The sequence below is a fragment of the Amblyomma mixtum genome, chromosome 3, assembly GCF_055824585.1.
Source record: "Amblyomma mixtum isolate Tamu chromosome 3, ASM5582458v1, whole genome shotgun sequence".
NCBI classification, from domain to species: Eukaryota; Metazoa; Arthropoda; class Arachnida; order Ixodida; family Ixodidae; genus Amblyomma; species Amblyomma mixtum.
In genome coordinates, this window is record NC_143014.1 from 31,472,207 (window position 1) to 31,616,385 (window position 144,179).

At 46.6% G+C, this 144,179-nt stretch overlaps 3 protein-coding genes across 8 annotated transcripts; 1 reads left to right on the forward strand and 2 right to left on the reverse strand.

The window, feature by feature from the left end:
* Window positions 1–7,622: 7,622 nt before the first annotated feature.
* On the forward strand, window positions 7,623–53,238 carry LOC149349567 (uncharacterized). The gene is made up of 2 exons (XM_089578565.1): window positions 7,623–7,756; window positions 49,258–53,238. Exon 2 carries the CDS (start codon window positions 49,356–49,358, stop codon window positions 49,950–49,952), a length of 597 nt encoding a protein of 198 aa, XP_089434691.1. The 5' UTR covers window positions 7,623–7,756; window positions 49,258–49,355; the 3' UTR covers window positions 49,953–53,238.
* Window positions 53,239–53,412: 174 nt separating this feature from the next.
* Window positions 53,413–107,148, reverse strand: olf186-M (Ki-ras-induced actin-interacting protein-IP3R-interacting domain olf186-M). 6 transcript variants are annotated; one of them, XM_089578561.1, is made up of 15 exons: window positions 106,907–107,148; window positions 105,946–105,999; window positions 98,641–98,877; window positions 97,761–98,219; window positions 90,906–90,989; window positions 88,991–89,066; window positions 86,434–86,576; window positions 84,341–84,392; window positions 82,357–82,452; window positions 79,829–80,046; window positions 59,071–59,798; window positions 56,057–56,172; window positions 55,297–55,444; window positions 55,168–55,231; window positions 53,413–54,868 (listed from the first exon to the last, which is right to left on the reverse strand). In XM_089578561.1, the coding sequence occupies exons 2-15, from the start codon at window positions 105,968–105,970 to the stop codon at window positions 54,858–54,860; spliced, it is 2,457 nt and encodes an 818-aa protein (XP_089434687.1). In that variant the 5' UTR covers window positions 105,971–105,999; window positions 106,907–107,148; the 3' UTR covers window positions 53,413–54,857. The 6 variants fall into 6 exon arrangements, with proteins under 6 accessions (XP_089434687.1, XP_089434688.1, XP_089434685.1 ...); XM_089578562.1 differs by having other exon boundaries at window positions 53,413–55,231; window positions 97,761–98,153; XM_089578559.1 differs by having other exon boundaries at window positions 53,413–55,231; window positions 106,907–107,147.
* Window positions 107,149–127,462: 20,314 nt separating this feature from the next.
* On the reverse strand, window positions 127,463–130,681 carry LOC149349569 (uncharacterized). Its single transcript, XM_089576795.1, has 3 exons — window positions 130,254–130,681; window positions 129,654–129,856; window positions 127,463–128,386 (listed from the first exon to the last, which is right to left on the reverse strand). Exons 1-3 carry the CDS (start codon window positions 130,579–130,581, stop codon window positions 127,883–127,885), a joined length of 1,035 nt encoding a protein of 344 aa, XP_089432921.1. The 5' UTR covers window positions 130,582–130,681; the 3' UTR covers window positions 127,463–127,882.
* Between the last annotated feature and the right edge of the window lie 13,498 nt (window positions 130,682–144,179).

Consider the following 144,179-nt stretch of genomic DNA (forward strand, 5'->3'; position numbering starts at 1 on the left):
TAGGCGTTACTGGGCACCTTTCGTTCTCCCAGCTGTTCCATGGACGAACTTTTCATTACAACAAAATTTATTTGCCTTAGTTTCGTTTTCTTAACTTGACTCATTTGGAACTGCTAATGCGTTTCGGATATCGGGTGTGAGTTTTGTTGCAAATTGAGAATTCGCGCATTCCAAAGCAAGAAGCCTGCCGCTGTACACAGTTACCCGGCCTGGCGAACGCAGGAACCAGCGTTGTAATTTTCAGTCTTTTCGTTCACCTTGTTTGCAGATGAGCTCCTATCAGGTGCAGCCCTTGGGGATGTAATGCAACAGCGCTAGTCGGCATTAGCACATACCTTCCTCCGCAGTGTGTACACTGCGTGCGGTGCAAGCGGCACGTATGTTTCTAAAATGAAGCTAATTAAGCGCCAACGCATTATCACGTAGTGGCGACGACTGTTGGCCAGTTTGCTGACGAATGCTTCGAAAGCAAACTTTTTATTGGAGCGAAGTTGCCCCTCGGCGGCGCCGGCGATAGCAGAGCACACGCTTAATGACCATCGGGATCGGAATGGATGTGAGCGCCAGTCGCGCTCTATTTATACGTAACTGAAGGAGCTTTTTGGTAAGCGCATGAAGTTGGGCTAGTCGGTGTTCCATTGAGGTGAATTTAGCGCAAAAACGGGACAGGAGAAGGAACACCAGACAACACGAGCGCTCGTGTTTTTTTGCTGTTCCTTCTCGTGTACCAATTTCGCGCTAAATTCACCTAAAGGAGCTTTGCTCGCCTAAAACACCTAAAGGAGATTTGACGTGCTTGCATCGTCGCGAACTGTCTGGAACGTCGCAGAATAGGCTGTGCGGGTTCACGAATGTCCACGAATAACTTATTCGTGTCCAAACAGCATACGTGTAGGACTATTCGTCCCGGCTCACCGAACAGCAAAGGATAACTGGCGATTAAAGAGTAATGTTTAAAATGTAAGCGCACGAAAACATCGCGGCAAACTCACTAAAAGCTAGCAAGCACGGTGGACGCCGCTGCTGGCCTAAGCTAGCTAAAGGGAGCATTTTTAATTGTCTCCGCTCGTGCGGTTCATGACCGAACAGGAAATCCTGACAGCGCAGTGTTCGATAGCCAAGGCATTGACCAGTCGCTGGCCACTCTGACTCAGGGGCAGACGCTTTTCGGGAACCGATCCCGTGTTTTCCAGAGCCAGCTGTGGCTTCCACGGCGCTTTGCCTTGCTTTTAAAGAAACAGAGACTTTGGATACCTTGATGTGCGTGATCGTCAGCATACTTTTAGAGAATGCTCCCAGTAATTAAAATTTTTAGTAGTTGTCCAATCTCTCATTACAGCTCCTACCTTGCTTCATGTCCACCTGTTCACATAAGTCATCTGCACAATGACAGTGTCTGCCAATTGCTTTTGTCTTTGCCCGATGAAATAGCTACAGCTGCTGTGCAGGTGAGGTATATGGGGAAGTCACCGCTGCAAATTCTCCTAGGTAGGCCACCCGAAATCAAGTCTGTATTGCGTCACCATTGTACGGCGGTGTCAGCACTGCACCACGGCGTTCGCGACGAGTTCACCTATAATAAGAATCCACAGCGCCGTTGCTGCCTCACTTAAGTAGTAAGTTTATTCGATTAATATCTCTTTCCACTGCATCACTTTTTTAATGTACGAGCGAAACTAGTGCTCAGGGGGCTCCTCTTGTTAGCGAGTCTCGTTCGTTTGCTTTCCGTGCTATCTGGCATTACAACTTCACCGCGCAAGACGGCCACTTCGAGAAACGCTGGAGATGGTTCATTGATTACCCACCATTGTTGCTGACCAGTTAAACCACCGCGCTGGAAAGGGAAACCGGAGGCGTGGTTTGATTGAGTGCGTGTCCCGTCGTTGCCACTCGGGGAATAAGCAGGGAAAAAACAGCTCCGACAATCTGCGGACCACCGCCGCGCCGAAACGTTATTTCGCTCGCGGCGCAAGCGTGCGTACTGGCGTGGTTTCCATCGTTAATCCTCAGTGCATTAATCTTCTCCGTGGCGGCGTTCCATCGCATCTACCTTCTCCGGAGCTTTCTTTGCCGCGCCCCCTTATCCGGCTGCTGCTGTCCATCATCGCTCAGAGGCGTGGCGGGCCATCTTGAGACCATCTTTTTTTTTTTTCCTTTATTATCAAACACAAGAAATGAGGCTGACGTTCATTCGGGGCAGACTTTCGATTTCGTCACTCTAGCATGACGCTTAAAATGGCTCATTAAGCAGTAATTAACGTTGTCTGTATATTTCATTGCGTGCTTTCTGTTCCTCTGTTTAGAAACACATTCAGTTGAGTATACCTGTAGAATGCCGGCTTGACAAAGGTAAGAATACTTATGGGGCAAGGTGTTAATTGTAGCTGCTTTGAACAGTTCCGAGCGATACGCTGTTCATTCCATTCATATCCTCTGGCCTTTTTTGCCCATTATACATCCTCTTCTACTATATACCAAACCATGCAAATCGGGTGGAGCCTTCAAGAATGTGCAGCTCCTTGGGTTTGCATTCCTCAGCGTCTCACAAACATAAGACGGACTCTCACCTTGGCTCTTCCAGTGGAGCGCTAGCTAGCATCACTATACGAAGCTTAGGAGCAGACACCTTGTGCTGTGCATTTTTGTCAAAACGCTGTACGCCAAACACCATATCTTTTTTTTTTTTTTTTGCGTTCAGCAGGTCTCGCATAGGTGTCACAATCGCCGAAGGCATGCATCAGAGCTCCTCTGCTCAGACATCGTCGGTACTACGTCGGCTCATAACAGCTGTGCTCACAGGAATTACAACAGAGTGATGTATGGCGCAAGCACCAAGACAGGCACGCGCAAAGCAAGCCTGTGAGCTTCTCCTACGCCAGCGAGCACCCCCAGCCTCACGGTGGCCTTATCCGTAGCGCGAACCGGAAAACCGCACGTGGTTGAAAAGTTCCAGACCACGAGGGATCATCGAAGACAACTGCTCAACTTTGTGTCACGTATGGCTGTATTTGTTTCTGAAGCAGGCGCAATCATGCTGCTCATGTCACTTATTGCACCTACAAGACCACTTGCGAAGCATGACGTCGACAGGGGTTGCGCGCTTGGTTTTCTAGCTCCGTCTCTTGGTTGGTTGGTTTATGGGGTTTAACGTCCCAAAGCAATTCAGGCTATGAGGGATGCCGTAGAGAAGGGCTCCGGAAATTTCGACTACCTGGGGTTCTTTAACGTGCACTGACATTGCACAGTACACGGGCCTCCAGAATTTTGCCTCCATCGAAATTCGGCCGCCGCGGCCGGGATCGAACCCGCGTCTCTCGAGTCAGCAGCCGAGCACCATAACCACTGAGCCACTGCGGTGGCCTATAGCTCCGTCTCTTGTCATCTGCCTCAGTATTTATTCCAAGAAGGCTCGTATTTAAACTTACTAACTTGAGATTCGGTCAGTGTGGACAGAACGAGGACGAACGAAAAGAGACAGTGAACTGAGTGTTCTGTCCACCGTTAGAAAGAAAAGTATTGCTTCTATTAAAACAAACGTCACGAGCCGTAAAAGAGCAGTTCGGAGAGAAAGAGCATTGCCAATGGCAGTGCTCGTTGTCCGTCTCGAGGTGCGCGCTCGCTGTGAGGTCCCGACGCGGAATTCGGCACTTTCCATTCCTTCGTGGTGTTTCCTTCTCCCCGAAGCAAACAAAGAAACGGGCCGCCAGACAAGGCCTCAAGGTCGCCACAGTTGCAAGGGTGCGCACGCGTCCAGGTGCGCGACATAGTGCGGGAGCAAAAGCGGAAATGACGGCGGCAGCGGCGTCGTCGTTTGTTCAGCGTGCCGGCGCGTCGCTCTGTTGATCACCGAAACAGCGATCGATCGCGCATCGCCAGGAGGCGCGCGCTAAGAACGGGGAAGGGGACGCGGGCGAGGCGCGCAGCCACGCTCTGAATGGACCCTCTCCAGACGTCGTCGCGACAGATGGAGCCCTGAATGTAATCAAGGCCGTCTCAAAAGACCGCGTGTCATTGTGCGGGGATGGAAGACGCCCGAGCTTCCTCCGTCGGCGGAATTTAAAAGCCGTTTAGGGAAGCCAGACACCGGCAACGAGTGCGATTGGATTTGGGGGGCGCAGGTGCAAGGAGGGCAACACGTGCCCGCTTACCACGAGCGAAGTAGGGCCAGCAACGATTTCCTTATCGCATAGCCGGGCGCCGCCGCGAAAAAAAAAAGAAGATGCCATTACCGCGGGCACCGAAAAGTGTTCCTGTCACGCGCGACCGAGCTCCGCACCATGGCTTAGGCACGCACAGAAGAGATGCGGGTTATGCGCGGGGAGACCCGTATGTGAGAGCACTTGGCGGACTACGGGACTTCCTTCTTTACCCTTCTTTTTTTCACTTTTAATGAGAGAGGCGCACAGTGCCTGCGAGCTTAAGCGATCGCTTTTGAAACTTGAATGTGTATCCGTGGATTTCGTTCGTTTTTCTGCGCTAAAGACCAAGAAACGTGCTCACGTGTCTGTATTTCGGACATGAGAAAGGGCTTCATTACATCGGCCCTCAAGAGGCGTTCGCTTGTTGTAAGGGCGCCAGATTTTCTACCTCGATAGAGCAAACGACGACAGACAGCTGCGAACAGCGTATCGCGCGCGAAATTAACGACAGCCGAACGAGGCGCTGCAACAATCCCTTACGTGGCTCTGGCTGTCTCTTGCTCGACGTGGTAGAGAACTACACCCGGTACATGGTACGTACGTTCGCAAAAGCTGCACATTAGAGAATTTTAGCCCCACCGTACGGTAAACACGGTAACTACGGCAACTGCTACCGTACGGCAAATGTGGCTTGGCAAGCCTGACAACGATAGCAACGGCAAGGTGCTACCGTATTTGCCGTACGGCACCAACGGCCACCCACATCCCGCTAAACGCGACAGCTCCATGCGTGTCTGATGCATACTGCGCCTATTTCCCATCTTTCTTTTCCCCCTCTGGATCACGCTTGGTGCGCTGATCCGACAGGGCTCGTCTCGCCGCCTTTGGCCAGCCGAGCTCGTTGCGAAAAACGGCGCGAGAGGCCCCGCTGTGGCCTCGCCCTTTTGCGAAACCTGCTTTGGGCAGGATTTCTCTCTGGCCACACACTGCGAACTACTACGCAATCAGCCCTTGTTGAACACAACATTATATGCTTTAATGCACTTCCATTTGAACTGCTGCTTCAGAGGCGCGTCCTTCCAAAACAATCCTTGCGTCTCCTTTAGACTTGCAAAACAAAACCATGTGACCAGTTCGTGACCTTTCGTGCAGCCTTCCGTACCCGGAGTGCAGTCTTACGACTCTTCCCTTAACTTCAAGGCGAAAAAAAAAATTGTAGATAGCTGTTGCTAACTGTTCATTTGCAGACGTACATCTTTAATTTACTTCTTCTACCCCGCCGTGGTGGCTCAGTGGTTACGTCGCTCGGCTGCTGACCCGAAAGACGCGGATTCGATCCCGGCCGCGGCGGCCGAATTTCGATGGAGGCGAAATTCTAGAGGCCCGTGTACTGTGCGATGTCAGTGCACGTTAAAGAACCCCAGGTGGTCGAAATTTACGGAGCCCTTCACTACGGCGTCCCTCATAGCCTGAGTCGTTTTGGTACGTTAAACACCAATAAACCAAACCAAACCAATTTATTCTTCTCCGTTTGGTTACCGTATTTTTTTCAAAATAATAATTGTTTACATCACGTCGATGCGAAGTTGAATGGAATCGTGTTAACGGCATATCGGTATTGTTCTAATGCCGGCCTGTTCGCTTAGTTCGTGTATTGTACTCTTTTGCGGCTTTCTGAGGTGCTCTTTTGCAAACACCACTCAGTGATTACAACGTCAATTTTTTTTTTTTTTTTGCATTCCCATCAGACAGGATACAGACCTCAATCCTATTGTTCGGGGGTGACAACGCGATGTTTTCGGTTACGAAAGCCATGTTACGGACGACGAAAGCTATGCCGTGAACTCCGGTAAACCTTCCTGAAACAATTACGGCTGTCTAAACCATGCTCGGGCCATCACATCTTCAACAAAGGAATGGACAAATGCACTAGGCGTGTAACAGTGCGCCATTCCGCTGCAGACTCCCTACGAAAGTTTCCCACAAATGCGCCCTTGCCAACACGGCCGCAGTTCGAGCCGAGAGACCCAGACCGGTGGCCAGAACGTCACATAACAAGCACTTTTTTTTCTGCCTCCCCACGTTTGTTCACTTTGAAGATAAGGGCCACACAGCACTCCAGCGACATTCCAGCGCACGCTTCTGTATACGCGTCGGCCGCCGAGGCTGATCGAAGCATGCGCGGTGGCTACAGCGCAGGCCGAGAGGCATTGACGCCAACAGCTCGGTCCAGGAGGAAGCGAGACCAATGCAGGCGCCCGCTGCGCAGGGCGCGATAAGACAATGCGAACCGCGAGGAGTCGTTGCCGTTTGTCCTTCCAGCAGTTCCGCCGCGTAGTAGAAGGAAACGGGGAAACCCCGAGGCCACGAAAACAAAGCTGACCTTGCGTTTGCGAATGTGAACGCAGGAGCTCGGAAACTAGTGACGCCTCGTTGCGAAACTCCCTTTTTGAGTGTGGAGTTTTCAGATGATAGACGAGACACAGAACCTGGATTCAAATCAACAGGATGTTACAAAAGTAATACTTTGGCGCACATCACTTACGGCGGGGTACTGCTTCCGCAGTTATGGAATATGTCGTTTCCCTTACAAACTGCACTGGCCGAACCGAGAGGTGCAGAGCAAGAGAAAACGAAGACAGCATGCACTGCCTAGCCAAAGCCGCCAGTCTATTATTCTTCTTGCCAGGAAGAAGCCTGTGTAATACGAAGACCCACTGCACGAACATTTCCTGGAACTGAGCCAACTCACAGGGGCCATGTTTTTCATCATCATTGCTTGTCCGCGGATGCCGCGGACAAGGAAAATCGCCTTCTGCATCGCTCGCTCGCCTTACAAGCGCCGCGTCCGAGATAATTTATCTTTTACGCGTTTCTTTAGCTTTCTTCCAGCATTGTTCAAACCGCTAATGTAGTGACCAGTAGCCGTTTTTCCGGCCATTTTTGCCCGACAATAAATGGAGACTTGATCTACGCCGCACTGTCATGTGCACGACATGCAAGCGTGCATTGCCACCTGGCGGATTTTGCAAGCAGTCGAACAAAGCGGAATCCGGGAAGCGTTCTGGCCGGGATAACAGGCAGTTGGGCCTCCCTGCGGCGTCCACAGTGCGTGCGTGTGGCACGCGCGCACCATCCGATCACGCAACGGCGCCCTGTCAACAGGTACAGCAGCAGCAGCAGCCGGCAGCGCCGGGGAGGGGGGCTGCCCCGGCTCCCGATCGTCGGGAGCGCAGCCCTCCTCCTCGGAGCGGATTACGACCTTCGCTTACGATCCTCCGCTCACTGTGTCCGCCCCTTCCCCGAGCGGGAAGAAAGGGTCCGCGCGTCCCGGCCGACCCTCTCCTGAGCACGCGCGGGACGAGGGGGAAAATTCGATATTCCTTTGTAGGCGGGGGCTGCCGGGCGCCGCCGCCAGGGCGACGCTGCCATCGAGGTGCCCGGCTGGACAAACCGCCATGTCCGCTTGTTGGTTAGGCCTCACCTCGCAGCGAGTCGCCGCGCCGGAGCCCGAGCAGCGCTTGCAACGCGATTCGGGGCGCCCGGAGGCGGCGCAGCCCCGCAGGCCCCGTTCGCCGCCGGTCGCAGGCCTCCCGCACCGACAGCACGCAGCCACGGTGAGCTAAAGGGCAGCGCGCGCGCCTCCGAGCAAGCGGCGGGCGCCCGTGCGTCATGCGGGCAGCGCGCGTGACCAGCGGTCTCCTCGTGCGCGCACCAAAACACAAATCGCGGAGGCAGGGCTGGAGGGACGACGCGTGGCGCAAGAGGGGCGACGGTGGAGGTGAGGGGTCCGAGGCACCACCGCGACCGTCGCCCGCTTCGGGAGCTCGCAGCGTTTTTACCACTCTGCTCGGCTGTCCCCACGAGGAGCGATCGCACAGCGATTCTCTTGCTCCTCCTCCTCGAGAGAGGTGCGTCCGACCACCCAAGTCCTGCAGGCGAGTTGGCGTGCTAGCCTCATTAGTGCTCACTCTTTCCTTCCAAACTGTTGCCCCGGTCACGCTTGTCGCGCGCTGTTTGAAAGACCCCGGTCAGGAAACCCAGCCAAAGGCGATGCACTCTCGCTCATTGAAAGAGGAGGCGCACTGCGCGGGCAGCGATTCACGCGTGCTGGCACGCCGAGCCCCGCTCCGTGCAAAGTGCACACACAAGTACAAAAGAGAAGGTCACCCTCTTTATTCGAGGACAGTGTTTTAGCTCAAGGCAGCTCGCGCGAAAGCGAGGCGACGCCCCCGCCCCTCAAGGTTGTTTTTCACGAAATCATATCTTCCGCGGCCTTCTCGCTCAAGTTAACGAAGTGACCCGCCGGACAGCGTCATTTACGCGCGGTCTCCAATGTGTGCGAGCGTGCGTGTGTGTCTTTGTGTGTGTTACCCTGTGTTTATGCAGTTCGGGTCGATACTGATCCCGTTCCGGAGAAGAGAGCGAGAATAAAAAAAGAAGAGGGGAGAAGGCTGCTCGCGGACTCCGAAGAAGGGGAAAACCAGAATGTCGTCTACACTGCGCTGCTCAATTTCTAGGCGTAACTCAATAGCTGGCCGCACGGGGGATCCGCACGGAACTTCATTCCAGTGAAAGCGCGTGACTGCTTCGGCTGCTGGCTCCTCGCCGAGTTTTAGGGAACCTGACGCGAAGGAACACATTTATCTGAGCAGAATGAAAGTTTGCGTGTGTGTGTGTGTGGGGGGGGGGGGTCGAAATTTATAGCAAATGCGCCTGGGTGATGTATTCAGAATCCATAATCTGGAGGGGTATTCAATATATAATGCAAACAACTTCTCCCTCACCCCCTTCCCCCCTCCGTTTCTCAAGCACAGAGAGAAAAAAAGATACAACTTTTGTTGCGAAATCACATCGCGCACGCGGGTCATTGCGTATTCTAGGAGCTGAAGCACTGCGCAATGATCTTCGTAGCTTATGGCTGTACTGCGGTCACGTTGTATTCGGACGGGCAGGCTCCTCCTTGATACTCGTTGTTGCCTTCGTCGAACGACTCAGTCGTTGACAGTGTGCTTTGCCATCCAGGCGTATCTTGCCAACACTTCTGCCGCCAGGGTGTATCGCTCTGAAAGGCGGTACCCTTCCCACTTTGGAACAGCTGATGAGAGGCGGTTGACGCAGAACTCTTGAACAAGACACGTCCCGCAGTTAAAAAATGGGGCGCACGAGCGCAATAAGTCAACAATGGAGCCGACACACACTCGCTTCGCAGGCACATTCTATGAGCGTCCGTTATCGTTGCTTCACCCGGACGCGTCTACAAAGTGCATCCACGCCCAGCTGGCGGGCAGCGTGTTCGCACTTGCTGTAATTGCAACTTCAACTTTTCCTTTTTGCGCTCTTTATTGTTTAGGCACCCTGCGAAAGAAGGACATTTCGTGGCTTGTCGATGTCGCCATAAGACGCCTCAGCGCCAGCCTCGCTTTGAGCAGCGCTTCACTTCAGCATCAATGCGCCAGCTGTTACGCTTGCCTTCAGCCAGAGCCGGGCCCTTATAATGATGTGCCTCACGCTGCATCGCACAGAGGCAGGCCTCGCTTTGTAGAATTTGTGCCACGTGGTGCGCTCTTCTGGAGATAACCGTGCATCTAGCCGCATCGGGGGCTGAGGGCGCTCAGGCGTAAGCGCTTGCAGATTAGCAGCCGCGCTAGAATGCTCTGTTAACTGCTGCGGCTTTGTGCCCAGGCTGCTGGTTCCGCGATTCATAGAGAACACGGCGTTGTTTTTCTAAAATATTTCGGCCCTGACGTCCTAAAGCAACGCGGGTAGTGACCAGTTATGGACGTTTGCCTGCTACCGTCGTCTGGCGGTTCTCAGCAATGTCCCTTGCGATACTGTACGGCCGCCCACTTTTGGTTATGAATTATTAAAAGCATTAAATTCAAGGCGGTTTAAAAAGTCGGCGATTTTCCGCGATTGTTCACGCTTACGCTAAGAATGCGTGACGCGTGGAAGGCGTTCAGTTATTCCAATATGTTCCAGAATTGTTTTAATGCAGCTGCAGTCAGTCTCAGTGTCCATATGTTGCTCAACCGTGCCGTTTGCGTCGTCTGGAGGAACAAGGTTGCCCTTATAGTCGACGTTTTTCGAGGAATGTTAATCTCCGAGTTATTGGCGCCCGGTAAAAAAAAAAACAAAAAACATGAGGCAATCATGCGTGCATAAGCTCTGCACTTGAATGATGCCCCAAAGAAGAGAACGGCCAGGTGGACAGTCGTAGCAAACGCGAAATTGTGGTGCCCACAAGATGACTTGCCTTTGCCACCGTACGCGGCAACTTCAATCACGCCCGCGAGCCATTTTTTGTTAGGTGCACCAAAATTTGAGCACGTAACCCGGGATGCATAAAAATAAATAGATATGCGATCATGGCTGGTTAATTAATTAGTCCTCTGACATTACTGCCCCCCCCCCCCCCCCCCATTGCAGCACGTTCACTGTAGGAATTGTAAAATAGCTACATACAGCCACACTGGGTAGAGTATTCGGAGTTGTATACATTTGAAATCAGTAAATGAAACGCATGAAATTCAAACAATTTACAACAGCTGAACATCGCGCGCTTTTAGAAATTCTGCGGAAATTTAAGCAGCTATCAATTACACCAGTGAATGATGTCTTTATGTGTATTATGATCATTTACGGACACTAACAATAGCGCAATAAAAATAACCAATAACCCAAAACAAACGTCGACAACTACTAATAACAAAAAGGGTCTACTTCGTCAAAGGAAACATTATTAAAGGTTGCTATTCCGTTATCTTGAGTGGTTAGTATAGATTTCATTGCCGTAATTCGTACGATGCTTTAGTTAAGCAAAGAAACAGTAATCTGCCGCCAAGACACCGCCAACATCCTTTCTCATTTTTCCCAGAGAACTACTATGGCTGTTAGAGGGACCAGTTGATTCAGTCTTCCACGTCAAACCTGAAACAAATTCTAGGTGGTCTGTGTTAACGTTTCACTCAACACAGACTAAACTGCATCGTGTTAGGTAGCTTATGTTTATGCAGCATGTTTGTAAAAAAAAAATCAAATGTTCTGTGCACTGGGAGATATCACGACTGCTTAATGCCAACACCGCAGCGTATTACTGATGCCTCGCAACTTAAATCATTCTCAGCTTTGGTTTGCACACTGCGCACAGCAATGCTTGCTATGTCTTGGTGTTTGACCGTCTATTCTCACGTATCCTGTAAAGACGCCCCTGAGCAGAAAGCGCCAGTCGCCAGCTGAGCCCCGGGCCCCATTCTTACTTTGCGCTTTGGCACCCAGGGCTGGCCAACTCTGCCCTGTGGCTTGTCTTACGTGTTACTTCTCCGCCTCCCCTTTCCGTTCGTAGCGGGTACTGCCGTCATGTAATCAGAGCGGCCAGAGCACGCGAAACGTGCGTGCGACAGGATTCGCGGCATCTCCGGGAGGCGAACAACAAGGCACTAGTTGAAGGTTCCTACACCCTCTCTACAGAACGCCATTAGTACTTACTTGGAGTTGTTCTTCATTTGCCTACTTCGCGTACCACTTACCGAGCCATGAGGATATTCGAAAAAAAAAAAAAGAAGAAACTGCAATCATTTGTCGCTTCTGCCCTTTAGCAGGCTAGGCTAAACGCAGCGTTGCCACTGACACGTGATCTGAATCGACGAGCCAGGCCTTGCGACAGAGGAGGCGGCCGCGTCTGCGCCGACGGCGCTGCATTTGCACGACCGCGAAGAGGGAATGGCGGGAAGCCAGTGTGTGCACGGACACAGCGACGGAAGGCGAAAGTCTCTGAAGAAAGCGCATTCGGTTTGTGCATGTGATATCGCGATGGCATACCTGCTGCAATGCGTCTATACTTGCGTCTATAATGCGTCTATAACAGCGTCGGAGTGACTAATTTAGGAGCACATAATCATCCACGAAGTTTCAAAGGCGAGCAAGATTCCTAGGCCGATCTGCACCGCCCGTCGTTTCCCGCGATGAGGCAAGACAGTCGCGTCCGGCCGGCCACCCGTGCTTAGTGGCGCCATTGATAGCGATAAAATATTAATCGACGTTAAAAGCAATTTCCCACTCGCGCCGAACGAAACAGAGCAAGCGAGCTGGGAGTATTTCAACTCAACACTGCATCCGCCTGCATGCAGCGCCCGGAGCGCTCTCTCGTATACGTGCGGCAAGTAATGGTATTGCATCCAGCTTCGGCGCAACAATGACCACTCTGCCCCGTCTCGCTGCGTGCTCAATAATAAATCTCCTCGGTTTTCCTCTGCTCTTGCCCGCGGCCGCTTCCTTCCGCATGTTTACGTAAACATGAACGGCGCTTCCTTTTCCCTTCGCAGCTGCGCTATTCACTCCAGCAGCGCAGAAGCGAAAGCTGTGGTCTAGCCTTGCACTGGGACAGAAACCGAAACATGTGGCATGGCACAGAACCTCGTGGCGAACAATTTTCGCCCATGCGAACCGGCTTCAGTCGTTCCGTGACACTGTTCCCCGTCCCGTGTCAGCTTGCTGGAGGGAGCTCACGTTCGCGTTCAACGAGACGTGCAAGGTTCTCCACGCGGCTGGGAAACGATGTAAGGGGTGACAGATGAGTGCGAGAAACAATGCGCTAGTGTTGCAAGCGTTTGGGTCAGCTTTGTGGTCCGGACCCGCAAACATGATCAAAGGGTCTCGACTCCCGAAGTAAACACTCGGCTTATTTCGCGTCTTGTTGTGTTTCTGCGGATTTGTGTGGAAAGGCAGAATGCGGCGAGCCCTTAGGCAAACATGCGTCTTTCCTGGCCTCAGCTTATTATTTTTACTTCGTTGTTCCCACATAAGTGGTGTACTCGCCTCAATGCAGTGAACAACTTCTGCGGCTTGCTTGTAAGAAAGACTTAACTGTGGCCATTGAAAGACATGCTTTCCTGCCATTTCATTCCAGTTGAATTCCTAGCGAGCAGTTTCAACTCCTATGTCATTCTTTTGAGTAAGTAAGCGCATACGTTCCTGTTCTCACGCCATCTCCGAGAGAAGCAGCATGACCCGTGTGTTGCTTCATTTCCAGAGCGACAACTTGGCGCGTGTACTGCTGCCGTCGAGGTCGCCACGTTTGTTCAGTGGGAATCCTTGGCTTTGCTTCATCGACGGCCGCTGAGCACTTTTCTGCATTGTCTTTGCACCGCCGTTATTGGATTATGCACGACTCCTCTTTTGCACGCACGGCGGTCAAGCGGTCGATGTGTTTAGCGTGTCAAGCCACTTTCGCCGGAGTGGTGCAATCGATCGATTCGCTGCCATTGCAGATGCATTTCGAAGGAGCAGTGGTGCGTACAAAGCCGGCGCGTAGAGGCACGGCCTTTCAGTGCAAGGAATGCAAGTTAGTTTTAAAATCTCGTCTGCACATTTGTTTATGGTTTATGGTATGAGAGCTTAACGTCCCAAAGGGACTCAGGCTATATGAGAGACGCCGTAGTAAAGGGCTCCGGAAATTTCGACCACCTGGGGTTCTTCAACGTGCGCTGACATCGGACAGTACACGGGCCTCTAGAATTTCGCCTCCATCGAAATTCGACCCTCCGCGGTCGGGATCGAACCCGCGTCTTTCGGGTCATCAGCCGGCGCCGCAACCACTGAGCCACCGCGGCGGCTCGTCTGCACACTTGTAGCATTGCTCATAGCCGCCAGCTCAGCGCATGTCTCAAACGAATTAACTTTATACAGTAATTCAATTTACGTAAAGAAAATTTTACATATTTCTTAGTTGTGATTCGAACCCACAACCCTTGGGTGGGTCAGCCAGACACGCTACGGACTACGCCACGTAGGCACATGAGATGCAAGGGGGGTGGGGTGATGTGTTGGGTGTTGGCTTAATTTAAAGCTCAGAAATGTGGTAATTAGTGGAGAGAAATGGAGACATGAAAATTAGATACTAATCAGAGTAACCGTTGGAAGAGTAGCGTGGAAGGGTTCAAAAACAAGAATGTGGAAACCGTGTTGTGATAACTGTGATAAATGTGCATATGTGAACAAAGAACAGTGATTGCGTGTAAAGAGAAACCGCTGAAAAGAGCCATTAAGGACTTTTAGAATAGGGGCGGTCTACCGGTTCAGGGCATAGGGCAATAGCAGGGCGCCAGGGCGCAGGCGCCTGCAAGACAATAGCGCCCTCGGGTCCTGCACATGCGCACTGGCGCCCCGCTATTCCCCTATCCCCTTAATCGATAGCCCCCCCCCCCTATTCTAAAAGTCTTTATTAACGCTGTCGCCCCATACCATTAAAGGCGGAGCTTAAGCGTCCCCTTAATTTTTTTTTTTTTCGAGGCACACCTCTGATAGCCGCTTCATGAGCGGCTTAAACGTATAAAAAAATGTGCGGCAGTGCATTCAATTCCACTGTAGATGAAGACATCATCCTCCACGTCCCGTTGGCTCCATTCAAAGGCTACACCTCGCATACATTTCCTTTCAACCTAATTCCCGGGCGTTTCATCTGACCTTGGTGTTGTCTGGGGCTTGCACATGTGCACATATGAAAGACTCTGTCTATACTGGCAATTAATCTCCCAGCCTTCAGCCTATTTAATTACTGTCACGCTGTCTGACGCTGCAGCCCCAGACGATTGAGAAACAAAGTTTCGAGAGGTCATCTGGAAACTCATATAGACGTAAGTTCAGCCCGCAGACATCGCATTAAGGTGATCCCTAAGTAGAACACTGCCGCCATTAACGTGCAAGCGCTGGAGTTAAAAGCACCCGCATGAACGCCTAGCCCATCAAAGTTCTGCATCGTGAGGCGCAATTTATGTGCAAACTCCCTCATAATTGGCCCCGCGTCGCTGTTAGACCTTGCCCCGGACTGACCTTTGCAACTGGACGCAAATCTTTGGGACGTGCATCATACTACCCAAATGTGCAGTCGGCGAGCGCATTTTGTGTCCACAAAATGACTGCCTGTCTCGTATGCCGCGCGCTGCACGCGATTTGGGCGCACATGGGCTAGTCAAGCGATGCCCCTGAGCTGCGTCACAAAACAATGCCGCTCTCGGGAACAGCCCAGGTGTAAGCGGCGTCAGCGAGGAAAAAGAAAACGCACGCGTGACTGAGTAGCGGACGACGTGACGCGCATAAGAAGGCAGCGCGGATACTTTCGACGGGGTTTACGCAATGGAATGCCAGCGCAGGACACGCCTCACGTCGCAAGTGGCATCAGCGAGCCCCCGCCTAAGCTGGAAGGGAGAAACGCGAAAGACAAAGCAAATAGATCCTGCCGACTCGCGATGCCGTTACACAATGCAATTTGTGTGCCCTGCGTCAAGCTCGTGTCGTTACGTATACGCCGGCTTTATGTTCCCTGTCAATTTATCAAAGGGGAGTGTTTCGCAAACACTGGCACCTCAAAGCGGCATCGGTTGCCGTCGCACGCCGGAGTTCTGTGCGGGCATTTCACGAAAAACCTAGTGTTCAAAAATTCGTTCAACTGTTTATCACGCATTCAACAGTTCTTCGTTCTTGAAGCTGCGATAAGATTAACCGGCTAGTTATCTCGGAAGCATACGTTGCGGAGCTTGAACAATGTTGCTTGTCCCGATAGGCGCTGGGTGATGTTACTAATGGCCCGGTATGTGCGAACGAAGCGCTTGTGGTTAAGGTTGTTCCCATAGCTACCTACGGGACTAACCTTGCCTTGTACTAAAGGAAACTACTCCACTGTAGCATGAATTAAGAATAATATAGGATAAAGCTCATCACCATTCATGGTGAAGTTCTGTTGAACTATTACAAACAGCGTGAGAGAAGACGCGGTCGACGAAAAGGAACACTTGCAGACCGCCAGGACACCAGCTTGGGCATGTTGGTTATTCATTTGTGACGGAACAGCGCAAAACACCGGGACAAGAGACAAGCGCTTGTCTCTTGTCCCGGTGTTTTGCGCTGTTTCGTCACAAACTTGCAGACCGGACGGGAAAGTGATTCCTGCCGTTTTTCTGCATTTTTCGTGTGTCTTGATTACCCTTAAACTAGGATCACCTTTTTGTTTTGGTTTCTTTACTAGTTTGCTACGAATGGATTTAATTATCTACACCTGTTCTTTGCTTTCGCCTTTTTCCTTTTTCTCTTTTTGCGCAGCCTGGCTAAGAAATATACGATTCATTGTTGTTATACATAAGTATTTTCTTATTTATAGGTTATAGGCCGGTTTCTTATTGTTTTTCTAGTTTTTTTTTTTTGCTTCCTAGAACTGTGGCGTGTGCTGCAAACAAGCAATGACATGCACGAAAAAAAAAAATAGGTTTATCGCTTGATCTTGTGATAAGATGTTGTGCAAGAGTGATGGTTGTACCTATAAAAATATGTCCCATCGTGGCTGAATAAATGAATTGGTAGACAGCATCCGCCTTATCTGTAAGTGTTCCTACTCGTCGTCGACGTCTTTTCTCGCGATGTTTCTAATAGTCCAACATGACCCAACTAGTCCTAGTCGGAACTTTAATGGCGAAGTTCTGCTCATTCAGGTACCTGAAAACGCTTCAAATTGCCGTCGCCACCATTTGTGACCCGGTTCAGTATCACAAATATATACGACAGGACGGCGGGAAGTCTCCCTCTGAGATACCTGGTTTCCCGGCGGGCAAAACGATGTCCTCTACGGAGCCCTGTCCTCTTGAGAGATTTGAACTGAACCGGCCATTCCGCGCCCGGCTTGCTATCCATTTATGGGACCTACTTTTCCTCACGTCCTGCTTGACGTTTATATGCAGGGCTTGCTTGAATCTGCTGATAAAAGTAGAAAGTCTAAATCCACTTGCCTGTTGCACGACGCCACGCCAGGAGTCCTCATTGTGCGTCCAGCCTATGCCATCATTTGTCAGGTTTCAGCGAAATTAATTATCCAGTAATAATTACTGGAGTAATTAATGGAGTAAATAATTATCCAGTAATTATCACCGCTAGTGAAGGCAAGTACTGAGACAACGCTGTCAGTGCTCGAATTCACCTTCGAGAAGGTGTTGATACTCGCAATGGATGATATCTGACCCTAAGGCCGACGCGAATGGACGGCAGTGTTCAAAGTCTACGCAGGTGGCGACCAACGCACTTCTGGTTCCACTTGTGGTTCCTCCTTTCTAATGCACACCATCATATTCTTTTTGTTCGTCGTCGCAGGCGTTGCAGGCAAGACTGCCCGCCGTACTGATGGCGAATAAGTACTGGTTCGTGAATGCCGCGTCCGTAAAACATAGCAGACGTGTCAATTTCGTGCGCGTGTCTTTTCTCGACTTTTTGCTTTTAATTACGGCGTACTGGTTAACATAGAGTTAGTATACTTGGCAAAAATTAGCGGAAGAAAAATCAGTGCTCCGCCTTAAAAATATTGGCTAGCGTAAAAGACTGCAAGTGTTGAAGAATGTGTTGGCTTTTTTGCACAGCACTGAAGTATATAAAGAACCATGCTTTACAGGCAGCAGAAAAAAAAAGGGGGGGGGGGGGGGGGGGAGGCGGGGCAGGGAAGGGAACATTCTGTGCCTTTTCTTTTAGAAAGACACCTCCATTGGAGCAGTGATTTCAACAACATGCTGCCGATTCAACGGTTCCACTTTAGAAACACGGCATATGTGGGGTCGAATTTCTGGAGGGAAATGAACTCTCCCTTTGAGCAACAAAATTGCTTCGAGGACGTTAAGTTCGGAGCCTTACTCGTAATTCTAGTGTTGCCTCGCGGCTTAAAATGCGGCACACCACTCTGTTCTGTGTTTTGTATTGCTTTCGAGGTTTACGTGGTGCTGTGCTAAGCATGAAGTGCATTTAGCTCCCGTTCTCGGCAAACTCAGGCGAACATCTCCCGGGAAACGCGGTGAACTTGACGGAGAACATGGAGCCGAATCGAAGGGAGAACATGACGCCGAACCGAAAGGCGAACATGAAGCTTACTTTCCGAAACTTTCTGTCTGAATAGAATGCAACTTTCCGCCAGGAACCGGTGCGCCGCAAGCGGAATCAGGTCATGTAGCCTTCGAAGGCTCTGCAATCACGGCTAAGGTCTACTTACGGGGGCAGCACGTAGCGTTGCGTGTTTTACAGCGATTCCATCCACACGTCACTCGCCAGCCGCGACGCCGGCCGGTTGGGTTTGTGCGCGCCCCAACTTGGGGCCGCACAACGAACAGACGCAAGGAATCTATAAAAACGAAGAGTGAGGGCGGCGGAAAGGGGCGGTTCGGGGCGCGCTCTGGCACCTGTGCGGTACTGCGGATGGCATTGTTGTGTTAGGCAGGAAAGAGACCTAGGAACACTTTCTTCGCTTTGTCTCGGGACATAGTAAGCTTAAAGCTCTGTGTCTTAAAGTAAGCTTAAAGTAAGTAAACTCTGTGTCCGTAAAGCTGTTTGCCGACGATTGTATTATATTTAAGTCTATCAAATCTGTGTCTGACCAGCTTACTTTGAACGCAAATCTACAATATTCAGCTAAATGGTGTAATGAAGGGGAAATGGTTATTAACTTTGACAAAACAGTTTCTCTCTGCATCTGTAAAAAGACCACGCGACATAATTTTTCATACAACATTAATAACATTGCAATCAGAGCTGTAAAAGAATATAAGTATCTAGGTGTCACAATAACGTCACGGCTCAAATGGACGAAACACATCGAAAATATATGCTCGTCCACCCGCAAAAAGCTAGGATTTCTGAAGCTTCGGATGAGCGGTTGCCCTAGTGCCCTAAGAAAGGCATATAAATCTATTGTAAGGCCAAGTCTCGAATATGCCTGCATTGTATGGGACCCCTACATGATAGATGACATCCAAAAACTAGAAAGAATGCAACGTCTTGCGGAACGATTCATTTACAACCGTTACAGGCGCCTCGATTCTCCTTCCGCCATGTTGAAACTCGCAGACTTAGAACCACTGGCAGATAGAAGGAAGAAAGCCCGTCTCAACTTCCTTCATTCATTATACTTTTCTCGACTTGGTATCCGACCTGAAAATTACATCGTTAATGATTCTGCACGAGCCTCGCGCCATAAGCATGCCCTTAGCCTGAAACCTATTTGTGCACGCACAAATACCTACAAGTTTTCTTTTCTTCCGAGAACAGTTTCTCAATGGAATGCTCTACCGGAGAACTCTCCGTTGCTTTGTAATAATTCTTGATTTTCACTGCTGGTTTAGTAGCTGTACTGTAACCGCGTTTTCAATTGTACTTTTGCGTTGCTTGTTTTGTGGCATTTATATCGTTCGGTACTATCGCACCTGTTTTGCTTTTCCCTCCTGTATGTATTTCCCTCTCCTGCTTGGACATACAGCATGTCCGCAGTATTCAGTAAATAAATAAATAAATAAATAAATAAATAAATAAATAAATAAATAAATAAATAAATAAATAAAGGTCCTCTGTCGTTGACTCGTGAGCGCCTGCGCCCCTGATTCGTTGTGCGCTTCAACGAGGTCGGCGGCGGAAATTCTTTGTGAAGTGGTGTGGCTTGGCATGACCTGGACAAGGTGCATTTCATTAATGCGGCTAGCACTATCTATAACCCATCCTAGCGAGTTCTACGCCATTACTGCAAAAAATTCATGCTTACGTCTACTCTCGATGACGAGAGAGACTTCAGTTTGTTTGCATTGAACATCCATGTCAAAAGTAAACATGGAATAAGCGCGTCATATAGGCATCGCACTATATCAGTGCCCATCACTTTAAAGAAAAACGCCGACACAGTAATCTTCCTTGGATATACTGAGGCTTGTCAACTTTAACGCACCAACCCATGCTGTCCGAACATCAGCAACACATTCAGAATTCACTCACGTGACCTTTGCCCGAGCGTTGTCGTTTGCATCCACGACAGCTATAGCCAACACAGCGTGTGCGAGCCTGACCAAGATCTTCCAGTCTGACCCCATCCAATACTGGCCATTAGACTTGGTGATGCTCGCACGGCGGCCGCGTATGTTTGTTTAAAGAGGCGTCAGCGGTCTCGCAGTCGGATTGCAGTGAGCGGTGGAGGCGTCGACGTGACTGGGATGCGCATTTGGGGAGCGCTGCTTCTCTGGAAACGCCTTGGCGCTCTCCTGCCTCCGCTATCGACTCGTGTAAGGCTCTCTGGCGCAAAAACAGAAAGAAATGAAAAGATAGATAAAAATACATGCGAGATCTTCGAGGCGCGATTTTTTTTCCTCGTTGAGTGCTCCAGAGAGGCGCGAAACCAATGCTTTATAAAACGTTCTGGTCTTCGAAGGAGCCCTTTTCGGACGGTGGAATGCGCACAGCTGGCTCATTGAGGCCACCTTGTTGAAAGTAACTGAGTTTCGTGGGTGCGTTCATTCGTTTCAGTGTCACGAAAGCGGCTGGCTGTGTATACGACTGTTGCCGTTACTACTGTATCGTCGCTGTCACCTAATCATTTATTCAAACATGCACGCAGCTGCAGATACAAATCTAATAAACATATCACTTTTGAGAGTAAACGCTTACATTTGGCAGCGCATGTGTGCGTTGCAGGGAAGGAGAAGCGTTTTATAGCCGGTACGTCGGACTGTTTGCGCAGTCTGTGATGAGGATTGTTTTCACCTGATTACTTAAGCTATGGCGTCAAATCGCTTATACGAGTAAGACAACAGTCATAAATGTCATTGAATGCAAGCGAATGAAAGGGCTACAGTTTAGAATCTCAAATATTGCATGAGGATAGCTATTGGCATAGCAACGAGTTGCAGCTAGTATGGACTTGTTGCTGCGCATCTGGGAATGAAACTAACACAAAAAGGTTCCTCCCCCCACACACACGCACGCACGCGCGCACGCACACGCACACACACACCGAATTATACGCAAGTGGCTAAGCATGCATGGACAAATGGTATGCTCAGACAGATAGGACATGCGGCCAGCATGCGACGAGCAGATTGCCGAGCCAAGTTCTCTGCATGAGCAGTTGGGCGACATGTCATGGGCATCCTAGGCAAGCGCACTGGTGCGCATTGGTGCGAACATCTCGCAGCGTCATCCTCAAGAAAATGAACCCTGGGAAGAGTCCCAGCTCGTTGGCACGGCGACTTGCCTTTATCCGAGCGAGGACACTCCTTACCATTTCCACCCCATTTTCACCCTCCGTATACCATTCCAGAGATGGCTATTGGCTAGATTCTTTCAGACGCCAGGCAGGTACCGTGGCCGCGGCAAATAAGCGGCGTAGCTCCGGTGGGTCATGAAGCTCCGACCCTGGCGTTGGAGGCGGTGGAAGAGCTCTGACCTATGAGCGAGCAAAAAGTAACGAGAGGAGAGGGAAAAGCGCGAAGATGCTGAAATTCATATTTTGGCTACAGATAACCCAACTTCTACAAAGCGCATCGAAAAAAAATTCTTGCTGAAGAATATTCGTGAAGCGGCGTCCTTTAACATTGCGGGCATACCGCAACTTTATTAGAGCCCCTTTCAGAGCCCCTTTAAACGCGGCATTATTAAGGCTCCCTTCGTGCAGAAACACTGCCCTGCAGAAACCACTGTGCAGAAACCCTGTCCGTTGTGCAGGACAGGGTTAATTGGAGAGGCATGGGAGAGGCATTTACCCTGCAGTGGGCGTAGTCAGGATGATGATGAGGATGACGATGATGATGTGCAGAAAGTTCGGCGTCGTCATCGGCGTTGTGAACGAAAAATCCGCGGAGAACCAAACTAGGTGGGCAACCTAGGTTACGTGACCTTTAGGCGTCATCACAATCTGCCAATCGCATTGTGAGCAATTTGACCACTGTGGCAGGCGGCAGTTAAATTAATGACTGGTCGCGAGAAGTTGCCCAGGAGGAGCAACCTTGGTCGCACAAGCCCCACCGGTGGCACCGCCTGCCATTGCAGGGCCATCGCTTAACCGCTGCACCACTGCGCTTGGAGTGATATGAGGACGCCCAGGGATCTGCAAATGTAACGTCTAGAATGACCAATTCCGCATATATGGGCGTTAACTCACAAAAGCTATCGCGTCACACCATTAAGGCGGAGCTTAAGTGTGACCTCCAATTTTATTAGTGCAAACACGTAAACTTCACATGGCTAACGTTCTAGCCTGGCTACTCCTGTACTGGCTGCAAGTTATTTACTTCTGAATTACGTAGGAACTGAATTACGTGAAGTGATCAACGCTACGGCTCTGGACGAGCAGCAGTAGAGTTTATGGTGGATGAGATTAAGAAGTTTGAAGGAGATAGGGTGGCCGCAACTGGCAAAGGACAGGGTTAATTGGAGAGACATGGGAGAGGCCTTTGCCCTGCAGTGGGCGTAGTCAGGCTGATGATGATGATATTACACCATTCACGGCGTATGCGGTGGACTCGAAACGAAACTAGGAGTGGTGATCAGTAACGAACGTGAATTTCACATTGTCGCTGAGTCCTCGGGAACGCGAATTGGCGATGTAGACTGCTTCCTCTGGAACCCCCCAACACGTGTGTATGTCTTGGAGCGCACGGCCAAGGGTGCACAATATGTCAAAGGCAGCCACTCCGTTAGCATTTCTCTTCAACTACTCTGCAGTAGATAAATTCGGAACATGATGAAGAGGCCCTGTACGCAAAAGGCAGGGACAATGAAATACCCCCTGAAATGCCTACACAGGAACAAGCTTCCTGCTGTTTATCCTTGGGAAGTAAATTCGCAGGCGATATATGCAATAGTGGACCCAAATGCACCGTAGCACCGAGACCAACAAATATGAAGGCTAGCCTCTGACTTGCACGTGCCAGCGCACCCCGATACGCTGTGTTCCATTTCGTGTCACCAGTCTTCCACCAGACTAGCTAGAGCCCATTCGTGGTTCTAACTAGTCAACCCTATTTGCGATAAGGATGCATACTGACGCAGTTGCCACTTTCGCCAACTAGCCCGAACGCGCACCCTGCTGAACTATAACCACAGACCACAGTGGTCTGCCCTAAACACACCTAACCGATGACCAACGCGTGCGAAAACCTTTCGGCGCACAGCCTCCGCGGCGGGAGCAGTCTGTTGTTTCTTTTTTCCGCACGCATTTCACACGCCAGGCGCCGCTCTTAATGACAGCGCTGGACAGGCTGTCGGCGAAAAATGGTAATTTGATACAGGCCGCGACGAGACGCCGCGTGGAGCAGCGCACAGACATTTCGCGCGCTAAGTCACCGCGTCGTGCCACAACATGAAATTATCATTCATCGCGCACAGGCAAGGCCTACTGCGCGACCAGAGTGCCTTCACGAAACGGCCGCGAAAACGGCGTCTGCCGAGCGCCAGGACCGTGCTCCAAACAGCCGGCGGTTTGGCATGCAAATTTTTCACCAAGCCCGCTTAATTACGCGAAAGCGTTCCCCGCGAGCGCGTCTCCCGTGGAACGCGCTGAACCTCTGAATTATGCGCCGGCAAGTATACGCGCCGACGTAAGGACGTATATATAGCTTTTATGGCCTCCGCTGCGGTCCGATGTACGGAAGGAGGCGCGACAAAGCACAATGCGGCTCTTGGGGCTGCTCGGGACACCGGAGAGCTGCGACAGTCGTCGTCCCTTGTCCTTGCCAAGTGCGCGATTCAGCGTTCACCAAGAGCTTCGTTTCGAGAAAGGTATTCTGCCGACCGGCCGCGTGTAAACCGTCGCGCGGAAGGCGAGCCCCGCGAAGGAAAGCACGCGTCGGGAGGAGCTTTCCTCCGGCGGCTGGCTCTGTGAAACTGCACGCAACAGCGGGTGCAGCCAGAGGCGGCGCTAGCCCCTATTAGAGGCCGACATCAACGGACCGAAATGGCTCCTGAAAGTATAATTTCGCTTCCTTTGCTCCTTCTTTCGCTCTGCTACTCCCTGCAGCGCAATGCCCCGTCTTTTGTGGGTTTTGATGAAGGAACTCGGGGAGAAGGCAAAAACAACTCGCACCTGGTTGGAAAACCCGCTGAGGCTGGGACAAAAGACGCGCAAATTAAATTTGCCGTCGTGCGGGTGCCGGAACTAATCAGCGCACTTGCGTGATTGCGCTTTCGGAAGAAGGCCTAGCGGAGTAGAATGACCCGGATCGAGTTTTGACTCGGCGTTTTTTTACGTTTCAGCCTCGCTGACCACAAAGACGGCCGCGGCTCGTGCGCGATGCGAAAATCTCTTAGCGCCCGCAGCGGTTCCTGCCTTTGTGCGCCAAAGAGAGCAGATTTGACCAGAGTTGGGGACTCGGGTTGTGCAAACACCTTTCATGCGCAGCCTCGGGGGGCGAAACGTGAGCTTCAGAGCCGAAGAGGAAGGTTTCTGCGGTCCGGCGCGGCGACCGCGGAACTGGGGGATCACTTCCGGGCCGCTGAGGCGGCCGGGCGCAAGCTGCATGGGAGTACGCGAGTGCTCCCACGCACGCTTGGGGGCGAACAGCTCTAAGCTCAGTGAATGTGCTGTGGCGGTTTGCAGTGGTGCTTCACGTCGGTAACAATACATTACTCGAATTGCTCAATATAGAGACACTCGACAGGACCGTGAGAGCGGCGGCTGAGTCCCAAACGCAGGGGTGGAACTCACAAACTGTCTCCCGGAGCAATCCCGGGAGAAAGGAAAATTGCTTTTTGGAGCAGGCTTGCAGCAGGCACAATGAAGTTTTGGAACAGGTTGGCAGCAGCGACAACATGTCTTTTTAGCTTTAAATTTTCCTAAAATGAACTTTAGAGTAGTATATAAATCAGATGGTACATTCACAGCATACACAGCCGCTGAAGTGTGGTCATACAGCGTGCGGTGAACATAATAATTAGGTGCCCCCGAATGATTCACCACAGGTAAATCCAGCGCTGCCACTATTCCGTAGTGCCAGCAATTTCTGCCATGGCTGCATGAGAAAACGAAATATTATCAGTCTTGAATAACTATTACATGCATCGTCTGCATTTTGGCTTGCGGCTTTTTTAACAGCGTCGGCAGGCCGGAGCGATGACATTCGCATTTTTACGCAGGCTTTGAAAATATGGCTGCATGTCGCATTCAACGACAAAGACTTTTTGCCACTCTCGTGCCCCCCGCCCCATAATTTTCCTTCCGATGCAAGGGTTACCTTAGCATGTTAATGGGCAGTAGAGAAAGATTCCCCGACCACGTCATCTAAAGCGGGACACAGCAGCTTAGGTCACCGACGTATCGCACGCATGATCGTAACTGCACGGAAAGATAATTGCGGATCCTCAATAGCATGAAGCTTTTTTTTTCTTTTGATCATCAGTACTCAACTAACCACTGGTGCTCCTTGGACAAACGAGCCTTTAAGGAAATGCGTAAGGCAGGTTTTCGGCCCATGCTTCCTTTTCTTTATCACACGCGTGTCACAACATTCAACTACTGCCCTGTAAACCAGCTGGCCTGAACTGAATGCGCTTGCACAGAGTCGATCACACTTGTCTAGAGTGCTCGGACGGTGTGCTGCGGAGCAAATGAATGGAAATCTTTTTGCAGTTGCTTTGCTAGCGGTAAGGCGCTGGTGCCTGTGCGTTCACGTCTCTATTCAGCTGCTCCCCAGCGCAAGCATTATCAATGAAAGTCAACACCTACTTCATAATTTATCTCCATTTCCCCCCGAACGGCACCTTTCCAGCGCTCTAGACAAGTGTGATCGACTCTGTAGAAGTACAATTATTCAGAAACGGATACGACTAGCTTCCACCAATAGGACTTGCTAAAGCTCCGAAATCAATTCGTCGTATTCCTATATGTCAGAACAATTTTAATGAACGTGAACACTAGTAATAGCTATTTGTCTTGTACGGTAGTGCACGGTATGGTATGTCCTAAGGGATGAATGGGCTATGAGGAGCAACGTAGTACAGGGCTGCGGATTAATTTCAACCACCTATGGTTTTTTGAAGTGCGCTGATATCGTCTTTTGCATTTCGCCTCCATCGAAATGCGGCCGCCAGAGCCAGGATTTGATCGCGCGACCTTGGGATCAGCACCAGAAAGCCAAACCCACTGCGCCATCGCGGCGGATAATTGCCGTTTGTGCATGTATAGTGACAAAGTAACGGAACTAACGAGCAACATTGCGCGTCGGAGAAAGGCCGCCCGTTTGCTTCGAACGCAGTGTAACGGGCGAAACGCTAATCGGGCCTCATTCATAGCAGCACCGTTGCTTTCCTGCACCTCCCAGGTACTGTATATTGCGGCGCATAAGTGGACTATCCTCATCCCTCGGTGGCAAAAAAATGGCTGAGGCTTAGCTAAGGTTAAGCCTAGTCAGATGCGAAGCATATTGATGGCTAGGCTTGGTAATACATGACTTTCCTTTTGTAGAACGTTGTCGCCGAGCCGCATATTGAGCACGCCGCTTAGCCAGACGTTCATCCCGCTCTTCATCGGTCTCTGTGGCATGCTGAAGCTTTCGCTTCTCGTTCAAAGCAGCCCTGCTTCTAGGCGGCATCCCAACACCTGGCCGCCTCGTAAGTGCCCGGAGAGCGAGGCAAGCTCAGCTTTATACCGCTGCTGTAGCGTCACGTGGTCAGCTGCAACGCCTCTGATGTGGAGCCTCCACCGCCGCGGCCGACCGCGCGAGCCGGCAGCCCATCTCTCCTCTGCTGTGACCTCATGTTGTCACGTGGTCAGCCGCCGCGCCTCTGATGTGGAGCCTCCACCACCGCGGCCGACCGCGCGAGCCGGCAGCCCATCTCTCCTCTGCTGTGACGTCATGTTGTCACGTGGTGTCACGTGGTCACGCTAAAGGTCAATGGTAGCTCCACCGCCGCGCTCGACGGGCTGTAGTGTAGCTCTAGTAATATGCTTCGCATAAAAAAAAAAAAGTTGACTCCGAATATAAGTGGACGCTCCCGCTGCCCTAGCTAGCCAAATGCTTCGCGGCACGCGCATAGTTCAAAGCAACAGAAGTGAACGACGCAATCACAAGGCCAGCGGAGATCAAAGGCGATTAAATGGCGCGCATTCCTGCCTTCCGTACTCGTGTGCATACCGACTGACTAGTACGCGGCAAACTGGACTGCCGACTGCCGTATAGTTTCGGATTCTGACGCGACGCTCAATCGAAGGTCACCGGGACTATGATCTTATGTTATCTACTGCTCGACCGGAAAAGGGACCGTCAGCGCGAGCGAGCCTAGTAAACGGCGTGCAGTTGAAATTTTCGTTAGCGAAGCCGACTTGCATATATATATATATATTTCGGATGGTCATTTTTGTAAACAAAATGTCGGCTTGTACGCGGCAATATAGGGTAAGCTGCACTGATTAACCTAACAGGTTGGTACTAACGTAACAAAATAGCAATTTTCTCATGATTCCTGGTATGTCTATTTGAGCAGACACAGCTGTCGCTGGTCATGGAAATTGCTCCATGGCGCCAGTCACATGATACGTACTACGCATCCATTGGTATTGCGCAGCTGTGGTGAAACAAAGAAGAGCTTCAGCCATGCCGCTTCCACTAAAAGCCAAATCCGAAATTTGGCGGAAGTTTATAGCGCTACGTTTTATGTGGGCCACAGGGCGATTCAAGGTGCAGTATGCTTCCTACGCGGCGCACGATGGCGCCATGAAATTCTTAGGCCCGTTTCACATGCACGCGATTTTGTGCGAACTCTGTCGGTCTGCGACTGTGGAAGGCCGTCGGTCTAGTCGCAGACGGCTTGCGATCGAGTTACGTCCGGCTGGAATTCAATTGCAGCGTCGGTGTATTCGCTCTACGACTGACCAATGGGGAGCGCCGAGACGGCGTTCGACGTGAGGTCACGTGGGAGCTGTTGCCGCAGCGTAAGCAAAAGTGTCTATTCTAGTCAAAACATACGAAACATTGCCTTGCAACTGAAAACACGCTGGATCAACACTTTCCGTGCAGCGTATCTGTCGTGTTTAATCATGGGTTGCCTATGCGAACATCGAGCAACCTTGCGTGTCCCTCCGACCGAATTCGCCGAGTACGCGTTGCATGTGAATGCACTGACCGAAAATTGCACTGCGGCGTCAGCGACTACGCCGAATATTTTCGTTCTAGTCGCAGCATGTGAGGTGGGCCTTATGACACAGCAATTCCACCCTTTGGATAAGCAACGGTCACCAAGTCGACATGACGCAGCGCGAAGCGTCGGCTATATACATCACGAGCGCTCCTCGCGAGCCGTTCTGAACTTGTCGCCTTCTTTGCTGCAGCGACGGCTTGGGAAAGAGATTCAGGAAGCTGTGATCCGCTGTAGTACAAGATAACAGTGGACAGTAACATTTGTCACGGCACGCGCAATATCTCGCTCTTCAGCTGACTTCGTGTCGCCTAGCAATGCGGCCATACAACCCCAGCCAGCTTTTGCTCCCTTTCAGGCCGTACTGATGGTTGCCAGACAGCAAAAGGCGCATCTATTGCCGAGAATATTGCATAAGAAAATTTTGCCGTCACTTGCTTCGAATTTCTGATGTCAAGACCGAAATGAATTCTGCGGTATCACCGTTGAATGGCGCTGTTGCCATAGCCCCAGTAGAGTTACTGTATAAGTACTTAGAGTTACGCATTTGTGTTATCTGCTTCGTTCGCGCTTCTATTGGCCAAACGTGATCACATAGATTAAAAGCATTTCATTGCGGAGAAGCCAACTCCTTTGCATCGCTTAGCACTAGTCTGGCACTCCATTCGTACCCCTGCTGCTATCGTGCTTTCAGGTGCCCGTCGCACCGCCAAACGGCGCAGCGCGTCCCCGTTTCCTGGAACTCGTTTTCTTTCCGTATGTTTAAACCCGCCGCGTGTGTGCGCAGCGGTTCGCGTTTACCAAATAACGTACTCGCGCGTATACACACACCGCAAGGGACGTGGTCACTTGTCATTCTTTGTTCATTCGCTCTCGCAACGTCATGCTCTTGTGCCTGACGTTGCACCCACGCGCACACTTTAAATACGTGACGGAGGGGGAATATGCCATCAAAACATGGTCCGTACCGTTTCCAAAGCATACACTGGCGCTCTCTCTGTTACATCACAAAGGCCTGATCAACCGATTTCATTGTTGCTATGCGCCTTTTCCTCTTTTTTTTTTAACGCACTTCTTCCCCCAACTCTCTGGGTTTGGCGCCATGACTGTCCGCAGCTCGGGCGTCGAGGAGAAAGAGAGCCCGTGCCTCTGCTTTCATAACGCGGCTTGAATACGTAATATTCTGATATGGTGAATATGAAAGCTTAGGAAGCTTCTTGGATTTTTACAAAAAAAAAAAAATGGGGCGCGATGACGATCGAGCGTTCAATCCGCAAGCTGAAAGACTCGGCACGTACTTCCTACAGCCGACGTTACCATGCAGTAATGAAAAACAGAAAAGGCTCGCAGGGAAACAAAAACCAACAGAAATCGAAATGTGACGAAAGAGGCACTCTTTACAAAATGGTCCCAGCCCATATGCTCTCTCTGCACCATGGCAGGAGAGCTTCACAAGCACACTTTTATTCACTGCCAATCGTCTAGCACGACAGAAAGCTTACCGCAGTATTTCCTCTGAATATCTTAACGTCTTGTTCTTCGCCCTAACCCGAGCTGTAGCTCGGCGACACTACTCCGAACTAACCCGAGCTGTAGCTCGGGTAAGTTCGGAGTAGCGTCGCGCTAGCTGCAGCCAATGGGAGGAGGGCGTCGCGCCACGTAGGTCACGTAACCTTGTGGCGTCATCACAACCTGCCCTGGCAGGTAGCAGTAAATTAATGATTAGTCGCGAGAGGTTGCTTAGGAAGAGCAAAATGGGTCGCATTATCCCTACGGGTGGCTGGGATAGAAACAGTCACCTGTCAGTGCAGTGGCGCATCGCTTAACCGCTGCCTCGCTGCACCACTGCGCTGCTAGTGGTACGAGGACTCGCCGCCATCTATGAATGTTAAGTAGAGAATGACCAATTCTGCATATATGGGCATTAACCCACTAAAGATATCGCATCATACCCTTAAGGCGGAGCTTAAGTGTCCTCTCCAACAGAAGAATGCACACCTGCTTTCGCACGTCTACTCGGTTAAACTATACGTTAAACACTGACCACTTTTTTTTTCATTTTTAGCCTCATTCTGTCGTTGTTGCATGGGATAACAGTAGCCTCTCTGACATTCTTCGTGCCTTACATGGCCGGGTCGAATTCAGCAATTTCGGCATACGGCCTCATGCCCCCATCACTCCATTACTACACCCGCACATCAAAATTCCGGGAGGCGCACACGTCAAGAAATGGAAACCAGTCAGGTCATTGAGCTTGTGCAGCGTGTTTATGCATCAAGCGGTTTTTCTACACACTAAACAGTCCTACGAATACCAAAAGTTCAATGGAATCCCAGGGTCTTCCGTTACAGGCAGAAATCTTATAGTGTAAGGCACGATGTCAATGTCTTTTATAAAAATTCAGGGGGGCGCTTTGTTGACCTAAATCGCGGAGAGGTGAAAGCCTTAAAGCGCAGTTTTGCTGCTAGTGTCACTGATGTGTGGTTACAATGCTAAGCTTCGCCTCTGAGTGTGGAACGCGATAGCGTCTTGCAACGCTGCCAGGGAGTCCACAGAACGCCATCGCCCGTTCGGCTCTACGTCTTGCTTGTCGGTAAATTGGTTTTTGAGGAAAGGAAATGTATCCGTCTCGCATATCTCGGTGGACACCTGAACCTCGCCTTAAGGGAAGGGAGGAAGATGGGAGTGAACGAAGACACCGTATTCACTAGACGCGCCTTTGTTCATTCCAAACCATCGAGCTGGCGTGGCGGAGTGGTTAGCGTGCTCATCTCGCACTCCGGAGACCCTGGTTCGATTCCCGAACTCGACCAAATTCTTTCTCGGTTTTATTTACTTATCTGGGCTGACTAGAAAGCTTAATTAGGCTAATTGGTTAACTAAGCAATGAATTAAACTCAGTCCCATTTAATTGGAGCATCACTATACGATCCCTTTAATTGGTTGCATGATTACTAGCCAAAGTACAATTGGCCCCGCTTGAAATTCGCGCACTATGACGTCACGACCATTTCGACCAATTGAAAAGCGTGACATTTCTGTCCACAACTGCTGCTTACAACGATGTGGCATTAAAGGCTTCCGCCTTAAAGGTCTGCTAAAGTATGTCTAAATACAAAACAGCTTCACGACACACAAAAATCATTATATTGCTGAATAGTTTCTCCTTGCTCGCACAGATAGCAATTCACTGACCACGGCATAAACGACCCCTTGGGACACGCCTTGGCGCGTAATGTCATCGTGTGGAGTCTAAGTTTCTGCGGCCGATTGAACCTTCATCCTCCGAACTCGCTTTAATACGCTGGCTTCAAGAAAGTGTAGGTAAAATTGCCAGTACATGGTCAGAGGAAGTAATGACCGATCAGAACCTTTGTCATCTGCCTTCTGGAAAGGCCGTACAGGTATTCTGAGGAAAAGAGAAAAGTGAGAAAACCGAATGTATCAGCACAAAACTCCCTCACGATCATGTCCATAAAAGAAACTTGAGCACTTTTAAGCACAGCTGCCAGGAAGAGGTAGTTTGTGGTTTTGAAAAATTGACCCCCCCCCCCCCCCCCCCCCCCCCCCCCCCCCAGTTAGTGGACAAAAAGTGCACGACAGATTCACCAGACTCTATCAAGGGAGCAAGAAATTCTGTCGACGCTTAGGCTCCCTTCAAGAGCGTCCCAGAAAAGTAAAAAAAGTTTTATTCAGTGGATGTGCCTTTTGCCTCGCAGAATGCAACACTTGCAACATGGTCGCAACGAAGATGTTGAAAATTTGCGCCCGTGCAGATACGAAGAGCTCCCAAGCAATCTAAGCCTGCTTTTTTTCTATCATAATCTTTTTATCAGAACAAAAGAGTACGACGTCATCAGCATAGGCCAAAATCTTAATTTCACAGTGTACTATAGAGAGAAGCCACGACTTGAGGTGTTTTCGAACATACTAAGCTACAGGCGGTCGAGATATATAAAGCGAATTACAAAGGCGATGCCGGACAGGTGATTTAAGGAAGTTATGTTTGGTAAGCGCTTGGTTGTTAGGGAGAGCCAGTGTTCTCGCGAGGCTCTGGTAGGATGGGGGAATGGGCGGTTGAGGGGATGCTCGCATATTCCCATAATGGGGTAAAGGGTCGGGGGGCAGAGAGGGTGTGTGCATGTGTGTGCACACACTGTTCAAATGATACATTTTTGAGGTGTGCTGGTGGGTGACTGGCAAGTCGGTTTTGGGGCGGCGGAAGTGTGCCTGTCTGTAGCTTCCGATGCAGGAAAGCTTCCGTTTACGGCGCTCGGCTGCTGACCAGAAAGACGCGGGTTCTATCCCGGCTGCGGCGGCGGCTGAATTTCGATGAAGGCGAAATTCTAGAGGCCCGTGGACTGCGCGATGTCAGTGCACGTTAAAGAACCCCAGGTGGTCGAAATTTACGGAGCCCTCCACTATGGCATCTCTCATAGCCTGAGCCGCTTTTTAAACCCCATAAACTAACCTAAACCAACCAACAGGAAAGCTTCCTCTCGCAACAGTGTGCGGTAAGGTAGAGGCCGCGTGCAGCGGTCCCGACGGCGCCCGCATATGTACTGTGCGTAGGAGAAATTCCCGACTGATAGAAGCCACAGGGGTGACCTGTTACTCGCGCGACAGGGTCTCCGGAAGTGCTGAAGCTGGAGGGTTTTGTAGGTGCAAAATTCACCGGCGTTTTTTTTTTTCCTGTCCCTCATCAGATGGATTTTAGCGTACATAGCCCATTTCCATTAATTTTGAGTTCATTAGACTTTGCGCCATAAAACAAATTTTTGCATATTTTATTTTGTATACCTGTGTCCCACAAAAAAAATAAGCAGCATAACAAGGTTGACTAAAACCCATCTACTTTCATTTTTTTTATTCTGAACCCGTTTGAACCGGTTCGAACCGGAACGGAATGTTGCTCCGGAGCCGAACCCGGAACTGAACCCGAACCGAACCCGAAAAAAATCAGGTTGGAGACCCTGGTCAAAATGCCTAGATCATTATTCAAAAGTGCGTACAATTTCTTTTTTTTTTCAGAATCATAAGATAATGGAACATATACCAGTTACCTCATGATGTTTGTGTGTTATCCAATGATGTCTTCTTTTCAACGTTAAGTGTGGCTCTCAGCATTCTCTTTCCACCCCCCTGTCATGGTCATGCTTTTATTAAGAGCATTTTTGTGTGTGCATGTTTATTGTTTTCCTCAGTGCCCTGCGTCAGCAGTTCACCCGTTATGATCTCCGAACGATCATTCCTTGTTGTTTTTGCCCTCCACTGTAATGCCTTCGGGAATTGAGAGTTTTGAATAATTTTCGGCGCAGAAGGGAGGGCAGATTGTTTCGCTTCATGCATCAATTCTCCCTAATAGTAATCGTGCCGCCACATGTTATCGGTGAGAATGAGAAAGACTTCGTTATAGCCATGGTTTTGTTATAACGCTTTTCTTTTGTCGAGGAATTGTTCCAACTTATCTGTAATCGCCATAGTCCTACTCAGTGACGTTACCAGAAAATTTATTCGTGTCAGGCCCGGCCAACTGGCTTCACTTCACAACTGCGATGATGGCGAGCATCTATGCATAGAACCATAGTACATTATATGTACAGGTGCCGTCAGAGGTAAATGGAAGACAATATTAACGAAAAAATTTAATCATTGCCCCCACAATTCATGCATCCTTGAATATATATGTGCAGCCTAATTGTGATTGTGCGAATTGCACTGTGCAGCAACAAACATGAACCATTATGCTTTAGATTTAAAGAAATTAAATTTTTTTGAAAAAGTCGCTTTCCATTTACTTTTGACTGTGAGCGTACATTATACGTGACTGCAAACGTTGTCGCCATGAAAAGCATAGAATCGAGTTGTTGGGGAATCTTGTTCTCCTTCTCAGTTCTTTTTGGCTTAGTATATTCTCGAAGTGCAGGTACGAAAGCGGAAGAGAACGGCAGGAGCTGCGCAGAAATGTGCCACCCCTAACAAATATCTCGAACAGTGTGACGTCAGGGGCGTGGTCGCACCAAAAATCTGGCTTGTTGACAAAAGCATCCTTTAGGATCGGACCACTCTGCGGAGCGGTACACCATGGGTCTCTCAGAGGAGGACCATTTCGTGGTAGTATCGCCAACCATGTCTGTGAGCCCCACGATCATAGTAGAAATCTTTCTGGAAAGGTATAGAATCAAAAAGACCTGCTTGTCTGTTAACTACAACATGCGTGGAAACGCTAGTATGCATGGCAAAAGTGCTATGCGTACCGCTGACAAATTGCACGCCTCAGACCTTGTCAGCACTTGACGGCTGCCACTTTGCCCTTCGCGTGGTTCGTAAACAGTTTTCGCCCTTTTTAATCCGAAGCATTATCTAGCTATTTCACTCCGATTTCGTGGTGTATCCGACCTCGTAGAGGCGCTAGGTCGCCGCGCATGCGCACACGGGGCCGGTCGCGCCCGGCGCCGAGCAGGAGGCCAGCCAGAGCGCCCCTGCCGTACCGAACTCGAAGCACTCGTCGTGCCATACGAGATCGGGTCTCGCAAGCGGCCACCAACCATTGAAGAGGAGCTCCTTGAAAGAAAACATCGACGTGCAACCGGCGAGCCCCGCCGATACGCAGCGAAGCAGGACGATGCGAAGCAACAGCGCCTAGAACATATGCGGGAAGTCGGCCGTCACCGATGCGCAGTGAAAGCTGTGAAGCAACGGCGTCGAGAAGAGGTCGCCCGCGAAATCGCCGAGGAACACGTGGCGAAGCTCGAAAAGATGCGTTGAGTTAGGCGCCATCGTGTGCCAGAAAACCATCTACTGCCGTAGCCGATGCCTACTTTACGAGCACTTCATGCAAGACGAGTTCGGAGTGTATTGCAGCGTGTGTACACAACGGTTTACGTCGTACCACGCGCGAGTACAAGATCGACACCACGAGATACTCTCACTGCGTCGATGTATTCATAATGATAGGCGTCGTAAATATCGTGACGAATACTCTTGCACTTCACAGAAAGCCAGCTTAGTGGTTTCTGCAACATTTTTTTTATCATTCGAAAAGCTGAAGAAGCTGAGGTCGCTCCTTTTCTGTGTACGATCTGTGCATTCCACCACGCAAGAACTCAACAGAATCAAGAAGAGTTAAGCTAACTGTCCCTAAACGAGCTTCACTGCACCACGCAGCCAGCTGCCGAATTTTCCCCCAAGCAAGACCAAGTTACCCCAGTCGCGCGTGCACAGACACGTAGGCCGGACGAGCTCCCCAGGTTTCGAGTCTGACCATCGTTGCGGCCATGTTTGAGAATGGGAGCACCGCGAAAGCAGGGGGTTTTGTAATCCGCTTATCACCACCTGCTCCGACTTGCACTATGAAAGCTATGGTGCTCTATCATGGCGCCCCAACCCAGAGGCGTCACTAAGGGTAGTGCGGACCGCACCGGGTGCAGAAACCTACCCTATGGTCGGGTTTTCCGCAGTGTTCCAGGATCAACTTCGCACTTTCTGTTGGCGTCTTCCCGGAAAGCTTGCCTCAGTGGCGTCACTATGGTGGATGGTTAATCTCCATAAAGCCGCATTTTCAATAACAGCTTGTGATTTGCGAAATTGTGAGCTGTTACATTGTCATGAAGCACCTTCGCAGTTACCGACAGCTTCCTACGACGTTTATCTTTCATAGCTACCTAATGGCTTTATATATTCCGCCATAAATTATCGTGTGTGGCAAGCATTCTAGTAATGAAACACCCTCCGTACCCCCAAAAACCAATTGCCATAATATATCCCACTGACCCGTACACACAGAATTTCTTTGCAGTTGGCGACCCCCTGTGTCTTATATTGCATGCACTCTTGTTTGGTCTCCGGACCGTGGTACTGAACCAGTGTTTCATCATCTGTAACAATCCGGGAATAGAAGTGGTGTCAATTTTCTCTAAGAAGGTCTAAATTCTCCTGGCTATATTGCGGATGACATGTTTTAAGCATACTATGCTTTTAGCACCTGTTCACGGTAGATTCAGGCGAACATTATCCGGAAGCGGCGCCGAACCTGAAGCAGAAAAAAAAAAAAAAAAACTAGCGTTGTGTGCGTTACAGCGATTCCGTGTCCAGTACAGTCGCACCTCTTTGTAACGTAACGGTTCATAACAAAATAATCTATATAACGAAGAAAAAGCCATTTCCTTTGGAAGCTCGCGTAAAAGCCCCGTGTATTTTTATATCTCGTTTTTACGAAGTAAAATTTTCCCACAGCTGCATATAATCAACCTCCAATGAGCCCCAGTGGCCATTTAGCGCTGAGTAAGTTAATTTCAAACAATGCCTAACACCTGCGTACCTCTTCGATTTGGCAAACTGCAGTTCACAATCACCCGTGCTCCAACCTCCTCACTGCACACGGCCCACTGCGACCGCTCTTTCCTTCTCTGATTCCGTGTGCAGTTTAATTTCTGTTTTCGCAGCATGGTCGCGCGATTGAAATCGTTTGCAAGTGCTCCTGGTGTGCTTGACAGTATCGAGATCCCGCTGGTTTCACAAGGCCAAGCGGCGGAAAACGAAAGCGTAAAACAATTTCCGTTGAGCAGAAGGCGGTCCGTATTTTCAACAAGACATCCTTGTCAAGCGGACAAGTGTTGCGGCCTGCATGCTGGTGAGCTGTGCGGCGAAGCCAACTATAACGGGTATTCGCGACGAAATTGGGTAGTTCGATCTTTCGCGGTGTAGATTCAGATGGCAAGTTCTTATTCCAGTACTTCTGTAGAAACGGTTTGAATGCTGGATTTTCGATTTTTGCCCACTAAGCGCTCGCATAAATCAGCGTAGAAAGCATTCTTCCTATTGTTCTAAAAGGCTTAATACTGTCGAGGTGATGGACGTTTGCCTGGTGCCCTGCAGTTTTTTCATGATGGTCCATACCCGTCTGCGTCCAATAAACGGAATCCAAAAGCTAAAACGCACTTTATGTCCGTGCCCTTTTAGGCAAAATGGGTCATTTTAGGCACCAGCGTCGGAAATTGGCATATGTAGGCACTTAACACCCAAAACAGGCATTTATATATGCGCTATAAAAATAGTATTAAACGTACTATCAACAACTAATTTGTGCTCATATATAAAAATGATGTGGCTGTGGAAGTGCTCTCTCTATCCGGTCTCTATCCATGACGCATGTAAGGCTTTGACCGCGCGATATTACAAAATCGTGGCCTGCACTTTACGGCGCATTTTCTCTGAGATGCTTTGAGAGGTCGCCCTAGATAGGGCTCATCATCAATTGATTGCTTGCCCCGTTTAAACTGCTCGGTCCAGAACTTTACTTGGTGGTAGGAAGGTGCACCATCACCATTCACAGCAGTCATCCTTTCATGAGTATTTTTGGGCTTCTTTTCTTATAGAGTAGTAGTTTGGGCTTGTTGGTCTTTAATACTTGTTGGTCAGCGCCTGTCTTGTCAGCTTCTGTGTTCGTTCTCGTCTTTTCGCGCTGCTTCCGCTATTCCGTTCTTTCTTTGCAAGGAATTTAATTACCGAACGAAGTTCAATATCCCTTACTGTCTTTGCAGACCCACGCTCCAAGCATTTGCATCCTGTCACTCCCAGTAATTTCATCGGGCTTAATTGCTATAGCAGTAAAGCTAACAGGATATACTGCATGTCCAGACATGTCTCAGTCTGCGCCGGCAAGCTCAGCCGACCAGCATTGACAGAACATACTGCAGCAGACAACTTGCTGAGCACCTCTCGTGTAACAAGTGACGTTCTGGAAGCGTTTATTTTGAATTATAAAATATCTTATTCTTGTCATTCTTACAAATCGATAATTTAGCTATTATCCGGTATGTGCGTAAATTGTCTTCATCGGTTGCTTATTTGTTTTCGATGATTCCTACAGACAACAGTTCGATTTTTTTATGTATGCTCGAATCGGCACTGCGCCACTTGCCATTTTATAACTGTCTTGTCCGTGGATATTCCTACACAGTCAGTACATGCGTTTTCGCATGCTGAACAGTGTTTGCATCACTTGACTAGTTTTCATCCCTTCGCATATCAGTCCAGTTTTTTTTTATGCGCATTTTCAAATAATTTTTGGGGGGTTGCCGTTTTAACTCTTCCTAGCTGTTCCTACTCACATCGTGTAATTTTTTTTTAAATGCTAAAAAATATTCGCAATGCTTGTCTATTTATTTGCCCTGATAATTTTCACACTGCCATTCGCCACAATCAACCATGTCACAAAACGTTGTTGCGTTTATTTCTTCGTTACAGTGTTCCTTTGTTCAAAAAGTAAAATTTACACGCCTGTTTTTCTGCTTTTTGTCGTATAAAGAGATAAATATATTCTCTAAGTAGGTTTTTCACGCGATGTTTTACTGTCTGTAATCTGCCGTACGGTGTGGAACGAGCTCCAGAAAAGGCGCACAGCGATAGAGCCATGCATTGCGCGAGGGGAGGTCGACTTGCTAGCTATGGCCCCACGGGGCACAGCTGACCGTAGTGACACCACTGGCTTCGTCTTGCCCATGGATAAACCACCGATGTGTTTTCTTTCGGGAGTCGATTTTTGGGACGTGGGAGCGATTGTCAGAGCGCTGAAAATGGCTTATGGAATAGTTGAACACCCTGCTTTTCAAGTACACTGGAGAGCTGAACGCTAGTCCCTTTAACGTATACCGTGGATAGCCGCAAGCAGCTTGGGGCAGTCGGTATTGGTGTCAGTGCGAAAGGAGATTGGATTAGGTAGGGGGGGTATTGCATTTTTTTTTTAGAAAACAAAATTGAATACGAATAGCTCAGCTAAAAATCGAATTGAACACGAATCACATAGGATCCGAGAACCGAACCGAATATTTCAGCATTATTCCCTACTTGTGCGAATATTTGTTATCGTGCTAAATATCTAAGCGCTAGAGCAACAATAAATCAGTGAATTAATCATATTGTCGGCATGTCATTCGTGTAGGAAATTTAACACCTGGTAATACTGAGGACAGCGAATAAGTTAGTGCCACATCTCAGCATATATGAGAGGGGCGCGAGCTAAACCTGCTCGAACCCCGCCGCGTCACCCGCCCATGTATGAGCATTATGAACGCCACCATACAAATGGACCGCGTCGCATCGCTAGACCCTAAAACCCACGCGGACCGATCGCGGTAGCTGGCATGCTGTGCAGCGTCGGAAGAGGACGTCTTTGACATAGTTATCGAAGACAGCTACATGATGCGCTTAATTCGAACTTAGTGCCAATAATTCCGAAACTATTCGAATACTTGAGAACGTATTGAATTCGTTTTGAATAATTTTGAACAAGGACTATTTGATTCGCTCAGTGAATCGGAGGATATTCGACTCGCTATTCGAAAACTACAATAATCGCACACCCCTATCGAAGGCAGCGAGAGAGGGAGAGAGTCCGCTGAACATGTCACGCATCACATGGAGCGGATGGTTATTTATTGCGGTCACCAATTATGGCCTTTTAGAGTGCAGCTTTTAGGGCACCCGTTCCTGGCTTAATTGTGCATCGTCTTCGTGACCGGCAGACCTGCAGCAAAACGAAGCGCAGGGCGAAGGATAAAAGTAGGGCTACGATGAAAGGGTGAAGGAGGGGGTAGCGGTGGAAGAGAGAAAGGCGGAAACGTACGATGGAAAGTGGAGGAGCCGCTATGATTGGAACGTGAACCCCAACAACCTGCGCTAAAATGACTGCGATGGATGCGCAGCAAAATTTCCCAGCAGCAGTCACTCCGTTTCAGGTAGCGCACATTAAAGGGATTGATGTGAACGACGCACTTCCTTGAGCAGAGATTGTGGGCCCCTTAATCGTCGCACAGGAACGTGGCTGATTATGTTGTAATCAGCGTAAGGTTTACCGCACAGGTGTTAGTCGCAACTTGAGTCAACCGTGAATCGGCAGTCGAAACGCCGGCCAGCACGTATACATGTGCGTCTCTAGAGGCCATTTGTGGAGCCCACGCCGTTTACCATGGGGACACATACGCGCTACTCTAGGTGAGGACCACACGAAGACGCCTCCTTTGTGGCATATCAGCGTTCCGCCTTGAAGCAGTAATACAAGCACGTTGTGCAAAAAAAAAACAACGCGAACAAACGGGGACGAGACGAAGAATACACAGGAACAAGCGCTGACTCTCAACTAAAGTTTAATCACAGGAAACACGCTTACAAAAGGAAACAGAAAACAAACAAAACACCAAAATCAGAACGCATGTGTTACTATGTGATGTCCAGATATGCAACCTCACAGTCAAGCAGGAGCAGGGATGGTTTGCTGACACACAATCTTGCTTTCTTTGCCATGTTGTACGCCTCGATAATTTCCCTGGTCAACTGGTCGGGGTGTTTGTACAAAATGTCAGTAAAATGTAAGGACGGAAAACATGATTGACACTCTCGGCAATGATCAACTAGATTAGTGGAGCGATTAGATTCCAATGAATTGAGATGTTCTCCGAGTCGTGTGTTGATACAACGTCCCGTTTTTGCCCAATGTATATCTGACCACAGGATAGGGGGATTTTATAAACTACCCCTTTGGAACACGGCACAAAACTTTTAGCGTGCTTAACACCACAGGACGCTACAGATTTCTTGGGGTTGCGGGACTTATTTTCTACTGCTGAAAAAATTTTACTGAGCTTATTCGGGGCCGAAAAAACCACATCAACTTTACCTATGGGCCACATTTTTAAGACCATGAGAAAGGCGATGCACATAGGGAAGGACTGCGAACTTTTTCCGTTTCTGTTCATTCTGTGAAGACGGCAGCAATGTCGGCGCTTTAAGCTTTTTAATTATTTTATTGCAACCCAAAGTGATAAACTCAGCTGGATATACTGCTTCCTTAAGTCTCTTAGCCTGATTATCAAAGCTTTCTTGCATAGCATGGTGACAAGATTTTGACAACGCAGATGACAAGGATGAAATAACCTTGTCATCTGCGTTGTCAAAATCTTGTCACCATGCTATGCAAGAAAGCTTTGATAATCAGGCTAAGAGACTTAAGGAAGCAGTATATCCAGCTGAGCTGATCACTTTGGGTTGCAATAAAATAATTAAAAAGCTTAAAGCGCCGACATTGCTGCCGTCTTCACAGAATGAACAGAAACGGAAAAAGTTCGCAGTCCTTCCCTATGTGCATCGCCTTTCTCATGGTCTTAAAAATGTGGCCCATAGGTAAAGTTGATGTGGTTTTTTCGGCCCCGAATAAGCTCAGTAAAATTTTTTCAGCAGTAGAAAATAAGTCCCGCAACCCCAAGAAATCTGTAGCGTCCTGTGGTGTTAAGCACGCTAAAAGTTTTGTGCCGTGTTCCAAAGGGGTAGTTTATAAAATCCCCCTATCCTGTGGTCAGATATACATTGGGCAAAAACGGGACGTTGTATCAACACACGACTCGGAGAACATCTCAATTCATTGGAATCTAATCGCTCCACTAATCTAGTTGATCATTGCCGAGAGTGTCAATCATGTTTTCCGTCCTTACATTTTACTGACATTTTGTACAAACACCCCGACCAGTTGACCAGGGAAATTATCGAGGCGTACAACATGGCAAAGAAAGCAAGATTGTGTGTCAGCAAACCATCCCTGCTCCTGCTTGACTGTGAGGTTGCATATCTGGACATCACATAGTAACACATGCGTTCTGATTTTGGTGTTTTGTTTGTTTTCTGTTTCCTTTTATAAGCGTGTTTCCTGTGATTAAACTTTAGTTGAGAGTCAGCGCTTGTTCCTGTGTATTCTTCGTCTCGTCCCCGTTTGTTCGCGCTGTTTTTTTGCATAATGTATCACCAACTCGCCCGCTTATCTATCCTGTTGAAGCACGTTGCAACGCGTTCGCGCAGGGTGCAGCAAACCCTAGGTAAGGCGCCGCAACCGGGCAAGGGTTGCACCGCGCCGCTCTACGCCACTGAAGAGCGTTCGATCAGAGCGATTGTCTAGGGGCCTTGCGTGGGAAATCGGAAATTGTTCGGATTGTACTTTTAAGGGAGTCGCTTTGCCGATGACTGTGTACTTTACCAGGAAATTAACTGTGTCAATGACCATATATATAGCTTTAAATAACGCTTTAACAGCAGTCACCAAGGGGTGTGAAGAATGGCAGATGACTATTAATGTTAAAAAATCAGTTTCTTTATCCGTAACCAGAAAGATACACCAATCAAATTTCCAGTACACATTAAATAACGTTCCTCTTGGTTCCTCTTGATTCGGTGTCCGAATATAAATATTTAGGCATAACACTGACCTCTGACCTCAGATGGGATTATCATGTTAACAATGTCACATCAACCGCCTTAAAACAATTATTTTTCATTAACAGACACCTCAAACTAGCACCATCAGAAACAAAGCTCCTTGCGTATAACACATATGTCAGACCAATTCTATAATATACTAATGTTGTTTGGTTTCCTTTCACTAACAAGCTTACTAAACAAATAGAAGCAGTGCAGAGGAAGGCGGTCAGATGTAATTTAATAAACACAGGTTGACAGACTCACCAACAGAACTACTCAAACACGCAGGACTACTAACCCTTCAAAACAGAACAAAACTAGCGCGCCTTAAAACCATGTACCAACTCGTACACAATCAATTAAAAGTTGACACTTCAAGATACATATCAAAATCACAAACGCGACAAACACGTAATAATCACATACACACTCTAAACGAGTTTTCATTCCGTACTGACACTTTCAAATATTCATATTCCCTCGTGCTATACGCGAATGGAACACCTTGAACACATCCATTGTTAGTAATCCATCATTAAATTCCTTCAGCGCACGTGTGGAAAATCAACTACTTATATCTTAGTATTTATTGAGTTCATATATGTCATTACGAAGTTATTCCTTCCGTTTGTGTTTTCACTTGTGGTATTATTTGTCCGCCAAAATCTTGTCACATGCTCCTCATTCTGTTTTATTTGTTATACGTATCTTCTAATGTATAATCTCGTGTCATATTTTTTATGTACTTCAATTAATTACCATTGCTATTTTTTGTGCCTTTGTACTTTTGAATGCCATCCCTGTTACGATCCCTGATGGGATTGACAGTATCGAAAAAATAAAATAAAATAAATAATAAATAAAATGTCATTTCGATACCTTTAATATGTTCATTTCAAGACTCTCGTCTCCCCTTAAGTGTTAACGCCTGAAAGCGACTCAGACTATGAAGGACGCCGTAGTGGAGGGCTCCCGGCAATTTCGACCATCTCGGGTTCTTTAACGTGCACTGACATCACACAGTACACGGGTCTCTAGCATTTCGCCTCCATCGAAATGCGACCACCGTGGCCGGTGTCGAACCCGCATCTTTTGGGTCAGCATCCGCGAGCACCATAGCCACCGAGCCACGGCGGCGGCCTTTTCCCGTGATGAGGCTTCTAATCCTGTCCGATTATTAGTCACAACAACCGATATGGTGTCGCGAATGCAGGTGGGCTCGGGCCGCGCAATTTTGAGGAGCCGTCACTGCACTCGTTGCATCAGACCGCGGCCAGAAGCGCGTGCCGGCCTCACACGTCGCTGGCCTCGCATGCGTTGCACGCACCCACTGCCTGCGCGCAACCTGCCTGGCTCGCATTTTTCCTGCCGCCGCGTCCCCCTAAGTAAAGAAGGGCGATCTAAAGGACCGGCGCGCAAGCGCTAAGGCTAGATCTCGAGAGGAACGCGAAGAGATATCGTGGGAGCGACAGGACGAGGAGGAGCGCTGATTTTCAACTGAGCAGTTGCTTCGTAGAGCGAGGGGCAAAACGGAGGCAACAAAGGAAATAACTGCAAAATGAGTGAGAACAAGCAAGAGCATCAAAAAAAAAAAAAAACTTGATGTCCCTTAAGCTCCGCCTTAAGGGTATTTCAGGATAGCATCAATGGGTGCCTGCAGCGGCATGGGGTCCTCTTTGCGTGCTAGTTCGCAGACAGGGTCATTCACTACTTTACATTCGTAGATCGCGGGCAGAGTTCATACCACTCCTGGCGCAGTGGTTAAGCATGCGCCACTGCCCCGGCAGGTGGCTGTTTCAAACCCAGCCACAGGTGGGGCTTGTGAGACACACGATGCTCTTCCCGAACAAGCTCTCGGGAACAGTCATTGATTTAACTGCCAGCTTGCCACGGTGGGTAGTTTGCTCACAGTTCGATGGGCAGGATGCCACCTGCCACAATGGCCAGGTTTTGATGACGTCGCTCAGGTCACGTGAGCTAGGTGGAAGGTGGGCCACTGCTTTTTCGCTCACAATGCCGACGCCAGATTTTCTACACAACGGGAGCCTTAACGTTATCGCGTTGAAACAGGGGACGCTAAAGTCACCTCAAGAGTGGAATGCGATAGCATTAGATTTCACGTTTGTTGCAACTTCTGTGTGTGTGTTTGCGTCGGTTTCTTCGCAATTATCGGTGCATCAACCGCCACATTTGCATGATTAGGGGATGCAGCCAGACCAAGCCCAAACCACAACTCTAGTGCAACATGTGGTGTGAGCGGGGATATAGAACATGTGCTGTCCAGTGTACAACGCGGAAAGTTGTGTTGTTCGCTTCCCTCAGGAAGACAGGAGCCTCTCACAGTTCCCTTCAGGACATTGTCTACCCGCCCAGAAAACAGTCATGTATAAAGAAGGATCCACGCCTTTTTTTGAAGTTCCTCCAGGACCCGGATCTGGACTCCAGATGGCGACAGCAGGAATTGACTACTATGGGTGATTGTGTGTATAGTGATGTAGGTCAGCCAGGTCTCAGGAATGTGCCTGATTTGTGGACCTCAGCTACGGTGGAGCAATTGCCGGCAGAATTTGCAAGGGTAATCCTACCTGTAGCTTACAACAGCCTCAACTTTCATCAACTCGGACTGCTAGCTGCAGAAGCAGGTATCCGCTATGCTGTGACCAGATATGGGCACCGTCACGAGGGCGTCCTCACCCTCGCTTCATGAGGGCTTCAATCGCAGTGGTGTGATTGCTGCGTCAATTGCGCCAAACTGCGCCAAAAGGTATGGCATATATCGGTATATATCCGCACCAAACGCTCACTTCTCTGCTCCAAAAGGCACTTTTGGTTGTTCCAAAAGCTGCTCCAAAGTGACTTCGGCGTATCACATCACTGCAATGTGATTATGAGATGAGGATTAGCGTACGAGAATTTGTGAGGGTGAGGGTGAAGGAGGCCAAAGGTAGTAAGGTGAGAGCAGGGAAAAAAACCGCGACTTCAAACAGAACGAAGACGAGAACTGCACAGGACGAGCGGTCTTCGTCCTGTTTGAAGTCGCGGTTTTTTTTCCCTACAAGTACGTCGGACCATCAGGCCCATAACCTACCTTTGTTGAGGTGAGAGTGAGGGAGGAAGGGATAGACGGGTTGAGGTGTGTCACAAAGTTCGTGCCTATCCTGGTTAAGCTTCCGGTTTGGGCTGATTCCAGAACATGCATGATCGCAGGGAGGACGACTAAATCAAAACAGCTAAACAAGAACTGTAGTTTAGCGGCAGGGGTGCAAACGCTTTTTTTTTTTGGACGACCGTTCTGTTCGGCCCATCCCGTGGGCGGACCTCCTTATGCCCATATGCAAGGCGTGCGCTGCTTAGACTGACAGAGTTAAAGACAACACGAACGGCTTGAGTGCCAATCAAAGCAGCGCACGTCTTGCATGCGATCATGTTCCAACTAGCCCAACTTCAAGCAGTTCTCTTTATGCCTCAGGATGTTCACTACAAGCTCTTCCACACCTCCCACCCCGATCCCGCCTACCCCGTACTGGCGCCCGGCCGCGGATGCTAGATGGTGGCGACTGTTTCAAAGAACAGGGTGCTTGGGAGCTTGATGTCGAACCCCTCGGCACCCTGATGATTCACTGCTCATAAGAGGGCCGGGGCTTTTACATTCCTTTGCCAAAAGTGCAGAGGCTGTTTTGTGATTTGCGGCTCCCATTTCTTCACCATTAATTTTTGTGTTATTCAAACAACGGGCAAATGAACTGTACATCGAGCTTAAACTCGATCGTCTTGCACAGTTCATGAACTGGAGCGCATTATATAGGATGAAAATGTTCTTCACGGCGGCTCGGCGGAGCAGCGTCTCCGCTGCGAAGGTGCTAAGCTTAGCTGCCAGCCCCATGGCGTTCGGCGGTAAAGCGGGCGAGAAAGTGGCAATGCTGGACTCACAATGCAAGGCTTCGAGATTAACCCGTTGATTGTAAACTCTTAGCGATTCGAAACAGGAATTCGGTAATATTGGGAGTTATAGGCAGAGCCAGTGGAATGTGCGTCCGCCCACAGCGAACGCTAGCAGCGCCTAGTGACGCGTTACACAGCCCATAATCAGCTTCGCCGAACACCTACAGACAGACCAGAGAGACATACCCCACACCTCACAAAACTCTAGACAAGGCAGAAGAACACATACTTCGCCGACTATAAACACATTCTCTCGTAACTCCACTTAAACTCCACCAATTGTACCCCTCACTGTACAAACCACAGTGCCCACACTGTGGAGAAACAGCGACTGCTTTTCACATTGTGTGGGCATGCCAATTCAATCCTGCCATAGACAGACTTCCGAATCCCAATCTGGAGCAGTGGGAGGCCATTCTGCACAGCGAGGACTCCGACCAGCAACGAGGACTGGTTCGCAGGGCCCACGCTGCGGCGCAGGCCAGTGGGCTGCCGGAATAGGCGGACCACCCAAGGCTCCGGTAATTGCCATTCTTTAAAAAAAGTTTTCAGTCAATCAATCACAGCTAAAGCTCAAATTTGATTGTCTGCTTCACGTTACCGTGCCTGAAAATGGAATTTGGCTGAAATCAGTGCAAAATCAGTTGCGTCTGAGGACCGTCGTGTTTCACTGCACTAGAAGCCTTCCCAGCAGTAGTCAAGACTTTCAGGTACGCCGCTGTCAACATTGTCATTTTGGATCATACGCATGAACCTTTCCAGACTTCATATCTGATGTTGAAGAGGATTTAAGCGGCGCCCTTGTTCCCCTCGAGGTGACCCATCGAGGTTCACTCGAGGTGAACCAACAAGCCCAAGCGTCTACCCTTCTGACTCATGAATTCCCTTTAAAACACTCTTATCAAATTTCTTGACCGAAGGCTGGTTTTCTATTCCGCCCATGACTGCTGGGCCTACGGACCAAGACAGGCGAAACCTGTTCTATCGTACCATTCGGATAGCTCACTCGAAACTAAGAAAACAAAGCATTGCCCGAATGTGATTTCTGAATCCCGTTAGCCGATTGTGCATCCACTCCATGTAGTCCAGCTTCAGCGAACAGGTTGAGCGACTCATCGCCGCCGGGTTTTCTCCCCAATATCTTAAAAATCGCCGCCGGTTTCCCTCCAGAATATCTTAAAAGCTGTGGCAGAGAACCTAAAATATCAGTTGAAGAAGCAGCTCGCTTGCAAGGAACTGTCGAAGGCCGCTCCTCCAAAAAAAAGAGAAAGGAAAAAAAACATCTAGCAGACACACTTAAGGCTGCTTACGTGTGGGAATGCAAAATCATTACTGTCCCTGGGTGCATTGACACCCACCCACACACACACCACACACACACCACACACACACCACACACACACCACACACACTCGTGCGTATATTATACCACCCGGAATGCTGTACGACAAATTGTTGCATCAAGATTTTAGTGCACACTCCAAACTTATGGAGTGCGCATCGATGGGCAGGTTGGCCCGATTAATTACAAACAGTGTCTCTTCTACTGGCAGCTGGGAGAATTTTCAGACTGAAATTCTCCCGGCACTCACATACTTCTGGTTGGCTACTTAGGGCGGCGTGAGAAGTATTCTGCGCTCTTCATGGCTCCGATCCTTTGGCACAATTTATTTTAGCCGCTGCCGGGAGAAGTACCAGACTGACCATGGCTCTCGAACTCGCTAGAACCCCACGGCGGCATGATTCGCTAGCGTTTTCGCATGTGAAACAGGCTTAATAAAGAAGGAAAATAAATGCACGGAAGACGGGAAGAGAAAAAGAAAAAATCCTATGTTCGATGACCATCACCGTTAGCAGAACGGCACGCCTTTTCTCTTTCAGTAACGGCGATCGAAGGGACCCAGTTAATTATAAAGGCTTCTATTTTCAACCTTTATTATTCGCTCTTATTTGCGGAATGTCCAAGGCGACCCAGCTTAAGCTGGGCACAGAAATTCTTTACACTCTGCTTCAATAAAATAAACGGTGAAGAAATGGGAGGCCAAAGTCCCAACAGCAACCCCTGCATTCTTGGGTAAGAAACGCGAGAGAAACGGCCTAATGGCTAGCGATTGAGCAGGGTGCCGCGGGGTTCGTCACGAAGCTGACAGCGATCGCCACTATGCAGCTGCGTGAGCCCCTGTCGCCAGCGTGTGCAGCAATATCCGCGGTGCGAGCGGAAAGGGAGGCAGAAGAGCCTCTGGTGGACATCCTGCGGCATAAGTAGGACCGTCCACAGGTACAGGTAGTTGTCCTTTAGTCGTCGTCCACGCGTGTTCTGGAATCTGCTGCGCCCCAGACGAGAAACTTAACGAATGGCCGGGGGAGAACCAACTTTGTAGTACACACTAACCCTCAACCCATGCTTCTTGCCCTCCCTCCGGACCTCACCCTCACCTCACAGACTGAATCCTTCATGAGGACCTGCCCTCGTGAGGGTGCCCATGCACGCACACATGCATCTAGATTCGACGAGCAGTGAGCGCCGTGTTGCCGGTTGTGACCGCTGGTAGTTTCTCTCAATTGCCTCCCTACTCCCTGCCCTAAGTTACCTTTACGCTTCCGGTTTACTATTGGAATTTGTCTCAAACTTGTTTTCCTCTTCCTTTTTCACCCCACCCTGCCCCCGGACTTGAGGCATGAAGTCAAGTTTTTTTTTTTTTGCCGTGTTACAGACGGATACATTGAGCGGTATAGCCTCCAAGCAGACAAATTTTGTCGACATTTCTTCAAGGGGGAGGGTAGATTGAACCCTAATAGCACCTCCCCTTTTGGCTACGCACAATCTGGTTTCAGTGAAAGCGGTGGCCGTATATGCGTGCATGACGAGACCACGCTTTCGATGATCCGTTTTGTGTGGTACAAGGATGTCATCACTTGTAAAACACGGTCCGCGGCGGGAGGCGCTGCTCCTGCGAGTGATCAAAGCTTGTCTTTCTTACTAAATTCGACCGTGATAGCTTTGCTCCTATTCCGTTCGCAGGCCATGCAGGAGGCCAGAGCTTAAGGAGCCGCCCGCCGCCGGTAGCATGGGCGTTCCGCGCGGACGGCGTCTCCACCACTGGTAGGGACCGGCGAGCCATGGACCACCACCACCAGCAGCGACGGGGTACCGTCCGCTCAATGCACGGGGGCGGTCGGTCCCGACGGCCCTCGTCGGCAGTGGACTCCAAGTACCCGAGCATGGACCGTTCGTGCGCCATCATCCTGATGTACGGCATCTACTTCTGCTACGTACTCGCCTGCTTTGGCGCCATGCTGGCGGTGGCCGGCCTCATGCTGCACATTTCGAGCGAACAGCCCGGCGCGCATGACAAAGGCAAGATTATCGCGGGCACGGGCATCGGCATCTGCGCCGTGTGCTTCGTGATCGCCTTTTACTGCCGGTCGGTGCGGCTGGACGAACAGATCATGGAGACCATCAAGGAGACCACCGACGACCGTGAGTGGTCCGTCTTCAAGAACCCGAAGGCCGGCTGGTGGCACATGCGCTATGGCATGGCCGACCAGAGCTCCATCCGCTCCAGCGCCACTATTCAGTGCAATGTGCGGCCAGACTCAGCCGCCTCCACTTCGTCGGTGGTCGTCTACTACCAGACCAAGGGGCTGGAAACTACGCCCTCCGAGGCCAGCCCCAGCCACTCGAACAGGATCAAGGACAGCACGGACAAACTCTGAGCCGCCGCCGCCGCCGCGCTCGCCTCTGCCGCGAACGCTCGCCGGCGCATTCCACGCGACTGAAACGCCTTTTCTGCGGGCGTTCTCTGCACAAAGGCGGAAGGCGACGCAGTGGCCACGCGGATTTCTTTGGAGGAATGCATTATGTTGCCTTTGGTGCTTTTCCTTATTTTTTCTACCAACCGAGAGTAACTATAGTTGCCTTTGAAAGCAAGCTTCGGTAGGTAAAAGAAAGGGAAGATGTGAAATGCAGTTTCATTTTCTGAGCATTTGGGGCAAGAAATAGTTACCAGTTCACTGGGCATAAAAATACTCGTAACAGAAAGGTCTGCTTTACAATTAACAGGCACCACAATGATATTTCAGAACACTACAAAATTCATGTGGCCCGAGTTCATTTTATTAGGCAGTGCTGTGCAGTCAAAATTACTTTACTGGTTTAATGCCCATCCTCGAAACTCTCACTGTGGTAAATTCCTTAATTTCAACGGCAAATTCTAAGCAACAAAAGTTCCTGGTAACAACGATGGGTCTTAGCACACGACTCGGTACCAAGAGCCCAACATGCTCGGAAACCACATGCAAGAACTCTTCAGATTTTAAGCAGTTATTCAACACATGAGCAGATTGATAGGCTGAACTCCAGTAATCCTATTCGAAACCATTCATTCCTCTTACAATGAACACCAAGTATTGAAACTGCAGCTGGTCAACCGAACCATGCAAAAACAAAAAGCTGCATTTGTTAACCAAGCTGCCTTACACAGAAAACAGAAGTAAACTTGTACAACCTTTCACAGCATTTAAATAAGAGAATTCAACATGCAACAATATGGTGTTTTGATCACTGCTTCAGATTTACGTAAGAGTACATAAATGTAGGTTTTAAAATCAGCTATCACTATTTGTTAAAGCAGTATCATTTTTGGTTTGGTTTATTGGGGTTTAACGCCCCAAAGCAACTGAGGCTATGAGGGACACCGTAGTGAAGGGCTCGCTTTTTGGTACTCGCTCAATTTTGGCAGCAGTGGCTCTTTGCACTTTACATTTTTATTTGATGAAAATCAGAAATTATGAACAAAGCATTTCATAGAGCTTTCAGTCACATGGAATGCCTCTGAGCCGAGCGTTGACCATGCTTTGCACCAGCGCCATAGCGCCTCGTCTACTTGCTGCCGATCAGTATCAAGCTGAAAAGGCGCTCATATGGTTGCCTTCTGGCTGGATACTCTCATGGGACCCTTGTGCTGCCCCGCCTAAACCAGCGACTGTGTAGACATGCCGCTGTGATCCAGAAACTTTTGCAAGACGTGTTCTCGAAGGCATTTATCTTCCTACAAGCTTGAGGGAATGAGAGCTTTCTCAACAGGGACACATAGCTCTTATCTCCAAGACCTTCGCTGCCGCTACCACGACATTCAAGACCGCACATAGGACTACTTCTGGATGCAGTTTCTGGGACAGTAACACTCACCAAGAACAACTCCCCACTCTCTTGTTCAAAATAAGTACACACTCTAAGCGTGAAAAATGTCCAGTGTACAGATGCAATTCTAACGATAACTTGCACCCGATGTCACTGGCACCTTTACCGAGTACTTGCTGCAGCCTTCTCTTCATCTCCATGGTTTCCAGTGAGAACATAGTCCAGCTTGCTTGAGTGAACTGGACAGTCTACTGATAAGACCGTAGTTGAATTTTATACCTATCTGCAGATGGAAAGATTACGTGGGCAGAGCCACAGCTTACTTAAGGGCTGCTGGTACAATTCAGTTTAGTCTCAGGGTCTGACTCTAGGCTATCTAGTTCGTTCAAGCAAGCTGGCCAAAATGTGCAGGCAGCTTTTTTCTGTCAGAAGTACCCAGGAGTGGTGGTCACAATGACATCAGGGCAAGTCATCTACAAGTCATGATGGAACAAGGATTAAGCCCTTTCAGACACCATAATGCCTACAGGTACTTTTGTTGAAACATGGTTTCACGTGCTCAATTCCGTCTTGATTGTGGCTTATTTCCTTTTCTGGTAAATGGAAGCTTTTGTTTGCTTCAAGACTTCCAAGCATATATTACTGGCTTCCAGCATATTAAGCGCAATACACTTTCAACCTTCTCCAAAAAAAGTAAAAAAAAAATATGTGCAAATCCAATGTGTGCGCTCTCTAGTGGCAAAACCAGCTGTTAAAACATACAATGCATGCAAAAATATTTGTGCAAGTACATTCAGCAGCTGCAAGGAATGATATACAGCTCTTCCTACACACCTAAGCAGTATGTGTGTTGGCCAACTATGTATTGACAGAACTGCTTGTATCAGATCCATTCATCATCAGACACAACAATCACGACTGAACATTTCATAAGATCAGTGCTTTTGGGTGTGTTACAAAATGCGTAAATGAGCAGAAAGCAACTAAACGTGTGATGTAGCTCGAAACTGGGAGGAATGGGATCCAAGCACACTTTCAAAGCATTTGGTATGACTGCTAATGAAGTCTGAGAACAGGTGCACCAGTCCTCAGGCTGCATTCTTTATGTGCTGGTTACTGGTAGACAACTGGAGCTGCTAGTAGGCAGGATGGTGACGGTTTTTTTCCCACAGCCTTATCTCTTTTCCTCCACCTAAATTGGTCCTTGCAGCATTTATGACTACACAGACATAGAAAGCGAAAGCAGTATCTGTGACTGCAGCTGACTTGACCAGATTCCTGTTTGCCCGTTGTCTGCTCAAGGAAGAAGCCCACGATGATAGTGGCAAGCTAAAAGGAAGCTTCGAAAGTGCATGTCACCAGAATGGTATGTGTACAAGTTGCCCTTGCACAAGTCGCCAGCACAGTGGCATACGCACTAATGTACAAAGCACTGTGTCACATTTCAAGCATCGACTCTCTTGTGTTGCTGCTGTTCTGCCAGGTAGGATAAGCAGCCACCTGTAACTGGTGATCAGTTTGTGATATCAAAGCCTGTAGTCTTCACATGGGAGGTGCGACGAGACTCATCTTCGTAGAATCAAAACACAGGCTTCAATCTGTTGTGCAATGTGTGGTGACGTAAAAAAAAAATGCTTCAGATGTTCAGCGCTCTTTCCATGCTACAGAAAAAAAAAATTACGTTCATATTTATATGTCTTGCAAAATATGCTTGATGGGCCTACATGCTCTGCTACAAATTGTGTTAAAAAAGCAGACTTGTGGCCCTCAAGGCTTAAATCACCGTCTTTCAATTGGTCATGTGCAATTTTTATGTTGAATAAAGTCACTTTACTTTCGTAGAAGTTCTTCCATTCCCATAAAATAAAGTGCCACTGCAGCTCAGAAGAATAACAGCACACAGAGGTAAAACTGCACTGCCTAACACCCAACATAATAGCTAGGCTATGCCTAACTGCAAAACAAATTCATGTACAGTGAAGATTAAGCTGTGACTGCAGCACAACTTCGTGGCAAGCAATACAAGACAGAAGCTTCCGCAAACTGTAATGCGCTTTATTCAATCATCAACAGCTGTGCAAACAAACATCACAGGGCAGTAAAATATGCACACAGGGCTCTGTACAAATAAAAACTGAACCCAGGGGAACAGGGTAACTAAAAGCCATAAGGAAGACTGAAGTTTCTGTTGTGTTTTTTTCATGTGAAATCCTTTTCTCATGCTTTCAGTTTACCTGCTAAGCAAACTTGCCAAACAGTGAGAATAACTTACAAGCTTTAGTCACTTTATTCACACTAAATATGCTCTTAAGACACCAAAAACAAATACAAAAACTAAAATTTCTATGCACTCAATAGTGACAAATTCAGCATTCTTCTCACTGATGCAACTAAGTACTGCACTAAAACTATGCCCTCACAGAATGACAGAAGGCACAAAGTACCATTGAAATTTAGCAATCAATTCAAACCATAAATGAAAACCTGAAAGAGAGTCTTGACAGCACAGAATATAACATCATAAAAAGGAACCATTATAGGTATAACCTTACGTGACAACACTAAACAAAGCATACACAAAGATGACACGCGTTCGGCACTTGCAGCATATGTACCCTGTTCCCTTAATATCAAGGCTGAATGTACAGCCAGGCTAACTCCAGAAAGTAGACATTGCACTCGCTTCAATATGTTTTGTGCAGCGCTACAGATTTACAACTATCTTAAGCTCTGCAGAATAAGGCTTTATAAACCTTCTTGGCATTTATTTCTCCAACTTTCACAACACAACTAAAACTATGATGCTATAATACATTGTGAATCCCACCAATACAAACTTGTGACATAACCAGGCACTCAAAACAAGTCAAAAAGTTACTGCTACTTGTAACAGTGTCAACATGTTGTGCACGCAACAAATATAAATACTGAAAGCATAAATATCTGCAGAGGAAAATATTCTGCCTTCTCACAATATGCAAAATGCTGGTTCTGTGGTTGGTCCCACTGATAACTCCTGCTGAAATGGGACATTATCACAAGCAAAGGCTACAACATACTCTCATGAGCCATGGCTAAGCAGGCACTGTCGTATGGGCACTATGGAATCTCTAAGCTTGCCCACACATGCAGGCTGAAATACTGACTAGCCTGAAACTCATGAAAGATGTAATGACACACTGCAATCAGTACAGTCTACTAAGCAGCATGCAACAGAGTGCCCCGTGACACAAAGAAATTGCAGTAGGTCTCTCACATGTTGACTAGCCCTAGACAGACACTTTGAGCTGCTTCAGTACATTCACACTAAAAAAAAAAAAAAAAGATTGCTTCTACCACTAGCCAGTGCAAAGTTGAGAAAAATGCTCAATAAAGGACAGAACAAGCCATGACTTGGAATACCTGTACTCTACTGGTTGCACATACGGACACAAGGAAACAAAGTGTACAAATACAATGATCTTGTTTCTCCTAAAGCACTAAACACTTCCTGCAAAGTGAAAAAATAAAAAATTATAAGCTCAGATCACTAAATTGCACATTACCTCAGTTACCATGATATCTAATCAGCTAGTGAATAATACAAAGCCTACATGTACAATGCCCCGCAAGGCTGCACTTTTTAAAAATTGACTTAATAGATGACTGGGTGAACAAAGTGATAACAAAGCTTCCACTCTCTCTATGAGAAAGGTAAATTACACTACACCTTGTTACATCAAACCAATTTGCATTATTTTACGCCCGAATGCAGCACAACAACACAAGTTCCTGGCGTTGGAGCCTCACCTTGCTCAAGTATCTGTGCAATCCGAGAACATAAATCTTTCTGCAGGCTAAGCACTTTGGACAGCTGCAAAAAGGATGTAAAGGAAGGGTTAGGATGTGCCAGGGTTGACAAAAGGTCATGGCTAGTACCTTTTCTTTCAGCTCAGTATAGCTCACGCAGTCCTTGCAAGGCTGAGACAGCAGAGCCGCCATTTCATGCGAAGAAAGCATGTTATCAGCTCGCTTCACTTCTTGCGATATTGCTTCACGCAGCTGCCAAATGGCTTCAAGGTCAGACCTGCACATGAACACAAAGAAGTAAAATAAAGATGAGATGGCATGAATATTATTCAGTTGATCATGCAACCAACGCATAAAATGCCAGAGCTTCCAATATTCCTGACACATCAGTAGCAGTTGCCCTCAACAAAAAAAAGAACTAGAATTAATCACCATCAATGCAACTCCCTGAAACTGACATACACTGCGCTTCTACTAAACATTTAGACCAAATAAGTTGTGCAAGTTGCATGGTCGACAAATACATATTGTACAGTGATGCCCATGTATTGCGTCCATAAAATGGACGTAATAAAGAAATTGAATTTAAAAGTTTTACAGGATGTGGGCGTGCGGAAAATTTTTTATTTTGGCACAGTCATGGAAGCCAATAAGCTGAAATGACTGCATGTATGAGAGAATGCGTATGACCGCATTCAATATAGCTATCAATATACCAGGAGAATGGGAAACAAGGAAGTGATGCAGTAAATTTCTTCCCGAGGACATCCATTCAATAAACTTTTGCTGGCAACTGTACACTGCAAGCACAGGAAGGCAATGGGGGTTCTGAGGCAAACAAGCTGGCCTTGCAAACAGGAAAATCAGACAAGAACAATGTGGATCTTACGCTGGCTGCTGTGTTTTCTGCCCCAGGTCAGCAAGGGAACTTCCACACCGCAAATGCTTTGCTTTGTACTCTCGTAAGGCTCGATGCAAGTCAGAAAGCTCAGTAAGAGTGTGCTCCTGCAGGCAAATGACCACTTTTCAACTAAGCAGTGCTAAAAATCCAATTGTGATCCACTCTTACAGAAAAAAAATAGTTGTGGTAAAATGAGGCAGGTAACTAAACAAACATCATCCAAGCATAGAAGATATTGCAGCTTACTCTGTGCACCACCACTAAACACAAACAATGACTAACTTAGCACAAGTAGCACTGCTAATGAATCAAGAAAAATGAACAGCATAATAAAGTAGGAATTCATCTAAATTAATACACTGTTTTAATTACAAAATGCACCATTTGTGTTGCTAAAGGAGTACAGACACCTAATTTTGGTGGCATGTTTTATTCTCTACAATGATGTGGAAGGCACTACTATGCATGAATCACTATGTGGTATTTGCCTACGACCGCTGAAAACTTTATAATCGAATTTTTCTGTCATGCTGTTTCAGTTTCAACTGCCAACCGATGGACGTGACGTCAGAGTGGTTATATGTCACCTGAGGCATGGCAAAACTGTGATATAATCGCTGCTTCATCGTTTTAGTTCACTACAGTGCTGAAGCCAGCCTTCCTCAAGAGCCGGAATGACAATAAATGCAGAATCAGCGATTATATTGCAGTTTTTTCATGCCTCATGTGACCTATAACCTCTCTTTGACGTCACAGTCGGTTGGCTGTTGAAACCGAAAGAGCACGAAAAAGAAATTCGATTATAAATTATTTTGCGGTCGCAGGAGAATTCCACATGGTGATTCATGCAAAATAATGCCTTATGCATCATTAAAAACAAGAAAACACGCACCCAAAAGTTAGGTGCCTATCCACCTTTAATAACTAGATACGTATAAAATGCACATCACACGAATGCTGGCTGTACCCATAACAAACAGCCATTGTAGATAAGACACCCAGAGTGCCTGTACAGTGCACATGAGCTCCACACAGGAGCTCCACACATTGCTCAGGAAGCCTCGCCAGCCCCATGCGGCAACACAGGCATGCCTCAAAGTATCCCATTTGCTTCCCTGATTCGCTGATAAGGCCTGTAAATTTGACAGTGTAACATAAACATTTGAGACAGTAGACAAATGGATTGTAGTTTAATCGCAAATAACATGGCTGAAAAGTGCCAACACCTGTCAGGATGCTGGATAATACCCACACAACATTAAAAGCCATTCCTTAACTCAGTCAGTTAGAAAGAAAAGCCAGCCAACTTCATGCGAATACAGAAGGCCTTCGTTAGGTCAGAAATTTATCCTATGGGACATGTGACAATGCTGCAAAGCCTGATAAATCTAGCAGGACTAAAAGTTAATGCTATATAAAGCTCTTCAAAAGCACTTTTGTTTGCATGTGGATTTGCCGTATTTGTTTCGGATAATGTTGACAGCGTCACTGAGGCAGACATGCAAAATGCATGTATGCTGTGCACTAACAGTAGGTGGTAAAGGGCTAGCAAGTGAAATGGGGTGGGTTTGAACTCCGCATCTTTCTCATCACAAATCTTTAGAAGAAACCAGAGTCATGCTTGTGTATATTAAGTTGTAGCCTGCACCACCTTGGATTCAGTGTGGTTCTTGGTTGCTGGAATAGCATTTTGGCGCCGCATTGGTGCAATTTCATCAAAAACTACTGACTTGTAGCAACGTGGAAGTTTATTGAAATGGCACAGGTTGTCTTAACTGAGGCAGATTCCCACCACTGTCTAAACCTCTGTGAAATCACAAATTAGGTAAATATGAAACCTCTGAAATAAATCAATTTCTCAGCAAAATCTTTGAATGGATACAACTAAACAATGAATAAATGACCACAAATTAACAATGTGAAAAAGTGGCTAAAAATAAAAATGTGGAAAATATGATATAATTATTTAAAGGGCAACTGCACCACTTCGTGAAAAAGTGGCTAGAAATACAAAAGTGGAAAATACGATATCACTATTTAAAGAGCAACTGCACTACTTTTTGAGAATTCCGCGCTATTCAAGGATTGAAATCTATACAGGCTGTAGGTAAAGCGTGCCAAGTTTTTTGCGCTAGCATTTAAAATAGCGATAATATCAACAAAAATGGTGACATAATTAAATTTTAGGCTGCTCCTCGCAGCACCGGAGCAGTGCGGAGAAATTCGGTGTGACGTCGCGGTCAATAAGATTCCAAATTTCCGCTGCAGTCAACCACACCCTGCAGTGTATCGTTGGATACTGCAAAACAACACTTGGCGGGCTTTTTGCCTTCAGTGGCCTTGGTTTTTTCCCCTTCAAAGAAAGTGTTTATGATCTGGAAATGTATCAGTACCATAAATGATGTCACCATATGCCCCCTCCACTAGGCGCTGTGTGCTGCCGACAGGCTTGAAGGCCATCGCAATTTTAATAGGCGATTACATCACCACTTCAAATGTTGGCCCAAAAGGACTTTACATGCTTTACGTGTAAGTTCCACACATTCGACCCCTTGAACTGTAAAACCTTTGCTTTTACCTTTGCGCTTTAAAGCTATACCAGATTTAAGTGCATACTGGCATGTTTAATGTGTGGCCAAACTTGGTGGATTTATGACTACCATTCTCATCTTCTGGTCATCTTCTGCTCATCTCATCTCATCTGCTCAAAGCCCATCTTCTGGTCTTTTTGGTTGCTGTACTAAGACAAACGTACTCTGGTTGCATGTGTTTCACATGTTTCTCCAATACACACCCACTGCTCCAAGTATCCCCTATGTGAAGACAACAACTGCAATAACTCCTGCAATGTCTACTGTGCAGTTTTGAGCATGTGCAATCCACTTACACAGTATAGTGGGACAAAAACCTTTCTCCACAGATCATCAGTTTCACTAGCGAATGGCCACATTAATCCGTAATTTGGGAATACGGTGAAATATATAATGAGACTCAGGACTGACCCCGGACTCTTCACTGCCGTCCTGGTTGCTGGGATCTAAGAGGTCTGCTGGCTGTCCTGATCCAACCTCTTCTGTTATGGTGGACTGCCTGTAGAGTAGTGGCCTCTTGTGACGCTCGATAGGAAAACTTTCAAGATCCCCTTCCCCATCCCCATCCCCATCATCATCCTCTGCATTCAACAGGTCCTCCCTTTGAGACAAGTCCTTGTGACCATTATTGCTGGCGGCACAGTAGTCACTGGAAGTAGAGTCCACACTGCCTCCATTCACACTGATCAGCTCGCCAAGCCCCGAGTCACCAGCTGGACCATCCAAGCTTGCGTGTGGGCGCTCAGGGTACTTGGACGTTTCACTCGCCACGACGTCATGTTCCTTCTGCCTTTTGTCAAGTATGATACGCACAGCACGGCGCCAACGCCAACGCATGCGCCGACGTTCAGAGGTGAGAAGCATGAGGCCCGACTCAAGGTCAAAGCTGAAAGTCTGGTGTCCCAAAACAAGCCTCTTGTGACCAGACATCTTGTCTTCACCTTGCCGCTCTAAAAACTCTCGATTTGCTGGCTCCAAAATGCTGTCAGAGCTGCCTCGGCTGGCACTGCTGAGCAAGAGGCTGCTGGTTCGCGCCAACTTTGCAGTGGCGGCAAAAGACCGTGTCTTCTGATTTTGTTCCATGGCCTCGATAATCTTAGAGCTGATTGCAGAGGGTGGACTGGACTGATGCATAGGTGCTGCAGGAGAACAAAGCAGATACACCCTGTCAAAGCAGATCTGGATAAAGCCAACTTTCCAATCAATTATCTTTCAGCCATAAGATATGCAGTATTAATTTCCATTGACTAACACCACAAATTAAAAAATATATATATAGGAACATTCTCCTTTGCTTTCCTTGGTTTCGGTGACTGTTGGCTAAATTGTTTTGCTGACTAAACTGCTAAATTGTTTTACACATGAACCATGGCCAAGGTTGGAAATGGCCTCAGGAAAGGACTGGACTTGAGCTTTTAACGCACATGATGAGCATAGAGTCGTTTCCAAGCTAAGCTTACTGGTACAGGTCAATGCTAAGCATGTGCAGCAACCATAAGCCCCCTTTATTTAGTCTTCTCAGACTTGTTCCTCCTTTTTTCAAAAGCTCAAACTAGATAAGATGAATACAATTACAAGTGCACCAACAAGCATGCAAAAACATGCGGTAATGAAATAACTTTGTAAACATGAACAGGTGCTTCCCACATTCAATTTACAAAAATTTATTAGAGCAAGAAAACCTTCACTACTGAAACACAGAAATCACAAGAAACTTGTATGTACAAGCAGCATTCATGCAGCAATCAAGAAAGCCCACTAAAGAACAGCAGCAGTGCATTAGGACTAAGCTAATAATACACCTATTAAAGGTATTGGCTAAATTCATAGCTTCTCATGTGTGATTAACTTAGTTCTTACTGCTTATGCTACAGTAAGGCATATATACAGTTGTAACAAGGTAAAGTTTCAAAGCAAAAGAAAAAAAAAAAACACTCGCTTCAAAAGCTCCCTTGTTCAAAAACTCAGTAAAACCAACATGTGGCCAGCCACCTGCTGAGGCCATTAAAAGTGCATGTTTTGCAATCGTACAGTAAATAAGAAATGCTAACCACCCCAAAGACACTGACACTGGCATACCAAATGACTTTTCATAGTAAAGAAATACAAGCAAAAAACCAGTGTATATAAAAAAAAATTCGTGCAAGTGCAAGGAACACAGTGCAATTATCAACAAAATGCAGCGCAGAAAACCTGGAGCAAAGCACTTGTCATACACATTCCATGAGGCACCAATTTGGTCAATATACTTGCATAACGATCTGCACACGCTGAAGTTTGTCACCTCTAGCCTGGCAAAACCAGCAAGCTCAGGCAACAAAACAATTAAAGCCCAACAACTAAAAGCAGTGCAAAAATGAGATGAAAAAGGCTACCCCATGCACCATCAAACACATGCAGTGAAGAGTGCTAACATGTTACAATCACGTCCCGCTAGAAACATGCAGCAGATGAGATACTCACATCACACTGGAAAGGCTCTAGACAGACCCAATGACTGTGGTAAGAGAACAGAAAAATTCTGGAAAGTTTCAAAGCTGCAGATAGAATTCAAGGAAGCCTATCACAGAGAAGCAAAGACAGTGCTGCCAGATGAAGTCAGAAGCATTTTAATGCTAAAGACAATGGTGCAGCTACCAGTACAGCAGGTACAGTATGGATGTTCAAGGCAAGACATAAGAACATTAGTCAGCTCTGCTCCGGCGTACAGACAGAGAGAAAATATGAAGAGTGACAGCACAAGGTCCATTGGAAATGCAGGACACAAGCAGAGAATACATATCACTCAAAATATGCTGCCAAAGGCCAATTTCAAACAATTCACCTTTAAACACGTAGAAAGAGGTGTATTCTGTGCATATGCAAGGAATATGGTACGTTCCATCAATGACTATTTGAGAGACTGTCTAGCTTACACAGTTGATATCGTATGCAAGATCGCAGAAATTAACCCCCGCCCAACAGGCCCACCAACGTGATTGAACTTAATTTGCCAAATGCACAGATCATAAATAACAAGCTGCAGAGGCTCAATGGCTTTGAAAATTGTAGAAGTTGCACATGGAAATAATAAACAGCATCCTGACATGAAATAATGAACACATTAAAAGCACACAAGCATTAAAGCTACAAAAAGAAAAAGCCATTTAGAATGAAAGGTCCTCACATTCAGTCATGAAAGTAAACTGACAAGTAGGTATATACATAATTATATGCGCACATAAAAAAAGTTCCCAGTACAAAGAAGTGCCACACTGCTGCCATCTGCAGGGTTATGTCACCTCTGACAAAAATGGAATGCAGAGGAGCTGAAGTGCTATGCACCCACTAAATACCAGTTTTTCCTTCAGCTTTTCCATACTGAAGGATGCAGACTGACTAGTTCGCTGTCACCAGGTGCCACTAGCTCCCTCCAAATTCTTGTTATAGCTATGTAGGAAGAAATGCAGATAACTGTTCAAAACCTGTGTTTCAAACAAGCCCTGTCAGAAAGAGCTCTCTTCAACGGCACTTAACCGCTTCAAAGGCATATTGTAGATTTGACAAAATATGCTTCAGGACACAACATGCAGACGCATATTTAGAAATAAAATGAGCAGATGAGTACCAATAATTTTCAGTCATCACAGAACAAGGACCTGGACACAAGATAGACTGACTGCATTTCATTGCTAATTTCACTAGGACGTTTCTGCCATAGAGCCGCTGCCATATTTACTCATGCAATGAATCCACTCTTTTTCTTTTTTTTCGGAAAAGTTGACATCAATCTGGGAGGCGGGCTCATTACACGGGGAAACAAAGCATTGATAGAATTTTTTGCAAGAGCCTAAACTTCATATACATCTGCGCACCCGCTCGCCCGCCCGTCTCCATCCGTCCGTCATCAACAAAAGCATGCGGTCAGTCGCGTTCCTGTCGCTGGTGTTTAGCGTCATTCGCTTCAAAAGGTGTCTGCCGTATCACAGGCGCGATCCGACAATTTTGTGATAGTTCACAGTGCTGGCAAATAGCGGCAAGATAAAGCAAACATGCTGAACACAGGCCCTAAAGGTCAGGTATGTGTGTCTTTTACGGGAGGTTAAAAAATCTTGCGGGACAGGTACAAGTACATAATGCGAGTGTTAAAACATTAGCTGTGGTCCCAGAAGGACTAAGCATTTTCACTCCTGATCTCCTCGAGCTCTCCAAATCAACTCAAGATGTGAAGATCCTGCATTCTCTATAACATTTCACTGGAGATGTTTTATACCATTCTAGTTTAGACTGCTCTGATGCCTCTGATGCTGGAGAGCTCGATGGTTTTCAAAGCATACACTGATCCAGGCAGGTGCGCAGGAGTGCGTCAAGCAAGCCAAGCCACCCCCATTGGCCCCTGTCAAGGGCCACAGCGTCTTGGTGCTCTGCCAAGTTCCCTTAGGGTGCCCTCCCCTTAGGAGCTCTGGTCACAAGAAACACTCTGTGATGTTATCAGCGTGCCCAGCAACTTGGCGCGCTGCCAAGGTGAGGAAACTGAGGAAAGCAACAGCTAAAAATATCTTAAAATACTGCCTAACCCAAGGACAACAACACAAAGAAAAGGACAACACATGCGCACATGCTTTTCTTTCTTGTGTGGTCCTTGTTGCACAGCAGTATCTTCAGTCATGCACCAACTCATCCCACAGAGCGTCATTCTAAAGATAACAAAAGCCAACCCTTTAAAAAAAAAAAAAGTAGATTCTCAATGACAAAAGTGAGGGGTGGGTTCACTACACGAGTAAACACGGTGTTTACAGTTCCACAGACATCCGTCATAGTGATTTCTTAAAATTTGTCAGTTGTAGTGTCCAGTTTAACAAATCAAGCAAAGGTAATGCTCTGTAGGTAGAATTTAACTATCTTTTTCACGCATTAACTAAAGCGTGTAGCTGTACATACTCATTCCTAAATATTTACTAACAAGTCATATAATTATGAGGTTTACCTTCTATACAAAAAAGAAAAAATTTACTGGGAAGAATTCGAAAGTCTTATTTGAATGGTCAGACAGGGCAACATGTCACCTGAGCTCCTCTGCACAGAAACATCTGCAATCACAACAACAGCTGATACTGGTTCGCAGCAGTGTCAGCTACCGCAGCAGAGAGAATTTGATTCAAATGAGAGATGCTGATACTGGCCAAACGCACACTGAATGTGAGGGCACAAAGGTGTGCAGCACAGCAGGGTACTCAACACACTAATGGTCGAAGCAGCAACGCATCCATCACCCATCCCGCTTCAGCAAAAGCCATCACACATGCAATACCTCTGCATTCATGCCACTGTGCTTAACAAGGCAGAAGAAAACAAGTTCTCATATGTTATCACAGGGTGCAACCAGCGACTGTGAAACTTTTCCATGAAAAGGGTTATAAAATAGCATTGATCCCACTCTTGCTTTGAAGCCATAGCCTCCTGTAGCTTTTTGTTATCACAATTAGATTAGCTTGTAACCAGTGGCATAAACAAGATGCCTCCAGACAACGCAAACATCAGGTTTGGCTACCGAGTTACACTCGCATAGTGTCCCAATGATCAAGCCCAAACACGAGACTGGCACTGTTCACAGTTTTGGAATTGATGGTTAAGGCATCGCACATGACCAGAGACTTTGCCCACCTGCAGGTAGTGCGATTTCAACTCGCTAACGAACAATATGGGGTTACACAGTCATCAAATATACTACTGCTTGCTAAAGCATATCACCATCGCAGTTTCCAAATTGTTTTGTTAGTGATTATTCAACATGGGCAACGACCTCAGCAGCATACCTTAGTTACTCTGCAAAAGTCAGCTTGGCTTAGTATTGTGCAGTCTGGGGGCACTTAAAAGTTTCACAGAGATACCTTTGCTTCTTGGGTTCTGAAAGTTATCCTGAATCGTTTGGACAGCAAAGTAAAAAACTGCACAGACAAAACGCATTCAAACAAACAAAGGACTGTCACAACTGCAGTGCACAGTAAACACTCCGGCCTACTGCTAAATGTGGAGCATACACTAACAAATGTTCTCAGCCATCGTCAACAGCAAAGCTTATTAAATAACTTATGGGCAGCAAAGTGAGCAACACCAACTGTGTTTCTTATACTGGCAGCATATAAGTGCCGGCTGACAGCCAGATGGGCTGTATAACATGTTATTGCCTGGCAATGTCCGCACTTCCTCATGTTCAACCGAAGCACTTCTGGCATTTCCTTTAGCTCGTTAAGTGCTTATATTCTGTATTAGAAACAGCACCTACAATTACTACATAATTACTCTCGAAAGTTGAGACAAAAAATCAAAGAAACTAAAAGAAACCGCCAGGTTTACAGCAAAATGCATATTCAGCATGCAGTCCTGCATGTAGCCACTTAACTTCCTTTGAAAAGTCATTGTGCAAGGAAATGGCCGGCTAAAGATCTTTTCATACTTGACTGCAAGGCACATGTGACAAGCTCTTCGTGCAAGTTAGAAAACCTCCATAGAAGAATCCCTGGCTTTTCAACAGCAATCAACCCAAAGAATGAAAGAGCATATCTGCTACTTGCTACATCAGATGTCTAGCTGCAAAACTCCAATAGTAACACTGCCATGCATTGCTACAGCCAGTACCAAATCATGACGACATGACTAAGTTAATATTTATTAGTTACAAGCACCAAATATGGCCAGGTTCCCTCATTTGAACTACAGTTAATTCTTGCTTTCATTCAATTTTATTGTATTTAAAAGTCTTGACAGGTGCCTGCACTTTTTTATTTCAACTACAAGATTACTGGCATTGTCAATTGTGCCAAAGGTGTTAATGGAGAAATTTCCTGTTATGTCATCCGCATCAATGGACACAGACAGTCTCTACTTGGCGCACACTAAACGCCACCAACAACCATGAAAGAAAAGCAACAACAATAGTGTGTAAGCCATAAAGCACCAAGAAAAAAATAAAAGAAAATCAACACATGATTTCATCTCACTAAAACCATACGTGGTTTTAGAATGGTGGCTAGATTCACAAGAGCTGTCTGTACATAAAAACACTGACTGGTCAGTGCTTCACCTCTTGCATTGTTAATCACAGTGATAAACCGCCGCCACATCTGCCCTCACTAGTCGTGTATCATTCATTCATGCCAACAGCTTTATTTTCCTTTCCTTTCCTTCCCTGTGATTAGCTGATGCAGGCTATAGCGTCAAAAATGCTGCACGGTTAAATGAGTGGTGATGACAACTAAGCCCTGAACAAGCCAAGGCTGACCCCAAAGCTGAATGAAAGATACGCACTGGATGATGCACAGCAACAATGCTGACTAAGGTTTATGTGCATATCTGTACAGCAAAATCCTTTATCCCACATTCGCTACCAAGCACAGATTAAGACCACCATCATAAGGTAAGTAAATGAGGGCTTAACTCACTGCAAATTTTAAACACATGCTTTCATTCAAACTGATTTTCCATGCTCCCATACATCGAAATAACATAAGTTAACTGTAATATACTATCCGGTTAAATTTGAACAACACCTCCAGAATTAGCCATTTATGAACACACAATCTCTATCCAAAAAGTTTGGTTTGGTTTATTGGGGCTTAACGTCCCAAAGCAACTCAGGCTATGAGGGACGCCGTAGTGAAAATATCCAATCCAATTTAACATGTTCGAAACCTGTGGCTCAGCTTGCAGCTCCTTTGGCTATGCGTTAGAAGTGGCCCTTGCACATCTGTGCGTTGTCAGTTGATCTTAGCTTAATTGGCAGTGGTGCCCTTGAATGAAGAGGTGTGTAGCATTAGCTTTGCATTCAATGTGGCAGAGTAATTTGGTCAGTACATTACATTTTTCATTTCCAGCTTGAGTATTCAGAAACCGTTCAAAGGAGCCCAAAGGTTTCCAGAAACAAATCCATTCAAAAACGAATGAAAATCCACTACCATTGCTTCAAAAATGGCCACATGGCTATTCATAAATGATCACAGCGAACAGCAACACATATGCTTGCATCAAGTTACCCTGTCATTCTGAGGACAGCACCAACACCATTGCATCCTAAGGCTTCTCACTCCTGACTGAGCAAACAGAAGCAGTAGTGATAACCCACACATTTGTAATAGGTTCTCCTGTAGCAGACAGCCAAATGACGTGCAAGCCAAGCCACATGTTTCATGATGATAATGATAAAAAAAAGGTTTATTAGAAAAAAAAAAACTCCACAGCCTCAGTCCAGAGCCTCAGGGAAGGTTTAAAGGGGACGAGACACAAAATGTTTTACTGAAAGCTCTTCTTTTTTTTCTAATGATGAAAATGACAACAGTAAACATGGATCAACAAACAGAATTCACCTACACCCTGCATATAATTAATAACTGAATTTCTTCCATGTAACTTCGGCTTCAGTTTCAGCAGCTAACGGTGTCTATGCCGTCACAGCTACCATTTGACGCCACGAGGTTTCACATCATGAGGTAAAACTGCAGCGTGGTCATTGCTCTGTTGTTTTAATTCGCTCTAAATCTTAAACTAGCTTGTTCCAGGAGCTGGAATAACAGTGGGTGAAAAAACAGCCATTATCTTGCACTTTTCACATGCCTCGCATGAACTCAAAGCTACCTGTTGTGTTGTTGCCACTGTTCAGCTGCTGAAACCAAAGAAGAAATTCAACTGGGCATAGAAAAATTTCATGTGTCGATCCGTATCTACTATGTTTTGTAATACTGCTTAGAAAGAACACAAAACTAAAAATGTGGTGTCTCTATCTCAAACTAAATGTTCTGCACAGGCTACACCCAGTCAATTCACTATGCTGACCAGGCACAGAGACATTAAATTTGGCTGAATACTTTTTGTACAGGTCTTGAACTTTTCAGAAAAGAAAAATAATGCAGTTACATGAGCCTCATCCTCTTTTAAAAACTGAAAAAGGATGCCCATCGAAAAAATGAGCATAAAAAAAAAATCTGTAGACATTCAGCATAATGAAAGCTTCAGGGAGGACACAGCTTTCAACACCAACTTCCTCAGTTTTTGATGAATTTTGATGAAAATTTTTTTGGATGTTAGTAATGCTTGTAAATGTATGAGCACAAATTTTCAGCCTTATATCTAAACAACTTTTTTTTTACAATTTTTTTTCTTCTACACCTTACAGAAAGCCTGCACACACGGCAAAATGTGGTGGAAGACTTAATCAACATTAAGTGTATTTCTGAATGCATGCTACATGTGATGACAATCTCAGAATTCTTTTTCTATAACACCAATTTTTTTGTTTTCATTTTTTACACAGCAGTTGGCATAGACATGCTTAAACTGTAAACAAGATATCACACCAAAACTTTACAATCCATCAAAATGAAAAAAGTGGTAGGATTTCAACGTAGCTAAAATGAGTAGATGTGCAAAAGCATGTGTTTAGCCTGGTTCGCTCATGGTTTTGCTTTTCTGGGTCGTTGGCACGTCCAGCACCAATATTAGACTCAAGTTAAGCTTTGATCAAGGTTAAGCTGACCTGATCTGTTTGTTTGCGCCGCAGATGGAAGGTGACAAAGACGACGACGTGCAAATGCACAGCGCGAGAGTGCGTCGCAGTTTACCACGAGGCGTGATCAGCCGCGGTGATAGTATAGTGCCCTCATGCAGTGGCATAAAGGCATAACTATAAGATTACAGAAAAGCAACTCACTTACAAAATCGCAATGATATAATAAGAAGCAATGGTATCCAAATCTGAGATTGATCATTAGGTGTCTGCATAGATAAAGAGAGGATTGAAACTCTACCACTTGGAACAAAACAGGTAGCCAAGTACCGAAATATGAATCAGGAACTCTCACCAATTCGTGTATAATCTGATCTAGCCTTAGCTTATCTGGTACGGCTCTTTCTGTTGAGTAAACAAGCTATATTTTCTAAAAAAGCCCAAACATTCAGAAAATATTAGTTACCACGCAAATATTCCTGATCCGGTCACGAGCTGCTAACAATAATAAAGGCTTAATGACAAATGAATACAAAATGCTCCAAGTCACCAGGGCGGCCATGTAAGCAGAATCAATCTGACACTACAAGCCTGCATTCAGTTATCACACAGCAAGAACTGTGACATCTGAGGAGTAACAACCAGTCAACTTTGCAGCTGCATTTCGCAGGGATGCTGGCCTAATTTTTCTTTATGTCAGCTCTTGGCTAGGAATGGCATTAAGCTCTAAACAACCACTCCTGCTCATCAGCAAGGCAGACGCAGATAGGCTGTTTTAATTAAGCACACTGCCAGTGGAAAACATTCTATGAACATGTGCTGCACTGAGAGACAATATTGTGCTTCTTTTTCACTGGGAAGTCATCATCTGATTGATCATTTGCCCGTGTCCTATATCAAACATTTTCAGACAATCAACCACTCCATGTGCACAGTTCACTACCAGCAGCCTGCCTCCAGTATACCTCTACACTGTGATAACAAACATGTCTTAATGTATAGCACAGGCAAAGTTAACTGTAGAGGCCATAAATACCCAAAATCTTTGCAAACAAAACTTCCTTGTCATAGGCATAGGTAGTTGCAACTGAAATGCAAAAACAAAAAAATCTTTTTCCGACCAGGTGAGTTTCCATTAACCAGAGGTAATCAATAGCTGCTAAGCCCTACTTGTCAAACTGCAGACGTTACATCTTGCCTCCTCAAGCTATTTAATAAATTGTGTAGTCCCTGTCATTCAAGTCCATTTCTTTTTTTTTTCTAGAGCCAAAGACAACAATATTTAAAAAATTTTTTACAGTGGGTTCCCAAGATATGTTATGATCTATTGTACAGCCTAACCCAGATGCCATGAAGCTCGCAGAACAAGCACACCAACTGTCAGCTTTGTTAGATACAGCAGGTTTTGTTCGACATTAGTTTCAGATCCTTACTTTTAATTCATAACTACAGTTGAGATGTGCAATGCAAGCTTAAATGGTGAATAGCAGTTGGACATACATTCAGTTCTATGGCTCAACCCATAGTCATTAGCCCAATATTTGTGTCAGCCAGCAAGACCAATGTGATGACTGGAAAGTTGGAAGAAGGCTGATTGTCATATGCAGTCACTGAAATTTTGAACGTCAAGAAGGAGCCTTCACATTAGCACAACAAACAATGCATTAATGTTTGCAGTCTGTGAATTGAAATGTTTTGATATGTGCAGTCAGTGTTTTTTCACAAAAATATGGCACACCACATGTGTTTGTTTAATACGCTTTACCCCTTTCACTGCTTCAGCCATACTAAGTCTGCATTTAAGATAAACTTTAAAGTTGAAAAAACTTTTTTTTTCTAATGCATGTATCATGCAAAAGCTGCATGAGCCTTCCTACGTTATAATGCACAGTTACACGTTTCAAAAATATTATAAGATGATAAAAAAAGTCACAACACAGAAAATTTTCAACTCTGCATCCAAGGCAAAAAAAAAAGAAGATAAACTGACTTCAAGGAAGCCATAGATTAACTACGCTAGGAGACTCAAATGCAGAGCAGCTTGAAGAAAGTAACACTTTTTGAAAATGTTGAAAGGCGACAAGCTGTAAAGATTGGTGAAGTGAACTATAGGAAATAATCGATCCACAAAGTGCACAGGGATTTTCACCCCTAATGACGACACGTGTACTGCATCTCATAAGTTCCCTGCAGCACTATGAATGGTAGAGACCCCTCTTCAGCCGTGTTCCTCTGTGCCTCATCGCCTGCACGTCATCTGCTTGCAGCTTACACAGATATGGTCAGAAAAAGAGTATAAATCAACACTATCTATGTACCTTGCATGCTATGTACGCTATGTATGTACGCTAAACGCAAGCATTTTGCGGGTAGTTACACCATTTGTACCATTTGCGCATTTAGTTCATAAAAGCAAATGAAGAAATGCGCTGCACTAGCACGGTGGTCTGGGTCAGTTGGTTTCTGTACATCGTTCAGAAAAATTCATAGCACAAATGAAATGCAGGCACAACAGCACAAATAAACAAAACAGGACAGTGCTGCACTTCCAACTGATTTTATTTGAAAAGATTCGAAGTTTATTTTAAATACACTGAGTTTTCCCGTGATGTAGAATCTAATCGCAGTTCTGCAGAAAAACCACTTCATCTTCAGGCAACAATACAGAAGGCATTCTGACGCAATTGTTACCTTCAGAGCGAAATCATTTGAACTTTCATTATCAAGAAGGCTGGTAACAATTGTGTCAGCATGCCTTCACTAGCAATGCTTGAAAATGAAGTGGCTTTTCTGGACAACTGCGATTAGATTCTCAGTCACGGAAACTCACTATATTTAAACGTCGAATCTTTTCAAATAAAATCAATTGGAAGTGCAGCACTATCCTGTTCTGTTCGTTCCTGCTCTTGCGTCTGCATTTCATTTGTTCTGTGAATTTTTCTACCCCAAATGAAGAAGCAATGATATGCTCAGCCTAGTGAGCCATCTATCTATCTGTTAAAACGGGATCCATTTTTGTCAACAAACTGACGCTCCTCTTTAGGCTTATAAGAGGAATCGTCACTCTAAATAAAAAAAAAATAAGGAAAATTACAGCTCAGATTTTGTTATAGGCAAGATGAGATGAAGTGAATGCTCAGTGCCCTACAGCCAGTGAAAGCACTGAAAACGGCAGTAACAACGAATCCAGCCCAAAGTAACAGATCTTACTTCAAAGAGTGCCGCCATTTTAGGAACAATATTTTAGTGTACGCAAGAGCCACGCAAACTAAACTTGGTGAAAGCATACGTACAGTGAACTACGCAGAATGCAATTTTGACTAATTTTTGAAGCACTAAGATTTTGAATCTGGAGCACTTCGGAGCATTAAAACATAGGTTTAGAAGCATTCTGGAGCTCTGGAGTATGCACCTTTTAGTTTTCAAATCTCTTAGGTTTGCAAACAACGCTAGAAAAGTTTGAGTGCAATGTAAAGATGCACTACACCACTAAGATTATAATTACTGACACATAGTCACACCTGAGAGGTCTCCAATTCTAAGTTTTACTGTATAATTCAAGAAGAGACGCCTTTGCAAAATATGTCATCCAATGTTTAGTTAACAGCCCATACATACACTGCACATACTTTCGAGCACAGCAACTCAAATGTGCTGACGTGTGGCTCCTCACTTTTCTTTACAAAGCTTAAGAAGCTTCATTATAGCTCCTCCACTTCAAAACCTTCCAGTTTTTCATCTATGTCAACCAGTTCAGTCACGCTTTCTTGTCTTATGCTTGCCTCACTAAAAAGCAATTAATCAGACTCAGTCACCTCCTTATGCTTGCAAGCCAGGACAATTTTGATCAGCCATGCGTATCGTGCATACCGGCAATGTAGGCTCTCTCCACAAGCTGTTGCTCCTCAGTAATAACATTTCTGTATATCAGGGACATATACAGGAACACTATAATCAGCAAAGACAATATTCTGGTAAATCCAGTGTGCCGTATACGTGGAAATAGCGATATCAGCCCGTGTGAACTATACCATCTAATTATGTTTGCATCACAAGTAACTGCAACCTTCGATCGTTTGACTCACACTAGGCCCAATCGGCTGGCCAGTCGGAATCGCAGTGTGTCAGAATCACGCCGATGAAAGGTAGATTCTAAAGATACGTAAGCCTAAGGAGATCGATCGGCCTCGATGCTTGTGCTGCTTGTGCTTTGTAAACGAGAGAGAAATGCACAGCGGCTCCAAAACTTCGCCTGTCCGAAGGCTACTCACGCATGCATACGGCACATAAAGTTCACCATGCAAGCCCGCGCAGACTTTCTTTTTTGTCCATTTATTGCAAACTTCGGTACCTAGGAAGGAATGCCGCGTGGCACTCATGTTCGTTGTAAATGGGCTTCAACGAACCTTAACCTTTTGATACGGCAGTGACATCTAAGGTTATGTCTGCCTGGATAGTCGGCACACGGTCCAATTTGAAAGCCGCAAGCTTGGAGCAATTCGGCACAATTTTCGCGATTCTTATCAGGATGGCGCAGTCTATCTGGTCTGGCGCAATTTGGAGCATTTGGCGCAATGGTGGGGTCACTGTACGTAACGTGAGTGTACGATAAGGCTCAATTTGAAATAGAATTTGGTGCATGAACAATCTATGAAGCATGCTATTTTTTTTTTATCGTACGCCATCACATATGCCCATTTCATACTCGCACTACATTCAGCATGGTCAGAACGCCACCTGTGCACTCATTGGTAATACAGCAAGGAACTACTGAGATGGAGTATAGGTACAGGTGCTCCAAAAGTGAAGCAGAGCATGCGAGTGGAGAAGAACTTACACTGCAGTGTGCCCTAGCGATGGATGCGCATGTGTACAGCATAGGTGCACATGGCATATCCAGATGACCAGTGCTACACTTTTTAAGTGTGCCTTAGCAGCACCCCGGGCAAGCAGAGAAATTTTTCTGCAGACTCATGCTCCGTTTGTTCGTACGGCAGTGCACCTGTGAATACATCAATGCTGATGGCATAGCTCGATGGCTCATCGATATTCTATAAACAATGGGTGTTGATCTGAAGTTTGATTTGGGCTAGCCAACTCCCTTGTGATCACTGAAGTAAAATGTCATTACACTGTTTCACTAAACTGGTTGTAAACAATGGGAGCTGGAGTGTGACACAGAGTTGTCAAGATTCAGGAGGCCTGACTCGTTTAAACCAAGCTTGCAATCAGAGCAAAGTACTGCACCCCTCTGCAAAACAGCGAGGACTAATGAGCGTGCAGGGAACACACACAAAAGAAAAAGGCAGAGGTGCTAATTAACCAAAGGAAGCACAAAAACCAAAATGCAATTTTATACTACCGAACAGCAAAAATTGAGCCTGGTATTTTTTTTTTTGCCACTGAAGCAATGAAATGAAAATGTGCCAGAAAGAACCCAAAATATGAATATAAATAAATTTCAGCTTCACATCTAATCAGACAAGAATTGTTGACACGTTAGTACCTAGAGATCAGTTCGAGCGCATTTTCCGTGCAATTAGTCTTTAAGGGGAGAAGAGGGCCTCAAAAATTTTGTTTATTAATTAAGTCACAATTATTCAAAATAGTCAAGGTGCATGTATTTTTGTGTGCTGATTCCAAACACGCCATCTTTTTAAAATGCAGAACAAGTCCTTGTGCGCCTATGTAATATGTTATGCAGCTTTTTGTTAAGAGCTCTTAAGAAATTTTGCAGCAAGGAACGCAATAAGGGTAAAATTATCATCCTGCCTATCATAAAACTTGAGTTGTAGGATTTTGAAGCTGCCACTTGATAAACAGGGATACAAACTTCTCTTCCTCTTTCTGAAGTGGTAAATTAAAAACCCTCTAACTTCTATGATAAGTAAGATGATAATTTTACCCTCATTGCATTCCTTCAAGAGAAGTCAATCACATGCATTTCAGCAAGTTCCTTGCAGTAAAATATCTTAAAAGCTATCGAGAAAAACTTGCATAACATATTACATAAATGCACAAGGACTTATTTTAAACGAAATTACATTACATATTTAGAATCAGCACACAAAAGTACATGTTCACTGAAGATGTCATTATTGTGGCTTCATTAATGCTCAACGACCCATTCCTCCCTTTAATTATAAAGCTAAGAATAAAGCCCTTAGCTGGACACAAATGGACCCAGTGGACAACAATTCTGAGAAGCATAGTGCGCTGCTCACTATCAGTTTCAGCATGAACGTGCATCGCTGAGTTATAACGCCTTCATATTCCTCTCATGCCTACAGTGTCTAGAACATTTCAGGTTGAGAAAAGCCATCCAGTTTCAGTTATGCTATCACCCATAGTCAAAAGTACCTATAATATCAATAGCCTCCCTTACTGTAAAATAATACAGCAGTAAAATAAAGACAAGACTTTTCACCACACTTCACAGTAAAAAAGAGTGCTCACTCCTCAGCCTACTTGCATAACATGCTACAGGTTTTCGGTGACAACACATGATGGTCACACTGACAGCAGCACCTTTAACCCCAGAAAAAGCCTCCTATGCAGCTGTCGCTGTACAGTAAAATTGATGTTTCTGATGCACACCTTGGTGTGGCTCTCATCAGCACAAGTATCATCCGTAAGCAATTTTTTGGCTCTGGCAACAAAATCAAATCTCACAGAGCTGTCATGCATCATGCAGACATAATGGCCAATAGTTATGGCCTTGTTATTCAGTACAGCATGCTAGCATAAAAGACAAATCAGGCACAGAAGGTGAAAGCAGAATTTCCATGGAAGAGCTACAAACAAGAATAGACTAGAGTACAGGTGATGTGTTTGCCCCAGACTCCCCACCAATGCAAGCACAGCTAGCATGATCATGAAACTTATTTTATAAGCCTGCACACTACATATGGGGATGTACCGAGCATGCATATTCTCATTTTGCATGTAATCATATTTCCCAAATAAGGATCATAAAGCAAGCAAACAAAAGTCTGCGGTTTCAGTCAAGGGCACATTTAAAGCACCACACAGTCAGAGGTAATGCATGCAATTGTCTACCTTTTCTTTCAAGTTGAAAGGAACTACCTGATCCGTGACAATTTGTACACATTTTCGTGCTACTGAAGCCATAATTTCTGTTCCATGTGAAAGACAAACAGTAGCTGTTAAAAACAAGCCCTTCAAGCAAGGGCAATTACAAGTTGTGCTTTGTTAGCAGGCAAGCTGTTTCTGAATTCTTGATCTGTGATTGACCACACTGATGGTCTCATGCAGTCGTTTTCTGTCACTCGTAATTTTTTTTTGGCAAGGCAAAAAAAAAAGAGCAGACGTGCACATTTGTTGTTGTCAAATATACATGCCGTAACTTCAGTGAGAAAAGCGAAAGTAAATAATCAATCTGCAACACATGTGGCAGGCAAAATCATGCCAAACACCTGTAAGGCTGCATTTTCCTCCCACGTTAACCCTTTCAGGTGCCATTTTTTGTTTTGACTGAAATTAATTATATTTTTGCCTAAATAGTATATTTAGGCCTCAAGAAAGGGAATTTGTTAGTTTTTGAGCGCGAAAGACCAGCGGGTAAGTTTTTACAACAATGTGCAGAATTCCATACAAAGTATCAGATTTGTTTAAAATAGTAACATCTAAATGTTCTCATGTGTCATGTGTCACTAGGGATCGTGGAATCACTTTGTGCTTCGAAGATGCACATTATGCTCAAAATTGAGCAAAAACAATCAATGTTTTCAGTCGCGGCAAAAACTGCCTGCACAAAAGTGGCGGATAAAGTGCTACCTGGCTCACTGTTACGTGAAATATTTACTGCGGTCGTTACATGGCACAAAAAACCAACTTATTTGCGACAAGAAGGCTGCTCAGTTCGACTGAAGCAATGACATAACAGCTAGATGCAATAGTCTCTCAGAAAAAGCTGTGAGTTTGCTATCTACACAATTGTGTACAAAGCGCCTGAAAGGGTTAAAGGCTGAGAGCATGGAGTAAGCTAGACAGGAGAGCCGACTCCAACTAACCGCGTGCATACAGGAGCCAGTGCAACTGGCAGGTCAGTTGTACGAAGCAGGCAGAAGCAGGCGACGAATGCGGCAACACAGGTGCACACAATAGGTTGTGTGCAGAGTAGCAAAGTACCGAATGCAATCGGTGAATGAATCTGGGTGGCCTCCAACTGACACACAATAAACACGACTACAGGCGGCACCATACAGATCAGCAAGGCAGCTGCAAATAAACTCTATTTCAGGACATGGAATAATTTAACATTATGAACGCTTAGCACACAGCAAAAGAAACCTCGAAAGTACACTATTTCATCCATGCATGTGGGTTACATGGTACTTCACCCATATATGCCAAAACTTTCAAAGTATATATATAAAAAAAATATTTTTCAATATAAAATGTTTATTTCACTTCATAATTCAGAATCATTCTTTTATTGGTGGAAATAATTTTATCAACACAGACTTTTGAGCTGTCCTAGGTAAATTTGCTACCTGTTACGTGAGGTAAAGCTTCAAACATTTGACATTGAATGTAAATACATTTTTCACCACCATGTTTCCTTAAGACAATGCAAAAAAATTATTTGTTTTTCTTGCAAAATTACAATGCACTAGCCGATGTGATCAAATTTCAAAAAGAACATCCAGAAAAGACTGGCAGATCTTTCTGAACTCACACAACACAACTCTTTGAAAGGAAAAGTTCAGACCCTTTTGAACCTATGCGAGCAGACGCAAGCTTTTACAGAATCAACTTTTGGAGTTACTGCAAAAAAAAGCAGTGTCCGACACGTAGGACGCTAGGCTTATATGGGTTAAAGGATCTTGCTACTCAATATATATACAACGCCATACATAAACACGCACACCAGAAATAACTGCCCTTTAGGCAGTATTTTAACAGTATGAGCTTGCATTATCCTACCCGACATTTCATACTATACTGAATTATTTAAGGTGAACCTCTGTACAGACTTACAAAAATCAATGCCCCGAGAGGTTTCAGGTCCCTGTGTGGATCGTGCCTCCTCAAGTACTTCAGTAAGCAATTAAATCACACCAGAAACTATGAAGCTTCACCCAGAAACAAGCTAACATCATCAGTAAAATTATGTCACAGCTTCAAACGTCTGTTGGCCACATCCAAACTCTAACTTCCACAACTCCAGCTCACCCAGGTACATTCCGCCTTCAGGAGCGAACACCTCCATAATCAATCACACAAGCTGCATATCGTAGTCTTTGCAGATAAGCAACATACAACAAAACAAAATTAGGAACCTACATTAAAAAACAGCAGCTCAGTACTGAACCACGCATAACACACTTCACTGAAAGATTGACAAATGCATAAGCTGGAGTGCCCCAAAAGCAGCAACACACTCCCTCAGTGTAACAGGTACTACAAAGCAACTGAGCAAAAGTCAAGGTTCACAGTGCTCAAGTGAATACAAGGCCTTACAAAAGGACTAATGGGATGCCAGTGGTCACAACAGTTTTAAACAGCGTGAACAACGCGCACATGTGCGTATGCGCACAGAAACACATGCAAGCATACACACACACATTTGCAAAGCTCAAAGGATGCTATGATGTGTAAATAAAGCACCCTCCTATTATGCATCATACAGTGCACAACTAAAAGTTATAAAAAAAATTCTGTAGCTTGCCTGAAGTTTTGGTGTGCCAACAGGATGTTTCTGTCTGAAAATGACCAGGCTGCTTGAAATTGATAAATTACTATTAACAACTTTAACTTCTGTTGTTATATTTTAACTTGGTAGGAGTAGGACCTTTTATCCACCCGATTCCTTTCACAGCACACTAACAGAAACAGTGTGATGATACTAAAGAAATTACAAGATCAACAATAGGTTGCCGAAAACAGTCCGCTTAATAGTCTGTAACATATAAAGAGTGCTTGAGGTCATTTTAAAGAAGACTATGATAATAACAACTGTAACTGTAACTAAGCTGCCAACGTAGAAAGAAACTGTACTTCGTGACAGTTGTATTCTGGTCATGTGAACTAAATACCAGCATACCTCTGGCAGTTAAAAGTGTAAGAACTGATCTTTCATTCGGCCAAATGGAGATTAACATCTATGTGGACATCAATGTGGCACTAAGCACCACTATTGTAAAACTTTCTACTGCCCAAATGTTTACAACGCTCTAATCTATTTCCAGCCTTATGAGCAACAATGTTTCAAAGTGATGCTCAAACACCCAGTACAACACACACTTTTGGTATTGCAGTCATTATTAAATTAACACAGAAACATTCAGCACAGGAAATGATCAAACAGAGGTAGTACAGTTAGATGCACACTGACTGCAACAAATGTTTCAGTGTTCCGAAACTCTGAAGCCAACCAGATAACAATGGGTAGTCCTCCAAGGTAGATGTGTTTAAATACCAAAATGCACATGTGAAGGAATGCCAACACCTGGGCCAACCTTACAGAGAAATGACAAAAACTCTGCAAGTCATCCCACTCACAATTTAACCATTCACAGGTTAAACGGTTGTGCACTTAGTATGTGCAAAAGCCAGAGCAGCATAGGTGAGTGGTATGCTGAAACAAGCTTATCTAATGCAACCAGATCACACATGAATCTCAACTTGTGCTTTGTAAGCATATTTTACACCACCTCCCACCAACCTTCGAGCTGCAGCTAAAACCGTTGCATTCAAGAGTTCAAAGGCCATTCTGCTTTGAGTACTTCCAAGTACTTCAAAGTGCATTAAATGCTCTGCATTGATAGGTAAGTCATACCTCCAGCCGACCAACACTAACAATAACAACAACACTGAATAAATGCCGGCCATTGTCATCACGTTACCTACCTTGAGCCTCCAGTCTAAATCCATGCACTATGTGAGGCACATAGTTCTTTGAGTATATCCTCAAATCTTGGTTTTGTCTATTTCACAAAAACTACAAAATCTCACTGTTCTTGATGCTGAAAACTGGCCCATCTCTTCATTACATATTGCCCCCCTGCCTCCATGGAAGCTACAATGCCAAATGTGGGCTTACTAATGATCATGACAGAAGGAGATAGAGATCTTCAGACCACAGGAAAACAAAAAAGCAAAGAGACATTTATCAACAGGCCATTTCCCACTCAAAAGCAGTAACCAACTGCGGACCAGGTTTGCAGAGGGAGTTCTGTAACTCTCCACAGCTATGCCACCAGGTGTGATGACAAGCTAACAGACATCTAAGAATGCCCATATTTTGCTCTAACACACTGAAAAGGATCTACCAACCACTACAACTGCTCCATGTTGGAGACGGCCATCAGACCAGGCTTGACCGCACAGCCCGATGTCCAACTGGAAGCACGACGCTGTCCTCTCTGACAGCAGTGTTTCCCCGCTCCAAGCCTTCAATGTAGTTCTCCCATGTCATTGTCGTGCCACCGTAGGTTACAGATATGCTTGGCACACCACTGCCACCCCACACCCCACTCGCAGTGGGCCAGTTGTTCGCAGCCGTTGCCTGATCAGATACAACACGGCATGCACCCTCCTCCTCCTCCTCCTCCTCCTCTTGCCGCCGAGCAATCAGCCGCTGAGCGTGCAATCGTTGGATGGCACGCTGCTGGAGCCAACGAATCTGAGCATCACGCAGCTGACAGCGAGAGCGCGCATCCTCACCAAACTGACCTGGCAGACCAGCTTCGTGCCGCTGGCTCAGCTGCTCCTGGTGGGTGACAAAGCGGCGCATGTCAACTCCCCGCGCCTGTGACGGGTGTGCCAAGAAGCGTTCAGGGATGCGAGAGACGGGGTTCTCATCACGCACAGGCCCACCAAAACCAAGTGCAAGCAGCAGCTCCTCAGGGTTCTCACGTCGGGCTTCAAGCAAAGACTCCACACTGAAACCAAAAGCATTGTGCACTAGCAATATAATTTTTATAAACACCTTTCTGTCCTAAAAAGGCCTATTCAGCATGGGCACTAAATATATAAACGGTTCATATTCAAACACAAAGGCACCAAACGTTAACCCTTTCGCTGTCGGGTGTTTCTGCCCGTGACGCACCCCCAGTGTCGCACGTTTCCGGGATGATGGTCCCGCTGTTTCAACATCAGAATCTGACGATGCGGAACTCGCCTCTTCCTCGGATGAGACGCTGTCCGAGTCCGAATCCGAGCTCGGCTCGTATTCAGACTCGGAAGAGCCACCGCTCCAATACGCAGAGGAAGGTCCCGCGCCGCTGTCCGAGTCCGAATCCGAGCTCGGCTCGTATTCAGACTCGGAAGAGCCACCGCTCCAATACGCAGAGGAAGGTACCGCGCCGTCAGCCATATCCGAAAGTAACCGCGCGCAGCGCTTTCAGTGGCCCGCAAAACAGAGAGAAATGGGACGCTGTATAATAAAGATGAGAGAGGGACATGGAAAAAGACTAAAACAAAGTTAGAGGAGCTTTACGTTTGCTGCTGCCAGCCGCAAGTGAGGGTGCGACGAGAGAGCGAAAGCAGCGATCAAGTCATGTGTCGGTTTCTTTGACTCTCGGAGTGGCAACGGAGCGCGCCCTTGAACTTGAAGCGCCGTAGCTCACACGCCGACAGAAGAAAAATAAAATCTGCAAAACAGCGGCAGATGGCAGAACAACCCTTGGACCCATAACCACACGCGCGCGTGTCATGATCCACGCGCGCGCGTGTCATTCACCACGCGCGCGCGTGTCATTCAGCAAAGAGAGAGGGGTGGGATGGCAGTCGCTCCGTACTCTTCAATACACGTACCAAAACAGTAAGGGGCGAAAATACGAACTTGTAGAAAGATTCAACAGATGGCGCGGCTAGTCCAAGAGCATCAGCTTTGCGCTCAAGCGCGAAATTTTGAACGCATGATACAGAACGTACCGGTACATCAGTGACACTGTGCGGGGGAAGCGCGAAAACGTACCGGTACGTCCGTGACAGCGAAAGGGTTAAGAAATCAACTAAATCTAAAAAGGAAACGAGCGCAGAAATTGAAAATTAGTTTCTGAGAAAAGAAGGAAAGGCGCTGTAATTGTCTCACATCTTGGTTGACAGCCAAACCATGCCGTAAGGGAAAGGAGGACGGTAGGAGTGAGAGAAGAGCGAAAGAGGTGCCAGAGTGGAGTTTTCCAGAATAATTTTGACCCCCTGGGGATCTTGCACTGACATCGCATACCACACGGGTGCCTTTTGCATTTCGCCTCCATCGAAACACCGCGGCCAGGTTCAAACCCGAAACTCTGGCTCAGTAGCCGAGTGTCCTAACCATTGAGAGGCACAACCCTGTTTTTACTTCTGATATCCAAGTGAAATAGCATGCCTTTTTGATTAACTTAAGCTTGCAATTACTTTTGGATTACCCTATCTCAGCTACACCTTTGTGACATTTAGCCTAACTCCAGCATTAAAAATGTCAGATATGTATAAAGGAACATATGATTATTAGAACTGCCAATTCAGCCCACTAAACCATACAGTGTTGTGGTGAAGAGTTCCTTCACAGATATAACAAGAAGTTATCACATATGTAATGGTGAGACCTGCATTTCTAATTCTGTCAACGTTACAGTGGTCAGGGTTCAGTCCCTTCAGTGCTACGCCAGAAATGTGGTTGCTCTGCTAACTGAAGCAAGCCCAACCCCCAGCCACTGAAGAAGGGGAAAATGAAGTTCTCGACAAACTCCAGCTCTCTCCAGTATGGCCCATGAGTAAACAACAAGACTGAGAGCATTGACATAAAGAACGCAGATGTGCTCCAGACCAGCCACAGCACCACTGGCAGATTCTGCTAATATCTATGACAAAAAATGAGCTTACAAGTATCAATACATAACAAGGCACATTTTTCCCTATCTTGCCCAGTTATCTTACTGGAAAATATCACAGCAGGTAGAAAAAAGTAAAAAAGCTGCAACACAAGCAGAGAAACAGCCTCTAAATACAATGATGTTCAATGTTAAAGAAAATAGCTAAGTTATTCCATCTAGTGCATTCGTAAATTGTGCTTCTCATGGTCACTCAACAAAGACACAAAAGCCCACTCAGAAAATGTACACTCTTGCAAGCCAAGAAATCACTAGGCACTGAAAGCACTACTATTCAGCAACATGCTAGAAGTAAGCTATAAAGCATGCATGACAACAAAATCTTGGGACAATTACACCAAAGCAACAAGAGAACACGAAAGGAGGACACACCTGGACATGCTTGAAATAGTAGAGAACCCAGAAGTTTCCGAGTTGAAGCTGCTTTGTTTACTTCGCAGCTCGGCCAACATAGCTTTCCCCGAACCACTAAGGATGGAAAAGGAAGAGAGAACTTTTCTTTGTTGATGTTGCTTAAAAACAAAAATAACATCAATACAGGAATACAAGGATATGGTCCAACAAAAACCATTACTTTTATCCTCGACCGTAGGGTCCGAAAATACCCTTTTCCTGGCCAAACACTCCACTGTTTCCAAACAAGGAAACAACCTCCACAAAAACAAACCAGAATAAGCAAACACAAAGTTCATGCATAACTCCTCAATGGCTACAAATTTAGCAGTAGCTATGAACACCTGAATGGTTTAGCTGCTCATAACTTTCACATATAGTAGAATACACAATTTTAATACCTGAAAGATTAATAGCAGTAACTCTGCCACTAGAAACTCCTGCCATAGGCAACAATAATCAGAAAAGAATCCAGATTCCTTTAACGGTCCAATATTCTGTAATAGTATACCCCCAAATGCTAGATCATACAAACAGTAAAAAAGTGGTGCAGCACTCCATAATGAACAAAATCTCTACTAACCCAAAAGCCTACTGCAAAACGAAATTTGTGTGCCAGAGGTGAGCTCACACAAGCCAGTTTATAAACCACAAAGAAAATATGTTTTAATAAAAACTCATCTGTTTCAAAAGCTTGGCAATTTACACACAAGAAGTACCCTATACTGGATGTGACAGGCTTCCATCTTTTATGATGCTTTCAAATACAGCCAACTGCAAATGCAACTCTCAGTAGAAAAAGAAAAGGGAAAAAACCACCCTTTGATGTCAGCAAAAAGAGAAAAATGAATTTTCACACGTCAAAGCTACGCCCATGGGCTGTGAGGCATACCGAGAAGATTCCCAATTAGTTTCAACCACCTGAAGTTTTTTAACATCCAATGAAATCATAACTTGTAGTAACCTATGGGATCGAAATTACTTTCATTATGGCATGCATCGAAGGATGAGCACAGACTTGGCAAGCAAAAATCCAGCTTTTTATCACTGTTGTTTTTTGAAGCAGTCAGCAAAGAACTATATGACCTGACAAAATGTAAAGAACAACAGGCTTAAACATGCACCAAGAGAGATCTGTTGTCTTATGTAATGGGCAACCCCGCAACATTGGCATTCTAAAGTTCACTTCTTTGTTTCCTTTCAGATTGCTATCAATGTACAAAACTGCGGTTTTTACTAACAATGAAACCACTCTCTCACTTCTAAAAATGTCTCGCTATTCAACCGTCTACGATACCCGCTCTCATTTTCCTTGGTCACTGCCTCTTTGTCGGACCAAATACGGTATGCAATCTTTATCTTTTATTCTGTCGAAATACCTAAACATTTTAGAAAATAACAACATATCGCTAAAATGCATCACGGTAAAGAGCCTAAAAACCATTTTGTATCTTTTTGAAGACGTTTAATTACAACTTGTTCCGAACTGTGATTAAAGCTGTAACACGTGTGAATTCTGCTGTTGTACACCTGGTTGATGTGATGCTTTTGGTTTTTTGAGTATTTATGACGCTTTTTGTGTGATTGTGATACTAATGTTTAAGTGCCACTGTAGATATTATATTCATGTTACTTTATTTATTGTTTTTGAGTGCCTCACCTGTAGCTGTTTTGTAAACTAACAACTGAGGCAATACGTTGCCTCAGCAGTGTGGGCGCAGGGTGCCTCTCAAGCTGCATTCAAGCAGCTTTTTTCCTGCGTCCTCTCTCTCCCAGTAATACTTGTACTTGTACCACTGTAATACTTGTAATACTGTAATACTGTAAGTAATACTTGTACCACTGAGAGCGAGAAATAAACTTCAACTTCAACTTCAACATTTCATTAATGTAGGACTGCTTATCTGTTTCACTAATGCAGGACTTTGTCACAGTTGTGAATTTCAGACCACACACTGATTACCTTGACTGAAGAGACTTGGGCTGAAGTAGAGATGCACTGTTCATTGTGCGAGCTGCAAGAGACGAAACAACTTTTAATGAACAAAAAGTCATGGGAGATGAAACAAGAAGTAGTAATACCTCTTTTCAACTGAAACTATGTCAACTATGTCAACTAAACAAATATGTCCACTAAACCTGAAGATATCACAGACTACCTGAGGCCAGAATTCCACTAGGAACTTAGCAATACCTCTGGAATTCAAATCTGGCCAAAGTGATGGCAATACTTTATTAGTATAGACTGACCTCGATATAACAAAATTGGAAAAAAGCTGCGACTTTTCATTACATCCAGATTTTTGTTGCATGCCGTTTACAAGTGAAACTCCAAAGAACAATGCACAACAGAAATCAAATTGAGAAACTAAATGTAGGTGAAATCACCTTGGGCATGTTTACAGTAAATCCCCGTTACTCAAGAATGTAAACGCAGCGAACGTTTCCTGATAGCGGTACTGCAGCAGCAGCTGCCACCACGTTGCACAACACTGCTGTGAGTGGGGTGGAGAAAGTGAGGGAGTTTGAAGCAGCATGGCCGGGCTAGAGGAGAGTGCGCACGGTCGTGGCGCTGCCGGTAGACCGGCCGCAGAGGCACCTGTTTCTTCCCGCATGTTCCTGCTGTTGGTCTGCTTGCCACCGTTGCCCCAGGAAATGGACTCTTTGCCTTGCATCGCCAGCACTCTCCACTATCCTCATTCCTGAAGTGCAAGAGCTACAGGTGCCAGAAGGACACGAGCAACAGCGTGGTGGCGGTGGACACTTCCCACTAATGAAAATAAACTGCTTTATAACTGCAGTCTACACCACCCTGTCAGCTCTTCTCTAAGAGACTGCAAGAACAAACAGCACCATATTTTATTCTTCTCCTCAGCTTCACCCACATACGCGCATCACTCCCACTGTAAGCAAGCTTCAATGAACAACTAATACTTTACTAAACAAAATGCATGTTGTTTCCTATGACAATGGCTGTCCACACCTTCCTTCATCTGTGTCACCATGGGTGCAATGGCACTATACTGCAGACTTTACTTAAGCCCTACAGCTGAACAAGTTCCCTCACACAATTCTAGGCAGAAGCAACATTTGTCTGCGTAGCTGTCGCAGTTCCTTCCTTTTTATTTGCATGTACACAGCGGCCACATACAGCAGTTGCAAAAGGACAGGATGAAAGCAAACCATGCAGCTCCTGTAGAACAAAATAAAGCAGCTTCAATGCAGCTAGCACTGTGCATGAGCAGTGGTACACATACTATACCCTCCACATGTCTGCACATAGAGCAGAAATGCGGCAGGCACTGTGTTGTGATCAGCTTGGCAGATGACACTGCAATGGGTATGTGCTTTGAGTACATGCACATATTACCACCCATTTTCCCACCCCATTCCATGCTACGGCACTCAATGGGTATTTGATCGAGGCCTGCAAGGTACTACTAAAAAATACACACCTGTACACTAAACAACACCTGCTGCTCAAGAACTGCAGTTTTCTGAAGGCTTGCTATATTTCACACCAGCTCTTTGGTCAGGTAGGCATCAATCCAACAAGTCAACACAAAAATTTATAGGTGAAAGGCTAAGCCTACACTGCACATCCACTTCCACCCATGGTGGTGGCTCAGCGGTTAGGGCTCTCTGCTACTGAGCTAGAGGACTGCGTTCAATCCCGGCCATGGTGGCTGCGTTTTAATGGAGGTGAAATGCAAAAAAGCACCCATGTGCTGTGTGATGTCAGCGCATGTTAATGAACCCCAGGTGGTCTAAATTAATCCGGAGCCCTCCACTACGGCATCCCTCATAGCCCGTGTGTTGCTTCGGGACGTTAAGTTCAACAATTTACAATTTGCATTTACAACCACCTTCCCTCCTACCCGTTCCAGAGATAGAAGTAACACAAGCGATCATTCAGAATGCTTCAAAATTTATGAAGATTCATTTAGGCCTACCTTAGCACTTCTCATATCGCCCAACTTCTGCAGAGGGGGGAAGACTGATCAGTCAAGACAGACCTGTGCGAGTCACTGGTTAGGCACTGTAGCGCAGACTCACCTTCAGCTCCCAGGCTAAGGTTGTCATCCTGAGTCTCACTGACTGGGGCCTCCAATGTGTGGCCTTCCAAGTGGCTTTGATAGCCGCTATCCTGGTGCAGAAATGATGTCAATTCAGCTGGCTGCATGGTGCTCGTCTCCTCCCTTTTCATTTTTCAGTGCCACAAGAAAGGGGAGAGAGGCAGAAAAATACCATGGAGTCATTCCCAAGTGCAGTACCAGCAAAACACACACAGAGACAGCAAACACTGACCCGGAGTCTGTAATGAGCAAGACAACGTTCTCATCAGCAGCATCACTAAAAACAAAATTAAGACACCATGTTTCAAACAAAGTGATGCAGGAGGGGAACATATGCACAAGCATTTACTCATTTGCCCTTTGTCCACTTCCACAACCCCTCCCCCCCCCCCCCCCCCCCCCCCCCCCCATTTTTTTTTTGCTCCACTAATCTGAACTTGGCACAGAATAAACTGAAGTTGAGAAACCTCATTCGCACATCTATTTACTCCACATATGGAGCCAACATTAAGAATTAACGGCTCATATCAATAACCAATAAAAATGACGCAAAGTTACTCCAGCTGTGAAGGCAACGGTTCAGCCATACTGATACAGGCAGGCAGTTTTCCTGTTAAGCAACAGAGCGACAGATGGTGCAGCTGCTTCAGAACTTGCAGGAGCTTGCTTTTTCCATCTAGCACCAGCAGATGATGTGCACTGCTAATTCATTCTTGTCAATAGGTAAATAAGATACAAAGCCTAAAGGTAGGAATCACAAAATCCACAGCCACCTCCATTAAAATCTGTGTGCCAACAAGCCAACAGTTCAGCTAAGAAAAAACAACATCAGCTGCCCCTCCCAGCAAGGCAACGGTCAGTAAACCCACACTTCCCCAAACGTGCATAGGGATCGGGATGCAGGTCTCTTAAAACTATTCTTTCTATTTATGGTAGGATTTTTAATAGAATCATTCTGTATGTAATTTTTTTTTTGTGGAGTCCAAATATGCAATTACAGTTTGAATAGTACAATTAGAATTTGAGTTATAAGCAATTTTGTGATTTTAATTGGGCTTTTCATTACAGGCCAGTGGAAAAAAAATGCTTAAAAATTATTTAAAACATTTACTGAACTGAATTCCCAGAGATGCACTTTATGAGGTGATGTTGTTTTTAGACTTGCCTCGGTGAAAATACATTGGTAAAAAAATCCATCAAAGGAACTCATAAAATCGTTCAGCTGATCATGTAAATAAATTTATTTCATTAAGTTAAAGCCAGTAAAAATAGCATCACTGAACAGCTGTACTCTTCCAAAAAAAATTGATACTCAGAGCATTTCAACTGCCTAATACAAACCAGCGAAAAAGCCTGTAAGCAGAGACTATGTCTGGAAAATCACGAACGGAGATAGAGAGGCTTGAAGTCTGAGCGCACTTAACGAGTCTCAGGAAATCGAGTTACAGGAAAACGCCTGTAGCTTTCGCTGTGCAGATGTGATGCTATCTTGAGAAGTGTCGAACGAAAGGGCACAAAACAAGCTTTCAAACAGCAAAATGAATGCGATCAAACAGTGGTTTTGGAACTGCGATCATAAGAAGTGGATTGTCATTTCAAAGCTCGCGCTTTGTTTTTCAGCTACGCAACTCTTTAATTATTCCTTTTCTTTTTCTTTCTTTCCGATCATTTTGAGCACGGATATTTTGCTGAGATATACCTTCAAGTATATTCAGTACAAAGCATCACTCCAAAACTTGACTTTTTTGTGATTTTTTATCTTAAGGCCTGCATAAGATGCCATCAGCACCAACGGTAGAAAAAAAAGGGTCACAGAAACCAGCTAAATCCCCAGAAGAAAGAAAAAAACATCAAGTTTTGCTCTACATGGTTACTGCTACAGTTTTAGTTGTTTGAAGCATGCAATTTCTACCAAACAGCTCAGAAAAACTTCTCAAAACTGTTCAGGGCTGCTCAGAATTGCTCTGAACTGCCCCAACTGCTCAGAACTACTCAGAATTGCTGATAAAAGCCTCTAGCTGCAGTAATGTATGAACGAGGCAAATGATAAGCTACATAATTCCGCTGGCTTATATCCATGCGACTATTCAATGCCAGGAAAATAGCTAATATACTTGGAGGCAATACGGTCCACCAGAAAATGCATAATGTTTTGACCTATTCATTCAAGCATTGTTTGTATGCAGGCCCAACACACAGATAATGACACTAGAAAACCAGAAAAGTGTCAGTGAAATTACCTTTTTGGTGAGCTATCAGAGCACATCACCAGTTAGTGACCTTGAAGCTGAGCATATGAATCCTAAAGGAGCATGAAGGAGCATGTGTACTCTTCTTGCAAATGAAATAATGAGCAGCCGATTCTAGGAATCACTAAACTGATTGACATAGGCGCTCAAATGATAACCCAGCCAGACACATTTAACGTATTCCTACATACAATGCAAACTCTGAGGTGAACATGAAAAGAATGGGTCGGGATGATGCTCAGTGAAATCAATATCAAGACTGTGGCACGGAAACTAGAGTGTACTCACTTTTGCGGCTCATCAGCTGGAAGCGAGTTCACCCATTCTTGCACAGACGTAGGAGACTTTGGAGGCGTTTCAGCTCCTTTGAAGCAGTAATAAGAATTAAGGTCAGTTTTGAAGATATCATTGGCTGCACAGCTGAAACAGCCACTTGAGACTTTGTTTTTATTTATTGAAGCATTCCATGCAGCTTTATATCATTAATGTAGTATTTCTGCCTATGCTATTAAAATTAAATGAACATCAGCCGAATGCTCCAGACACTAACACTCCTAATTCCCTCCAGATGTACGGCACTGCACATAGCATTATTTCACCACTCTACTACGCTCATGAATACAGGACACACTATACGCCAGCAGCTAGTGTGGTCATAAATAGCATGGAGGCCTCTCAAGCTCCCTGCTGTAATGAACTGGTAAGCATGGCCAGCAAATGCAGCACCGGTGGCGAGGTCGTACCCCCAAGTGAGCTGCAAAGGCACTAAGTAACGGTGCATACTGCAAAGCCATAAGAAGAGCACTTAAAGCCCAAGCAAAGTCCAACAGCTCAAAGAAAGAGACGCAGACACGACCACCTTGGACAACAAAAATGCTCCTAATCATGGGTATTAGGTAATAGGCCATTTTTTTTTTTTAATGCCTGTCATAACTACGAACGCCATATAATGGGTTCATCCCGATCATCACAGGTAGCCATGTGCATTTGCAGGCCTGTGAGAAATATGCAGAGCAGCAAACATTCAATAAATGAACTGAGAATTTACACAGAGTTCACTACTAAGACTTGTTGGCATTTACAAACTCAAAAAAAAATAATTCTAATCATCTAGATTAAACTTGGGGCTCTAGCCCTGAATCAGAGCACAGACAGGTGCTTGACATTAAATCCTACTATCCCAATCAATCGCACTTCCTTCCAGCAAAAGGCAATACAATAAAATCTCGTTAATTCGAACTTCAAGGGACTGAAAAAAATGCTCAAATTACCGAATGATCCCGAAAGAACTGTGAAGAGCTGCTTGCATCGTGGTAAATTTATTTGGTGAACGACAGGGCAGTGGATGCCTGCTTTTCTGATAAGAATGACACAGCAATGACTATTTTTTACGTTTCCATCAATACTTCACTGCATGCGCACTGTACGGAGTGTCGAAGCAAAACTGCCCCAAAATCGTAAGGTCCTCCTCGGCATTCTTGACGGTGAGACGTGGTGGAGCTCCACCGCTTTCGTGTCACTCCCTTCGGAAGTCGTGCTGTCGCATGTGGGGAGGCTTCACCACACGAACTACAAACAGCATGCGACGAGCGTGCAGTTTCAGTTTCAGTGCAGTTTCAGTTTCAGTGCAGTTTCAACAGAACCATGCATACAGAAGCGATGGAAACGCTCAGTGGTGCCAAAATGGCCAAAAGAAAAGGAAGTGGGGGGGGGACCCCCAGCGACACGCCATTCAGCGTCCAAAACTTTGGCTGTCTGACTGATGCCGGCTGGTTGAGCCACCCTTGCTGCAGGATGGCACAAAGCTTGGAAAAGTGGAACCGAAACTATGCGGTTCGACTGTTCTCAGAGACTGGGCTGTACGTTCATTGTCGCATCTGCTGCTGCACGCCGTCTAAGAGATGCAAGGGCCACTAGCGACTCTGCAGCATGGAATTCAGGTTTTGACAGGGCTATTTCGATGATCTTTTGTCACACAGGTCATACCTGGACGCGGCTTCCATTCGGGAGCCCATTCAAATTAACCTGTGCAAGACCCATAGCATCCGAATTAATGAGCATACGACGCCATAGACTTACATGGGCGTTGGCCAGGACCGAGCCAGCAGTTCGAATTGTCCGAATTAACGAGCTTTTACTGTATTTCTATTTATCTCTATAGATGAATGAAACACAAGTGACAGCAGACCAGAAACATTCCCACCTGTCGGTATCACTTTCTTCTGATTCGTGCGCTCCACCAAACACACGTCAACTGATATTGCTTCAGAGACAGTTCTGGAAAGATCTGGAACATACCTGACATTCTGGTTATCAGCACAACAAATATATATCTAAACAAACAGTGGCCATGCTCGGACAATCACACCTGACACCATGGGCCTGCAAAGTACATGTACGTCTCTCACAATTTTCTTTTCTTTTTTCTTTTTAGCATATATCAGTACCAGTAAAACTTCTTGCTACTCATCTCCGTGATAACGTCCATTTTGGTGCGAACGTCCAACAGTGTTTAGCCTGTTTCTAAACAGTGGCAACGGTGACCTTCTGGCTAAATTTTCTGTTGCCTAGAATAGATAACAACTGTATTAGGAGAGCTGCAAACAAGATTTACTACAGTGCCAAAACATTCTAGTGAACAATTAAACGAACTGCTTCATTCCAAATTCCTACTGTCAGTGTGTGTGACAAACTGAAACGACGAAGATGTGCAGCCGTAGCCTTCAAAGGCAAAATAACTCTGAGCAAACAAAAGCACTATGTTATTCTGCACCCCACTCAAAAGAAAAGAGAGATAACACATCCCTTACAGCCACAAGGCACCAACTGTGGATTAGAGAAATATTCTCATAACTAAACCATTTCTAGTGCAGTCAGATTTACAAGTAATTAAATATTTGAGTTTATAGTCCCTTTCATGCTAGCTTCTACAACAGGAGTTCCAGGGTCAAGACCTTAAAGGGAGACTGAAGCACTTTTTTTGAAAATCAGGCTGGCAGCGGCGTCCTATAGTTTTTCATGCTGTATACTGGAATATTGCATCCAAATAAGGCAAAAACAAGCGCGAATTGCCTTTTTTAGCTGAAATATGCGGCCTGTGCCGCGGGGCACGCCGCGCGGCGCGCCGCCGCCCGTGAATGGTCAAGAGAGGTCGTGACGTCACTTTGAGGACTGGAGAAGCTGCCGATGCGGATCCGGCGCTGCGTTGAGTGCAGATCGCAGCTTTCCGTGTCGTTGTAAAAGCGAATACGGCGACTATTTTTTTTTACTGACCTCCGAAGAAAAGGATACTACAGTTTGCTCATTCCGCGTATCGTCTGAAACCAAAATAGACACAAGCAAAAAATTCTACGCCTAGCACAAACATACGCTAGCGTCAAATACGCGATGCAGACCATGCGTAAAAGGTGCCAGCACAACCTCGGCTCGTATTCTCGGAAAGGAAGGGGTGCGAACAATACTCATGTCAATTACCACCCCCGGACGCCTTTTGGCTCGCCCGGAAGAGCGTCATCCTAAAGAAAAGGCCCAAAGCACTGTGTACAAAAAATCCTGTTCTCAGTACACGGCGTTGCAGGTTGGGCCAAGAAAGTATTTCAAGAAAACGATGAAGGAGCACGAAGTTGATGTCAAAATTAGCGAAGCGCAGTGGCCAAGCACTGCGAGGCATGTGACCACAGGATAGTGACGCAATCATTGTGCGCTGCAAACCAAGCCAAATACGCGCACAAGGCTGCTGCTTCATTCGTGGCGCGTTCAGCAGATGCCAGAAAATATTAATCGCTGCCCCGGAAACGTTCGCCTTTCCTAGATTTGCAGTTTAGGTTCAGTGAAGTAGTTGCCAACTATATGTGTGTTTAAAAGCCAAGCTAGCTTCAACTCGCCCGCTGCCACAACTTGATGAAGAAACCGAGTAAGGTTGCGGTGTTTTTTTGCAAAAACTCGGTTGGCATTCATTTCACTCATAAATTTGCATCCGAAATCAACGTCGAACGCTTTCATTTTAATTGCTTAGCTACGATTAAACGAGATGCCGTGTATGAAGAGCTTCGATGCTTGCTTGCTTTGCTTTATTGTGCTTTGCTTGCTTGCTTGCTTGCTTGGACACGTCGAACCAAGTATAAAATCACTAACCGAGCCTTGCTGAGCACGTCTCAGGTGGTCTGGCCACACCTAAGCTGAAGAGAGCGACACATGCTTAAGCCTCTATAAGGTTTCTTCAGGGGGTAAGTAAGCATGTTTCTACTTTTAAAAGAGGCGCTTCTTCGGAATGGTGACAAGCCTCTCATGCGCGAGAAAATCGAAGGAACTGTGCCATGGTTCAGCCGCGCCTTTTCGACAGACATCTCCAGAGGTCACATTAGGGACAAGCTCTGCATGTAGCCACTCTTACGAAAGTGCTTCGAGCAGTGTAGGCTTGCTTTGGTCAGCTTGAATTCTTGGTCACAGCAGCGAGCGCTTGCGCTGCGAGCTTATGATCTTGCGAAAAACAGTGGAAGACGACACAGTCTCGGCCGTATTTGTTCATGGACACGAACGCAGAGTAGTACCTCGTGTTGAATCTGATTCTCAAGGTCGGCTGACACACTTTGTACGTCACAACGCACGCAGCACGAGAAACAACGCGCGCTGAAAGCTCGCTCGGCTGCGCCGAAGTATCCCCGGCTCCTCAACGTGACGTCACGTTGGCCAACATGGACGAGGTTTCCCTCTCCGCTGTCCTCCTCTCCTACGCTCGAGCGGGGCGCGGGAGATTTGAACATCGCGTTTTTAATTGGTGATTGTGCCACTGTTTTAGCAAAAATCGAAAAAATAATTTCGCAGACGTGATCAGCAATGACACTACTTCAAAACCTTAAAAAATTAGCTGATTCGAAAGCCGCCTCAGTATCCCTTTAAGGTATGTGGTCACTTTTAAAAAGCAATATTTTTGATTAAATATCTCAAACTTTGTTTCATCGAAATGAAGATTCAATTCTGAAAGAACCACAACAAAAATTGTGCTTTTAGTTAGCATCATCATCATCATCATCAGCCTGACTACGCCCACTGCAGGGCAAAGGCGTCTCCCATGTCTCTCCAATTAACCCTGTCCTTTGCCAGTTACAACCACCGTGTCCCCACAAACTTCTTAAATCTCATCCGCTCACCTAACTTTCTGCCGCCCCCTGCTACGCTTGCCTTCTCTTTGAATCCATTCCGTTATCCTTAAGGACCAGCGGTTATCTTGCCAATGAAAAAACTAATTTTTAGTTTACATCGTTACAAAAAATTAAAAACAAATTTTTAGTTAACATCGTTACAAAAATACAGCCAAAGTTGTAACCCCCTGGGCACCTCCCGAAACCGAAACCAAAAGTTTGCCAGCTAAATAAAAACCAAATTTTTTCATTAGCAGTTATTTTTCCTTGTCCAGTTTTCATTTAGACTTATAATAACTGTTTGTTACTCTCTATGTCTATTTCTCTTTGTATTTAATAACTAAAATGCTCACAAAAGCGACAAAATGTTTAGAATACACTGGAAGGTTACGTCAGGATAACAACACTGAAGTTTGGTGTATACAATGGCATGCGTCATCTGAACAGTGGTCACAGAGGTACGTAGACATTTTCAGGCACACCGAGAGCAAACCTGGACCGCACACACAGAAACCTTGCCTTACAGGTGACCAACAGCGTATCTGGAAATCTTTCTTTTCGTCTACTGATGCCACAAAACATAAGAAAAATTAAGTAAGCTGACACACGAGCAAAATCAAAGAAACATTAGAATAAGAAGCAGCTGAGCTACATTTATGGTGGATTTTAACTGTCCTGGAAATTGGTTTATGGTGTTTTAGTTATTCTTAATCTTCTTTCTCTTTTTCTCGAAACTCACTTTTTTGCCATTCCTTCTTAAGCAAGAAATCCTAGCTTTATCCCCTGTACAAGGCTTTTTACTGAAACTTTGTACACTCATTTCTTATATACCTATCTGTGCAATGAACCACAATAAATAAAATCGTGCAATTGGTTTACTGCTGCATTTTTTCTCCACAGGTGCTTGGTTTTATGGTTTTGTGGGGTTTAACGTCCCAAAGCGACTAAGGCTATGAGAGACGCCGTAGTGAAGGGCTCCGGAAATTTCGACCACCTGGAGTTCTTTAACGTGCACTGACATCGCACAGCACACGGGCCTCTAGAATTTCTCCTCCAAAGAAATTCTAGCCGCCGCGGCCGGGATCGAACCCGCGTCTTTTGGGCCAGCAGCCGAGCACCATAGCCACTGAGCCATCGCGGCGGCTCTCCACAGGTGCATATACGAAAACCACTGTTTTTGATCATTCCACTCTTACACAACGACAATTGACGGTATCATAATTATTTTGGTTCATTGCACCGCTCCTGCCTTTAAGTGTGTAACAGCAAAAGTAAGTAGACTTGCATTTGACTTCATTAAGGCTATGGCTTCTGACATCAGATGCATAACAAATAATTTTTTTTTAAATAAAAATGAAAAAAAAAACTTTTTTTTGCCTGGTTTGATATTGTGATAACGATAAAACAAAGGCCTTCTTAAGACAAACAACTAATCTCTGTTTTCATCTGCTATTAAAAAAATTATACAAAAAAGTGGCCTCATACCTTAGTGGCTTACAAGCACTACACTGCCCCAAGTTTTAAAATGTTTCAAGAAAATCACAAAATTTTGCCAAGTGGCAATCTCATTCGTATTCTTTAATTATATATGCCCAGAATGCAAAATTAAAAAAAAATTAAACATTGCAAGGCACTTCCTTGCTTCAGCAGAACAAAACTTTCTCAACTAAACAAACTGCTTCGAAAAGGTCACACTAAACCTTCATTGTGAACCTGCAATCACCTGATACGCAAGGTAGTACTTTTAACCTTTTTTAACTTTGCTCACAAACCAGTTAACCCACAAAACAAATAAAAAAGCTCACAAAGAAGGTTGCATATATTATTAAATCTGAAATGTGAAATTAACATACTGCATTTCTAGCAGTAAAACACCCAGATCTTCACCCTCTAAAAATATGTACAAAGCATGAAGCTTAGTTCATTTCAAAATTACATCTCAAAGGTGAGATGTACATTCATCATCAAACACAAAAAAACTGCAGAAAAATTAACTGTTTCCCCTACTCTACTGCTGCTGCTACATTGATTAAAGAGTGCTTATGCTGCTACAAGATTAAAGAATGCTTATGTACAGCCTCCTTCTGTTCTAACCTATTATGTGAGACCTATCAAGCACTAAACACCTGCAGTTTACTGAACAAAAGGTTTGGAGAAACCATCCTGAGTTTAAGAGACAAGGAATGGGGCAGTGAGCACAACCTATTACTCTAATAGGTCTCTCGTAGTGAGGCTTCCTCCATTTCCAAAAAGTACAAAAGGTAGGCCTGCTTGAAGCAACAAGCAACCTGGCGATATGCAAAAACACATATGGATTGCGCTGATGTCACAGTGGCCGCCATGCTGGATACCAGGAGCACAGCAAAAAGGGCGCATCTATCTGATTTGCTTATGGCAATCTGCTTCGACGTGACCTTTAGAAGCTACGTGTGGATAACTATTATGGCACCTACCACATTACGTGCACTGCACGGTTCTTACATATTAGCACTCAACCACAAACAAAGCAAGCAAGATGTGTGCAACACAAGAACTGAAATGCATGTGTGCAGGAAGTGCACACTACAAAAGTAAGGAAAGATAACTGCGAAAGTATGGGCACCTATGGCCCAACAACACCAAGCACAAATACATTAAATGCATTATTTCAGTAGCCACTTTTTAACAGTCCAGTTGGCAACAAGTGTACTGTGGGCTAGAATTCTGATACCAAGTGGCAGAAATGCCCACTGTGAACACAGAAACAACACAGCCCCGCCAAGTGATATGGCTGACCATGACCAGAGTCCTAAACCCTTTAACCGCCAGCCCCGAGCTGTGCCAGTCATGGGAGATTGCAACAATATCACCAATGACAAGTCACACTTGTCCAGCCCAATGTTGCGCTGCTCCCACCACCAAAGTAGAGTTACGGCCGGTAATTGCGTAGCTTGCAATTTTCAACACTGAAGTCTGTAGTTGTCCATGAAAAAACATGTCTCATGCCTTTAATGCACGTTTTAAGCCCGACAACAGTCATTTCATAATGGCGTCACACATGAAGAATGCCAGTGACAGTGATGTCCCAAGAAAAAGACCTACTTCTTGGAGCAGTTCTGATAGCAGTGCTGCTGACAATCTAGAATTTGTTTCCGACAGCAACTCTGACTTTGTTTGCGAGCTGCAGATGGCTTCAAATGATGAGAGTAACAGCGACAACCACACGGTGACGCGCTGGTTGCACGTTAACTACTAATGATGAAACCTTGTTTATGTTAGGATGAAGCAACATCTATGCACTTTGCAGTGTGTTACAGCATATGGGAGCAAATAAACACGGCATAGTTCGGTACATTATAACCCACTGCTATGGCATGCACCGAGGGAAAGCCACCTTCAACAGCAGCTTTTTTTTTTTCAATTTTTAATTTTTGTATTCATTCTAACCAGAAACCAATGATGTAATATATTTTCAGAATCAGCATTACATGAAAAAAAAAAATGTTTACTACAAAAATTTGATAATTCTGGTACGTCTTTTGGGAAATAATTTGGCGGTTAAAGGGTTAAAGGACTGCCTTGATAGCTGGCCTGTCAGCACAGGCACTGGCTTTCAACTTTATATAGACACATAACCAGCCAGCTTCAAACACAATAAACAATTGCGGCTTTTGGATGAATGTGCTTTCCGGAAGATTATTTATAAGTTGTAAACCAATACAAAATGCACAAAAGTCTCAGATTACCTGGTGGTCTAAAAAATAGGTACGCACAGAAGTATCACGTTTCAAGCTTATCTGGTTATGCAGCCATTGCTAATACATCAGCATGCAGTTAATACCTCAAAATTATGACAAATTTTTCCCTCAAGGCAGTGCTGAAATCCAGCTTCCATGCCTTTGAAAGTGGGAGGACCGAAGCTAATTGGAAATACTGACCTTTGGGCAGTTCCAGGATGGGGCCCAGTTGCTTCATATCCTGGAGCTTGTGAAGACCACGTCGCGAGTGCTGGGTCTCAGCACCCTGCTGTGGCCTTGGGCTTGGGCTAGGTGCGTCACCCATTGACGAGCTTAGTGCCAGCCAGCGGTCATGCCCACGCTTGATGGCGACCAACTTTTCTTCTGAGCTGATGTCGCTGCGCAGCACCGCCAAAACCTCACGCAGACGTGCAACCCCGTATAGCTCCGAGCTCCTAGGCTGGGCACTACACGGGTCAGGGCATGCTGTTTCAACACAAGGCTGTGGTGCCACGGGACCAGCCGCAGAAGTGTCAACCAACGCCGAGTGTTTCTTGTCAGGCACACTGGAGCAAGAAGGGGGCTCACCATCTGCTACGGGTGCAGAGGATATGTTACATTTCCGCTGTTTAGAGACTCCACTGGTTCGCTTCGACTCACCTGAAAAAGAACAAAGAAAGAAAACTTAAGGAAGCACTGGCACTACACACTGGTATAGCTTTTACCTTTGAAGTACAATGCTTACAGCTGTCTTGAAGAAGGAGGAGAAAGGGAGCCCAAAAAACAGCACATCAGCAGTAAAAGATTTTCAATGGGCTGTGCCGCGCAATTAAATAAGGTACTACCCTTCACATCACTGCACTGCAAACACAACTGCAGTGCTACTGCCATTTTGTTATTTTAGTACCAAGAAAGCTGTCAAACACAACATTATTATTTTTTGCTTTCAATACTATGTCACAATTGAAATCTGCACCCACTAGACAAATACACCCACTGCAAAGTCCTCGTGATGCTATTTTACAGGATAAGAAATGGTTTTAAGTTTTTTTTTTTTTTGAACTTTAGGTTTGCAGCTCACCAGAAGGCAAGGAGCTCGGCCGTGCTGCACCCCCCGACCTCTTCTTCTGAACAGCTGGTGCCTTCAGCAGAGACTCGGAGGAAGGGGCACGACTGCACGAGGCTCGACGAGCAGAAGCCGAGCCGGGGCTTTGCTGAAACTTGCGGGCAAGCTTGGGGCTCAGGCTTTGAATGGCCCGGGAGAGCCACGCCTGCGCCGAGCGGCCAACTCCGCAGCCCTGCGATGAGCTGCTACTGCCTGCAACCGAACACACAGAGCTCACACAAAAACCAGGCGCCACACCGAGAATTTACAGGCTTCATCCTTCCTAAAGCCAAGGCAGCAGCAGCAGCAGCACACTTTCAGATGATAGTACAAATGCAATTTCAGACTACTTTACATTCTCTCCCACTAATAAAAAAGGTTACAATATCTTTTGCATTTGACTAGTGACTTAATGATATTGAAGCTTCCTCCAGTGACAGTCATCACAAAGAAAATGTTTGTCTGAAAAGAGTAACTACATTTTGGAAACACCACACATAAAAGCAAGCATCTTAGCTAATTTCACTATACCCAGGGACAGCTAGCACAAATTCATGTAATAAATGTCGTAATTAAAGTTGCCAAGAATAGTGAATAACCTTTAAATGCACCCAAGTGACAGTAAATTCAGTTTTATACACTTTTCAACAATTATAAACTTTTCGTTTCCTTTCACTAAATTCAATCAAACAAAACAACTATAAAAGGGCAACACCAAAGGCTTTGTAAACATTTTCAGTTGATGACTCCATTTATATTTCTTAAACCTGCCACCAACTGTTGCAAAAAGAGCAAATGGGGCGAGTTCAGAGAAAGTGCAAAAGTAAGGGGGGCGGGGGAAAGGTTAGGTTGGTTTAGGGGGTTTAACATCCCGAAGTGACTCAGGCTATGAGGGCCCCCGTAGTGAAGGGCTCCGGAAATTTCGACCACCTAGGGTTCTTTAGCATGCAGTGACAACACACAGTACACGGACCTCTAGCATTTCACCTCCATCAAAATGCAGCTGTCGCGGCCGGGCTCGAACCCGGATCTTTCGGGTCAGCAGCTGAGAACCGTAACCACTGAGCCACTGCGGCGGCGAAGAGGAGGGAGAAGGAATGTGGAAGCCAAGGGTTCCCGAGAAATGATAGCAGGAGGTGCAGTGCATAACGAATAGATAGAGAAGAAGCGACTGACGAAGGAACGACGGGTCAGGGCGAAGGGATAGGGTGAAAGAAACAATCAAGCAGCATCATGAAGTACTTAGAAATGCTCCGACCATGTGCAAGACCTTTTCAGAAGAATTACACCAATGCCAGAATTTACAGCCTTGGTCAAAAGTCTTAAGGTCAGAAGCTTTTTGCTTCGGCCATGTAACAGAGCCATTACTGAACTATTAAAGACCGAATGACCTTGAAATAATAGCAGAAGGTTTCTTCTTGTGGTAGAGAAGCTTCCGGCTTGACATGTGTGTTGAATGATCCACTGCACGGAGCATTCTAGGAACATCACTTTCGTTGCAGCTGAACGCTGCGGCCTTAACCACAGAGATTATAAGTTTCCTCTGGATATGTTGATCCCAGTTGTTTGTAAGGTTTTAAATTTGTGAATTAGGAATGCCTCTCTATATTTTCTGCCCATTGCAGATTTGATGCCTGGGTGAAGAATGAACAGTTTAAGTTCATGGAACTTGTGACTATGTTGATTAAAATGTTCCGACACTGCCTTCTGTACATTCCTTGCTATGTCAGCTGGATGAGCATTTAGTCTGGCGCTCACTGATTGACCGGGTTGTCCGATATATTGTTTCTGACAAGAAGAGCATTGAAGCAAGCAGATGACATTAGACAACGCACAGTTAAAGTTATTCTTTATACTGAAGCTGAAGTAGCTTGCCGTGCTTCTAACAGAAGTGTTGCTTTGCAAATGCTTGCATGTTTGCATGTTTGCATATAAGTCAAGAGCATGAGCTTACTGTTCATTAATGAGGGGTTTCTTAATGAGCCTAGCATGTACTAGGATATCTTTCATGTTTGTGTTCTGTCTGTATGTTACTCTTGGTGCATCGGGAAATATTTTCTTGAGACGGTCATTGCCAGTTAAATTGAGGCAGTATTTTCGCAGAATACTGTTCATGTTCGGAAGGGCGCTCGAGTATTTCGTTATAAGGAGGAAGTGCAGGAGGAGCAAGATATGATGCTGGGCGAGTTGGTAGAGCATTCTTTTGAAACACAGCACTGGCCGACAACGGATGAGAATGAAGACACACAGAAGACACACAGCGCATTGTGTGTCTTCTGTGTGTCTTCTGTGTGTCTTCATTCTCGTCCATTGTGTGCCAGCGCTGTGTTTCAAAAGAAGTGCAGGAGGCCGCTGACTGGTAGCTTTTGTTCATTTTTTTAAGTACCTAGCCTCGTTTTAGAGTGGTTGCTCGCTGGAAAGCATTATTGAGGGAATTCTGGGGATGGTCCCTATCAATTCGGGCATTTTTTAGTGAGTGGAGGTGTTTCAAATAGTCATCGTCATCGGTACATATTCTTCTCGGGCGCGTTGCCTGTACAACAAATATGCCTTACTCACAGAGTCTTGGATGATGGCTACTAAATCTAAGTATTGCTGTCAGTCTCTAAGCTTCCCGTAGAGAGTGGTTATAAGCTGGCTATTTTCTAAATGGACAGTAGTGTCGAGAAAACTGACAGCGTTTTAGAGTAGTGGAAGATAAATTTAGTGCTAGAGTGAAACGAATTAGGCTGTGAGACGAATGCTTTTAGGGTCTCAGCCCCGTGTTCCCGTATCATAAAAATGTTGTCTATGCAACAGAGGTATATAAGCGGTTTTTCTAAAAATGAATTTAGAAGTTCTGATTCCAGCAGCCCCATTAAAATGTTTGCATAAGTCGGAGCGATGGGAGTGCCCTCACTTGTTGCGAACACTTGAAGGTAATAAGAAGAATAAAACTCAAAATAGTTGAGTGTGTCTACCAATTGAAGTGGTGAGAGATACACTTCAGTTTTATACGGGAGCTGATTTTGAGTACAGTGTTCAAGAGCATATCGATCCCTTCATTTATAAGAATATTTGAGTACAAAGCGGCGACGTCTAGTGTAACCCTTATGCAATCCACTGGGATAACGACTGCATCATTAATCGACTCTATTAATCATAGAAAGTGCAGTATGTCCTGGACGAAGGAAGGAAGGAAGGAGGGTTGGAATGTCTGCACGGTAGGAGTTCAGAAATATTGACAAGTTCTCTGTAGGTGTATTACTGTTCGAAATGGTAGGCCTGCCCGGAACATCTGCTGCAAACAAGTCCTCTGTTGAAACCTTATGGATTTTAGAAAGTAAGCAGAAGCGTCCTGCTTGTTTGTTTGACGGATTAAAGAAGTTGTAGTCTGATTGCGTTATTAGTTACCTGGATAATAAGTCTGACAGTTTGCTCACAATTACATTGCAGGGCTGTAAAGTGGGATCGGAATCTAATTTCTTATAATGGCAAGGGTTGTTAAGTCACCTGATAGACTTTCTTTTGCGTTTTTCGGCTGGCAGGATGACTATGCTGCCACCTTTGTCTGCTGGCTTAATGACTACGTCGGATCTAGAAGCTAACTGGTTTAGAGTAGCCTGTTCTGTCGAGGAAAGGTTTCTTTTCTTTTGAGCTTGCTCTGTGTTTTCTATAATTTCTTTGGAGACAGATTTAATAAATGTCTAGTTCGAGACTGTGCTCAACGTCCGGAGTCCACATGCTGTGGGCTCTGAGAGTGATGGAATTAAGGCTGGCCACTTCAGTTTGGTGAACACGTGTTGATCACGGGTTAGAGGCTGTAGGTAAATTAGTAATCAGGTTTTTCGTTTCTTCGGTGAAATACTCCTTAATACACATTCTTCGCGAAAATTTTGTGAGACCTCGGTGAAGCTCATACTCGTTGAAATCATTGTTAGTAGGGAAAAACGTGAGGCTATGCTTCAGAAGCTGTGTCACTATCATTTAGGGATTCCGAAACATAAACCACATTGCCATCATCACCCTGCATTGTCAACGGACTATACTCTGGCTCAATCGAAACTGAAGGGCAGCTGATAAGCTATCTAGATGTCTCCTTTTCTAGAGAAAGTTTATCTCGAATATGTTTACGCTGTTATTTATCATGAAGCTTGCATTCCTTCCTCGCTACAAAATCTGCTAGTGGCTGCTTTCCGTCCAAATTTAGTATACATTACTAAGTTGGTCTTTAAAAGAATTTAGCTGTTTTTCACAATTTTCTATTAAAATAGCTAAGAATGAAAAAGATGCGTCATTTGAAACCTTTTTCTATCCAGTGAGCAGTTCAGCCCGAAGCGCACCAAGGAAGCACCTGATATTAACTTCAAGTCCTTTGGATATTGTTCCGTGCTGCGAATAGGATGTGTAAGTGTGTAGATGGAATCTGTAGTTGGTTTGTTTCATGGCTAGCTTTGTGGTCACCAGGAAAGTTTTGCCTTTTGGGTTCAGGACGGTTAGTGCTGTCAGTTTTGAGTCATTTGTACCTGTTCCGAGCAGTCCTCCTAATGGGTGTTACGTGTTTAGAGGACTTCTGCTTAGGGCTGGTGTCAGTGGCAAGGTTCGTGTCCGCATGTCTGGGAGCTACTGTGTGTCCTTAAACCTGAAGGTGTCTGTGTAACAGCAGTGCGCTGTGACTTAGTGGCAGTTGCCTGTTGTGTTCCTAAGCACTGTTCCGCTGGTGTGGGATTCAAGACCTCCTGGGTGCTGTCAGCCCCCGTCTGTGTGGAAGTGTCATGGGCCCTAGCACGGGGAGGGGGCGTTCCTAGGTGTTGTCGCTTTTGTGAGTGGTCTGTTGTTCAGCGCTGGCCAGAGCGGCAGAGGAAGTAGGTGTGGGCTCTTGAGTTCGCTTAAATGCATTTCTTGTCCTGTACTTGATGTTGTTTGCCATTACCTGGACGCCTCTGAAATTAGGGTGGAGTCCATCCCAGGTGTGCCTAGGGTCATAATGAATCTCAGCGTGGCGGATGATTTTGATGTCTTTTTGGTCGTGTAACATGTCCAGAAAGAAGTTGTTAACCTTGAATGAATCCTGTGCATGAGCTGGCCGTTGACGTGATTAATGAAATGTGCACGTGGTGTTTGTTGACTACCTTAAGGAGCCCGGTTGTCAGGGTCATTTTCATGTCTGGGGTACATACAATGGTGAAACTATGCTTAACCAAGTAAGTGCCCAAAGCGGGTGATGACAGTGAACAACCCTACACTAGCAGACCATGTTCGGCGACAGAGAGGAACTTCCCAGTCTACAGGGGCATGCAAGGTAGTAGGGTTATACCTCAAATCCCACAACTGCGCTATTTAATCCAATAGTAAGACGTATCACCACACCACTGCCTTCCACATTAATTCATTTTCTCCTCTGACTGAGAGAAATTCCTAGTCAATAGCCAGCTAGCGATAGCCTGCATGCCAAAGATACTCGGTTAAAACCAAATTTTGATAACTGAGTTCTACGTACCTTAATTTTTTTTTTGTCTAAAACAAAACAACCCTTAGTTATAAAGCATACACCTTAAAAAGCACCCCCCCCCCCCCCCTCCATTTGCCATTTAAAATAACATCAGTACATAGCTGCCCTACAATTAAATTACACGTAACAAATCATAAAGACTGCCCACCAAACTGCGTGAAAATTCTGAAGGGCACTTGTTTTACCCACCAGCGTAGTTGACTGCCCACCCAATTTCTTGCACACTGATGCAACACAGTGCTCCCCTGCAGCCGCGGCAAACTTCATGGCACCCCCCCCCCCCCTCACTCCTTTTTGCCCACTTTACCTTCGCCCTTAAGCAATTTTCACTCCTTCAGTTGACCATGGGGACCATAAGCCACTTGAGCACATCTTGCACACACTGATGCTTCTGCACATACTCAAAAATATGTGACATGTGCTTTCTTCTCACCACTGCCCAGTCTATAATTTTTGTCAGAACCGTTTGGGTAGTTAAGGAGCTTGCCACTCATAATGGTGTCAGGAAAATGGAACACGAACGGCATTACAGGTTTTGAATAACAATAATCAGCCAATAATTTAGAACCTTAAAAACTGGAATTTTTTTAGAACCTACATTGCTCTTACAAACACCGGAAATATTTTGTAATAAATAGTTTTGAAACATTGTTCACAATGTGGCCACAGTTTGTGGAATACTACCACTAACATTTGGTTTGTCGTTTATGGGGTTTAACATCAAAAAGCGACTCAGGCTATGAAGGAAACAGTAGTGAAGGGTTCCGGATAATTTCAACCACCTGGGGTTCTTTAACATGCATCGACATCACACAGTACAAGGGTCTCTAGCATTTTGCCTCCATCAAAATGCAACCACGCGGCCGGAGTCGGACCCGCGTCTTTCAGGTCATCAGCCGAGCATCATAACCCAAGCCACCTACCAACAATGCACATTATGCCTTCAGCCTTGTAAGAGGCATGGGAGTCCAACAACCAAACAGTGTCAACTGAGCCAGTGTTCAAAACAGCCATGACAAACTCTCTTATTCACTGATATGCTCAATGTGTTTGAGAGGGCGCAGAGAAGGGTTGAACACAGTCAATGCAATAGTTATTTTGAGCTACTGCAATGGATCCTGTGCATAGAGCATAGCTCACAGAGGTTCACATGTAACTAGAGGTTTGTGAAAACAACTAGGCAATATCTGAATGTGTCAATAAAACCTGCCAGATGACCATCAATTCAAGATTTTGCTATTACCTAATGCACTATTGACCAAGACAACACTACCATTGCACAAGAACTTTGAAATGTGCCATTTGTCAAATTATACTGCCAAAGGAAGCCCGGAGCATGAATTTATACAAACTTTATGTGAGACAGTAACACGAGAGCACTCTTTATGAATTTTATGCTAGTCAAAACCATTAAAAGTATTTAAATGTGCTCAATGGAACAAAACAGCCCAAAACAAACTATATGCGGTTTTAAAGCACAGGACATGGGCTGCGTCACAAACATCTGCTACTGCTTTTCGATGAAGAACGGCAAAAGCAACATGATGGCCACATCAGCTGCAGAAAGTCTGCACCAATATTTCATTATAAAAGTAAATAAAAGAAAAGCATTGGTTTGGATGGCCTTTACATTATGGAGTTAACACTACAGCTGTGTAGCATGCACTCTCCGTGTCAATCAAACAGCATGCTCTCTAGAATGCATGCATCAATACTGTGACCTTCACATCTGTGATGTGCGTGCAATGAACGGCGGTCTGTCATGCAACAGAAGAATGAACACATGATACCTCGCTCCTCTGAGGGGGCAGCCATTGCAATAGTGGCTACATCCTTCAAGCCAGCTTTGCATTAGGGGGAAAAAAACAGACAAACAAGAAACGAGAATGGGTGACAACAGTATAAACACACATGCACAATTTTTTTTTAATCATGAAAATGGTCAAGTGTCGCAGCACTTCCCAAAGTAGCCTTGAAATTGGGAAAATTTTACGGCCTCAATATGGCCCACCTCTGAACGTTCACAAGAAATTTGGTTTGCTCATACTGTCAACTACAGACAACTACGAGCTACTTCGCTGTACTCGAGTCACATACTTCACGTCAAGTCAGCACCATTACGTCTTCCATTCGAAGGCAGTCCAAACTTACGCGAACGCGGAACATTAATTCTGCAGCAGCGCAACGTTTCAAGGCGCTTGCGAGATATAGTAAGACGCCAGGGGTGATAAAATCAAGTACTGCCACTACACGTCTCGCCCGCGGTAAACACTGCTATAACGTCAAATCTTGCAAACCTCGCGGCCAATATCAGTCGTTTTGCGCGTACCGAAGGAAAACTAAGAATCGTATCAAAGCACTAGGAAACAGTGTGACTTAGCGAAGCAACTATTCTACCATGACGATTATTATTAGAGCTGCACTTACTATCATCGGTGGCAAAAGATGAGAGACACTTCTATGCCGACGCGGGGTACACCAAACAATCTCAAGAACGGAGTACACGAATGCGCAGAAATCACAAGTTACTCGATTAGTTTGCATCGATGTTTCTTCAAAGGATGTTAAGAAAAATATCTGCATTACGCAGCTGACAACACTGAGTACTAAATTCTCGCTGATAGCGCTTCCCGAAGAATTTCGAAAGTGTTCCGAAATGCCAAAATATCAGGTTATACGCTGTACTCAATCTTCATGTCTGATATCACGGCACTTCGACACCGGAGAAGAGGTCAGGAACACAGAACTCACTTGGGAACAGCCTTTGTAGTCCACGTCCCGAGCCTTGACATTTGTCGGTATGCGACAAATCATTATGCCCAGCTCAACAACGAACAATTTACAAACCCATGGACACCGCTCGAAAGAGCCTGCTACCGCATGGATCGGATAGCATGGATACCGCAACCACCGCAACTTCCGATAAAATTCCCCGTGATGTTGCCAGACCAGACGAGAGGCTGTCGGTCGCCTCGGCTGTCGGCGCTGCGCTTTTCCCGCAGCACCCAAAACGATGGCAGCGCCAGCCAGCAGGAGCAGAGGCAGCGGTAGTGTTCTGGAGGCTTTGTAGAGAAGCAGTGGTGTAGTTGCAGTAGCGTGCAGTCCTCTGTCAGTTTTGCGTTTTATTTTCCCTTGTTTTTGTGGGATATTAAATTTGTCCCAATACCCATCGTGAGCATGTATAATTTTACCTTTGGGCACAACATCTACAGCGTAGTTTGTGAACATAAATATTGAGCAAAGTGTTTCGATAACCGCGTATGGCGTCAGTATACGTTCTAAAAAACGCACCAAAACGAAAAGCGCTTCAAATTCAATTACCTATGAGTGCTTCATAAGCGAACTAGTAGAGAGCAAAAGCTCGTTAGAATCGTGGAAAGCATTAGTGGGTGTGACAGCGCGCGAATTTCGGTTAGCCTGATTAATCGGTTTGACGCACCCGGAAACCCTGAATTTATTGCACTGCAACCAGTGCTTTAAGATAGGCTGGCTGCAGCGCGACGAAAATAGCATTCTCTAAAATCTAAAAACTGATGCGTCTCAGATACAAATATCTAATAATAAGCCCCTAAATGTTGTAATTAAAAGCAATCTTATCAGATTTTTGTTAACCAGCTTGCGAGTTTTAACAGCTGTTTTCTGAGGTCCTCCACTGGTGACAATTAATACTAAGCTGACGAAGCGCACCCTTAACTAAAAAAAAAAAAAGTATTTTCTTTTAAATGCGGCTAACATAACATGCAGGGAAACAGCCTCACACTTCGGAGAACAAGATGAATATGCACACCAGCCAAAACGTGAGTGCATGCAGCATCTGTGTTCTCTTTCCGACAGCACGTTCATCCTGACCGTAAGGTCTAAGGTGGTTCAAGCCAGGGGTAAGCTAAATAGGCTGAAATCTCTACTCTCAAATTAAAGAACAAAATGTTTTGCCGTCTCGATATAAAGGGCAGTGACTTCGCGAGGGGGGTGGGGTGGTTGCGGTCCTCACCGGGTGCAGCGCCCAGGGGTGCAGCTGTGCAATGAGAAGGGAGGGGTGGGAGGGGGGGGTCGCGGATGCGAAATGAAGTATTGTGTGAAAGCGGGAAGAGGCGCGGGATGGAGCCCCTGAGATGCAGAGTGGCAAGTCTGATCTTTACCTAGAAGAAATTATTCTGTTGTGAAGACAGCTGTAGAACGCATGCCTTAGCCAAAGACTCTGTGCCATTGTCTTAACGCCGCCCCGGGTATATGTGTTCGTGCGCGTACCCTGGAAACGCGAGTGTGAGTGAGTGAAAAACTTTATTAAGCTGTAGATTTGCTTTTCTTATGCGGTTTTCAGATGACTTCGTCCATCTACTTGTACAAAGGTCGGTTGCCCTTAGCCCAGGGCTCCGCTGGAAGCTGCTGCCAGTTGTGCTCGATGAATCAGCTACCTTCTTGGTCGACTCGGCGATCGCTCACTCCCTCTTATTGCTCCGCACTCGGGTTTGTTAACGGGTACCACGCTTATCATCTGTCATGCCCACGTTATGTGGTACAGCGTGGGCGGTTTTTGGCACCAAGGGCATTTACCCGTGTATTGTGTGGGATACATTTTGTTGAGTACGTATAGGTTCAGGTACGAGCCCGTTTGTAGGTGCCTCCATGCGACAGAGCGAGCATTAACCCGGTACCCAACGGAGGCCCCTGCGCTCGAGCGTGTTGGGCGACACCCGTCGGCGGCCGCGGCGCCACATCGCCTCTCTTTTGTGCATGTGCTGTTCACTCTCCTTTCCCGAGCGAGGCCCGCTGGCAGCAACGCTCCGCCAGTTTTTAGCGTCTTCCTAGTTCATTTATCGCCTGTGCCTTTCACGGTCCTTGGCCCAGACTTTGAAAACGCGAAAAGGCGCGGAATGCCTGTAGCTGACTGGAAGAATGGCAAGTCTCTATCACTGCGCGCTGACAACAAAAATAAAAAAAGATAAGTAGGTGGTTGCCCTTAGCAAGGTCGAATGCTTTAGAACGGGGATTTAAGAGGATGTATACCCAAAGGTATACATTCACGTGATGCATTATGTGGTTCTTATCGCTTTCTTTCTCTGAACAAGACAAAGACTTCGATAAAACGGGAAATAGAGCTGAATACGCTAAAAAAAAACAAGCCTGGGGACGTCTACATACCCCTGCTCCAAAAGGCCGTTTCGTGCTTAATATTTCCTGTTGGTATAGCATCAGTGCGCGTTGGTAACTTTGCAGTCTGGGTGCGGAAGCCAATTCTTGAACCTTATGGCGGAAAGGAGAGGTGAAAAGTGAAATGAGAATGCAGAGTAAAAGGCTTGCACCTATGCATGTGGCATGTTAAATGCTCTGCTTGGCATCTGATTACAACGCAGTGAGATTGAGAGTATTTGATCTAACAGATACCTGTCGAATTGAAATCACGAAAACGGGGACGTGCTTCTTCTCAAAGAGGGGCCTTCTGGCTGAGTGTCGAGATAAGGGACGAAATCCAAAGGAGGCTCGCGCCAGCTTTCCAAGGATCGGTTTTACAAAGCAAGTCCGAACGGCCAGATAACCTTGGGATCGTGGATGGTATACTCGCCTGTCAGCGAGAAGCCTACTGTTTTTGTTGCTGCCTGTTTGCCAGTCATGCTACAGAAACGACGCCTAAATTTGTGAATGGGTTTCAAACGTGGTGGAAGCTTAGTGCAAAAGTTGAAGATGATGAAAGTTCTGGGGAGCACCGGCGTTGTCTTGAAGAGTGGAAAACTACAGACAAGATTGAGGCTGCAGAAAACCACTGACGCTGAAAGCATCCATTCTGTGGAAACTGAGCAAAGGAAATGCAGGGATATCTTGCACCGACTGCTTGATATTTGTGGGTTTAATTGGGAAGATAAATACGTTCTCCCCAATTAGGTGCGGCTGACACAGTTCAAAACTGCCAGACCCCACCCCGTGATCGCGAACGCTACCGAGCGCACGCCGACCACGGCGGGCCTTGCTCTGTGGGAACAAAGGAACGACAATCTGGCTGACACAAACAAGGCATTTATTGCTACAACAACAATAACGCCAGCTAGCAGCAAAATATGCTAAGGAATTGAGGGCGTCCGACTCACCAGCAAGAATACGAGCGAACGTTCGCCCACGCTAGGGCAGGGGGAAACTTCGCGGCCGGATGGGACGAGATTGCGGGAGAACGTTCCTCTCCACGAGGCTTCGCCATTCGCCTCGCCGGCGTAGAGCGGAGCGCTGCGCAGACACGTTCGTACGCGGCAAAATCCCGAGCAAAGAGCCGTCTCCCCCGCGTGCGCCCGCAGCAATCACGCCATCAGTGGCGCTCGTGGCACTGCGACGCCGGCGCCTTCCCTTGTTAGTTAAGGTAACTAATCAAGATAAGGAGGGTGCATCGTGGGGAAGCCAACCAAAGGGGTAGACGCGGAGCAAAGTCCCCACATATTACATAGTTTTTTGAAAGCAGAATTTGGCATTCCGCGGGTACAAGGAAGATGAATTGGTGGTGAACAAAGGAAACTTCTTGGAAATGGTTGGAATGCTTTCTAAATATGATCCAGTGCTTAAAAAGTACATTTTAAGGCTAAAAGGGACTGAAAACAAAATAAAAGGTCCGGTCGTCTCTTACCTTTCCCCAGTAACACAAAACGAATTCATTGGCATGCTCGCAAGGCATGTGAAAGAAAAGCTTGTTTTGGAGATCAAATCCGCGCAGTACTACGGGATCATGTTTGACAGCACGCCAGACATATCTCATTGCGTCCAGATGGCGGAAGTGAACAGGTACGTCAAAATAGAAAACAGGAAGGTGGAGATGAAAGAGGTACTCTTATCTTCCTTCGGCAATACTACAATGCCTAGAACGTGGTGTAATAGACATAACAATGTGCCGTTCACATACGACAACGCTGCCAATATGTCTGGCACCAAAGGACAGGTCATTAATAAGGAGAAAAACAAGAAAGCTATTCAGTTTAACCTGTACACTCTAAACAAAACTAAACCCAAAAGGGAGTATAAATGGTGGCGGCCACCCTTTTTACTCCATTTGTTAAAACATTTACTCCGTGAGTGTGGAGTAAAAAGGTGGACTGTCCTCCATTTTACTCCCATTTACCTGCATTTACTCCAGTCTAGAAAGGGACTTAATTGTGCCAAATACTCCACCAGCGCCGAAATGGAGTGAAAAACACCATTTTGTGCAATCCGCCCCGCCATCAACACTGTTAGCAAAAAAACACCCAAAAGGGGGTAAATGGCTCGTCCTCTAACGCACACCCAAAAGGAGGTTTTTTTACTCCATATGTATGGGTTTTTATTTACTCCCTTATATATGGGAGTTATTTTGGAGTATAAGGGAGTAAATTTTTTACTCCACAGAAATGGAGCCCAAAAATGGCGTCATGTTTATTTATCCTCATTCAGGCTCATTCTTACAGCAGTGGCAGCGGCGGGAACGGGCAGTAGCTCTGCGGGCCGCCGGCAACCCAACTTGGGAAACTGCGCTGCCCTTATGTAACTCCGCGTCACGCACTCTATTCGACGTCTGCAAGCCCAGCGGCGGCGTAGGCGGCATGAGTCGTCTGCTTGTCTCCTTTTGCTGTAAGAGCTCGTTTGGTTGGCTACGTTCGTAGATAAAGGGGGGTAACACTATAATCAATAGTTCAAAACTGAGAAGGAGTCGCTGGGTAGTTTTTACGGTCATGCACCGCGCTATATTTGACTTAAAACCAGAGCAGAAAAGTTGAAAACGCCCCTGACGGTAGTTTGGAATGGCAGGCTTTTCAATATGACTGAGGAAAAATGTAGCCTCATGAGCTCAATCAAGAGCTCAGCATTGACGCTATGTTCTATCACAGTTCCATGTTCATGCAACACATAATCTGCTGCAACCCACTGCGAGAACCGCACTGAAAAAAGCCTGTGAGAATTAGGCCTAAGCGGAGGCTGCAACGGGGTGGCGACACCAACAAAGGAAGGTCAGGTATGGTTAGAGCACTGGAGGCTTCGCAGGAGCAATTCAATTATGTAGCGTACTGTAGCGGGAAATTGCGACAAGCCGATATCTTGTACCGCGGCAGGCGCCCGTGAAGGAGCAGAAGTGAGCATAGATCCAGCGACGATGGTAACCAAGCGGTCTTCGCTCACCGCCATTATCAGACAACGTCCATTATCAGACAACATTCAGCGTCCACTTGCCAGGAATCGCATAGCCTTGCACGAGATTAATATTGCACTCCTTGTTCCTCTAGTGTAGCGAACGAGGAAATTTCGAACCGCAGCATCGAACAAATGCCGAAAAGAGGTACAGGGTCGTCCAAAAGTTCCCCGGCCACAGGGTCTGCTTTAGAGCGCTATAGTTGGGCAGCTACGACACCCCTGGAGCCAAAAATCTCTGTAGAGGATAGTAGAAGTACTATTCTCACCTCTGAGAACCTTGATGTCTTTGATGCTATCGTAGGTGGCAGTATACGCCGCTTGAAAGCAGACCCTGTGGCCTGGGAACTTTTGACGGGCCCTGTACTTACGTACAAGCCGAAGGCGCAGTCGTGATATCGAACGTTTTTGTACAGGATAATCATTCTGAATCATTCTTCCTGCTTTGTGCCCAGCACGTTGTGCGCCGTCCGATGAAGCCGCTCGCCATTTACCGATTCATAAACCATAGGCACTCACATGGTGGGAAGGGGGTGAGGGGGTGATTACGTACGTTCGACTTCTACGGGTCGTTGCCCCGCACGCTTTTGGCGCGCTGAATGGCTGAATGCGTCTGGCTGAAATAGGAGAGCGAAATTAGGGAGGGAGGGGGGGAGCCCACCATAGTGGCGAATGAATTCATTGGCGTGGGAAGTTACGACGATTACTAGCTGCGCACAACGGCAGTCCTAGAGGCGGTGCTCTAAAGACGAGTAATCATTACGGTGGGGAAAGCTCTGTTTAGCAGATCATCCTTCGATGTGATTGACGGTGGAGGGATCTATAGTATATATGGTTTGGAGACGACGCATTATACTCACGTTTTCTCGACTAATTAAGGGGGCTAGTAACAACAATGAGTTTTCTATGGCAGTGGTTGCTGTTACTAAAGGCTAGTTATGTTTTCACTCCTCTACGACCACCACTGCCCAGACTTCGTCACCAACTTTTCTCTATTGCGCGCTTTTTTGTAGGGTCCAGTCTTCTCGTTGTTACCGCCTTTCGGGGGTTAGTCACAACGCGACCTAATTTGTTGCAATATAGGAGTCCTGCTAAAGCGAGGAGAACTGAGCCAACAGAATGGTAGCCCAGCAAAACATTATTTATTATTACCTCTGCCCAAAGGCGAAACTGGGGGTCCGCTCACCGCTGGCTTGTAGAAAGGCTGGCTGTTGGCTTGGCAGGTAGGCGCTTTACTGCAGTCCACTCATCTTGGGATCGCGACCCCCTTCGCCAGTTCGAGCCGTTGTGCAGCCTGTAGCGTCTGCTGCTGGTAGGGCCGCTCCCCGGCGAGCACGCACAAACGACGCTCATTGCCCTTGCTGGGCAGGCGACGCAACCGCGCAACAGGCAGCAGGGAAGGCTGCAATGAACGTCGGGAATGTCGCACGGTTTCTCGTCGCGCCCGCCGCATTCCACACCGGCGCCTTCGCAGACATATCGAGGTCTACGATTTTGTAGATAGGCGTCATGTCACTGACACATGTCAGCGTAGTGAGTATCTTGTAACCCGGAATTTATTTAGCCCAATTCACATCGTCACAATCATCGCTATGGTGGTGCGCTCTTTAGTTTTCTTTTATTTTTATTTTTTTGGAGGGGAGGGGTTGAGAGATCGGCCAAATACCACCACCAACAGTTGTTCCAATGTCCCATTTACCCGTTATAAGTCGCTTCGCGCTATCACAGAGATGATGAGTGGTATCAGTAGCACCGCCCTCACGCCGCTGACTTCATCAAACTTCATGCTGCCATCAAGTATGCTGTCACGCATCACACCATCCCTACCGGCCCACCGACACACATATGGGCGTGCACTAAGTCCTTTACTCCCCTTTGTACTTACTTTTGCAAACAGTGCACTTCCGCCACGAGCTCCTCGCAACGGCCATGAAGCATTTCAAGCACCCTCGAAGGTAGGCAATTCCACGTTGTGACCGACCATAAGCCATTGAATTTTGTTATCAAGCCCATTCTCGCCACGCGAAAGTCATCACCTTCCATACATGGCAGAATTCAGACACGTGAAAGGGACTCGATATTCCCCAGCTGATGCACTCACCTCTGCCGCAACGTCAGCTAAAATCGACTTGGCTGCCCTTGCCGCGACGCAGCACCAGGAGGCGCAAACCACGGATCTTCTCAAGGCTCCCGGATCACTGTTTAACCGAGAAGTCCTCTTTTCCTTCTGCATTCCCGGCCTACATTGTTTGCGACACGTCGACAGTCTTTCGATCCCCTCTGCGCTCCCCTCATCTTCGACGCTTTCCACAATCTTTCCCTTCCCTGAATTCGCGCCACGCAACACCTCTTGACACAGCGTTTTATGAGGAATCAACAGGGGTGTCCGCATCTTTACCCGCGGCTGCCTGGCTTACGATGTAGCAGTTTAAAATCTAGTGACGCTTCTTTCCACCACCATCAGAATGCTTGGACAAGGTTCCCATCGACATGTTAGGCCCATGGCCATTACCTGACCTGACACTATCTCCTGACCTACATCGATCGTTTCACTCCCTGGCCAGAGGCATTCCTTGTGCCTAACGCTGCCAGCGAAACCATCGCTTCGTACAGCAGGCTGGGTGTCCAGATATGCGATTATCTCAGTTGTCGCCACTGACCACGGCCCACAGTTCGAGTCCTTAATTTTTAAAAACATTTGGCCCTGCTCGGAACTTCGAGAATCTGCACTACGGCTTACCATCCTATCGTCAATTATGATTGCGCAGTTTCATCGCTAACTCAAGACCTCGCTAAAACAACTCGACACCATTCGTTGGACAACGTCCTTATCGCTGGTTCTTCTGAGTCTCCGCATTACACTTAAGCAATATCTACGCTGCAATCCTGTGGAATGCATTTTTTTGTAGGTTTTTCTTTTGCAGGATGGATCTAACAGCCAACAGGATACCATGACATTCTGCAGTAAATATGCTTGAGTGTCTATTCAATGTTTTTGTTTCGGAGAATCGGCAGCTCTGAACTGCACACGAAACTGAAGAAGCCTTGGAAGCATCAGTTTAAAACTCTGCGCACTGATACTTTGCTTGTAGGGACTTGAAGTGCTGTTTTATGACAGTTGGCGACCCATGCTTGCCCACCTCACGAAAGGATGTGTCACAGTCAACGGGGTGCACTTCCCAGGGAGCAGTTATGTCTTCAGAAGAAGTCGCCAGAATATTAGCATGTTCATGTCTTGGAAAAGTGTGGCGACTCTAATGAGCAAAGGTGGTGTTTGAGACGCTCAGTTTGAAAACAGCAGTGCATTGGTTGGGTTTCGCGGTAGCGCGTTGCATGTATGGTCACAATGAGATAATATATTCGTGACGTATTCTATATATACTTGCAAACTTCCGCCGTCGTTCAAGTGACCATCGGTCTGCCCCAACGTACAAACTGGCAAGTGGGCTTGTACGGAAAGCACTAGCAGCCAACCGCAGACCCAGGTGGTACACTCCGTCGAGCATTTCTAAGGTGATTTTTCGTTCTGACTCGCGTTCTATGCCGTAGCCTATACGTGATAGAACTATGCTATTTAGAAGACTCAGCAGGCAGTCTCGATCTGTACCCCGTGACTGTTGTGGCAGAACCTCTAAAAGGTTCAATGCCTTCATGCATGTTAGTCTTTTCTTAATGTGCATGAATAATGTTAAGCTTTTCGGCCAAGAAATTTGTTGTCTTATTGAACAGCAGTACTCTGCCCTTTGGGTGTTCGAGTTTGGGTCTAATAGTAATACCGCGTTGTTTTGTGAAGAGTACTCTGTCTTTTCTCTGTGAAGTTTAAATCCATCTTAGTCTGCCCACTTTGATACTTTGTTTACTCCTAGCTAAATTTGCCGCTCACAGATGGACAAATTTCATGACCTGTAGCTTATTTCTACATCGTCAACACAGAGTAGGATATAGAGTAGTGAATAAAAAGATATGATTTCCTCCATTTTTTTTCATAAATGCAAGAAATCAGGGATATTAAACATCCATTCGCTACTTCTGAATATATTATGATGTAATAATGTCCTTGTCTTCCGTCAGGAGTTGTTCGAGGCGTAACTGTTTTATTACCGCTCGTTTTCATTTTTTGGCCTCTCATGGGTGCTTCCCTTTGCGTTCATTTTCCGTCTCTTTTAAGTTATTAACTTGCTTTCATTTTCAGGTGACATGTTCTACGGTCGCATGTATTACTACATATTTTTTATAAGCAGTGCGCGGTGTGCGATGTTAACATAACGTCATCAAGACTGCTGAAATGGCAATTATCCGCGGGCACAATGATGGGATGAAACACCATCAGCTTTCACTGGATTTCAGAGTATCGTTGTGTACACCGTCACAACTTTTGAAGAGATATAGGTTCAGAGGAGGCATATCTCCTACGCAAGAGACACGCACAATGACCAGCCAAATGTCCCAACGATCCTGACGGCGTCGAGCGCGCCGTCGGGAGACGCGCAAGTCGCGCCGGAGGAAGTTGTCACGGTTGTTGTAGTTACCTGAAGCCTTCAAGCAAAATTCCGGTACGCAAGAAAAGCAGTGAGTCGCACATATACTTGGCGTACCATCTGAAAGCCGATTCAGTTGTATGGCTCAATGGCGAGGAAGTTTATCGTAATCGGAATAAGGTAGCAGAGAAAGTAATCCAACCGGTGCCCCCAAGATTATGTAAGGCTTTGGCCTCAGGATAAGCTTATACAGAAGCTAACCTTGACAAGGCAGCAGATATAGCTGAGTAGTATACTACATTCACGGAACTTACCCAGCAGGGCAGCGCGGATAGAAAAGAGCGGGAAAAAGAAGGCGCTTTTCCGAAGAAGCCTGATAAAATCAAACCGTTCCCGGCGTCACGATTTTCGTAAAGATGCGTTTTTTCTGAAAGATACTGCGCGGGAAGGCAAAATGAATCACAGAAATCTCATCATGCTCGCAAGAGCTTGCGGATGCCGCACGTGCATGGGCGTCCGGAGGGGGGGGGGCAAGGGGGGGCGGCTGCACCCCCCTGGAAAATCACTCACTCGAACCGTGAGTGATGGCCGCACGCCAGGGGCGGTGGTGCGCTCATCCAAAAGGGTAAAAGCAGCCCCGCTTCCACGCTTTGGGTCACATCTGCGAAATGCCGCGTCCGGGAGCGCATCGTTCCACCGTTTTCAAACCACGCCATCGTTAGCTCTACTGAAGGGCGACCTGCTGCAGAAATACAGCGGCACCGGCGAGCATGTGTTTCGAGCCGTCTTGAGATGGGTGTCTAGAGAGATAGCGACACGGAGGCAGACAGTGCACGGGGCATCTTGTTTTCGCCTATCGTTATGCCGGTCACCGATGAATTCTTCAGGAGGGAAGGACAAATCAGCCGTGTCCACCCCCGCTTTGTCGGGCTGCTCAGGGGCAAGCGGGCGATGAGTTGGCGCCGCCGCCGCTCGCTCTCTCCTCCGATCCACGGGAGAGTGCAGTTCGGTAGAAGCGCCGCTTTCAGAATCTCCGGCAAAGGGGATTAGCTGCTTTTGTTCACGGCGACGCAGTCTCCAGAGGTGCCCCCACACCAGCGTTCTTTGCGTCTTCTGCGAAAACCAGCGCCTTTGGTCAACGCAGCCCGATGGCGCCTGCCTGGCTCGCCTGTCACCTCTGGCTGGGCCTCAAATCACAACAGCGCCCATGTACTGTGCGTGTCAGTGCATGGTAAAGAGACCCAGGTGGTCGACATTATCCGGAACTCTGTACTACTCCGTCCCTCATAGCCTGAGTCGTTTTGGGGCTCTGAACCCCATAAAAACACAAAAACAATTTTTCCGACCGGAGTGGCGAGTGTCCCTTCCCCTCGGAAGTTGCGCGGCGTTCCTTTCACCCCCAAAGTGCGCATTCGGGGATACTGCGGCAAGTGCGCGCCTCTGTGTTTGTGCTTCGGTGTTTTTAGTGCCCGGTTGTCAGCGAAGCTGACAGCAACCAAGACAGCGGACGAGAAAACGACGAGCGGCGAGCAGTGTGTGTGCGGTTGTTCGACTGTGCGGATGCGCGAGCAAGATGGAGCGAGGTGTATGAAGCTGCGAGCGTGCATTTATCATGTAAATAAGTTTTCGTTGTATATATAGTCATCTTTTGTTTTCAACGTACGCGTTCAACAGTTTTTCCAATCAATGTGTATGATGAGTGTGCACCGAGAGCGTGTAATGAAGCACAGAAGTGAATTCATCACACGTCTAATTACGCAATTCGCCCAGAAAAATCCGAGGCGCCTACAGTTGCTGTTCAAGGAAGACTGACTGAATGACTGTAGTTGCGTGTTTGTGAACATGTTGTGCTGTGTGCTGGTCATCAATCCGGGTGAGTCGAGAACCTGTATGCAGCAAGACTGAGCACTCTTCTCCACGAAGTGATAGTATCTTTTTGCATTTTTTATTAATTTTAATTGTTTCTTCGTTGATAAACTCCAATGTACCTCTCCTAGCCGCGCTTTAATTTGCTGTTTGTAATTTCTCTTTCATGTGTGCATTTTGCTTAATTTTTATTTATATATAAATAAATAAATTTACTCCGCAAATAGTGCCTGTTTGCTACGAACATACCCCCCCCCCCCCCCCCTTTGGCGCCAACAACCAACGGGCCCCCCCCTGCAAAAAATTCTGCGGACGCCCTTGCGCACGTGTATTTACAACTGTAAAAAGTAGGTCATATCGCGGCAAACTGTTCACGAAAGTTGCATTCGTGATAGTTTAGGAAACGCCAGGAGCATCCGGCTCCTGGAATCATAAGTGCATGAGGTTGGTGTGAACGGTAAAAAATTCAGAGCGCTTCGCAATTCGGCTTCAACAATAGACGTTGTTCATTCGTCTTTCATTTCCCCGAAGGTTTTTGCCGTAGAATGCGCTTGGATCAGGCAAGTTTTCAAGGAGCAAAGCGTTTGTATGCCGATCACAATGGTAGTTCTCGAATAGCTCAGAGCAGGTACTAAAAATCGAAGGCAAAGCGGGCTTTGCCGCGTGGCAGGCATGCCCTCACGCGATCTCAATCGCGGAAGCTTTCGCAGGAACTTGACCTTGAGCCGCAGAGTGAACGACCGCACTAAAAAGCAGCCAAACAACACTTGGCGAGACTGCAGCACGAAAACTCTCGGGGAAACGCCGAGCCGGCTATTGACGTAACTTCGAGCAGCTTGGGCGCTAGTGGCGACGAGATCGTAACAGTGCCACCGTTCAGCGATGCGAACTCTGCACTGACTCCAGTTTCCGACACACCGTGTTCCGACACTTGGCATGTTCACCGAGCGATGCGCATTCGCGAAAGGCAGGATGACAGCTCGATAAAAGCTTTGATAGGTAGCATAGAAACGCGCGTAAAGAAAAAGAAATGTTGTATTTAATGACAAATCCAGCCTGCTGTACCGAAGTTACGCTGATTCTCAAGATCGCAAGTACGACCAGCTTTAAATATTATAAGTATCACCTTCAGCTGTTGGACATAGTGCACGAAAACGCGTGGACAGGACACATAGGCTCGAAGCGGACCGAAGCTATAGGCTTGCTATTGAGTACTGCTGTCGTAATTGTTGGAAGGTCATTGAAGGCTTTGTTCGGTATTGTGACACATATGCCAGAGTGTAGTCCATTGACAATTGAAAGGCTTCCATAAAGTTAGTGCCATAAAGTTAGTGCCATGACTGAGCCGTACGCCGTCCGGTTTATCGACATTGTGAAAAGGCACTGCCTGGGTCCAATGTCGGCTGTCGCTATACATTACGACTGCCCTGTGCATCGAGACTAAATTTCCAGAGGTGGTACCACTCAAGGAAATCAATTTCCCTCAGACTGCGAGCACCATTCCCACAATATTCGCTCGGGTCGGATTCCTGCCTGGAATTCAGAGTCACAATGACAATATCCAGGATAATGTACCTAAGAATGACAGCATTTTAAAAAAAAAAGGGCTTTTCTTATGACGCCGTCGTGTCTCAGTGGTTATGGTGCTCGGCTGCTGACGCGGGTTCGATCCCAGTCACAGCGGTCGTATTTTGATTGAAGCGAAATGCTAGAGGCCCGTGTACTATTCGGAGCCCTCATAGCCCGATTCGCTTTGGGACGTTAAACTCCCTAAACCAAACCAAACATCCGCCTAAACCCCGAGCCGCTCCGCTCCGCAGCAGTGGCAAAGCGCAGGGAACATGCGTTCAGGATGCTGCCCGTGAACATCCGCGCAAGTCTGTCCACACAATTATCGGACAGATGTTCACAACGTTAACGCCATGCTGCGTAATACGGGAAAGTCAGCGAAAGCAACGTAGCGCTTGTCCCGCTTTACGATGATTCATAGCAGAACTCGATGCACCAGCGTCGTGACTGCCGAAGCCACAAAGATTGCGCGTCTGCGTAGAGGCTACCAGTGATCGTACGGAAACCTGGAGGAAAGTGATTAAGTGAGGGGCGAAAGAGGGAGAGGTTTTAAAATACCGATAACGCTTGCGCTATGTACGGCTGAAATAAGCTATTTACTCAACAAGCGTGAACGTTGCCAATTCTTACCCATGCTTGCGACCTGAGCAGCCGCAATGTCGCTTATGCTTAAAACGTAGAAAAAATTTTAGACGAGGGTTATTTTTCTGCAAAACTTGGGTGTGTCGCATGGCAATACGTTGCATCGCTGACAATTTTCTGCTCACTCAAGTCAGCAAACCTCGCTGTGCCCTCGACGGATTTTTGTATGGAATGTTACATGTGCACCATCGGCGGCGATCTGATGGTCATGCATGTGACGCTTTCCTTTTTCTGCAGGCGTCAGGCATTGTGCATAAAGGCGTGTTCCCCACGTGTGCAGTGATTTCTCGAAGCACCATGTGCGTCATTAATGCGTAAAAAGAACAAAAATCGCGTGGACGGTAAACTGCGTTTGATTGAATATGTGGCACATGGGTAAGGAAGCATGTAGCTGATCTACCGCATACCTTTACCCTACTTTTTTTTAAACTTCCAACTCACTTAATTGCGTCTCGCAGCCGAACCTATACGAAGCAAGACTCACGAAAAAATTTATTTCGCCAAAAAAGCATGTCTTCTCCGTTGCTGTGTACAAAAGCAGACAACTACCTGGGACAACTACCCCCCCCCCCCCCCCCCCAAAAAAAAAACAAATTATAAAAACTGAACAGCTGGGAGCCTAATTTCAGGCGTTAGAAGCATAGAAACAGCGCATACCGCTACAGCTAAATTTTGCTAAGACGAATGAACGGGTTTGTTGGTAATTCATCGCGACGAAACAGCGCGTGCCGTGACAAAACATCGTGCCCTCGTATTCCTTCCTCGTCCTTGTCTTGTCTGCGCTAAATTTTGCAGCCCGCCTCAGCAGACCTTAGGCAGAATGCACTAGGGAAGAATGTCTTTTTGTTGCATGCAGTGGTGATCCTAAAGGGTGGGCGGAGGGGCGGTCTCCCTCCCCCCAAAAGCGTTTGCACATTTTCCCGAACGTCCGTTTTCGGGCTCTCATAGGGCGAGATGTGATTTTTGACGTAGAACTGGCAAGCTTTCTCGTCCCCTAGTTTGTACGTTCATCGTGTTAGCGGCTGTCTTATTTCACACAATTCTCCTTTGTACAGGTTGGTAGACATACGAGTACAATTTCATTGTGACTGTCGCGGTATCGTGGTCCTGCCGTGCGTCCACCGTTGTCTTGCCTTGGTGCCGGCGTGGCGACAACTGCGGCGGCGGTGCCGGTCACCTGCGGTTGCGGTGGCGAGCAACCTCGTCGGGGTGGCAAGGAGCCATCCATTAATGTCTTCATCCAACCATGGGACACAGCGACGCCAGAGTGGGGATCATCTCTTTTGTTGGCTTCACAAGGAGCGCCGACCAGACGACGCCTTGTCCGAGCGCGACCCAGGGCGGAACAAAGCCCCTTCCCCGAACTGAGTAATGAAGGGCGCTCTAATCCCGTTCGTGAAATGCCTAGACAGGTGCTTTGATCTCCCTGGACGCGCCATGGCGGGATGGCGTGTTCCATGCCGGGACGACGTGTTTTCTCCTGGTATCGAAATGAATAGCTCACGTAACCGTTAACATTCAAAGCATGAGTTATGGTACAGCATCTATATCACTCGCCATTTATTTTTCAACAACAAAGCGCACAAAAATTTTCGGGCAAATAAAATGTAAATAAAAAATAGTTTTTTCTATTTTTTTTTTCTTTTTTGGTACAGGGAAGTCCGTTCGTAGTACTACAGTGACACGAATACCGCCGCATGCCCATAAATTCTGGGCAACCGAATTTTTAAACAGGAAGTTGTTTATGAACGCAATTTTTGTATATATCGTAAGATTCCACTACGGCAACCAATGTATGCGCAGATCTCCTCTCGGGAGGCTTGCATTTTTTTGTATTATAGGCCAAATGCACTACTTTCTGAGCATTTCGCGATATTCAAGAATTGAAATCTATAGAAATCTATATAGATAAAGCGTGCAAAGTGTTTTTGCACTATCATTTAAAATAGTGACGTAATCGACGATTGAATTTTGCGCTTCTCCTCGATGCACCAAACGTGTGCGAGGAAGTTGCGGGGCAGGAATGCGGGGAAGGGCACTTTGGGGGCTGCCAGGATCCCTAGGTTTGTAGATGATTTTCTGGTAACTCTAAGCAATAAAAACACTGCTTTGAGGTATCCGTTTCTGAGGTCGTGTGATTGTTCACTGAGTGCCTTTGACTGCAAATCATGAGTGTCCTGTCGACGCCCACATGAGGCTTCGGAATCTTCTTCAGCTCGGAACACTTTTGATGGGCCACTAAGAGGCAACAAGCCATGTCTTTCCCTATGCATCGGCCCATTCAGAGCAACAAAAGTGAGCCATTGTGCATTCTTGTTTCGCTAGTGCCTTTACAAAGTCATGTGAGGGCAGGCCATGAAGAGCATTGAGAAGGCAGGAGCACCATTACGTGCAACTTCTCGTTGCTATGGCTAAAAGCATGCTTAATACTGAAAGGTTGGGTACAGTGGCAACGAAGCGGGTGACACTTGCAGTAGGAAAGTATTCGTGATGCTGTTGCACGCAATCTGAGAAAGATAGGAAAGAGAGCAGGAGTATTGAGGCGGTTTTTACAGCCCTGGTAAAGTTGCCCCGGCTCTGCAGAGTTGTCAACTCTGATGTCACAAAAACGCATGTCTGCTCGAAACAGCCCCGGAAGCGTTCCGTAGACTTTGTATGAGAAGTTATTTACTCAGTGCCATTGTTGTACAGGTTGCGCCGGAAGCTCCCGGGACACAAGATGGGCTTTGAAGCAGGCCATTTACAACACCCCCGAACCTCAACATGTCTCCACGGGGTAGGAGAAGCATCATCCTCGCTTCTGAGAACCTCGGTAGCTACATATATGTTTTCGAAGCCGGAATATATATGCTGCAGAAACGGGACCCCGTGGCCTGGGAACTTTTGACGCACTCTGCACATCGGCCAAATTGAAAGATATCTTAACGCAAGGTTGCAAGAAAGACACAATAATATCAAGAAAGTTGTCTCGGGGCACCTAAGCGCGCCTTGTCGAAGGCTCCGAAAGTACACTCCTGCATATGACAAGAATGTTCCGCTCTACTGAGTGTTTCACCTAAGATGTTTTGCAATTAAAAAAAAAAAGGCGTTCTCAGTTAGAAGAGCGCTTTTTCGGCGCAGCATTGTCAGCAGTGTAGCGCATCAGAATACAGCTAAAGCGTGGCAACTAGTAGGCTGGTTAACTAATATTGAACAGGTAACTCTTTAACTATTATTGTTAGTCTCCTTATTTATTGAGAGGCGTGTAGCCCACCATTAACAGTTTTTAGAATTCAGAAAACGCAGTTACGCTCGGCGCTGTGGCCCAACAAATTATGGCTACTACGACAAATGCACTGGAGAGGTTGCTTTACCTAAAAACTTCACAGAAACGCATGTATTTTTGGCGCGATGTAGCTAGAATTTGTTGAGACGCAGAGCCGAGGGCAACTGCATCTTAAAATTCTAAAAAGTGATATGGATATTACTTACGATGGGCAACACACCTCTCAATAAATAAGGAGACCAACTGCAATATTTGAAAAGTTAACTAGTCAACATTAGTTAACCAGCTACTAGTTAGCACGTCTTAGCTGTATTCTGATGCGCTGCACCGCTGAGAATGCCTAAAAAGCGCGCTTCTAACTCAAAAAGCCTATTTTTAAAAATTGCAAAACCTCTTAGGTAAGCCATCGGCACTGTGCACAGACAAAATCGCAAGGCATACGAAATTTCGCATGTCTTTGATAAGTACGTGAGTGCGCCTGCCATTCGGTGGAGCGAAAAAGTGTACTGTGCGATGTGTACAGTGTACTGTACGTTAAAGAACCCCAGGTGGTCGAAGTTACCCGGAGCCCTCCACTACGGTGTCTCTCATAGTCAGAGTCGCTTTGGGACGTTAAACGCATTAAAAAAATGGCTGAGGCTTAGCTAAGGTTAAGCCTAGTCAGATGCGAAGCATATTGATGGCTAGGCTTGGTAATACATGGCTTTCCTTGGTTGACGTTCATCCCGCTCTTCATCGGTCTCTGTGGCACGCTGAAGCTTTCGCTTCTCGTTCAAATCAGCCCTGCTTCTAGGCGGCATCCCAACACCTGGCCGCCTCGTAAGTGCCCGGAGAGCGAGGCAAGCTCAGCTTTATACCGCTGCTGTAGCGTCACGTGGTCAGCTGCAGCGCCTCTGATGTGGAGCCTCCACCGCCGCGGCCGACCGCGCGAGCCGGCAGCCCATCTCTTCTCTGCTGTGACGTCATGTTGTCACGTGGTCAGCCACCGCGCCTCTGATGTGGAGCCTCCACCGCCGCGGCCGACCGCGCGAGCCGGCAGCCCATCTCTCCTCTGCTGTGACGTCATGTTGTCACGTGGTCACGCTAAAGGTCAATGGTAGCTCCACCGCCGCGCTCGACGGGCTGTAGTGTAGCTCTAGTAATATGCCTCGCATAAAAAATTAGCAGAAGGTTAACGCTTATTACACCTAGTGATACGAGCGAAAGCTCTGTTAAGCATTGTTACGCATGGTTTGGCACCGGAGTAGTTCCGGCACGCGCCTTATCCATGACGAGACTGAGCGACCGAGCGCTGTTGTTGCGACTGAAGGAAGGATGAAAGGGAAAGTTCACGGGCCTGCCCACTGGTTCCAGCTGAGCCACAATCGCTGCCACGTGCAGACAGAGGAGAATTGAAAGATCTGCGAGGAAAGATTGAAAGAACAGACGCGCGTCGCAACAACCGCATCCGCCGAAGCAACCACGCCGGCTGTGAGCGACCGAGCGCCAGCGAAACAGCTGGTATACACCCCGCTGGTCACGTGCTACAGCAGCGGCGAGGCTCCGAGCGAGCGCAGCTGCGGCGCGTCTCCACAGCGGGTCACGTGGTATGGCGTCATACGCTCCGCCGGCTCAAGGTCAAACGCGCACCAAATTTGAACTTGGGAGCTGCTTCTCTTTAAACTACGATCCTCTCTCTCCTTCTCCTCTACCTCCTCCCCCTCCCTCCCGCCAACCGATGTTGTTCGCCTAACTATGCGCGGGACGGCCGACATCCTTTTTTCTTTCCGCAATAAACAGCCCACGTACCTACAGGTCACAACAAGCTCAAGCTGAGAGCAGGTTCTAGAGAGATATCACGCAAGTTTGCATGTGCCACTGTTCAAGTGTCAAGTTGCGCGTCTCACGCTGAGCCAAACCTTCCGCGCGCACACGTGAGATGCCGTCACGAGCACTCATCTAACCCAGTGGGTTCATCATAACCCACTGTCACAGTCAGGCTGCAGACCTTGAGTAAGCCAGCCCGAGAAGTTCAGTGACACAGACGGCGTGAATGAGTAGTTCGTGCTCTCAGAATATGACGTCGGCGCAGATGGAAGAGAGCTGGTCAACCAGGTGCGATACACTGAGCGCTTTATCCGCTCTTTAATAGATCCGATCCGTACTTAAATAAAATTACTCTCGGTAGTGCTGCAAAGGACGGCCGGTAGGAGTCGAAGTAAATGGAAATGGTTGACTGTGGACGCCCAGTCACAGCATAATTGCAATGAGTTATGGGCAGGGATTGGACTTTTCGGTTTCAACCGAAAAAGGATTCACGACATGCGCGCCAAAGCTAACCAGCTACTGAGTGCGAGAATTTTAACAAAGTACTCAAGACAGGGGCGTGTTGGCACGGAGGTATACCGTTGGATTAAGTAGCGCAGTTGTGCGTTTTGAGGCATTGCTCCGCTGTGCCTCTGCCGAGCGGTAGGCTCGACGTCCTCGCCAGACGTATCGTAGCATCGCTGTCGTCACAAAGCCAGCCACTTAAGTTGGTTTTTCCTTCGCATGTAAGAACACTGACACCAAACTATTCATAATCGTCACGAAAAATCGGCAGTTCCATGGCTGTTGTCAGTAGCAAATCACGGGATGCCCCGTCCACTATCTCGATAACCCAACGAAAACACTTTGTTGCACTTAACTGCACCTTGTTAAAGTCAACTTCCACTTTTTTTTTGTCTGACGGTTCCACCATTTGCTTCGGTTATTTTTTTTTAATGACAATAGCGTTTCGTCTAAGAGTACAGCTCTAAATACGGTTGTGTATGAATTATTTGCCAATCGAATGCTCAAGCTTACAACAGGGCCAAGATTGACCGCACATGACCTCACAGGAACTGCGTTTCAAAATAAACGTCGAAAAAGGTCCATGGAATTCTCGAAAATAAAACTCGAAAAGTACAACCAATATACCTATGAGTTATGTTGAGGGGCTGTATGCAAGCGGTTAAGCTTCACGTGCGTGTGCGATCAGGGCATACGCTGACAGCAGAAATAATGCGTGAATATTCATACATGTTATGCACATTGATTTCAATGAATAATAATGGTTTCTCCCAAAACTGCTTGCTTAGTTTCATAATACACCATCCGCCAGTTATATTTAAAACCTATGTGCTTAGAAAGAGCTTTCCAGTGACCTGCCACGTCTTCACGTCATAATTTTGAGATAAGCTCCATCAGATTCCACTCTCGGTGTGGCCTTCATTATAGTCCACGTGTTCTTCCGCGGTCAATCCAGCTTGTTGCCGTGGTTAAGAGGGCTAAGTGCCCCATTGCCCTTATCCCATACCGCGCGTACAAATAGTGCGCTAGCCAAGTTTGCGATAAGTTGATACTGATTGTTTATTGACACCACAAAACAAGTCCTTTGTAGTGAAGACAACCTACAGTACATCGCTTCGCAATGCGAAAAAAAAGCATAGTAGTGGTTTGCATGAGAGGTTGGAATGAAAGCACACAGACTTTCGCTTGGCGTGAGGCTGAAACTGGCAACGTTAAGATCGCACCTTGAAGCAGCGATTCCTCGACCACGCCAGCCGAGCTTACATTGTTTTCACAGTAGAGCGCACTCATCGTTCAGAGCGACGAATCTGTGCGATCCTTATAAATTGGGTGAAAGCAAAGAGCTGAAGGTACGAACTTTACTGTATTAAAGGAAAAGTGAAGGGGAAAAAAATGAGCACAGAGTGCGCATGATGGAAAAGATGGCGCTCCTTGAGGCCACGCGGTCCTTAATGACAGCATTCACAGGCGCCGTTTCACGCCGAAACGTGAAAAACATTTGAAAAAGTCCTTGGTGCAGCTCATGATGTGGCAGTGGAATTCAAGCCGGTCCTCCTCGGACAGGCGTCTCATGTAGTTCGCGATTATGTTGCCGAACTGGTCGCACTCGTCGTAGTAGCCGCCAACGGGAGAGCTCAGCGACTGCACGCTCTCCACGCGTGGCACGACGGCGCTGCTGTACGAAGTCGAGGGCGTCTGAATCAGTGGCTGAACGGCCATGCTGGAGGACGGCGCAGCGACGGCGGATGAGGAAGCGCGCGCCTTCTTGAGAGGCGGTGGAGAGGAGGTGATGGCGTACTCCAGGCTCGTGCTGGGCGTGACTGGGGGCTCGTCCTTGGCCGCCACCCCCAACGTGTCGACAGTAGGCAAGATGCTGTCGGGCAGTATACTGGACTCCTCCGCCTCCAGGACGCTGGCGTCGCCGTCGTCCAAAAGTGTCTCGTCACTCTCTTCTTCTAGCTCGATCTGCAAACAGACGCTAATGTGAGCCACAGCGTCGAGACCATCTGCTCAAGCCGTGAGCACAAAACAAACCTTCAAGAAGACGCTAGAGACATACCCTGCTAACGTCACGGCCGCAGAGAGAGAAAAAAAAGCAGAACTAAGAGTACAACAAAGCTGTCAGTGGAGCGCGTAAATGGAACCAGGGCTTCAACATTGCTCAAGGAACAACCGTCTTGCAGGTCGTGGCCGGAGGCATGAAGACAGACACCAATCTTGTAATATAGCAACCGAGAGCTCGGAGTGACCGTATGGTCATGTAGAGAATGACCTATACTGGAGCCAAGAATTTCGAGAAGAGAAAGACTGCGCGTCGGCAAGCAGACCTCCGAGCCACTTTGCCTAAATATGCTCGCCTATCGAGCATTCCGTGTCATCCTCTACTGTGTGTACATTTCAGCTTGTGCACTGGAATATCGAGAAAGGTCTCCTTGTGTGCAAGGAGCGCAATGTATTGAGCATTTCACTCAGGAAGCTCATTCACTAGGTAATCGTACCGCATGCACACATCAAAACATGTATTTATCGAGACAACGCAATATAGCGCGACACTGAGGAACACGGAAGCTATAGAGCTAAGAGGCGTCCGAAACGCTAAGCAAGAAAGGTCTTATACTATGTACGGAGCGAGACGGTTGGCGGGACGCTGGCACAGGGGGCTGTTTCTCGGGGGCCAGGCCACGTAGTACATACACGTTCGCAATCGCAGTGAGAAGCAAACACTGAACTGCCACGAACTCGCTCACGCGATCACATGCGCTGGCTCACACCGAACACTGGACGAAGCCACGTTCGCACGAACACGTGCACATACTCTTCGTCTTGAAACCCAAACGCCGTTCATCTGACAGACTCATGACAGCCACATGACCGGTCTTCTGAAGTGGGCGCATGAATCAGCGGCGTCTTTCGAAAGTGAGAGAGAGAGTCCCCATTTGAATCGCAACGAAACACAGCGCGGGGATTCGGCGGAATGCGGGGCCGTAAAAGGCGTTACCGGAAATCGAACCGAACGCTCGATTGCCGTCTTAGGTGTGACATTGGCTATCGCAACCCTCTGCCGAGCGCCAAAGCGCGCATGTTGCCTCGTTTTACGGGTTACTTTGTTCTACACCGCACTGGTACTTTTTCTGCGATGGAAATGGGCCGCAGTCAAAGCTAGACTGTCGAGATGAACGCGCAGATATCTCAGTGCGCGTGACTCGACGAGGCCGCGAGAGGAATGACTCACCAGCTGCTCTTTTTCGAAGTGTAGCATAGGGCTGACGACGGCGGCACGGAAAGGCTCCGAGTGAACGCGCAAGAAACTGAGACAGTCGAAGAACTTCCACCGGCCCGTGTACTCCAGCTCTCCGGACTTGGTGCGGGCAGTCTTGTCCTTCAGCTCATCGTAGTACTGGCGCCGCTTGATGCTGTACACATACCGCAGGTTATCTGGAAAGCAAGGAAATCAGTGTAGACCTGGAGCCGTCCAGTGGCCTACGGGCTGTCCGAAGTAGCGGCCCGCACTGACAGCACCAGTCGTACGATGCCTCTCTACGTCCCCTGAACCGCGTTCAGCTCCTGAACTGCGCGGCTTCGAATGGGAAAGAAAAGAACCCACCACTTGGCTAAGTTTTCATGGAATAAATATACAAGGTCAGAATGTTAAACAAAATGCGCTGGAGGCTTAAACGGAATAAAATAAAATACATCTCCGTGACCAAGTGAATGTAAAGGCGCATATTGTGAGCATTATCTTACAAGGAAGATATCCTGTCGCGTCGTGCGCGTTATGTGGTCGCAGAAAGTCCTCACGGGAAAAAAAAAAAAGAGACATGGCAAAACTCACCGGGGGTGAACGGTCCTAGCATGGGGAAGCGCTTCTGGAGGTGGCCGGCGAAGCGGTCCCAGAGGCGGCGCTTGAGCCGGAGGTTCTTGAAGCTCCTCGAATCGTTCTTCCAGAGGCACGGGTTGCTCTCAATAAGGGCGAAAAGCTCGGCCAGCGACTCGTCGGTGTGCGCAGGCTTGGCGACCGCCAGCCGCTGCTCGACAGCCGCGGGCAGCTGAGCTGCGCCGCTGGAGGATGGCTGGTGCATCGAGCCGTCGGGCAAAGCCGGCGCGACGCCGCTGTCTTCGCACGAAGCCAGTCTGGAGCAGGGACGTCGCTTCTTCCGCATCGAAGCTCTGGCGGCGCAGTTCTGGCGGTCCGCACACCGTGCTTCGAGCTTTTACTCACCCCGCCGCGCAGCTCCACGCTGTGGTTAACCGCCTATTCGAGAAGGAAAAAAGAAAGATATCGTGCTCCCTTATCACCTAGTGCCATGACCACGCTCGCAGTGGAGAGCGTTTTTTTCCCTTCGCTGCCAGCTGTCGAAATGACTTGGAGGTGCGATTCGCGAGCGCTTCTTGTTTTTTTTTTTCTTTACTTGATTTTGCTTGATTCTCGTGCTTCGCCTTACTCTCCGCCTTCCCACGCCAAGCTCGATGCGTGCCATCCGTGGGCGAAGATCTCTTTGCTTGCGATTTTGCGCCACGTCATTCAGCCCGCCGAGCCAAGCCCGCACTATTCCGCGATTATCGCGTCTATCGTGCCTGGCTGAAACGGAGGTTGGCCGTGCAAGCGAGATAACCAGACGAGCACCGAAGGAGGCTGTAATGGATGTAACTCGTGGAACTTAAATGAGCAGCTATGGGTGCAAGTCCGCGATGCCGGTGAGGGAAGCATTTCCTACTCTTTCGTGCCCGACATTTTGCGTGCAAAGCCAAATCCGTCTGAACTTGCCCATGCTGGCACAGAAGTTTTCTTTTATTTTTAAATCTGCACGCACACAGAGGCAGTCTCACTTTGTGGCCGTCAAGCTATTTGTCGTGCTATGCAGAAAGGAAGAAAACACTGCCGGCCCACATCAGTGGCTATGTGGGCGTGTCGCTACTCGGCACGAGGTCGCGAGTCCGATCTGAGTCGCATCGCTGCTTTTGTGCTGAAATTAGGGTGCATGTTCAGAATCTCAGGATACGTTATGCTATAACCTCCACTTCGGCCCGCCGCGGTGGCTCAGTGGTCACGGCGCTCGGCTGCTGACCTGAAGGACGCGGGTTCGATCCCGGTCGCAGCGGCCGAATTTCGGTGAAGGCGAAATTCTAGAGGGCCGTGTACTCTGCGATGTCAGTGCTCGAGTTGCTTCCACTAGCCTCCACTTCGACACAAGGTGCACCAACCCCCCTTTCCCCCCCTGCCGAAATATATATCTTCCCGCACATATTACTCTCCTGCAGTGCTTTTGCTCGGCACTCCCCTTCCCCGAAAATAAATCCAGCACGCAGAAACTCCTGCGTGCTGTACAGCTGCAGTCAGCACTTTATGGAAGGCAATATTAACAAAAAAAAACTTGATCGCCATATTTCCGTACATCCAGGGTATGCAGGCTTATTGTGGTTCCGCAAAGTACACAAGTGCACCATTATAACTCAAGCTTGAATTGCTTCGTCACAGTGGTCTTCCATAACTTTTTGACGGCGGTTGAAACAGCCTGCATAATCGTTGTGTAGAGCGCGCAAGCGCCACACTACCCTACAAACAAATTTGACACACTCCACAGCTGTTGCTTCTGCTAGAGGTAAAGCTCCTGCGGCAGAAGACCCACACAGACGTACCAGTCAGGTGGGCGCAAGCACTTTACGCGAAAACAATCGGCTGCTCTCTGGTACTAGTTCTTATTGTCTGGTGTGTACTGCTCAGGCGCTTTACGCAAGGATGACGCTGACTGTATGTTGTTAGCGCACATTAAATAACCCGGGTGGACTAAATTATTCGAGGGCATGGCGTCCCTCATTGCCCATGTGCAGATGTGCAGCTTCCGGACCTTACATACCACTTGTGCATTTGTTAACGTGGACTGCAGGCACCTTACCCACCCCATCTTTTTTAGCAGTGCTTTTGTTAGGCATGAAGAGCCTCCCCACCCGATGCAAGAATTATCTTGGGCCGCTCCAGAAAAAAAAAAAAAAGAAGTCTTGGCTCGGTGGACCATCAAGCTTGTCTGCCCATCGCACCTGTCGAAATGTAGGCATCACCACGACAGCGACTCGAATTGACGGTGCCATGCAGCCCCTGGGCATCGGTAGGCATCCGCGAGGGAATGGGAGCCTGTGGACCGCTCTGTTCCTGCTGAGCTTCACAATCAGAGCACCGTGCCCTGCAAGTAATGACGATATCTACACTTGTTGCACTTTGCATGTTTTGCAACAAAATGACATCCCTGTTGCATCTACCACACCACAGATTAACGTTAATCTGCCGTGTCCACCACAGATTAACGCACGTGAACTTTCGTTGTTGGGGTGATGCATCATTACGTTGTGCACAGGTTCTGGCGCAGGCGGCGCGGAGTTAAGAAAGCCACCGTTTTTGCTGAGTTTGGGATGCGGGGGGATGGGGGGGGGGGGGGGGGGGTAGTGGTTTACTACCTCGATCGCGCCTGTGCGGCTCGCATGTCTATGCGGCAGCTCGTGCGAGCAGGCGTTGTCCTGAAACCCGGCAGCCGTGATCAGTTTCGCAGCCTATATACTTCGCCTATGCAGGACCGCTCGCCCATCCGCAAAGAAATGGCGGTGGATGTATTCGTTGCGTTGAAACGTCACCCCCTCTCGCTTTTGTCCTTCAGTTGCTTCATATTTATCGGGCCGTGTGGAGGGTCGCCAGTGTCGACGTTATTAAGTACCGTTCAAAGCCACCGTACACACACGCACACACACAGAAAAGAAAATACTTAGTGAACGCTATACCTTTTCATCTGACCTGCCACATAAAACAAGAGAAAAAAAAACGAATCCCCTAGCAATTAGTTTAGTTACCTTCAAGTTGTAAAAGGTAAGTTTCCTGCAACAAAACCGTTCCATTATACCTACGGCATTCCGGCATTTTTACTCGAAAGCACGTTGCTGAAAGGCTTCGAGTTAGCAACTGTAATCTGATCCTCCATTTTGGCTCTCGCAACTCCCAAAGAGCTTCCAATAATAGTCAAAGAAAGCATCAAGAATAGTGGGTGTATCGCTTTACGTGCAACCTTCATACTGAATTTTCAGTATTTCCTTTACGGGAGCAGTCTGCCTTTCATCACTCAGGGCCCGACTAGAAGGTTGCTCATCTAGAAACCTATGGCAACTAGACCTTATCAATGCCTCCTTATATGGTTCTGTGGCAAGCTGTTGAAGCTCTGTTTTTACGTTGTTGATTTCGTCTGTCTAGGAACCTGGACCCCATGAAGCTCAATTAAAGTACGCCCGAGCTCACGCAGGTGACGGCTCTTCGCGAACACGACTTTTTCTAAAGCCTCAATAGCCAATTTTTTTTTGTCTGCTGTTTAAATGAATCCCCTTACTGTAAAACTGACAGATCACCGCGTGACCATCTGTCTGTCAAGCAAGTAGATGCATCATATTGAGAGATTTCGTCTGTGAGCTGCTGGTTATTCATCTTCCACAGCTCCCATCGAGGATGGAGTATGCACCGACACTGCCTCCCCATCTGAAGAGACACCATGCAGTGATCACTGAAGAATATGGGCCGCACCCAGCAACCAAAAACACTGCCTAACATGTCTGCAGAAGCGTAAATGTCGAGCACTAAAGGGACAATGAAAATGAGTAAAATGAACACTATCGCTCTTTTCTTGACCAACATCCACAAGGCTGTGTTCACAGGCCAAATCGGTAAGTAAAGCAGTACTAGGGTTGTAACGCTGCTCAGTTTTCATCCCAACAAACACAATTGAAATCTCTCAAGGGTATAATTTTGCGATTCCTGCGCAAAGGGTCAACGAATGACAGAAAGAAAAGCCTTCTATCTCGCGGCTTTGCAGGGGCATAAACACAAAATAATTCGCCACTGTACACGTGAAATGGTGAGGCAATAACACATTAATCACCCTTCTTCATCATCCGTGCAATACGACATGGCAGTCGTGTCCAGTGTGTTGGCCAGGAATAGTATATACCCTCCGGGTAAACCTCTTGAGTGGCTAATGATAACGTTGTATTCAGGCAAAAATGGCTCGTGAGTAGCTTCCATCCCCTCAACAGAGGACAGCTTGGTTACCTGGACGGCTGCCACGTTCATGCTCCATTTTTTTAGAAGGTGCCTAAACTGATACCCCCAACTGTAAGGATACCTACTTTAAATGCTGCCACGCTCGCAATTTTGTCTCCTTTCTTATTTAACGCCGTCCCCTGGATTGGAGTGGCCAGCGTGCAGTTCGGCGGCCTGTAGGGCAGATGTCGCCCTCCTTTTTAAGTTACCCGGACAACGCAAAGACGCCCTGAGTATGACCTCAAGATGCCCACGACAGGATTTTCAGGCGTCCTCAGGCTGCCCCTAAGTGTTCCTCAAGCAGTCCGACTGGGATCCATTTTGTCCATTTGTTGCGCATACTCAGGATGTCTTAACGATCATGTTTGGGGACGTTTTCAGTACTTCTTCAGGATTTGTATAAAGAGCTTTTTTTATTTCAAATGAGTGCCGTATTCAAAGGTAATGGAAGAGGAACTAACCACAGTAAGCAAAAAGAGGAGGCACAGCACGGATTTACCGTTCCAAGGGCCGCGGAGAGCTCTAGCTCTCTCTTTAGTACAATTCTGCTGCCTGAAAGGAAAAGACGAGTGGCCCAAAGTCTTGTCGGTTGCCCCTTAGTGCTCTTAGGTGTAGAGGACTTCGGTCCCCCTTCTGTTGGGAGTTCATATATGACTCAGCTCATCAGTCACATCCACAACATCGTCATGTGTCCGTGACCCTTACGCAACCTGTCAGCATAGCTCATTACGCAGTTCTCTACGCTGTGTCCAAAGCGTCGGTACTGGGTGCACCAAGGCGTACGACACTGGCGCCTTACATATCCAATCTGGTTACACCGAAGACACAGCGGAGACCTCCCTAGGAACAGTACTGAAGGCTGTACTCCAAAAACGTTAAGCATGTGAGGAATTGTACCTGCTGACGCTCCATCCTTGAGCGTGAGCGAGATTTCGCGGTTCGCTGTTGCTATATTCTCCATTCCGGGGCACCACCACTTATCGCGTTCTACAGTCTGAACACCTCCAAAAGGCTCCAAAACCTATACTTATCCTCCGGTGCTCCATGTAGCGGTCAACCTCCCTGCCATTCCTTCTCCTCCTCCTCATCGGAGCGCGGAAGCCAAAACAGCTTAACCTTGACGTTTTTGGTGTCCGGGTCAACACCATGCTATTAAGTTATTTGTGAAAAAAAATCTGCTTTTTCAACAAGCTTCTACTGGAGGAACTGCTATGAAAGGTAACCACCCAAACATGGCTCATTTGGTACTGCACAATACCATTCCACGAAGGTCCGAAATCTGTGCGAGAGCGTCTCGGAAGTCAGGAGCGCCGTACGCGCGACCCTTGAGGTGAGCATGCAGGAAAGCCGTATTCAGAACGACATTACCGGTAGGAGGGTGAGGGAGTACAACTCTGCACGAGTTCGTACCAATTCCAGTCGTCGGAAGACCTCGGCCAACGGCCGATAAGCTGTTTCTAGCTGCAGGGTCTACGAGGCAATGGGGCCGCTGATGCGGCTGCCCGAGCGCTCACACACCGGGCTCCTCATCCTAGCTCTCCTAGCTCAGAAGCTCATAAACCACTTCTGCGGTTCCGCGAAATCCTAATTCATCATTGCGACAGCCACCGTCTCTACCCGGCACCTGCCAAGGGGCTGAGTAAGGCGGAGGAGCGAACTCTGCGGCGCCTGCAGAAAGGAACTCTTCTCTGTCCTGCCATAGCAAAACACTTCGATCCGAAAACAGATGGGCGCTGCCCGCACTGTGGAGAGATCTGCGATATCTTTCACGTGGTGTGGGCATGTACTCAGAATCCTCACCTTCCCTCACCCCCACCCGAGAGGCATGGGAGACTGCCCTTCTCAACTGCTCCACACTGGTGTCCCAAAGGGCTCTAGTAAAGCGGGCGCGAGACGGGGCCTCGTCGTGCGGTGTCCCGGACTAAGGATACCGATCATGCAGCGGGGTTTTCTGACCCTAAAACTCTCTTTGAGTTGTGGGGATGTACTCGCCTCCCCGTGGTTCGCTTTCCCGCAATGCACCCCAACTGTGGTTAGCTCCCCCGCAACGCACTCTTCTCAGTTGAATTAGTTTAACTAACAGGGGAGGGCGCTCGCGTCGCAGCGACACCAGCGCTACGGATGGCGTTTTGCTGCGCGCGCGCGGGGGAAAATCGGCTCTCTTCTCCTTGGGACCAGGAAAGGACGCGGACGTTTCGCGTACCGCTCCGCTCTTCGCCGGCGGGCGACCTCGTGTGGAAACATGTTCCCGTCAGCTCGTCCCGTCCGGCCTCGGAGTTTTTCCCCCTGCCCTACCGTGGGCGAACCTTCGCTCGTAACCGTGCTGGTGAGTCGGACATTCTCGATTTCTCAGTGTATTTTGTTGCTAGCTGGCATTATTGTTGCGATAGCAATAAATGCCTTGTTTGCGTCAGCCAGTGTGTCGTTCCTTTGTTCCCGCAGAGCAAGGCCGGCTGTGGTCGCCGTGCGCTCGGTAGCGCTCGCGACCACGGGGTGGGGTCCGCGCGGCTTTGAACTGTGTCAGCCGCGGTTAAGCGGGGAGAACGTATTTATCTCCCCAATATAAAACCCCCACAGGGTATTGAAGTTTTTGACCACCACCACCACCAGCGGACGCTTCGCTTACGCCATACTTCCGGCGCTCCTCGTGCGCTCAAGTTTCCGACGCGTGCGGGAAAAAAAGAGTCGGATTTCTTCGCGCTGCAGGGTTCTAGAAATTGAGTTTTTCTCCGTTTCAAAAATTGATATGACATCGTCTTGTTCACGGCATCAAACTCCCTATTGGGACTAACCACCCAGCTACAGTAAGTAAAAAGTTAATTAGTGGTTTTTTGTTAATTACCTGGATAATTATAGGAGCTTTGTAGCCTATTGTGTCCTCCGGGACAGAGAGTGTGATTCTACACCTTTTTTTCTATATTGAATGCAATATTTTCAGGAATTCTTGAAAGTGTTCGCTGAAACACCCCGTATATATATATCGTTGCAATCAGGCCTAAACGCGATTAATATGTTGTGTTCTGACTGGCAAGTGACCTAAATCATACCAAAACTAAGTGCATGTCATTTACACGTTCCTCTTCCCGCATTCTAACTTCATACCTTATAGATAACAATATTGTCCAGCTTACTACCACATACAAATACCTAGGAGTAAATTTTCATCTAGCATGGCATCATCATATCAACGTTACTCTTGCAACTGCTAGTCGCTCACTCGGAATCATGAAACAGACTATGCCAAGTACACTTAAAAAAGCTCGCATACACCACCCTAATCAGACCTAAATTAGAATACGCATATGCAATCTAGGACCCAAGCCAGGATTACATCATACGTAACATCAAATCTCTGCAAAGCCCTGCTGTTCGCTTCATTTTTTCGGACCATTCCTCGTACACCGGTGTTACATCTTTAAAAAATCGTGCCGAATAAGATCCCCTATCACTACGACGAAAACACGCTCGCCTATCCGTTTCACCAGCTTTATCACCACGACGTTTTGCATGAAGACTTCTTTCAGCCACCTTGCCTCATTTTCCCTCGCCGTGATCATCCCTACAAAATCAATATCGCCCAGCGTGTCAGTCATCTCTTTACGCACAATCATTCATACCTAGAACCATAAGTGACTGGAATAATCTACCATCAGATATTGCTACTGGCGTTCACCCAGACAAATTCCACAAAATGCTGCATACTCACATCAGAATGTGACATCCCAGTGCACCACTGTATGTTTATAATTAATAATCCTTTTTGCGCTCGCTCGAATACCACTACCTTCTTTCAGATTTTTTTTCCTTAATCTGCGCTGAAAGTTTTTTTTCTGCGTATTTTTGTATTCTTAATCTCAGCTGTTTGAATTTTGACGCTTTTCTATTTGCGCTCTTGTGTTGTTGTTTTTGTTGCGAAAGCAACACGACGCGAGTCGCCGAGCCATTTAGCGGAGCTGACGAAAGGCCATACTGCGCATGCGCGAGGAGCAGTGACGTCACATGGCGCACAGCTGTCGCGGCGCGGGTGACTCAGAGGTGCCGCCGCCACGCTCGCCAGTTGCGCATGCGCAGTAGCGGCGCATAGCTAGCGTGCCGGGGCCGCCGCTGCTGCCGCGAGCTCTCCATCTCCTCTGTCTCTTTCCTCGTTGCTTTCGCAATCCTCCAGGTTTAACCAGAGCTGAACCACTGCCAATTCTTTTTTAATGTACTTCAAAAAATGGAGTCTAATTTTGTTTCTCTCTTTTCTGCACCTTTGATTTTGAACAAATTGTTAACAAAGTGCTTCGTGTGTCCCCCCTATGTAATACCCTCCCCGGGGTGCATATATGTGTTTGTGTGGGCGTGCGTGTGTCTGCGTGCGTCTGTGTGTGTGTGCGCGCGCATTATAATGAACATTTTATTTTTTCGTGGGGCGTAAATACGCGCGATATCACTGAACTGGGACCGTCTGACGGCAGAGTGCGCACTCTTGTCTGCTATCTAGTGTGATCTTACAGCAGATAAAAGGGCAAGGAGCGCCTTGAACGGAATTGCAAAATAACGGAAATTCTAAGAGGGGCGTTTCGCTCTAGGCGACCAAGTAAGTCTCAAAACTTTCACACTTCTCTTTAATTTTTTGCGGGAACATTGTGGTAAATCAATCAAGGAAAGTTTGAAGATTAAGATTAACAAGAGCATAACCCGTTTATCAACAGCACGTTGTAAAAGCATCTGGCGAAAAAAATTTGAGCGTGTCCATTACACCTGGTCTCAATGTTAGCTTTGCTACCAGCCCGTATTCATATCTAAGATGATGCGCCGCCGCTCAGCACCTTTCATATTTTTCCCGCTTCAGAAATGAGGGAAAAGACGGCAGACATGGTTCTAAAAGCTATAAGTCAACGTGAGTCTTCAGATTTGGAACTGTCTGATGACGAAGTGGACGACCCAACGCTCGTCATTCAGAGCACGCCGGGCGAGAGCTCAGACGTGGGTATGATATGTCTTTCGTATTATCTAGTGCAAGAACTTAAAATTAGCCTCCCTGCGGTCACATTAATTCCGTTTTCTATTTTTTTTTTTTGTAGATTCTTTCTCTGAGGATGAGGCCGAAGTTGTTGAGAAGAAAGGAAAGAGCAGAGCGGCGCTATGCAAGCGAATGAGTTCATTTGAATCGAAGATTTGTACTCTGCCAATTGCATCCGATATTTTGTTTAATCAATGGGAAAACTGGCGGTCACACTACTACTTTTGTCAGTATTTGTCGCCGGGCTCGTACAAAACATTGCACGAAATTACCGCAATCGCTTACCATCAGGAGACAGGCAAGGTGCTGAAGAACTCGCCAACTGAAATGGAGCATTTCGTAGGGGCTACGCTCATGAAGAGCTGTTTGGGATATCCATATATTCGTCTAACTGGGCGCAAGGAACTCGAGTACCTGCTATAGCAGACGTCATAACGACGGATCGTTTTTTCACTCTCAGAAGTCATTTGAAAGTCGTGAATGATCTAGCCATCTCTGATGCGGATAGGAAAAAAGATCGCCTTTGGAAAGTGAGACCTCTTCTCAGCGAAATTCAAGCTGCGTGTAGGAATCTCCCTAGAACCACCCGCGTCCGCATCGACGAACAGATTATCCCATTCACAGGAGTTACTAACCTGAAGCAGTATGTTCCGGGCAAGCCCCACCCTACAGGACTGAAAAACTTTGTTCTCGCTAGTCCAAATGGCACGATCCTTGATTTTGAATTCTATCAAGGAAAGATTACACTGAAAGGTGAATGCAGTCATAAGTGGGACCCACCACCGTGCTTCATTTAGCAGAAACACTTCCTCCAGTAACATCTTTGTTCTTCGACCGCTATTTCACCACCATGCCACTGTTAGAAGAGCTGGCTCAAAAGGAACTGCGTGCCACAGGTACCATAATGAAAAATGGGCTTCCTAAAGCTGTGAAGCTTGAAGAGGACACGTCTCTTATCAAAAAAGGCAGAGACGCGAGCAGTCAGACAGTGAACAACATGTCAGGTGTGCACCTTGTAAAATCTATGGACAACAAGGTAATTATTTTGGCCTCCACTCACATTGGGCTGTAGCCTATTGGATACCGTCGAAGGTGGTTTAAGAAAGAGAAAATGCACAAAGAAGTGCCCCGGCCAGATGTAGTGGACGAGTATACCTGCAACATGGGTGGAGTGGATCTTTCGGATCGCATGCTGAGCCATTATCCCACAACATAAAAGAGCAAAAAGCGGACTGTAAGAACCATTACCTTTATGGTAGACTTGGCTGCAATAAATAAGACTCGCTTCTTCTGTGCAGACCAAAGAAAGACACACTGGGATTGCTGGAGTTCGAGACCGCTCTCTCACACTACCTTCTTGCAAGAGAGGCCACTGACAAAGATATTTTTGACGAACCTCCGGCAAAGCTCACGAAGACAAAAGTGACACCTCTTCCCCCTGAGGCGAAAAGATTCTCAAGTGCGCGACACATGCCCGAGATTGCTAACCAGTCATCGTCAGCTCGCTGCCGGAATCCAGGATGTTCGAACCGCACCAACTTCCGCTGCCTGACATGCAATGTATTCTTATGTAACCGCATCCCGAAACTGCTATAAGGAGTTTCATAGCCAGTGAGCTAAGTGTGTTGTGTTGTCATGAACAAATAAATACTATTTCCAGCTTTGCTGCGATCTTTGTACGCACTGAGTCCCGCTGTGCATTAAAATGCACACGCTGGTATCGACATATACAATTCAAACTGCAACTTTCAAAACATTTTTTCACGATTCAGGTGACTCAACTGGCGTCTAATATATCAAATTTATTCATGTGACTATTTTGCTATTTGACCGAGTCTGACGAGCATATATATATGCAGAACAATTCCAGCGCATCGTCATAACACAAGGTCTATTCATTGCAGTTATATTTCAATGGCGTATCTTTCTGAGGGTAATCATTCTCGCATCGAGCGCATGCATTTCCTCATTGCTCCTTTGTGAAAATTGAAAATTAATCTTTGAGGACAGAAAATGGTGCAGTAATTATCTAACATCTCGGTGTACATCCGAACCGCGCCGTAAGGGAGGGAGGGAGGGAAGGAATAAAAGGAAGGAAGGAAGGTGGGAATGAACTAAGTGTAATTGCTATTTTTGTTTCTTAATTAGCTACCACGGCTGCAAGCCCGCCTTTCCTTTCTTCCCTCGCTTGCATAAAAAAAATTGAGAATCTGAAATATGAAATGAAATTGCTTCAATTTATACAGCCTTTATTTTGTAATACTAGTGGTAATATCTTCGGATTAGCGTGTCGAGCGCTGGAATTAACAGGAACGCTGTAGTGGAGGGCTTGATTAACGAATACTGGGGTTCCTCAACACGAGCTCACGTCGCACATCACACAGCACAAGCGCATTCTTGCCTTTCGCCGCCATAGAAATGCTCCCCTGTGGCCGGGATCGAACCCGCGACCTTGGAATCAGCAGCCGAGCGCCACACCAACTGAGCCATCGTGAGGGGTCTTAGTCCTGTCCGAGACAACGAATGCTTCCGAAAGTACCCAGACAACGCAAAGATGTACTGATAATGACCTCAGGATGTCCGCGTCAGGATGTTCAGACGTCCTCAGGTTGTCTCAACTGGGCCTCAAGCAGTCGAACTGGGATCCATTTGTCCATTCGTTGCGCTGTGCTCCGGATGTCCTGCGGATCATGTTTTTTTTTTTTCATGAGAGTGCCGTATTCAAAGGTAATGTAAGCGAAGGAACGAGAATAAGCAAAAAGAAAGGGTTTACCAAGAGCCGCAGAGAGTAGCTCCCTGGAGTTAAATCTGCTGCCTGAATGGAAAATATGATAGGCCCAAAAATCTAGAGTCCAACCCCATCAGAAGCATGCAAAAGCAGATGTAAAAGCAAAAATATCGTAAAATATCTCCTCAAGTCGTACAACTTTTGAGGTCAAAACGGTTTCCTTCATTAGATAACTATTGTACACACATATCGTTTAATAAACCTGCAATTTTTAATTAATGAGAGCCGAGTGCGAGAGATAACGCTGGCTTGAACTCAGCGTGGTTCCACAGTACTATCCTGCGATAGGACGACCGTGGACATTTTAGGAATTTTCATCCTCCACCGCTGCCCAAGAGATAGCAGCCGTCGTTTAAGCGGGGGGGGGGGGGGGGGGGGGCGCTTCTCTGTATCCGTTGGTAATAAAGTTTCACCACTATTACCACCTCGAGTCGTCCAGCATAATACAAACTGAGGACATCCTTATGAGGACATTTAGCCATCTATGTACTCAAAATTAAGGTACTCAGAATGTCCTGTTCGGGATAAGGACGTTCTGATCATTAGTCGACGTACTCAGGACGTTTGATGTAGTCTGGGTAAATGTTGCACAACTTGGTTGGTTCGTTGCGCCTGTTTCACATGTTTATGGTACATGACACAAAGCGAGGGAAGCCATTCTCACTCAGTGCTGTATGAGCTAGAGCAGTGTCAGCAATGCGATCAAAGCTGTACGCACAAACATGTGAAAGAGGGAGACTAATAAACTCAAGAATTCACATCAATTTGGCATACCATGCTTTATATTTACCGAAAGCACATTACATAAGCGCCAATTAGGCTTCTTCCTAGACATCAGTCTTCCTTTAATTTTGTTGTCGCATAGACTGGGTGCCATTTTCGCACTGCATAGCGTAGACATCTTTCGCTGGGTAAATCTACGCGCTGGCAGACCTCATTTTTCTGAAAAAAAAAGAAATGTTTGCGGGGTGAGAAAAAAAAAGGGGGGGGGGGGGGATTAACCGAAGGAGTGTACGATGGGGGGCTAGTTGGTAATCCATGAACTAAGAACGAAAACCACGCAAAGGGCGATACACAGGGAAGAAGTAGACAGGACGAGCGCTCGTCCTGTCTACTTCTTCCCTGTGTATCGTCCTTTGCGTGGTTTTCGTTCTTAGTTCATGGATTAACCGAGTTCCGAACCGGTTATAGCGGTTCCTTTGAATCGTTCCGGTTCGGTTTCAGTTCCAAGATGGCGAAAACAATATGGGTTTGGTCCGGTTCCAGTTCCGCACAAAAATACGGATTCGGCTAAGAAGTACTTGAAACTGGGCTTGTTGGTGCATATTCGTTAAAGACATGAGAGCGCAAAACGGGGACACGGACGAGGAAGGGAACAGGACGAGCGCTGCAGCGCTCGTCCTGTGCAGCGCTCGTCCTGTTCCCTTCCTCGTCCGTGTCCCCGTTTTGCGCTCTCATGTCTTTAAAGGGACCATGAAAAGAATTAAAAGCCGCTTGCAAATGTTAGAAGTGATGCTCAGAAGCATTGACACCAAGTATGAGTCTTCGGATCTCAGCCGGCAATTTACTATGAATTTTTAAAAACCGTGTTTTTCAAAATTCGCGGGCCGCTTGGTGTCTTCGTAGGGAGCAATTCTGAAACCAAAACCGGGAAGATAGACGTCACTAGTCCCATGACGTCGGCAGGCCACCACACGCTGTCATTCGCTAGAGCCGCCGCAGCTTCGACGTCACGGGCACACTTCCGGTAGCGGTGAAAATCGTCTGCTCGTGCTGCCGCGCGACCCCCTGGGGCAAGCGCGAGCGAGGGCATTGCCTTCGCGCATATGGTTTTAATTTACCTCTGCCGCCTCTTTCTGTCGCGAGTTCGGGAGCCACTAGCAGTGCCTTTTTC

What these genes read in the sequence shown, in the direction of transcription:
- LOC149349567 (XM_089578565.1), top strand. Translation starts at nt 49,356, where the DNA reads ATGGACCACCACCACCAGCAGCGACGGGGTACCGTCCGCTCAATGCAC.
- olf186-M (XM_089578559.1), bottom strand. Translation starts at nt 105,970, where the DNA reads ATGGCTGCCCCCTCAGAGGAGCGAG. An exon ending in GAAGAAAGTGATACCGACAG is followed by an intron (nt 89,067 to 90,905) that starts GTGGGAATGTTT and finishes ACTGCTTCAAAG; the next exon opens with GAGCTGAAACGCCTCCAAAG. An exon ending in CCCAAGTCTCTTCAGTCAAG is followed by an intron (nt 82,453 to 84,340) that starts GTAATCAGTGTG and finishes TTCCATCCTTAG; the next exon opens with TGGTTCGGGGAAAGCTATGT.
- LOC149349569 (XM_089576795.1), bottom strand. Translation starts at nt 130,581, where the DNA reads ATGCGGAAGAAGCGACGTCCCTGCTCCAGACTGGCTTCGTGCGAAGAC. An exon ending in GCTAGGACCGTTCACCCCCG is followed by an intron (nt 129,857 to 130,253) that starts GTGAGTTTTGCC and finishes CTTGCTTTCCAG; the next exon opens with ATAACCTGCGGTATGTGTAC. An exon ending in ACTTCGAAAAAGAGCAGCTG is followed by an intron (nt 128,387 to 129,653) that starts GTGAGTCATTCC and finishes GTCTGTTTGCAG; the next exon opens with ATCGAGCTAGAAGAAGAGAG.